Below are 136,255 nucleotides of genomic sequence, written 5' to 3'. Positions count from 1 at the left end.
TGATCAAACATTGGCTTTCAAATAAGGTAAAAAATTATTTTTTAAAAAACACATATTTTTCATGGCCAAACAGATATTCGAGATCAACCATTTGTATCAACTAAAGCTTAAACAAATGAGAAATATGCACCATATAACTCCAACAACCAAAGCAGCTTGGAAAAAAGAGGAAAATGCACCTAGTTTTCATCTCGGTATTGGAAATGTCCTTAGTTCCTTTGATTCATTCTGTAGCGCGAAATCCATCATTGAAAAAATACTTATTTGGTTATGTCGTTTTGAGATTTGCTCTAACCAAAGCTATTGCATCATTTTTCCCAATGATGGTCTTTTGAATCTCATTTGTATTCTAAGTTTATTAGTAATCATTTACGATGGGTAGATAAGCAAGAAGGAATCCCCTGGTTAGACTAACTTGTCGAGAAGTTTAGCGAAATTTCTACTTTGGTGAAGTGAAAGATCTTTTGGTTTCTTTTAACTCTATCCTCATTGACCACTAAGTCATCCCTTTGGGACACTTGTAAATTTGTGCCACATGAAAGAAATTTACCATGAAGCTATTTAGCCATGTTCGAAAAAAAGGATAATTGCTGAACTACCACAGCGTTTAGTAGAAATAAACTCTAGTCATACAATACAACAACTAAGAGACCAAATTAAAAAGAGTAGTCCGATGCACAAAACATCCAACATTCACACAATGTCTGGGGAAGGACTACACCCAAGGAGCGTGATGTAGATAACATCTCTTAGCACAGGTAATGTTGATGCTTCATAATATAGCCAAATACAGAAAGCAGGGGTGGGGATGGAGGGTTTCACAAAAAACACTCGTCCAAACTAGCTCAAGGTTCCTCCATTGAGAAATAACTGTACGGTAGGCAAAACACTTCCTCTCGATTAAAGATTTCAGCATCCTCGTCCTCTGATTTCTGAAATTAGTTACAAGAACACCACAGTAAGAACACTCGTCCCACGTAACTCAAAAAAAAAAAAAAAAAAATTGGCCCGTAAAACAAAGATTCTAGTGTATGAAACAGAACAGCTAAAAGCATAAGTTGAAGATCATATGACAAATAAAATGACGAATGTAGTGTGCTACATAACTCTCAAGGTAAATTCTGCAGTCCAACAAGTTCTATTTAAAGCATTTCAATCTCTTGGAGAACAAGGGATTAACTATGATATTATTAAGAAGATTCAACTTCTAAGAAACTCGGATTATTATGTCAAGAACAGTGTGCAATTCTGTATCTCGGCAGATCAGTTATGATTCTGCTAAGCGTGGAGCATGAAGAATGGCTTTACATATGTAAATTCTTCTACTCAAACAAGCAGCCTTTCAAAGTCAAATACCGAATAACAGAAAAGTTGTGAAGATTGAAGTTAAATAAAAAGTAAACCAATAAAACATACCACCATATTTATGTCGTACAAGCGATCCAGCAGCTTCAAAACATCATCAGGAGTAAATTGCCTTTTAAAGCTGTGACAATAAATTAGAGTATTGAAAGACAAATGATAAAATCACTTTAAGTTATAACCAAATGCCTCAGATTTCTTATTTCTTCTCTGAGAGTGCAGTATGAGCTAAGCTCATTCATGAAGCCAGAAAATGAAGAGCTAAATAAACGAAAAGGACAAAAGTAGTCTAGTAACCTCCTATACAGATTCTCTGTTAAGCCGTATAGGACCAAATGACGATGGATGCCTGCAATAAGAATCACGATGAACATGTTAAACGCGTCTCACTCCCACAGCAGAAAGCAAAAGTTAATGCAAGCTAATCTGTGGTTTTCATTTCTTTTGCCTTCAGAAAAAAAAATTACTCATCAAGAGTTATTGTTTTTTCCTCAATCACAACGTACATTCTACAATTTTTCTACTTAGCTATGCAAGGTACCCCTCTACGCTAAATAGCGTGAAAGCGACGAATTCTATTACCGCCTAGGTATAAGGCAGTAATGCTTTATGACAAGGGTAACTGCTACACTTTGAGTGCGCACAAAATAAACCATGTGCCTTGTGCAATAGCTCGCAAACCTTACATCATTATTTATTGCATAAACAATCCCAACATTATAATTCATGCATAACTATGAGCCAACTCCTTACAGTTGCACGCCGTCCATTAAATAGAAAGGAAACATGTGCGCTAAGGTGTGCACTGTATTAAATTCTTCAAACCCTAGTAATCAAAGCACTTGTATTTACCACTAAATTTTAACAAGTTCCAGATTACACCACGAGTTTCTATCCGCCACATTTTACTGTGAAATTCTACTTATGAACTAGACAAACTATGATAAAGTTACCACCTTTTCAGCTTTAATAACAAAAACCACAATAAAACTTAAAGAGGAAACATATAAAATGAATAATGACACACAAAACTTATACAAATTCTACCTCTCAATTTGGCAAGGGGGTAGATTTCAAGAGCCTCCAACAATCTTATCTCCAATTCGACCTGCGATTGTTCTTCCTATAGAAGAAAAGAAACAAAAGAATCAATAAATTCTATAATCAATACCAAAGCCACAACTTTTATGGTGGGGATTCAACATCTTTTTTTTCCCCAAAATCGTAGTGTCCTAATCAGCTTTCGTGCACCTTGACAAATTCAACATGATACCTATCACCTCCCATGGTTAGACTAACTGACCGAGAAGGTTAGTAAAGTTCCTGCTACAGTGAAGTGAGATATCTTTTGGTTTCTTGTAACTCTCTATGCTCATTGACCGCTAAGTCATCCCTTTGGGGCATTTGTAAATTTGTGTCACAAGAAAGAAATATACCATGAAGCTATTTAATTAACCATGTTAGATAAAAGGATAATGGCTGAACAACCACAGCATTTAGTACAAATAAACTCTAGCCATTGTACATTTTGCATTATACAACAAAGTGACTAAATTAAAAAGAGCAGCCCGATGCACAAAACATCTTGCGTTCACACAAAGTCTGGGAAAGGACTATACCCAATGAGCGTGATGCAGACAACATCTCTAAGCACAAGGGGTGGGGAGGAGGATTCTCTGTGAAAGTTCAATATCCATATCGATTCCAAACTAGCTCAAGGCTCCTCCATCAAGAAATAACTGTGTGGTAGGCAAAACACTTCTTCCTTATTAAAGATTTTAGCATCGGCATCATCTGGTTTCTGAAATTAGTTAAAAGAACACCACAGTAAGAACACTCATCCCACGTAACTCCAAAAAAAAAATTCCCCGTAAAACCAAGATTCTAGTGTATATGAAACAGAACAGCTAAAGGCGTATAAGTTGAAGATTCTATGAAAAATAAAATGCCGAATATAGTGATTCTGATAAGCATGGAACAGGAAGAATGGCTTTACATATGTAAATTCCTCTGCTCAAACAAGCAGCGTTTCAAAGTCAAATACCGAATAACGGAAAAGTTGTGAAGATTGAAGTTAAATAAAAAGTAAACCAACAAGACATACCACCATATTTATGTCGTAGAAGCGATCCAGCAGCTTCAAAACATCATCAGGAGTAAATTGCCTTCTCAAGCTGTGACAATAAATTATCAGTGGTGAAAGATAAACGATAAAATCACATTAAGTTCTAACCAAATGCCTCGGATTTCTTATTTCTTCTCTGAGAGTGTGGTGGTATGAGCTAAGCTCATTCACAAAATGAAGCGTTAATAAACGAAAAGGACAAAAGTAGTCTAGTAACCTTCTACGCAGATTCTCTGTTAAGCCGAAAAGGACAAAATGACGATGGATGCCTGCAATAAGAATCACGATGAACATGTTTAACACATCTCATTCCCACAGTAGAAAGCAAAAGTTAATGCAACCTAATCTCCCCTTTTTATTCTTTTGCCTTCAGAAAAAAAAAAAAGATTACTCATCAAGAGTTAATAAAATTCCAAAAATATTCTCAAGATCATAGGTACTTTATTGTTTTTTCCTCGATCATAACGTAGATTCTACAACTTTCCTACTTAGCTATGCAAGGTACCCCTCTACGCTAAATAGCATGAAAACGACTAATTCTATTACATCCTAGGTATAAGGCAGTAATGTTTTACGACAAGGGAACCCGCAACCCGCTACACTTTGAGTGTAGCACAGGGAAAACCATGTGTCTGTGCAATAGCTCGCAAACCTTACATTATTATTTATTGCATAAACAATCCCCGCATTATAATTCATGCATAACTAGTACATGAACCAAACAACTCCTTACAGTTACACGCCGTCCGTCTAAATAGAAAGGTAATGTGTATGTGTGCACTGCATTAAATTCTTCAAACCCTAGTAATCAAAGCACTTCCAGATTACACCACGAGTTTCTATCCGCCACATTTTACTGTGAATTTCTACTTATGAACTAGACAAACTATGATAAAGCTACCACCTTTCCAGCTTCTATAACAAAAAACACAACAAAACTTAAAGAGGAAACATACAAAAAGAGTAATGACACATAAAACTTATACAATTTTTACCTCTCAATTTGGCAAGGGGGTAGATTTCAAGTGCCTCCAACAATCTTATCTCCAATTCGACCTGCGATTGTTCCTCCTATAGAAGAAATGAAACAGAAGTATCAATAAATTCTATAATCAAACACATCAACAAGCATATAATCAATAGCAAAGCCACAATTTTTACCGAGGGATTCAAAATATACAGAAATCAAAGGGATTCAACATTTTTTTCATAAACACGGTGTCCTTATCAACTTTCATGCATCTTGACTAATTCAAGAGGATACCTACCACCTCCCACTAGCAACAGGTACCAATAGGTAACTCAGGGAACATCTACTATATATATATACCTAAAAATTTAATTCTGATAGTACAATTTTTCGACGAACAAGATTTGTTTTGATATGATGGAAACACATATATATGAATCAATGATAGAAAAGGGTAACCTAATTTTTTCTTAATTAAGAAAACAAATGGTACCTTATGAGAAGAGGCAGGTTTACAAGGAGATAGAACAGAAAATCCATCTTGTTCATTATGTTCTGCTTCCTTCTTTTCTTTGCCTTTTGCACTAGTGTTCTTCCCCATTTGCTTTTTTGGTTCTTGAAAGGTGGCTTTGATTCAATTTATTGATAAAAACTAGGTTTTTTGTTTGATGTAAAAATCAAGATTCTAGTGGGCTGGTTTTTAGGGGTTTTTGAATTGGATTATTTTTGGGCTTTAAAATTTAATATCAAATATTTTTAAGTTAAACATATTTTGATAATGTGTAAGAGAATATAAATGGGAATTTCATAAATATGAGTATAATTTTCCTTTATAGTTATCTAATCACACTTCATAACTATTGTTAGCTCAAATTCGATGTATGTTGCATATAGTCGCGTTGCATTTAGTAAAGATAGATTTGTATGTGTTCGATCAATTTTGTTGTATCACTCTTCTAACATTAGACATTTGTTGGTATTGGCGGCGACTAATATTGCCACTAAAAAATATTATTAGTGGCAACTTTCATAGGTTTTGGCGGCAACTATTGTTACCACAAAAACATATAGTGGTGATTTTTATAGGTTTTGGTGGCGACTATTGTTGCCAGTAAAACAAACTATTAGTAGCGACTTTAATAGGTTTTAGCGGCGACTATTATTGCCACTAAAACCTTTTATTAGTGGCGACTATTTTAAGTATTGGCAGCGACTATTGTTGCCACTAAAACAATTATTAGTGGCGACTTTTATTGGTTTTAGCGGCGACTATTCTTGCCACTAAAACCAATTATTAGTGGCGACCATTTTAAGTATTGGCAGCGACTATTGTTGCCACTAAAACAAACTATTAGTAGCGACTTTAATAGGTTTTAGCGGCGACTATTATTGCCACTAAAACCTTTTATTAGTGGCGACTGTATTAAGTATTGGCGGCGACTATTGTTGCCACTAAAACATATTATAGTGGCGACTTTTATAAACACTAGCGGCGACTATTGTTGCCACTAAAAAACTATTAGCGGCGATTATTGTTGCCACTAAAAAACTATTAGTGGCGACTTTAATAGGTTTTAGCGGCGATTTTGTTGCCACTAAACCTATTATTAGTGGCACCTTTAATAGGTTTTAGTGGCGACTATTGTTGCGACTAAAACCTATTATTAGTGGCGACAATTTAAGTATTGGCGGCGACTACTGTTGTCACTAAAACATATTATTAGTAGCGACTTTTATAGTAATTAGCGGCGACTACTGTTGACACTAAAACAAACTATTAGTAGCGACTTTAATAGGTTTTAGTGGGGACTATTGGTGCGACTAAAACATATTATTACTAGCGACTTTTATAGGTTTTAGTGGCGACTATTGGTGCGACTAAAACCTATTATTAGTGGCAACTACTTTAAGTATTGGCGACGACTACTTCTGCCACTAAAAGATATTATTAGTGGCGACTTTAATAGGTTTTAGCGGCGACTATTATTGCCACTAAAACCTATTATTAGTGGCAACTATTTTAAGTATTGTCAGCGACTATTGTTACCACTAAAACATATTTATTAGTAGTGACTTTTATAGGCATTAGCGGCGACTATTGTTGCCACTAAAACATATTATTAGTGGCGACTTTTATAGGTTTTAGTGGCGACTATTGTTGCGACTAAAACCTATTATTAGTGGTGACTATTTTAATTATTGACGGCGGCTATTGTTGCCACTAAAACATATTATTAGTGGCAACTATTTTAGGTATTGGGGGCGACTATTGTTGCCAATAAAACATATTATTATTGGCGACTTTTGTTGCCACTAAAACATTTTATTGGTGGCATTAGTTGGACCTGAGGAGCAAAACATCTACATTTCAAGTTTAAACAAGGCCCAAAGCAGGAATGATCAAATTTATTGTTTTACGTGTGCTATGTCTATGGATTTTGAGTGATACGTGATCTCGACGGGTTTTGGCCAAATTTTTTTGTGGACATCCGTTAATACTTATTAATGGCGTGTGTTGATCCCAAGGAGAAACGTCCGCATTTTCAAGTTCAAATGAGGCCTAGAGCGTAAATGACCAAATTTACAATTTTACGTATGCTATACTCCATAGATTTTATATGATATGTGATCTCGTAGAGGCCCAGAGTGGGAATGACCAAATTTACCGTTTTACATAACCTATAATTCATGGATTTTGGGTGATACGTGATCCCGTCGGGTTTTTGGCTATTAAGACGTTACTAACGGCATGAGTTTGTTCTGAGGGGCAAACGTCCGTATTTTTAAGTTCGAACGATGTCCAGAGCGTAAATGACCAAATTTACTATTTTACGTTTGATATAGTCTATGAATTTTGAGTAATACGTGATCTCGAAGTGTTTTTGGCCAAAAAAAATTATGGGCATCTGTTAAGACCTTCTTAATGGCGTGTGTTGCTACCGAGGGGTAAACGTCTACATTTTCAAGTTCAAACGAGGCATCGAGCGTGAATAACCAAATTTACCATTTTACGTGTTCTATAGTCCATGGATTTTAGATGATACGCTATTACGTGAGTTAGTCTCGAGGGGCAAACGTCTGCATTTTCAAGTTGAAACGAGGCTCAAAGAAGGAATGACCAAATTTAACGTTTTACATGTGCTATAGTCCATGGATTTTGGGTGATAGGTGATCCCAACAGGTTTTTAACCAAAATTATTATGGGCATCCGTTAAAACCTTATTAATGGCGTGAGTTTATTTCGAGAAGCAAACGTCTTCATTTTCAAGTTCGAATGAGGCTCTGAGCAGCAATGACCAAATTTACCGTTCTACGTGTGCTATAGTCCATAGATTTTGGATGATACGTGATCTCGGTGGGTTTTTGGCCAAAAAATTTTGTGGGCGTCCGTTAAGACTTTATTAATGGCGTAAATTGGTCTCAAGGGACAAATGTCTGCATTTTCAAGTTCAAACGAGGCTCACAGCGGGAATGACCAAATTTACCGTTATTCGTGTGTTATAGTCGATGAATTTTGGATGATACGCGATCGTGATGGGTTTTCTGCCGAAATTTATTGTGGGCGTCCGTTAAGACCTTATTAATGGCGTAAGTTGGTCTCGAGGGGTAAATGTCTGCCTTTTCAAGTTCAAACAAGGCTCATAGCGAGAATGACCAAATTTATCGTTATACGTGTGTTATAGTCTATGAATTTTGGGTGATACGCGATCGTGATGGATTTTCTGTCAAAAATTTTTGTAGGCGTCCGTTGAGACGTTATTAATGGCGTGAGTCAGTCTCAGGGGGAAACGTCCGTATTTTCAAGTTCAAACGAGGCCTAAAGTGGGAATGACCAAATTTACCATTTTACGTATGTTATAATCCATGGATTTTGGGTGATACGTGATTTCGATGGGTTTTGGCCTAATTTATTTAAGGCGTCCGTTAAAACCTTATTAATGGCGTGAGTTGACCCCGAGGGGAAAATGTCCATATTTTCAAGTACAAACGAGGCCCAGAGTAGGAAATATCAAATTTACCATTTTATATGTGTTATAGTCCACAAATTTTGGGTGATACGTGATCCCAACTAGTTTTTGGGTGAATTTTATTTTTTTGGGCGTCCCTTAAGACCTTATTAATGGTGTAAGTTGGTCCCGATGGACAAACATCCGCATTTTCAAGTTCAAAGAAGGCCCACAGAGCGGGAATGACCAAATTTACCATTTTGGGTGTGCTACAGTCCATGGTTACGGACAATTTTTATGAAAAAGAACTTTACGGGACCCTCTGTAATGACATGGAGGAGTGATATGTATAGTTTCAGCATGATCCACTCCTTTTTTGGCATTAAAGAGTCACTAAAATAGAAATAAGGTGATTTTTTCAATCTTTTGTATAGGCTCACCTTGACACGCGCTATTTTTTTATCATTTAGAGGCCATTCATCATAATCATGCAATTTTCTTAGTTTTTCGTGTGTTTATTAATGATTTTTTTGGTTATTTGGGTTTCTGGCACTTTTTTTGTAAAACATTTACAGGATCCTCCGTAATGACCTGGGGGGAGCGTGAATATAGTCTTACCATGATTTGCACCATATTTTCAACATTTATGGGTTACTCAATAAGAATTAGGTGATTTTCTCAAATTTTTTTGTGTGTGTTAGTCAATGAATTTTTTAGTGATATGGCTTCTTAGCACTTTTTTAGCGAAACCTTTATAGGATCCTCCGTAATGACCTACGGGAGTAGTACTAGCCTCACCCTGATCTGCGTCGATCTTTTAGCATTTAGGAGTCACTCAACAAAATTAGGCCATTTTCTCAATTTTTGTGTGTTAGTCAATGAATTTTTCGGTGATATGGCTTCTGGACACTATTGTTTCAAAACTTTTACATAATCCTCCATAATGACTTGGGAGACCGATACAGATAGACTTACTATGATTCACGCCATTTTTTTTAGCATTTAGGACCACTCAATAGGAATTAGGCAATTTTCTCATATTTCCGTGTGTTAGCTAATTAATTTTTTAGTGATATGACTTCTATGCACTTTTTTTGCAAAACCTTTTCAGGATCCTTCGTAACAACCTGAAGAAGTGGTACGTATAGTCTCACCATGATCCACACCATTTTTATAACATTTAGGACCACTCAAAAGGAAGTGGGCGATTTTTTTAAATTCTTTTTGTGTTAAAGTCAGTAAAAAATTTTGTGATATGATTTCCACCCTATAGGTAGACTAATTGATTGAGAAGGACAGCAAAGTTCCCTCTAGGATGTAGTGAGAGATCTTTTGGTTCCTTGCAACTCTATGCTCATTGACCACTAATTTTTGCCACATGAAAGAAATCTACCATGAAGCTATTTAACCATGTTAGAAAAAAGATAATGCCTGACCTACCCCTGTTAAGTAGAAATAAGCTCTCTAGCCATCGAACATTTTGCAGATTCAAAAGGATAACTCAATGCACAAAGCATCTCATGTTCACACAGTCTGTGGAAGAGTGGCACCCAAGGAGCATGATATAGACAGCATCTCTTAGCACAGGGGATGTGATGCTTCACAATATATCAAGTACAGAAAGAGGGTGTGGGAGGGGAGGGGGAGGGGGAGTATTCTCTATGAGAAAATTTGTAAAAAGATCCAACTGTCTAATATATAAGGAAAGCTGAAATCAATTATCAGCATGCATACAGACTTTTCAGTAAGATTAAGATGCAGAATCTCTATGGCATCAAAAAAAATTAATGTAACCACCCAGATACTACTATACAAAAACTGCCATATGTGAAAGTTCAATATCCATATCGAATCCAAACTAGTTCAAGGTTCATCCTTCGAGAAATAGCTGTGAGGTAGGCAAAACTCTTCCTCCTGATTTAGGATTTCAGAGTCCTCGTCCTCTGGTTTCTGAAATTAGTAAAAAGAATACAACTATAAGAACACTCGTCCCACGTAACTTCTAATTGTGGAGCAGGAAGAATGGCTTAACATATGTAAATATTTCTGCTCAAACAAGCAGCCTGTCAAAATCAATACCGAATAACGGAAAAGTTGTGAAGATTGAAGTTAAATAGAAAGTAAAACCAATAATACATACCACCATATCCAAGTTGTAGAAGCGATCCAGCAGCTTCAAAACTTCATCGGGAGCAAATTGCCTATTGAAGCTGTGACAAAAAAAAATTCAGTGTTGAAAGACAAACGATAAAGTCACATTAAGTTTCTTCACACTCTTAGGTACACTTTTTAAAAGTGTCTCAGCGTTCTTATTTCTTTTTTGAGAGTGTTGGCATGAGCTAAGCTCATTCACAAAGCCACAAAATGAAGAGCTAATAAACAAAAAGAACAAACGTAGCCTAGTAACCTTCTACGCAGATGCTCTGTTAAGCCATATAGGACAAAATGACGATGGATGCCTGCAATAAGAATCAAGGTGAACATGTTAAGCGTCTCACTCCCACAGCAACAAGCAAAATTTAATGCAAGTTCCAGATTACACCACGAGTTTCTGTCCGCCACATTTTACTGTGAATTATACTTATGGACTAGACAAACTATGATAAAGTTACCACCTTTTCAACTTTAATAACAGGAAACAGAGCAAAACATGAAGAGGAAACATATAAATGAGCAATGACACATGACACTTCTACAAAATTATACCTCTCAATTTGGCAGGGGGATAGATTTCAAGAGCCTCCAGCAATCTTATCTCCAATTCCACCTGTGACTGTTCCTATAGTTCGAAAAATAAACATACCCATAAAAGAAAAGAAACAAAAGAATCCATAAATTCTGTAAAACACATCAACAAGCATATAATTAGTAGTAAAGCCACGACTTTTACTAAGGGGATTCAAAATACAAAGAAACCAAAGGGATTCAACATCTTCTTCTTTATTTATAACCGTGGTAACCGATAAGCTTTCACATTACTCGACTAATTCCACAGGAACCTGCCACCTCCCACCACCATCAGGTACCAAATAACTCTATCCACCAAGGCTGACAGATGGGAATTTAAACAAAAGGGATTCAAAATCTTTTTTCTCTTATTGATAAAAGTGGTGTCAGAGTCCACTTTCGCGCAACTTGACTAATTCCACCGGATAATTGTCACCTCCCACAATACGTACTATCAGGTAGGCTGATCCCCACTTTTTGACTCATATTCCTATTAAGAGCAAGACTGAGACTTGTCTATTCCTACTCTCTTTCCATGGTAACTCTATCCACACAAGGCTAGAACAAATGTAAATTTAACTAAAAGGGATTCAACATCTAATATCTAATATAAAAATTTAAACTTGATTGTATAATTTTTCGACGAAGGGGTTTGGTCCAATACCCTACTCCATGCATATGAATAAAAACACAAAGGGTACCTATTTTTTTCTTAATTAAGAAGAAAAGTACCTTACGAAGAGCAGAAGATGCAGGTTTACAAGGAGAATGAACAGACATTCCATCTTGTTCAGCTTCTTCTTCACCTTCTTCAACTTCTTCTTCTTCTACTACTGTTTCCTTTTCCATTTCTGCTTCTTTCTTCCCTTTGCCACTTGCACCAGTATTCTGCCCCATTTGCTTTTTGGTTCTTGGGATTTTCTGGGTATGGAAAATTTACCACTTTTTGGAGAATGATCCATGAAAGATTTGATTTTTGATATAAATTTTTGGTTTCTTGAAGGGGTTTTGATTCAATTTATTGAGAAAAAACTAGGTATTTTCAATTTGTTTGATCTAAAAATCAAGATTCTAGTGGGCTGGTTTTGGGGGTTTTGAATTGTTGGATCAGTTTTGGGCTCTAGAATTTAATAAATATCAAATTAAACTAAATATTAATAAATTAAAATTATTTGATATAGAATAGAAATTTCATGAATAGCTACAGTTTGGAGTATAATTATCATAAATAGCTATAGTTTATCTAATTAGATTTCATGACTACTGTTTTGGGGTCCATTATATGTGTTAGCTAAAATTTGATGTATCAACGCATACAGTCACGCTAGATGTAATACGCTAAATAAATTTTGTTGTATCAATAAATATAGTTACAATTGACTTTATGCTCAAATATAATCGTACGAATACATTAAAAAAAATTGCATACATACAAGTACAACATACAATCGTCCGTCGTTTTTCTTACCAAGCAGATAATAATGAATCGTCCGTCGTTTTTCTTACCAAGCAGATAATAATGAAAGCATGACAAAGCAATTTAACAGAAAACAACAGTATCTACAATAAAATAAGGCGATAATCGAAGAACAAGAGATAGTTGATAATAACATAAATCGGAGGACAAGAAACTAAAGGAGAAATATTAAAGGAAGGATAAACAAGGAGGCTAAAAGGGTAGTAAGACACATTTTTCTCACACCTCAAAATGTAGCAACCAGAAATTCACATGTAAAAATGGTAATCAACTATGGAAGAAACTGAAAAAAACAAGAATAAAGCAGAAAATTGCACTTGATGCAAACTGCTTCAGCATGAAGAGTACAGTTTATTAAAAATGAGATGGATCTCATTTCATTAGCAATTCCCTGTCTTTAAAAGCTACCTAATGGGTGGAAAAAAGAATACATAAATATGTTAAACAAGAACCTTCTAACCAGACACCATCCTCCACAGCTCAATACTAACCAGAACTAAGTAATTTACAGCCACTGGTTAGAGGATCGACCCGAGGCATATGAGATGTGACACTGCTAAACTTTGTGACCGCCAACATCAGCACTCAAGTGTCCAACTAGCAGAGGCAAGCTAGAAGAAGAGGAAAAAGAGTGCAACATTCAAATGCTAGAAGCACTGATATTCTAATATTTCATTCCATCAAGTTTCTCAGCAGAAGGGCAAGAAATTTTGAACAGGTGTTGACTATGCATGTGATCTCTAAATCCACTTCAGCACCATCTAACCAGAATATTCCATGTTGTATCTAAGATTAAAGAGCATGTTACGACGATTTTCTGTGCCCATTCGGATGTTAAACTTCTTGGTCAACTCCTCAACTCGATCATCAGATTCATAATCCATCTCTCGAGTACATCGTCTTCGGATCTTTTTCAGCATGTCCTTGGAAGGTTTATACTGGGCATGCACCTGCACATGAAGCCAAAGTAGAGTTCCTTAGCTAAAATGACAAGCAGGTTCATTTTGTCACTGATGATTATAATTAATATTGAGACAGTGAAAGGCAGGTTACCATCTCATCAACTACTGAAAGTGCAGCTTTCGGTTCTCGCTTAATAAGATGAGCATCAACAAGTAGAGAATATGTCATTTCATTTGGCTTCACTCCTAAGTCCATAAAGTGCTCATAGACTTTTGTGGCTTCATCCCTCTGCAACAAGAAAAGATATTAATATTCATATAATCATAGAACAGACTTGTGCATACAAATGAAAGAATGTAGCTTCGAGCTATTATGACAATACTTGGGATAAGAATCTTCAAGATTATGAGTCAGTACTTTTTTTATGATGAAAAATTCATTTGGAGTGAAACTTTTGGGCCAACCACAGACTTCAAAACTCAGGGATGATGGCCCTGCCCCTTGAACTTTAGTTTCACTTGACACGGGGATTGAACTTGTGATATAAGACACAAGTCCTCAACCTTTACCAATTAAGCTTAATCCCTGGGGGTTAATTAGTAAAATGACTCCTTCAGATTATTCTCAGTCACATGTTTACTGATGAACAAATAAATAGGATCCAAAGAAATGACCTCTAGGTTGAACCCATACTATGTGCATTCAGATGTTACATTCATTTCTATTTACCTTGCCAAGCTTCCCAAATGCATATATCAGCGCATTGTATGAATGGATATCTGGGGTTAATCCAAAAGTGGATTCAATTGCAGCAAATGTCTGATAAGCACGATCAATATCCCATATATTGGCACAGCCTAAAATTACACAATTGAGTGCAGCAAGAGACTTGAAAGGGGGCTCTGCTCGGCTCAAATTCTCCAGCTGATAATAAACCTGAAATATTTGGAAGTCAGTGGCAATACTAAGTGTAAGGTGACCCAGATAGAGAACATCCAACACACTTAAGCAGGTACAGCAAAGTGCTAAGCTGTGAGATATACAGAATTCTTAGTTGGAAGAGAAAGAGAACATACAGAGTCCAAGGTGACAAAACCATTCCTGCAGCAAGCAACAGCCAGTGGATTCAAAGAGGTAAAGGGAGAAAATAGCTCTTCTGCACTCTCTTCTTTAGAACTACTATAAGCTTTCTCAAACTCATGCAGGGTAGCAAAAGCGTTCTGCAATTGTCCCAATGACGCGTGGGCATATATCTTCGCAAGGAAAGATTCAGGGTTAGGGATCCTCATTTGCCGTAGTGAGCGCTTAAGGACTTCCCAAGCACCATTGAGGAGTTTCACATTGTATGTTCTACCAGCAGTTCCAAGTGCAGCCACAAGCAGTCCTTCGTCAACACTGAGTAAAACAGGGGGCTTCACAGTCTCACCTCTAACAATCCATTTCACAAAGAACTCCAAGGAAGTAAAAGCTAGTTCGCTATTATCTGCTTGTAATGCACAATCAGCAAGGTGTGTGCACATGTTCCAAGGCGGGAGCAGGCCTTTGTTCTGATCTGTTTTCTGGGAATACCCAAAACAGCGGTATCAAAACTAAAATATATTTCAAATAATAGAAAGTTTCATGGTTTGGATGATCTCACCGAAGGGATACATACCTTGCATTTCTCTATTATTGACACCAATGTATCCAGCCTGTTGCTGTAGATACAGCTTCGCACACACTCGTTAAATACATTCATGGATAGCTTATACCCAGATTTTAAGGCTGAATCAATATATTTCAACGCATCATCAATAAGGTTTGCTTTAAATAGCAAGCCAGTAACCAAATCATATGACTCTTCATCAGGCAAAGCTTCTTTAAACTCTACTCCAATTGCAATCATCCTGGCATAAGTATTAACACATGAAATCTATCAAATAACATCAATGCATGACAGAGTACTTGCATGCATGGTGAAAATACATAGTGAACTGTCGCAATCAAAACAAGCTCAATAAACACCACGAGGTTCCTTGTCACTTAGTAAACTTGCTATACACACTAAATCGAAAGGAGCCAGAGAATTCAAGAATAACCATGCTGAGAGAAAATAAGTATAGAAGGGACAAGGAGGAGCAAAGACATGGCAAAATTTTGTTTGCAGCAAGACTAATCTAAAGGAAAATAAAACCCAAATAACAAAGCTATAAATCCAGTAGTAGCTAACAGACAGGAGTTTGGACTTTTGCTGCAATGGGAATAGTTTTCGCACGCCTCACTCAGTTCATTTAAGAGGCAGTTCCCCACTCTATTATTTCAAATGTTCATTGTTTTGGAAAGGCTAAGAACCTCATTGGATTGGCTTATGACTTCTAAGCCAAAAGCCATAAGTTAGATATGGCTTTTGGCTTATTTTGGTTCTTTTGGCTTTGAAACAAGTGCTTATAAGCACTCCTTATTTTACTTAGAGCGCGTTTGGATTGGCTTAATTTATATTGGATGAAAAATAATTATTTGTGATAAGAAAAAATTAATAGATTAATCAAAGCAAAACAGTTGTTAAGCTAAAATAAGTCAATTTATTGCTTTTGACTCAAAAATACTTAATTTAAAAGTTACTCTGAATTTTGTCAATCCCTCTGAAACTTTTTGAAAAGAACTTAAAGGTTAAAAACACTTTTAATTTTGAGTCCATCCAAACACACTGTTAAACACTACTCCCTCCGTCCATTTTTAACTGTCATGTTGCGCTTTTCGAAAGTCAATTTGACTAATTTTCAAAGTGAAATTAGATTACATTAATTCGATATTTTAAACAAAAAATTTAAATATTCAAAAACTATACGAAAAATACTATAAATTGCGATATTTTGCATATTAATATGATGAAAAAATACATCAAAAAATGTTAGTCAAAGTATTTATCGTTTGACTCTAAAAAAGAAAACCATGACAATTAAAAAGGGACGGAGGTAGTACAAAACTGCTTAAAAGCTATTTTGGCTTAAAAGAACCTAAAATAAGTCGATCCAAAGAGGCTCAAAATAGAGAAGTTTGATTTGGCAATCGCACCCAGTTGGCGGCTATATCACAACACCGGTTAAATCTGGCAAAGCTTCTTAGTGTGTTATACTGTACACAAATATGAATAAAGGTCAGAAGCATTTTTAGACTACTATGAAACCTTTCAAGAAAATACCATACCATAATCCTGGATCACCCTAGCAGCCAACCAAAAGGGCCGAAAATGTTAACATCACAACAAATGAAAATGCTATCTTTATGCAATATACACGCCTTATAAATTCTATATTTCTAATCTATGAATATAAAGGTCTTTAAACTCTCAACTTACTAAATTTTAAGCCTTAAGTCTTTCTGTGTTGCTTTTATTTTACTGCAATGAACTTTTCAGCTCAATACTAATCTCAACTAACAATCTCCAACTTTAGAAAATATAATTAAGGCTAACAACAATTTCATATAAATGAACTAACAGTCTCCAACTTTAGAAAATATAATAAAGGCTAACAACAATTTCATATAAATGAACAATAAAGCATATAAAGGGATCTCCACAATTACATACAAAGTTTTAATTTTTATACTCGGATAACTGGATAAGTGTAGGTTACTTAATACTAGTAGTTTATAACAAGCATGGATCCATAACCTACAAGTAAAGCAACAACCATATACTGAAAGACTACCAGTGTATATAACTTAAATGCATAATATATGTTGTTAAACTTATTCTGTACATTTGCTATTTCTTTTGAGCCGAGGTTCTATCCCGAAAAGGTATAGGTAAGGTTTGCGTACATACTACCTATGTTGTACAACAAATATATTCAAAGCTAAGTGATTAGCTCGAAATACGAACCTTTCGAGCAATTTGACAGCTTTATCAGCCCATGACAATGGTTCACCAGATTGAAACATAGCTTTCAAGATCAAATTATGCGAAGCAGTATTAGCAACAAGTCCATACTCCTCCATTTGACTAGCTAATCCCAACAAATCATCAGCAGTAGCACCCATCATCAAATTAGCTCTCAAATAATAATTAAACAGATTCGCATCAGGCTTATTCGGTTTCCCATTTCTATCCAACGACCTAATCCAAAGCTCAAACACCTGTTTCATATCCTCCCACCTCTGCGTCGTCACCCAATCAGCAAACAGATTCATCAAACCTTCCCCATCAAGTGATTCCGACATTGCCTGAATACGCGCAGCTGGCGATTGGCGTAAGAACCCCAAGGGTACAACGGAGGAAGATACAGATTGTGAGGTAGCTGCAAATGGGGATCTCCAGTTTTCATTATAGAGTGGGCTACCGGAGGATGGATTTGGGGGTAGTGGGGTAGTGTTTTCCGGTGGAGTTCCGGCGAGTTGAGGTTCTTGTGAGAGGAAAGGAACGGTTGTGATTGATTTGAAATTTGTAAATTTTCTGATCAACGGTCGTGATCGAATCAGGATCGCCATTGTAAGTGTTTTTAAGCTTTTTGGGGAAATAATTTGCTAGGGTTTTAGGATGTTTGTTGAAGAAGAAAAAAAAAAGGTTGGAGGGGTATTGTTGATATTATCTAGAAGTTTAGGGGTAAATTTACTGTATTCAATTGTTTTGGGCTGGACTTCTATATATTGGGCTGGCTGAAATGGGCTTCAAAAAGCCATATGCAAATGAGTGAAGGAGTTAAAGACTTGAAATTATGCTCAACGATCTTAGAAATGAGTGATCTTAAACTTTTGACGTCTGGGCTTGTTCTATGGGTAAAAATCTTCGGGAATCGTGTGGTAGATAGTAAAGAAGCTGTTTATTCATGTGTCAATTTATGTACTATAAGTTATACAACATTATACATGTATAATTTATAAGAGAATTGATGTATTATCTTATGCGGGATAGAAGATGAAATAACTAATATCTGCATAATTTTAATCAACTACCAAACAATACCTCTAAGATTTAAAATCAAAATGCTAATCTTGAAGTTTTATGCATGGGGCAAATGGGATCAAAAGTTTGAGATCATTTTTATAAATCACCCAATGGGATTATACTTAATGTCTCAAAAAAAATGGTGTTTTTATAGCCAACAACAACAACCTATCCAGTGGAATCCCACAAATAGAGTTTGGGATAGACAAACTTTATCACTATCTCGTGAAAATAGAGAGATTGTTTTCGAAAGATCATCAGTCTCGTGTTTTAGAGCCATTTAATACAATTCTTAATATACCTAAATATAATTAAAATTTATAAAAGTGTTTAAAATTTAGTCATTTTGGAATCAAATTTCAAACCTCAAAAGTCTGAAATTTGAATTGTCTTTCCAAAAGTGATTATTCCTTTTATCTTCATGCTTCTGCATTGTACAGAGTTAAATTTCCATGACTTCCCCATATTCTTTGCTTTCCTGTTCCTACTTTGGATTCACCCTTTCCCAAAAGTGATCAATTCTTTTATCCTTACGTCAATAACAACAATAATATATTCAGTATAATTTTATAAGTGATATCTGAAAAAGATAATGTGTACGTAATCTTATATTTACTATCTTGTAAAGATAGAAATGTTATGTGTATGTTAAATAACCTTTTATTAAAGACTTGTAATGTAATAATACTATCATAAAATTTCCACACAAGAAATATGAGTTTGATTCTCATTGTTCCTCCTCTTCCACTCATGTAATAATTATTTTTGATTAAATAAACTCGCAACACAACTTTATTGGAGTCTGATTATATTGAGGTTCAAATTGAATGATAAAATGCTGCCTAATAAAGATAATTTTATGAAATAGATTTGAACTCGAGATCTTGTTATCTCTAATGATTACCTAAAACATTGTTATTGAAATCAAAGTGAGATGCCAATGTAGTAGGAGGTGATTCCATAGAACCAAAAATTGGTGGTTGGACACATAATAGTAGTATTAATCAAGATTCACCCACTCTTATTGGTTGTCCAAAGTCCAAACTAAATGAAACATGTGGATGTGATTCTCTAATTATGATTAATTTAATGTGTGACAAATAATTAAGGGTGTCACCATTTGCTGTATTTAGTGGGTGTAAGGTCACCCCATCCCCATAACCCCTATTTTATGCCTTTGCATATATATGTTAAAAGGCAAAGAATATATCAACCGCGTTTGACAATAGTGATGAAGAAAATAACAACTTTTCTTAATTACGAACGAGAATTATGATGGAGTGATAAGTACCTCTTTATTATTAATTAGAGGTTTCAAGTTTCAGTCCCCTTAAGTACAAAATCACATTTGTTAGGGAGCATTTTATCGTTAATGTGTGACTTCATGGCGCGAATCTGAATTTAGTCAGACTCCAATATGAGTATCGAACAACCAAGTAAAAAACCAATAGACCTTCGTCTCAAAAGAAAAGTACTCAAAGAATTAAAAAAAATTAACGATAACAATATGATAGAAAATTACACAACAAATGAAACAACATATACTAATAGAGATCGAAGAATAAGATCCTATGTGAAATACTAATTAATACTTTACTACCAAATAGGAAGAAGATGAAGAGAAAAGAGACTAGTGTCCTACTACTCCCACAAAAAATCCTACAACACTTGGTTACTTATTATCCTTCTATTATAATCATCGATCATATATATTCTTATCTCAAAGTTAACAATAAAAAAAAGTTTTTTCCAATTTACCTATAATCAGAAGAAAATTAATAAATGACAAAGCAAGACTTTTATAAAGCACCCCCCAAAAAAAGAGAGAATAACAATAGTAAAGCTTTTTTTAAAAAAAAAACTAGAATAAAGTGAATTATTCATTAAATTAAATAATAAATAAAGATGGTGATAGAATAGATATAATTCATCTACGTATTTTTTATTAGGTTTTTGAGTTTAAGCCTTGGAATAAAAAACTTTTGACAGAAAACATTACCTCCTTTTAACATGTTTTTACAATCTGACTTGAATTAATCAGAATCCTAAAATGGATATGAAATAATATTGAGTGAAAAAATAAAATCAAATAAAAATAACATACAACTTTTCTAATTCTAGATAAATCTTATGCAAATTAAAATCATTTTTATTTTGTTCTCTTTTCAGAAAGTTGGTAACATAACAAATTGGCTGGATAGAAGATGAAAAATAAGCTTTTTTGTAAGTGTATTAGATTTCAAATTCTTTTTTCCTTTTTGATATTATTTTATTTGTTTAGTTAATTACTATATAAAATGATTAAAGTTTGCTCATCTTTGACGAAAAAGGGTCCATTCATTTAATTTAATTTGATAATAAATAAATATCTTACTCAAAAATGTCTTCTTCAAATTAATTTGTATATGAGTTGGATATGCCCTTTTTGCTCACGTATATTTTTCTCCAAACGAAAATTCCAACAGAAATGATTAGTTCACTTTACAATTTTATATGTTTTTTATCTGTTTTACGACTTGTCTAATTCAAAATCGTTTATCAAATTTCATTTTATATAAAATATAGTCTTTACTAAAGATAATATCATATTTATAGCTCATATATTACTAATTTCTGCTGTTATTGAAGAACACAACTTATTCACCATGGATCAATTGTACCTAATATATATAACACAGAAAAATTATTAAATCTAATAAATATTAAGTTTTGAACTTATAATTTTAGGAGTATAATGAGTTTACTTGCAAAACTTTGAGAAGTTAAACAAACTCTATCAAATTTAAATTTTGAATCAGTTTCTATATAAAATGCTACATTGATATAAAACTTTATGTTTTATACTCTTAAGAGGGACATGAAATAGAATTAAAATTATTGGTGTATGATAATTATAGTGCTTGTGATATTCAATGAAGTAATTTAACCTTCAATTAATTGTTAGATATGTTTTTTAAAGTTATTTTTAGACTATTTTTAAAATTATACTATTGCAACATATAAAATAATAATATAAGCTTCACTTTGGATAGAATAGTAAGTGTTTTCTAATTCTTAAATCAGATGGCTTTGATTGAGACTCTGTAATTAAGTAATGATTATTTTATTTTATAATAAATATTTTAACAAAAAATTAAATTAGTTGATTTTTGAAGTAAAATCTAGATATCGAGTGAAAAATAATTATCCAAAAGTTATGTTAATCTCGTGGCTTTCATTTGTTTTGTATTTTTCTTCATGTCTACAATGATGGTGTCATTTTCCTTGAACCCATTATTTCTTTAAAAGAATTAAAAGATAGTTGACTAATAAATACAATTATTTGTATATTTTTTTTCTTTTTGCATTTCTCACTTGATATATCACTCCTATAGTTAAATCATTTTATAAAAGTGCAATGTTCTATTTGTTATTATAGAAATTTACTTGAAAAACTAATTAAAGATCATATAATAAAAAAAAAGTAAATTATTTAATTATATTGTACTAATATTATGTGGGCAGATTCTGAGATTTTCTAGTACCTCCATTGATATGCCAAGAGACACATAAGTGCAGTATTAAACAGTGACAGCACAACCCTTGTGGGGGCCCTTCTGTTTCCTCAAGGTTAATTAGCCTTGGGGACCTCCGCCCGTAAAAATAACATATTCAGTATAATTATAAGACAAATATGAAATCTATTAAGTTTTACATATATCTCATCTTACGGGAGCAAATCTAGAAGAGAACCTATGAGTTCATAGAACCTGATAGTTTTTATGCATACGTTATACGATCAGATTTCGATGAAATAACAATATTTGTCATTGATATCTTTTTAATTACTATAACATAATGTTGTTATAACATGAAAAAAATAGTTTAAAGTTATTTTAGAGAATAACGATAATAGAAATGTACAATTTTTTTATCTGATGTTTGATATATATATTGGAGATCAACTATTTCAAATTTGTGCTACATAGGGCCTTCTTTAAAGGAAACATCTTTACTGAAGACTATTCCACACACAAAACTCGAATTCGATGCTTCTGATTAGAAAAATATATATATAAAGTTTTTTCAGACAAAATTATTGAAAATTTTGAGGAAAATATTTCAATAATTATAAAGCAAAAAAACAAATCTACATATTTGAAGTTTGAACCATGGTTTGGTTAAATTGTAACCATGTAGTTAAGTTTATGACCGTTTGAGAAACAAAGCCACTGACATACATAGTACAGAGTACATACATACAGTCAAATACATGACAAAATGCTTTGGCTTTTGCTGCTCACTTTCCTAAAACACATTACCCCATGCTCTCATTCTTTTATAGAAGTAGTAATTTTACAATGAAAAATATCGTTCGATACGGTGTACAAGAATAATGTTTAATATGATATATTAATATCAATTATGTTAAAATTATTTATAATTTATATAGTGTTTAATTTAGTAGATTAAAATCCCAAATATGTATTGTATAATTTTAAAAAAATATGTTTGTTTACAAAATATCCTCTATAGGTATGACAGAAAGGACGTGAAGTTTTTTAAGAGATGATTATGTCCTTAATCATGTTAATGCATGTATTAAAATTTATTGTATTAGTTATATATTAGTATAAAATAGTTTTGAATCAGGACCGGCTCTTGCCTTTGTAAAATAAGGCTTATGCCTTAGGCCCCCAAATTTTGGAGGCCTCAAATTATTATCAAGAATAAATGTGTTAAATTTTTATAGAAAAAATTGATTAATTATGATTAAAAATATATTATTTTACCACTTTAACATCTTTTATACTTTGTTAAAAATAAAAATCAATAGCGAAAATTGTTGAACAAAGTGAATTACAAATTCTTTTTTATCTTAAATTTTAGTTTCAAACATTACAACAAGCATATTAAAATGACGTATACCAAGTCATCAATTTCTTGAATCAAATTCTATGATTCTAACTCTTATCTTTATTCAATATTTGTCAACTTATTACTTATAAAATTATGTATAATAATTCATATAATAATTACCTCACTGAAATGATGTTTTTCAATTTTGAGTTGATAAAATCTTACCTAAAATCAATAACTGAAAAATAAATATTGAATAAATATGTATACGAAGTTTGTTTATATTTTAGGTCTCATATTGAAATTTCGCTTTAGGCTCCCTATGTTGAACGACCCTATTTTGAATGGATGAACAAAATTGACATTGAGCCTCCACCTTCCACCTATTTTTCTTGTCTCGAGAGCTCCATATCCCTATAACACACTTTCTCTGTTCCCCTTAAACATCTCTTCTTTCTGCCTCTTCTTTAAACTGTTTCACTAGCTTCAACTAACCTTCTTGATTTCTACAAGAAATAGTAATATCTTCATATCTACTTCTTAAAGCTTGGCACAATCATGGCTGCTTTTGTACTGTCTTTAATACTTTTCTTGGCTTTAACTGGTTACTCAAGTAAGCTTGCTTGTTGCTACTTTCACTTCAAGATTCTTCTGTTTTCTGCATTTTTCATATGTTTAGTTGTGTATCCAACAATTTCTTTTGCTGTCTCACTTCAAGATTCTCTTTTTTCTGCATTTTTTCATGTACTTGCCATGGGTTTTCATCAGATTTTGTTCTTTAGTGTGTATCTAACAATTTCTTTTCTTGTGATGAGTTTTTACTAGATGTTGCTCTTAGTAGTGTATCCTACAGTTTCTTATTCAAAGATTGAGTTTTTTTAGCTTTCATACTTAAAGATTCTCTTTCTGTTGCTCTAAATAGTGTATCCAAGAATTTCTTATACGAAGATTGAGTTTTTTTTGCTCTTTCACTTCAAGATTTTACCTTTTCTGCAGTTTCATGTGTTTCATCAGAATTTTTTGCTTTTAGTGTTGTATCCAAGAACTTATTATTCAAAGATCCAGTCTTTTTCCTTGAACATTCTTAATGGATTCTCTTTCTTGAGCTGATTTCTTATGGTGGTCTTATTTTCTAGGTGGTGCTAATTACTGTGTGTGCAAAGATGGGGTTGGGGACGTAGTTCTGCAGCACAATATAGACTTTGCTTGTGGAAATGGAGCTGATTGTACTGGTATCCTTCAAAATGGTCCTTGCTACAACCCTAACACTATCAAAGATCACTGCTCCTATGCTGTAAATAGCTATTACCAGAGGAAGGCTTCAACTGGTGCTACTTGTGACTTCACTGGATCTGCTACTTTGGTTCCAAGTCTACCAGCCTGTAAGTTCTTGAATCAACTTACTTCTCCTCTTTTTGTTTCCCCTCTTCTAGTAATACTAATAGTCACTGATATTGTTTCTTTGTTTTATCAACAGCCTCTAGTTCTGCATGTTATCAGACCACAGGAGGGTATGTATTCTTAAAGCTTTGTTATTTGTGATGTGAGATCTTGTATTTTTCTTGCCAATATTGAATGTAGTATCTCCTCAACTTGCATCCAGGAGAAGTTTTCTTTTCCCTCTAGGACAATAAATGGTGTGTTTCCCTTGTTAATAACACAAATTAAGAAGGTTTTCTGTTCTGCCCTGTTGGCTTCTCCTTGTAGATCATTCTCAACTTCTTGATCTTGGAAAAGATTATTTTTTTCCCCAAGATGTTAGTATAAATATCCACCTACCCCTAGGGCTGGTAATACATGGAAGTTAAAATTCAGCTCTCTAGGTAAAAAGGACCTAAAAGAGGTGCAATTATTAATGCTAGATAAATTTGACTGTATGAGTGAATGGTTGAAAGCTTTTCCTAATATTGTGGCATTTTTCTCTGAGGACATGATTAAAGATTGTTGTTAGCTGTCTCTTTTGTTTCTTTTTAACCAAATCTATCAATAGTCATTTTTAGTGTCCTAACCGTGACAATAACTTTCAAACACAAGATGAGTTAGATTTATCATTTATATTCTATCCCCATGTGACCTGTCTTGATGTTGATATATAATCTGTATGTTAATGTTTTATTTGTCACTTTCTTCAATTGTTATAATGAAAGTCTTTTAAGTTGAAATGTGTTTTCCAGCCATGATACATTTTTTTAAAAGAACCAAAGTCCTTTATACCATTTCTCATAATTCATGTAACATGCCTACTCTGGAATATAAATACTATAATGACAACAACAGTGTGCTAACTAAGTGTCAATCTCTAGCCAGTTGGAGGCGGTTCCGTCTTAGTTGGACTTTGAATTTCTTTGTAGAACTAATAATTGAATATTGTGGATGGACGGTGTAGTATTGCTCATGTAGTTTCTTGTCCTTTTCTGTTATTATGTGTTGTTTCTTGTACTTCGGCTATCATATTATTTTTGTTTCGTTGTAGTTACTGTTGTTACAGTATCTGTTATTTCTTGTACCTCTGTTACGTCTTCTTTTTGACAATTTTTCCCTTGAGCCTAGGGTCTATCATAAACAGCCTCTCTACCTATGAGGTAGGGGTAAGGTCTGCGTAAACTCTACCCTCCCAGATCCCATTTTGCGGGATTATATTAGGTATGCTGTTGCTGTCGTTGTAGTGGTTCTCTCATATTGTTTTTTTTTTTTTAACTTCAACCAGCAGCACTGGAGGTACCACAACCCCAACTGCACCAGGAACCACAACAAATCCAGGGATTGGAACTGGGACCGGGACAGGCACTAGCACTGGCACTAGCACTAGCACTAGCACAGGCACAGGAACTAATACAGGTATTAACAACCCAACTTTTGGGCTAGGACCAACAGGAAGTGGTGGCTACAACCCAGATGGCAGTGGCACAGAGGCTCTTCATCAGAACAGAGTTTTTATCACCATGGCACTTTTGTTTACAAGCAGCTTCTTGGTGGTCTCCTTAAGAATTTAAAAAGGAAGAAGTCTGAATGTGAGGGAGGCAGTGAATGAAAGAACAAAGGTTTTGAGAAGATAATGGACTTTTTGGGCACAAAATATGGGTAGCATTTTTCAATGGTCAGCAGGGGGAGAATCATCTGGACACACACTTCCACTTGGACTTCTTTTTTTGTTATTTACTTCTTGTTCTCTCTATTATCTCCATATGAGTGGACAAAGTTGGAATTAGATTCCTTCTTGAAGTGGAGATGTGGCTGTTTCTGGGGTAATATGATGTACCAGTAATGTAGAAGAATCTGATCCTTACTTTTTAGATTTTTCCTTTTTGTATATCTAGAGAAGTAGAGACATGAAGTATGTATTTTTTATTTTAGAAAATTTTATTAATGAGTACTTGCTACCCTACTCACCATCTCTGATAAATTTAGTGCATCTCTGTATTAAAATATAATTCTTGTAGTTCCCCACCTGTACATCTGGTAAGTATAATTGAAAACCCAACTTAAAGAAAAGCACAAATAGGGTCAAGTATACTTGTTGTCAGAGTGAATGGAATCTTGGTTTTTCATAAGGGAATAAACCAAACAAGGGTTTTCTTCAACTTCTTTACCACCACCCTTTTGCCTGCCATCATACATAATGAATCAAACAAGTTTCCTTCACACAGTGGTCGATGAAATGAGTGAAAATCATCAAGAGATCAAGAAAGTGGGATGTAAAGGTCCATGTAATGAGTAAAAATTATAAGAGATCAAGATTTTGGATCTTGGTGGTCAGAATACTGAAGTGCATGTGCTAGCATGTATCTAGTGTAAGAGTCTTGCACATAACAATTTTTGGCCTTGTTTGGTTTATGCAGGCGAAAAGGGCAAGGTAAAGTGAATCTGGACTAAAAACTTGTTTGGTTTCTTTAAAAAAGAACTTGCTTATAATTGTTTCACTTGGATGGTGACTCCACTGCACATGCATGTGTTTTTTTTATGATATAATAAGGGATAATGACTTGGTAACTACCTTTGAACTTTGTCAAATGCTGCACTTTTGTTGCACAACAAGACATATGTCAACAGCAAATCACATAAGTTCATAGTTACTGGTAATTAATATAAAATAAGATTAGCATGTGCTGGAAGAAAAATATACCAGAATCCTAATTCCTAAAGCATTCAGCTAATACTCTGCTCAAGTATTCAGTTTATTACACTTCTCTACTGGTGTTAAAAGCACCAAAGCACCTTTGACAACCGATATGCATGCAATGAGGTTGACGGTGCTCAAAGAATGAGAGCATATTCACCATTGAAACTGGCAAAACTAATTTCATCATGAGGTAGAATCAGGAAATCAGATCTTCACGCGTGAGATATGCTAACTATCTGCTTGTACAAGTACCAGTAATCAAGATGGAACTGAGATGGTGGAGACCGAGTCCGGATTTGCCCTCTGTGATTGGTCAGGGCGAACAAAGTCTGCTATCAACCTGGAGACAGCATCAGGCTTCTCCACATGAGGGATATGGCCACACTTTGGTATTTGGCGTAGAATTGCATTTGGAAGTTCACAATGCAATCTCTGAAGACATAAAAGTCAATGGACACTTAAGTACACTCCGTGTACTAAATATATGGATGCTAGGAGCTAAAGGTTTAGTGATCCAAAGTTTGAAAGAAACATACCACTGCAAGCTTGTTGTCAATAATCTGATCATCTTCACCCCAAATTATCAGTGTTTTCTGCCTGACCTGTAAAACAGGAGTCCTAGCATGAGAATGCTGTACAATTTTCCATTGTGACAAGACCGAAACCAGTAGACAACATAGAAAATGAAGCTACAGTTAGAAATGCCATGTAACAGCAGAATCAGAAGCAAGTTGAATCAATCAGCCTCAAGATCACACTAGTTTACATACCACGTGAATGATTTTAATGACGTCTAAAGCTAATAGGTTTGTAACTCCAAGAGATGTTTGCAGTTAAAACTTATGGCATATCACTTTATGCCATCTCTCTTATTTAAACAAATTTTTCAAAACTAATATCAGTGCCCAGGGGTTCCTGTATTTAGACTCCAACAATCGCATGTTAAGATGAAACTAGTAAGATTAAACTCAATATTGCTAGTTTCCATAATCAAATCATGCCTATTAAATAGAGCAAGATAATGCTGTTTGATACTAGAGTCGATGCTAAAAAAAGTGACAAAAGGTCACAAAAGGCATGTATATTTAGGAAAAACTTGAGAAAATTTAGTAAATCTGCACATACATGTTCTATCTGAGAAATGACATTGTAACCTCCACTGATCATGAAATTCACCAATGCATCCTCCCACCAAGGTAATGAACAATGTAAGCGGCCAATCTGGATAGAAAACCAGATAATCAGAAGTGTAAAACAAAAAGAATAAAAATATGCCAGAAGCACATTTTGCATATCTGATCTCCATGACTTTAAGGTTTTTAAAAAGATCAAAGGGTCAAACTTACATTAGTCCAGTCTATGCAGGTACTAAATGGTAAGCCATTGAAAGCTAACGAAGTTGCATATAAGCGAAGTGGGAGACTTTTCAACAAGTAAACCTGCAGCAGGTTGTTTCTCATTAACAATTAGGCAAAAGTTTCTCTTCCTTACTTGTAGAGTTTGCTAATCAGAAACCAAGCTGTTAATAAACTACACATTATAACATATATGTTATGTTACATCAAACAATCCAATCTGGCGTAGAATGTATCCTTTGTTTTAAGAGGAATAGGAGGTAACTCACCCCAGCATAGGCTACTGCTTTGGGTAAGGTTGCAAGGTTTCCTGTACCTTCTGCGTAAACACTTGCATCAATTAAAACCAGCCTATCAACCTGATAAAGTAAAAGCTACTTGAAGTAAGCATAAAATAGTACCTTCTTCATACAAGAAAGTAATCTACAGCATCTGAACAGGGATCCTAAGTTACCGAATGAACTTACAGCTTCTGGATATTTAACAGAAAAGTCAATAGCAACAGCAGATCCAAGACTAGGTCCAACAAGTACCATTGGCCTCTTGATGTGGGTAGACCACAGCTGAAAGACAAATGAGACAGGGAATTTTCAAAACATGCAAATTGAAAATTCTTTAAGAAATTTAATACCCTAGTAATTCTTCAACATAGTCTTAAGGCCAGGCCAGGAAGATCTGCCTGGCCCTTATCACACTTCTAACGGTTTCTACAGCTAGACAAAGAAACACTACTTCAGTATTTTTATAGTGTAGAGCTGTGCCAAGTAAGCAAGGATGCCCCTTTTTAATGCTTCATAACTGTAATATCATACCACTGCACAATGCACAATGCACAATGAGGCAAAACTGTGTACGTGACCCTGCATACTAAGTAATATAGTTACACTACTAGGAAAAAAAATGATTGTGAGATTTACCTTAATTTTGAACTTAGATACGTAACTTCACATTTATTAGAATGTGTAATGAAAGTTGAAAGATACTAATTCCAACCTTTCAAGTTTGTATGCACTAGATTAGAACATATATTCCGGAATCAGTACGTACCTGGTAAAGATGATCACGCTTGGAAGCTACATCACATGATGGAAGCCTTCCTTAAATATCACAGGAAACAAAAAATACAAACCATGAGCAAGTCTTCGTTTTTGTTTGCAGAATCTTTTTGAAAAATAAAAAACTGAGAAAAGGCTAGAACAAGATATAACATACCTAAATCAGAGAAACCCCATCCAAGGATATCAACTGCCCATGTCTCCAATCCAGCATCCTCAAGCATCGGAAGAGTGTACCTCCACTCTAAACATGAGCTGAACAATGAGGCATAATGAACAACAGGAGCACAGCAAGAGAAATTGATCAAAATTAATAGCTTAGCATGAGGCACACCTATCAAACCCATGGAGAAGCACAACTGGATTGGCCTCTGTCTGTTCTTTTGGCTTCACACAACTACTCATGACACATCCCTTCGATAAGTTTACCTAAAATGAACCAGCAATGAAGCTGGACCATCAAACAAAGGCAGTAACCAGAACTTTATATAAAGAAAGAGTTTAATTGATTCGATCCAGTGCAATATATCTAGATATGTGACTTTGTTAGGATTATAAAACAGAATACATAAAAGAAGAATGATTAAGTTGCATATGATGAGTGGACACCTCTATGACAGCGGGTACACTACTGCAATGGGTGCACTCACACCCGCTCCATTCTGTTCCAAGTGTGTGTGTGAACAGGGAAATACTTATAAAAGATATATTCATTCTAAGTCAGCATACATCGTCACAAAGTAGTGTGTCCAGCAGTAGTCAGCACCCAAAGTCTTAAAATCATGGATCCGCCTCTATAAAATATATTCCTTGCTTCCCAAATATATGATACTCTTTCCATTTTTAGGATGTCCTGAAATGTTGGATACCATGCCCACTTCTATACTGCTTTCAAGAAATAAAGTTCATTGAACCATCCATATTATAGACTTGGATGTTATCTCTATAAAAATAACTTTTTAACAATTACTAAATTATTTTCTTGCACAAATTAACATCTTCAGATTCTAGGTTCAATTAAATACCGTCATATAAAATGAGCTGGAAAGAAAACAACTTAAGAAGATCAAAAAAGTGAAAATAAGAGTTTTCTTGTTTCTTGTAATCTAATCCATATCTAACATCCACATGCAGAGACATAAAAATAACCCTTGTAGCTGCAATGAGTACCTGCATCCATGCACAGATCTTGTACTACTGATTTTAGGTTCAAAACCACTACTTCCGTTTCAAAAAGAATATTTCTTTCCTCTTTTAGGAACACTTTAATTTCAACTTTAAACGTGGCATGTTAAGAACCATAAGATTAAATGACATTTTTTGTACATTCAACATATCTTTAGGTTAAAACCACAAGATTCAAAAACATTCTTTACTTAGTTATTGCGAATTTTCTACCTATGTGGTAATATAATATTAGTCCAAAAGAACAAAACTTTACTCATCAGAACAGACCCCATTTCATAAAAAGCAGAGAATTTTCCCCAATTGAATCTCAATTCTTCATGCACTTTGAAATTCTACCCCTTGCTTCCTCAACAACCAATGAGAAAACACATAAAACTATCTAGAAATTAACCCCAAAAAAGACAGTAGTAATAGAAAACTTACTGGTATTCTCTCAATTCGTGAAGCCAGCTTTCTAGCATAAGGGTCTTTGATATTCTCGACTTGTTTAGGAAGAAAATCCGGAAATTCACCTGCCCAGATCGTTAAACGCCTTGAATTCGAGCATTTGAAATTGGTTCCAGTTAGTAGAAATGCTGGCGGAGGAGCACCACCGGTTCCGGCTGAGAAAAATGTCAGCATATTCTTTGTTTCTCACTCCCTCAGCCGTGCACGGTGGCCACCGGTTTTTCTACTACTCATACTGAGAAGAGAAAGAACACCAAATGGCGCCCATATAATATTTATCCAATCATGTGGCACCAAGATAACGCAAACATTTATTTACAAAACGAACATAAAAATATTTGTATGAATAAGAAGCTTTAGAATATTTTGATACGTTAGTTATAAACTATAATTAGCTTATAATAAGAGTTCAAAAATTAATTAATTTTTATAAATTGTGAAATTTTAATGTTTATAAATAAAATATTTAACTTTATTATAAAGTTAAATTTTTTGTAGCAATTTTCGTTAAGACTCCTCTCCCTTCATTAGTAATAGGATTTAAGTGGTCGTGTAGTTTCTTTTTCTTCAATATGGAGTAATATATGTTGCTTTATCGACTTTTTGTCTTGACATTTACTATCATATTTTTCTTGCATCTCTCTAAGTAACTTTTCTTTTGAATTGAGGATCTATCGTAAACAATATCTTTATCTTCATTTGCTTTCTATTTGATACTTCGTTGTCATATTCTTCTAATAACCCTGCTCCATGTAACTGCTCTTTGAGCCGACGATATATCGAAAGCAAACTCTCTACCCACAAAGGTATGACATATAATTGTACAACTTATCCTCTCCAGACCTCACTGGTGGGATTGTATCGAGTATGTTGTTGTAACTAGTGAATGACATCAAATGAGATTAGCATGACTAACTTTTTATCTCTTTCATCTGTGTACACTACTCTTTTACATGACAAACTTAACAGAGAACCACATCACAAAAAAATTGAAAAATCATCAGGAAACATGAACATAGCACAAAAAATAGGAAACTATGCAATCATTAGTGCAGAAAAGCTTATTGTTTTAACAAGATGACAAATACTAGTAATATATAGCATCATTCAACTTTCCATCTAACAATATGCTTCAACTAAGATAATTCAAGATAATATTACACAACAAAAGTTCAACACTGCCCTTTTTTCTTTATCATAACTGTGGCGTTTAGGCCAGCTTGTGTGCTCCTCGACTATTATTCCCCCAGCTGCTAGCTCCAACCAGCAAAGGTATTGAGTAACTCAGCCCACTAAGGCTTGTCCAGGCAATGACTCACCGGCCATAAACTCTAGCTCTGAGTATCGAAGTAATACTGAAAGAAATATATATCAGAATGCTCAAGTATTTAGCTGATTGCTCAAGTGTTCAGTTTGTTACACTATGAACTGGATGCCAAAGCACCTTCGGTATGTTGGTAATATTGCCGACATTGCTTAAAGAATGAAATCACAGTTCATCATTGAAGCTGGCAAACAAACCTCATCACTATGTTGAACCAGGAAGTCAATTTGGATATGCTAAATATCTGCTTGTACAAGTACCAGTAATCATAGGAACAGAGACGGTGGAGACAGAGTCAGGTTTCGCCTTTTGTGATTGATCAGACTGAACAAATTCCGTGATCAACCTGGAGACAACATCAGGCTTCTGCACATGAGGAATATGGCCACACTGGGGTATTTGGCATAGCGTTGCACTTGGAATTTCACAATGCAATCTCTGAGGACATTAAAGTCAATGGATACTTCAGTTACTCCCTGTACTGCATATTTGGCTGCTAGGAGCTAATAGGTTAGTAATATTTTTCCAAAGTTTGAAAGAAACGTACCACTCCAAGCTTGTAGTCAATAATCTGATCATCTTCGCCCCATATAATTAGTGTTTTGTGCTTGACCTGTATGACAGAACTCCTCGCATGAGAATGGTGACAAATTTTTCACAGGGACAAGAATTAACCTTTCCGGGAAAAGCAATCAATAATTCCTAAGTTACCCACAAAAAATTGGAGATTCATGATAGTACAGAACTAATAAACCAAACTTTAAGCAACACCATGAGCAAAGAATTGATGATTCACCATATCTTAACTCAGGAGCTCCTAGAAACTTGAGCACATGCAAAATTAAACAGGAGATAGCATTTAACCCTGGATTTTTTTCAATCTTATTTTTTCATATCCTCATCAAAATTGCAGTTTTAGTGAAATTGAAAATGTGCAATGTTGTACTAATGGGAAAATATCTGACATGAGTAACCTTTTGTGTTATGTGATAAGTATATAGGAGACTTTCTTTTTTCCTTTCAGAAATTGATATCATTTGGGACAACCAAAAAAACAAAAACTGATATTAATTGGATAGAAAAGAGGAATTATTTGAAGCAGTGGCATGGTTTCCACCTAATAATTGTGGCTGAAGAAAACCCGTGAACTTCACAGTATGCCAATATGCTGGACAGACAAGACCATTGGCATGAGTTTTTGTATATAGACTCCAACATTTCACATTTTTTCTCCAAATCTTTTACAGCAAGAAAATGTTGCTTGTTACCATAGTCATGACAAAAGAAAGTAATAAAGGTGGATGTCTATATAGGAAGCCATTAAGATTATTTAGTAGTAAATTTCCACATACATGCTTTATCTGATCAATGACGTTGTAACCTCCGCTGATCATGAAATTCACTGTTGCATCCTCCCACCAAGGTAATAAACAATGTAAACGACCTATCTGGATAGGAAATCATGTAATCAAAAGGTTTGATAAAACAAGTAATGCAGACACATATTTTAAACATCTGAGCTCCACGACTTTCAGGTTTCTTAAAGATCAGAGTGTCAATACTTACCTTAGTCCAGTCTATACATGTACTTATTGGTAAGCCAGTGAAAGCCAATGATGCTGCATATAAACGAAGTGGTATGCTTTTCAACAAGTAGACCTGCAACAGGTTTTTGTCAAAATAGTGAAAACGAAAAGGAATCATAGATGGAAGATACTCGAAGAATGCAGTAAGCATATTTTTAAACATGTTATATCTATGATTTGGATCAGAATATATCCCTTCGTGTAGTAGTCCCCCAAGTATCTAGAACGGGTTCTTTCTTTATTTGGGGTTTTGCAGCACCAAGGGAAAGATCTGACGAACAGAGAGCATCAGTATGCAAGGGATGCTAATCTTGGATCAATTAATGATTAGGTAAGAAGCTTCTCTCCTTTTTATTTAAAGCTAATCATAAACCAAGTTATTGGTAAAACAACAATCCTTATGATAAAGATGTGCAGTTACATCAAATGGTCAAAGTCGAGTGGAATGCATCTGTTTATTTGAGAGGACTAGGGGAAGACTCACCCCAGCATAAGCTACTGCTTTGGGTAATGTCGCGAGCTTTCCTGTACCTTCCGCATAAACACTTGCATCTATTAAAACAAGCCTATCCACCTATAAAGTATAAGTACTTCAGAGTTAGCCATAAAATGATTCCTCCTTAATACTAGAAAGTAGAAACTAATCCATAAAATCTGGATAGGGATTCACAGTCATTGAACATACTTACAGCTTCTGGATAGTGGACAGAGAAGTCAATAGCAACAGCAGATCCAAGACTCGGTCCGACAAGTACCACTGGCCTCTTGATGTAGGTAGACCACAGCTGAGAGAAAAATGAGACTGAAAAATTAGAAAACGAGTTAACTGAAAATTCTTATTGCCCAGATAAACTTAAACGAAGTAAACATTACACCATTATTTCCAAGTTGGGTCTCTGCCTAGTAAGTAAGAGAGCTCCTCTATGATGCTACATAACTGTGATATCATATTATATTACTGAACAAAGTGTAATTGTACAACCTTACCCTGCATATTAAGTACTATTTACTTAGCCTACACTACTCAAGCTAATTGAATGAGACTTTTAACCTAATTTTGTACTTATATAGGCTACTTCTTCTCTACCTTCACAAGGTAGAGGTAAGGCTACATACACACCACCCTCCCCAAGCACCCCTTGTGGGATTACACAGGGTATGTTGTTGTATAAGCTAATTTTACATTTATTAGAATTTTCAATAAAACAGACTAATTCCAGCCTTTCAAGTTTGTAAGCTGCACTGGATTAGAACATACACAACAACATACCCAATGTGGTCCCATAATTGGGGTCTGGGGAGGGTGAGGGGCACCACAGACCTCACCCCTACCTTAGTGGGGTAGAGAGGTTGTTTCCAATACTAGATCAGAACATATATTTTATAAAATCAGTAGGTACCTGGTAAAGATGATCACGCTTGGAAGCTACATCACACGATGGAAGCCTTCCTTAAAAGTCACAAGGAAACATAAAGGGATGAAACTATGAGCAAATCTTGAGTCTTTGTTCGCAAAATCTTTTTGAAAAATGAAAAATGAAAATCGAGAAAGAGCTTGAACAAAACAATATACCTAGATCAGAGAAACCCCATCCAAGGATATCAACTGCCCAGGTCTCCAACCCAGCCTCCTCAAGCAATGGAAGTGTGTACCTCCACTCTAAACATGTGCTGAACAACAATGAGGTATAATGAACAGCAGGAACACAGCAAGAGAAAGTGATCAATAGTATTAGGTTAGCATGAGGCATACCTATCAAAACCATGGAGAAGTACAACTGGATTGGCCTCTTTCTGTTCTTTTGGCTTCACACAACTACTCATGACACAACCCTTTGAAAAGTTTACCTAAATGAACCAGGAGAAGCAAAGATATTTAGATCTCTGAGTTTACGATTAAAAGGAAAATACAAATTCCATACAAGAAGACTGATTAAGTTGTGGATCATGGGCAGACACCTCCATCACAGCAATGGTTACATCCACACCCGCTGCATTCATCTAGGTATTGTGTGTAATATATCCGAAAAGATTCTAACAATGTATCTTCATATTAATTCCTCATGCATTGTCAAACTAGTATGTGCAGTTCTACTCAATACCAGTCTTAAAATCTTGGATGCACCTCTGCTATATTCCTAAACAACCATGACTAAATAGAAAGTATTCCCTCCTTCCCAATATCCAACACTTCTTCCATACCATATCTGTAAAACTTTCACATGTTTTCCCTTTTCCAATTATATTTGGTTGGTTAAAATTTTAGGAAAATATTTTCTCTACGAAAACAAGTTCCATAAGTGGTTATCCACTCCTCCTTGTTCTCCAACACAACCCCCCATCCATGTCTGACATCCTCAGGCATAGACATCAAAATATCCCATTTGCTAAAGCCACAAAATTATCCAATACACACGCGAGAGGTAGCAAGTAACCCGTGCACACAAGGTGGCACGACCACCACCACCACCAACAACAACAAACTCAGTGTAATTCCACAAATGAAGTCCGGAGAGTATAGCATGTAAACAGACATTAATCCTACCTTTACCCCATCCATAAGATCTTGCATGCATGATGCAAGTCTTAATCTACTGATATTAGACCCTAAATTTATTTAAAGAAACGATTTTTTAACCGATCAGCACAAACCCATTTCAACAAAAAGTACAAATCTCACATCCATTGATTCCAATACTTCAAACACTTCGAAAACAACGGAAAATCAGCTTCACACACCAAGAAATACACACACAAAAACCCACATTTTAAAAAGAGAGTGGAAAAAACGTACTGGTATTCTCTCAATTCGTGAAGCCAACTTTCTAGCATAAGGGTCTTTGATTTTCTCAACTTGTTTAGGAAGAAAATCCGGAAAATCACATCCAGCCCAGATCCTTAAACGCCTCGAATTCAACCATTTCAAATTGGTTAATGCCGGCGGCGTAGCTCCACCAGCTCCGGCTGAGAAAGATGTTAGCATAGCAGACGCAGAGTACTACTGGATTTTTCTGCTAAAAAATCAACTTTTCCAAGAATATACTATACTATATTCAGCATTTTTTTTTATGCATTTCTTGTTTGTTTTTCTTCTGCTTCCGAAAAAAAAATGGATACATAGGGAAGAGTTCTATTATGGAAAATTTTGTACTTTTTCTTGGCAAACCCGCAAATTTCACTAGTTTAGAGCTTAATTATATATTTTTGTGTGTTTCTAAAATTACTATTTGTTCAAGATTTTGATTCTCACATACATGTATATGAGATATATGGGTCAAAATTATGTGTAATTTATTTCAAATTCATTCTATCAAAACGTGATTTATATGTATATACACCGCCACTTATAGATACATATATATGCAAGTGTATTTTAATTGAAATTTGGTATAAATTTATTAATTAGTGAGATAATATGTAATTATTTTAAATTATAAGGAAAATTAGTAAATATGATAGAAATGTTGTGTAACTACGTAGGTTTTAAGAAGAAAAAAAAAGATTAATAGGAAAGAGTTACTCCTTCTTTTTTTTTTTTTTTAATCTATTTTGATTTGATACAGAGTTTAAGAAAAGTAAAAAATATAGGAGTGTACAAGTCAAATCAAATCGATGAAACAAGTCAAGCCTAAGAAAAAACCTGATTTGTGAATTGATTTAACTTTGAAAAAAAAACACATCACAAGTTAACAATCTACATTATAAATATTTTTGTTTTGTATTCAATTTGACGAGAGCATTTAATCTTATAAATTTAGCACATTGAATGTTAATATTTCAATGAAAGTATTTGTACTTGGTGTGAATTTCTCAATCTTTTTGAAAATTTCTATTCAGTTAACATTTTTAAGTTCTTGCTTATCACACAAATAAAAATTATACTTAATCTCTTTATCAATCACTCTATCATTATAAATCAATCGAAATCGAAAAACCGAATTAAATTATTCAACTCTTATATATTGATCCAACCCACCCATATAATTAAACTTGACATCCTGAATCCTGATTATTAACCCCCAGCCTGAAATGTGTTGTTTCATTTCTTACCTTTCATCCTTTCTGAACATGTTAAACAGCATTCTTGTGAATCAAATTTGAGAATTCTCAATCATATCTAAATGCTTTACATTTGACTATTTTACCTTTATTTATATACGTATACAAGAAAAATCAAGTATTGGTTTATGACAACATAATACCGCGAAATTGAGGAGATGGCGGAGACACTGGACATGCTAAATATCTGCTTGTACAAGTAGGTGAAATCATCACAGGAACAGAGATGGTAGAGACAGAGTCAGGTTTCGCCTTTTGTGATTGATCAGACTGAACAAATTCCGCGATCAACCTGGAGACAACATCAGGCTTCTGCACATGAGGAATGTGGCCACACTTTGGTATTTGGCGTAGAGTCGCATTTGGAAGTTCACAATGCAATCTCTGAGCACATAAAAATCAATGGAACACTTCAGTTATTACCGCGTATTTGGCTGTTAGGAGCTAACATGTTAGTAATATTTTCTGAAGTTTGAAAGAAACTTACCACTCCTAGCTTGTAGTCAATAATACGATCGTCTTCGCCTAATATTATCAGTGTTTTGTGCTTTACCTGTATGACAGAACACCTAAGCAATGAGAACGCTGGAGAATTTTCCGCAAGGACAACATAGAAAATGGAGCAAAACGTTCACATACATGTTCTATCTGATCAATGACATTGTAACCTCCGCTGATCATGAAATTCACTGTTGCATCCTCCCACCAAGGTAATAAACAATGTAGACGACCTATCTGGATAAAAAAAAAAAACATGTAATCAAAAGGTCTGATCGATAAGACAAGTAGTACATACAGATGCACATTTTAAACATCTGAGCTCCACGACTTTCAGGTTTCTTAACGAAAACTTACATTAGTCCATTCTATAGATGTACTTAATGGTAAGCCGTTGAAAGCCAAGGATGTTGCATATAACCGAATTGGTATGCTTTTCAACAAGTAGACCTGCAACACGTTTTTTTGTCAAGATAGTGAAAACACGAAGAAATTGTAGATGGAAGATACTCGAAGAATGCTTGTGATCATATTTGAAAACATGTTATATCTATGATTCGGATCAGAATATTTCCCTTCGAGTAGTACGTCCCATGGACTCACCCCAGCATAAGCTACTGTTTTCGGTAAGGTTGCAAGTTTTCCTGTACCTTTCGCATAAACACTTGCATTGATTAAAACCAGCCTATCCACCTATAAAGTAAAAGTACTTCGGAGTAAGAAATTAATCTGTAATATCTCGAAAGGGATTCACAGTTACTGAATGTACTTACAGCTTCAGGATAGTTGACAGAAAAGTCAATAGCAACAGCTGATCCAAGGCTCGGTCCGACAAGTACCATTGGCCTCTTGATATAGGTAGACCACAGCTGAAAGAAAAACAAGACTGATAAATTAACAAAACGAGTAAACGGAGAACATACATTTCACAAAATCAGTATGTATACCTGGTAAAGGTGATCACGCTTGGAAGCTACATCACACGATGGAAGCCTTTCTTAAAAGTCAGAACAAAACGAAAAGAGGTGAAACTATGAGCAAGTCTTCATGAAATGAAAATGAGATCGAGCAAGAACAAGATCGAATACCTAAATCAGAGAAACCCCATCCAAGGATATCAATTGCCCAAGTCTCCAATCCAGCTTCCTCGAGCAATGGAAGCGTGTACCTCCATTCTAAACACGTGCTGATCACAATGAGGTATAATGAACAACAACATAGCTAGAAAAAGTGATCAAAACTAATAGCTTACTATGAAACATACCTATCAAAACCATGAAGAAGCACAACTGGATTAGCCTCTTTCTGTTCTTTTGGCTTCACACAACTACTCATGACAAGATCCTTCGATAAGTTTACCTGAATGAACCAACAACAAAGATGAACAATCAAGGCAATAACAAAAACTTTATGAAGGAAGAGAAGGGTGTGTTCAATACAAAACAAGACAAGCAAGATTTTTAGGATTTCATATAAATTGGGACAGAAGGAGTAAACAATAACTCCCTCTGTCCCAATTTATGTGGTACAATGAATTTCGAGATTCAAACTTCTAAACTTTGACATAAAAGCCAAGTTTTCTGATATAAAATTTATATATTAGAAAACTACATAAAAAGTACTTTAAATCAGAATAATTAACTTAAAATATTAAAAAAACATGAGTAGAAATTTCGATCAAAGAAAAACCCGGTTGTCCTTTTCGCTAAGGGACCCAATATATGAAGAAAGTATTAAGTAAGTACACCAAGAAGTGGAAGGGGTTCAACATTTACTATCACTCACAAAAACAGTTTTTAGCTGCAATAAATATGAGAAAATGATATAAATAGTCCCTGAACTATAGAAGTAGGTCTAAAATGGTCCTTTAACTATACACTTAACGGATTTAGTCCTTTAACTATTCAAAAACTTGTCAGTTTTGGTCCCTTAACTATACACTTATCGGTTTTAGTCCCTTAACTATAAACTTACCGATTTTAGTCCTTTAATTTAAAAAACTTATCAGGTTTGGTCTTTGTCCATTTTTTTAATATAAATAACTTAGGTTTATATTAATGGAAATTTTCGTAAAATTAAATCTTTAACCTATTTTTTAAGTTGTTTCTCTATCCCCGTCATTTTTTCTTCAAACTACTATTATGAAAAGAACAATAACGTCAACGATTCAAAAATAAAATTAATGAGGAAAGAAGATGTAAGTCCTAATTTTATTTAATGGAGGATAAAATTAAGCATATAATTGTTGTTAATGACTTGAATCCGCACTTTAATATGCTAATCAGTGCGGATTTTATTTAATTTACTCAAATTTCTTTACGTAAAATAAAATGAATAGAATAATAAAATTTATCTATTTAAAAAAATTGCAAATCTACCATTTTATAAATTTCAATTTCTAAATTAAACAAATTTTGTACAATGAAGTCGTTGGAGTACAAACTTTGGATTTAACGGGTAATAATTTTTTTCTTTTTATAGTAAAATTTTGCATATTAAAGTCATTAGTAGCAATAATATGCATCATTTTATCCTCTGTTGAATAAAAATATGACTTATATTTTCTTTCATCGTGATTTTTTATTTTAAATTGTTGAGGTTAAAGTTCTTCGCATAAGGTTATTTTGAAGATAAAGTAGAGGAGAGAGAGAAACAACATAAAAAGTTGTTAAATGATTTAATTTCTCGAGGCATGAATTTCATTAATATAAATCGAAGCTATTTGTATTAAAAAATGGACAAAGACCAAACCTGATAAGTTTTTGAATACTTAGAGGACTAAAATCGATAAGTTTATAGTTAAGGGACTAAAACCGGTAAGTGTATAGTTAAGGGACCAAAGCTGACAAGCTTTTGAATAGTTAAAGGACTAAATCCGTCAAGTGTATAGTTAATGGATCATTTTAGACCTACCCATATAGTTAAGAGACTATTTATGTTATTTTCTCCAATAAATATACACATTAACAAAGAATACTAAAGTCTTTACCGACATTAGTTAATTATCATTGGATTCAATGTCGCTACAGTTATGGCTTTAGCGACCTTTACAAAGAGTGTTAATTACCATTAAAAATACATATTTAGTGACAATTAAGCTATTGCCATTAATTAGTTATCACTAAAATCATTTTTTGGACATGTTGAAACTTTGAGTTATTTACTTATAACACTAAGAATTTTTCATATTCTAGAAATGATCCCAAAACTGCACATTTTTAAAAGAGAGCGATAAAAACTTACTGGTATTCTCTCAATTCGTGAAGCCATGTTTCTAGCATTAGGATCTTTGATTTTCTCGACTTGCTTAGGAAGAAAATCTGGAAATTCACAGCCAGCCCAGATCGATAAACGCCTCGAATTCGACCATTTCAAATTGGATCCAATTAAAACAAATGCCGGCGGAAGAGCAGCACCGGCTCCGGCTCCGGCTGACAAAAAAGTTAGCATAGCAATAAAAGTGCCAATAATTTATGTAGAAATTGGATTTCATATTAGTCTTATAAATACTTCGCAGTTTGGCATTTGACATGAGTTTCTCGTTTCAATTTTTGTCCCTAAAAAGTAGGCTTTTTATTTTATGCTTTTTTTTTTGTTAACAACTGAGGTTAGGCATATATTCGGCATGGCCGGGGTATAACGTACATACTACTCAATTCGTTTTAATTTGTTTGTCAATTTGACGTTGACATGAAAGTACAAGGTTAATCCTTTATAACTTTGTACTCATCAGCCATTTTTCTTATTAGTTTTTTATTTGGTGTTCGATTTTATATTGAAGCATGACTAAATTTATTCAGATAGACTTAAATGTTTTGAAACCTCTAATAAACGATAAAAGAATACTCACCACTGCAGCATGCATCAACCTTATTGTAACGGATTATATTAAAATGAAAAACAGAATACAAATAGTAACCATCCCATCAAATGCAAGAGGATCCCACTCCCACTCCCACTTCCACCCCAACCCCACCACCCTCTTTTTTCCAAGAAAAAAATAGTGAGATTACGAGATGGAAATCGAATAAAAATTTTATCGGATAAAAGTTTAGATAATTAATTAATTGAATTGTCAATATTATACCATCAATCAACACAGTCAAAAAATTTCAATAAACACAAACACACTTTGACTTTTATATTCTTTTTTCTCTTCCTCATCTCATTTTGATACGTACTATGTGAGTATCATAGAGGATTGAAGAGTGTTTTTTAAAAGGATGAATCAGTGATACCATATTAGTACTATATAAATGTATCATGTGGATATCATAAAAGATTAAAAAAAAAAAATTAAAAAAACAATCTTTTATGATATTTTAATAATATATGATCTACATCATGTGACTATCATAAATAACTAAAACGTGTTGTTATTAAAGAAATTTATCAATTTTCAATGGTACTCTATCAATACATGATATATATTATTGTTGGTATCATAAATAATTAAACTCTTTCTTGAAGGAATGAATTAGTCTTTTATAATACACTATATATATATAACTGAAACGTGTTGTTATTAAATAAATCTACCAATTTTCAATTGTACTCTATTTGTACATGATATATATTATTGTTGATATCATAAAGAATTGAACTATTTCTTGAAGGAATGAATTAGTCTTTTATAATACACCGTATATATATAATATATGTCAAGTGGTACCATTTTACAATAATTGATGGTACTAGGTTTTATTGAAGGAATATGAAATAATAGCCAAACATTAATTTATGTTGGTACAATAATTGATTTTGATGAACGAACAAGATATCGAATTGACATTTAATTGGTACAACTTAAAAGAATTGATTTTGATGGCCAAAATATGGATTTGATGTTATTGCCTAACAAATGGGAGGAAAATTCAGCCATGCAACAACGGTTCATTCAATTTTTTAAGAGAGGTGAATAAGATATTTTGATTTCAAAATGAAGCAGAAAATTAAATATTTTATTTGTGTGCATAATAATTGTAGAATATACTTTATTTGTCGGTATAATAAGTGTGTTTATGCATATACAAATATTATTATAGCAAAATACATTGTATCCTTAAACTTAATAATAGTGAAATATATTATATTTCTACATTTAATAAGTGGAAAAAGGTATATTTGAATCATTAATAAAACAACAGTGAGATAACTAATTCACTTTCTTTATTGAAAAATATATCAGCTTTAAATCATATATTACAAGATATATTTGAGCCTTTTTTCATTTGAAATAAGATAAAAAATCTCTAAGAGCTCTTGATGTCCTTGGGCATTTTTTGTTAATACCTAATATTACTTCCAATCAAAATGATTGTAATATATTTACTAAAATTACTTTAGTCTACCTCTTATAATTCCTCTAATAATTTATGCCCACTTGATTTAACATTGACATCCTTAATTATTAGCACAAAATTTATATAGTTTCTCCATGTGTTTTTTCTGATAGGCAACTATACCATATCTTTACCTTTCTAGACTTGACTATTTAACACAAAATTTGTTGTACAATATTGACAAAAGTAAATCTCTTTGGAGCAATCTTCATAAAGATATGAAGAATATGTGTACATTAGGCCTTAGTGTTCGGTACGAAAGAAAATATTTTTCAATTGTTTATATTCAATTAGTAAAAAAAATTGATTTTTTTTTAAAAAGAAAAAACTAGTTTCTTAAAAATAAGATAACTAACTTTGTTAGCATAATTAAGAAAAAACAAATTTTATAAGTGATATGTTTACATTAATTGTTCTCCTCGCCCGGCAATACACCCCATCCCCACCATCTATTATTAACAAGAAATTTATGTTATAAAACATAAATTTTCAATCTCATTCCCATCGAACCAACTCACTATGAAAACTCATGATGAGAAATGATTTTCTCTGAAATATAGGGAAGCTTTCCTAATTTTCATTTTTTCATTGATTCAATCAAAATATTTGTGTGAATAACCAATGAATATTTTTCAGTGAAAAAATAGTATTTTTTTAATTGTGTATAATATCTATCTAAATTATATACAAATACTTTTAAAATATATTTTGCTTACGTAGCAAACACCCAAAAAAACAAAAAAAAAAAGTTTGAAATTAAACCCACTTAGTCATTTCAATGTGCAACCCTAAGCTACTCTTGCTAAATTCTAGGTGGCTAAGCTATAGGGTAGTACCATAAAACGTGCAATGCACATTTGGATAGTTTAAAAGTTTGTCAAATTTATTTTTAAGTCTAGTTTTTTTATTTTTGAAAGTGTTTGGCAAATATAAAAATAACTTAAAATTGTCAAAAATAACTTAAAATAAATTAGGAAGTGTTTGGCAAGGTTAAAAATAACTTAAAATAAGTTAAAAACCAAAAGTATATGTCTCCCCTACTTTTTATTTTTTTTACTTAATAGTCATTTAAGTTTAATTTTTTATTTTTGACTTAAAAACTACTTTTTAAAGTCAATCCAAACGGACTCTTAAGATACAAAGGTCTAATTTGTTTATAGTAAAGTTTAACATATTTGAATCTGAATACATATCAATTTGAATATTAAAATATACATTAAATTTTGACATTTTAAATTGTTGAAATATCGTATTAAGATCTAAATACGAAATAATTAACATTAACCAAGATAGTAGAAAGGATAACAAAGACTAATCCCTTATATTTAGGTGTATCGCTAAAATTTCAAATTTAGTTCAAAAGTACTTGTGTGTTATCATTTATGTTTATAACTTCGTTAATTACATATTTAGTAGATAGTTCAGTATCACTACCAAAATTAGTGATCATAACAAAGTTATCGAAATGATTTTTAACTTATATATTACAAAAATATATTATAGTTACAAGTTTACTAGATAACACTCATCTGAATCTCAAATATAGCCATTTAAGATGGTGTTGGGCCTTTGCTAGAGGCTCTTTCTGCAATTTGTCCACTGGCCCATTTGTTATCATTTGTTCAAGCCCAATTGTTAATATCGGTTGGGATCCATATCGTTCTAAAATTAATCTAATATTATATTATATAAATAAAATATATTTTAAAAAAATTATACGATGGTTGGCGATGATAAATTGGTAATAGTGATGATTAACATCTTTCTGTAATTGAAACTCTTTAATTTTAATATTACATGTTTCGTTAATAACAAATACTTTTATATCACTAGTATCTGATAATTTTAAGATAGAGGTAAGAGGATTAGTGACAAATTTAATCGAACTTAATAACTTTGATTTACATCTCTTATTATTTTTTAAAATTCATTGAATGTATTATTTTAGAACCATTAACTTTAAAATATTAAAATTCCGAATTTACACGAAAAAAATCAATGAAAGTCTATTTTAATAGGTTCTTCCGTTTACGAGAAAAAGATATTTATTTATTTGGAATTAGACAAAAATATAAATTCTATTTTGGAGTGCTAAGAAAGCAAAAAAAATAAAATCCGCCATGGATGCACAGCAACAGCAGAGACAACAAGGTGTTCCGGCTCGCCCAAGGTCCGGCGATGGCGGCGGAGACTTCACTCCGATTCTCACTGTGCTCGTTGCTTTCATCGCCATTTTCGCATTGGTGAATCAACTCTTATCCCTAAAATATCAATATACTGCTTCTAAATTATCTATTGATTTCTCTATGTATGAATTTATTTTTGTTTTGATTATCTTTTTGCAATTATTGATTTGTGTTTAAGATGTGGAATGCATAGTGCTTGATAATTGTGTTTATTACATTAATTGTATTTGTGCAGCTGGTGCTTGATCAATAGTGTTAATAGTGTTTGATAATTGCGTTGACCACTATAGAGTAGACTTTTCAGTTTAATCCATTGTAGGATTCCCAAAATGACTTTATTTTAGCTTAAGTGGATATCTGCTTAAGTTAAACCAATCTAAGATCTGTAATAAGAGCATCCGTCGACAAAAGGATCACCTTAAGATGATATCTCGTGGCTATTGAGAACGAATTTAATCAGATGGCTCTATGAAAAAATAGGAAAAATGATTCATTTGCCTTTCTAAGAGGAGTAGGATGTTGGTGATGTAGTGGTTTTGATTGAATTGCTTTTTTAGAGTAAAAGAAAGATTAACTAGATTACAGTGTTTGATATTTGAGCTATAGAAGTATCAGAGCCTGTTTGGATTGGCTTATTTTAGGTGCTTTTAAGCATTTTGGTAGAGTTTGGAAGATATAAAAAAGTGCCTTTGCACTTGTTTTTAAGCTAAAATAACAAAATAAGCCAAAAGACATCAGTTAGGATTCCTAACTTATGGCTTATGGCTTATGCTTATAAGCCATAAGCTATAAGTCTATCCAAACAGGCTCTTAGTGGTGTGGTGTCCAGGGTGTGACGGCGGTCATAAAATTGTAATGAGGACCAGGTTTTGAATTCAAACTGAGGGGAAAAAATTGGTGATTTCTTCTGCTTAGCTTGGTGGGTAGAGTTATCTGATACATGACTTGGTGAGGAAAAAACAAGCTATTGCTTAAACTAATCCTGAGTTTATGTGGAAAGGAAAACTGAAACCAGACATTGTTAATCTTGTATTGACAGTGTTAAGTTTTATGTGGAGACATTTCTCCACTAATCGCAACCAAACATCACCTCAGAATAATTGTGATTGTGTTGGTTGTTTTAGACAACATTTGTGAGCAGGATAAGGTTTGCCGCATTAATGCTCAGAACCTAGCACACTTCTCAGTTTTGACGAAGTTCTATGTAGTTAAAATGTTCTAGGATTAGTTGTCGTACTTTTCTAGTGTTTGTCCCAATAACAAAAAAAAGTATAAGTCGCCTTTCCTTGAAACTGTTGTTTGATTATTTTTAGATATACTTGTCATGGGTTTTTACTTGCAATTGCTTGACACTGAAAATCGGCAATAGTCTAATGCTTCACTATGCAATCTTCAATTTGTGTTGCATCTATGCTGTTGAGTAACTTGATAATAGGACTTGGGTAGAGTAACTGTGACTTACATGTTGGGGATGTGAATTATTATTAGAAGTGTGACATCTTTCTTTTTATGGACAAGGTATAACTTTGACATCTTAAAATCATTTGCAGATTGTGGCTCCTTCTATTTCAACATTAAATAATAGTGTATCCATTTTACACCAAGTGCCGGAAGGTCATGTTGGAGTCTATTGGAGAGGAGGTGCCCTTTTAAATACAATAACTGATCCAGGTGATATAGTGCTTTGTCTAGATGGTCATTTGCATTTTTGTGGGGTATCTCCTTATTTTGAAGTCTATTGTTGACCAAACATGTATGTTTATATGTGTAGGTTTTCATATGAAACTGCCCTTTATAACTCAGTTTGAACCCATTCAAGTTACTCTTCAAACAGATCTGGTAACATTTCATTTCTATTTTTATATTTGTAAGGTTTTTTATCTCAAAATTTTTGAGATCCTGAGTTTCTAGTAGCATGACTTTTTAGTAATATAAACCCTGATTAAGAATAGGGTCAATGATGTCTCTGGATCATGTGGTAAATGCAGGTAAGGGACATTCCTTGCGGAACCAAAGGAGGCGTGATGATCAACTTTGAGAAAGTAGAAGTAAACTATCTACCTTGTGGGAATGGTATAATTATATGCAGGAATGCATTGTCATCTTATTTGTTTCATGTGCTTTCAGGTTGTTAACCGCCTTCGGAAGGATCACGTGTATGATACCCTGCTGAATTATGGGGTCAATTATGATAATACATGGATATACGACAAGATCCACCATGAGATCAATCAGTTCTGCAGTGCTCACAGCCTTCAACAAGTTTATATTGACATGTTTGATCAGGTAAGAATCTTCTCGGCCTCTATGTACTGATGGCTTGCCAGTTTCTGTAGTTAATGAACTATCCTTTTCTTTTTCTTCTGGCATTTGTGCTGTTCAATGTGTCTTTAACGGTTTCTGGTTTTAACCTGCTGAGTCATGCTTTCCTCCCTTAGAGATTCTCTATTTCCATGCTTAAAATCCATGATATGCCTTCTGGGGCAAGGAATTGTCTGATTATTTACAGTCTCCGGGGTTCTAAAACAAAAATTCAGCAAACTTTATTTAGCCAACATTATTGAATAGTCTTGACGAGATGCCTGCCAAAACATTTTCAGATCGATGAAAAAATGAAAGATGCTCTTCAGGCTGACTGCACACGATATGCTCCAGGTATTGAGATTCTCAGTGTACGTATTACAAAACCTAGCATCCCGGAGAGCATAAGACGAAATTTTGAGAACATGGAACAGGAGCGCACCAAGGTATTAAGTGGAGAACTCTGCTTCTTCTTTTTGTCTGAACTGAATGATTTGTTTTCCACCATCTGAGAAGTGACAAACTTGTGCCTATCTCCCCCCCTCCCCCAACCCCAAACCCCACACACACACAACAGAAAAAAAAAAGGAATAGAAAAACAATGCCCAAATTCTTTCTTTGCGTTATTGTTTCTCTCACCCTATCATCATAATAACAGCTATTGAGTACTGACCTTTATCGAAGTGTTCCCCAATGTGCCGTTGTTGCATTGTTAGTTACTTCTGATGCAGATATTAGGGCTACGATTAACAGTGACTTAATTAGTAATCCATCCGTGCATCAATGATGTGTTACAGGTTTTGATTGCAGTAGAGAGACAAAGAGTTGCTGAGAAGGAAGCAGAGACGCAGAAAAAGATAGCAATTAGTGAAGCTGAAAGAAATGCTCATGTTAGTAAGATCCAAATGGAACAGAAGTTGATGGAAAAAGATAGTGCTAGGAAACAAGAGGAAATTTCAAATTCGATGTACCTAGCTCGTGAAAAGAGCCTGGCAGATGCATCTTACTATCGGTGAATTCTCTAAACTTATCCCCTATATAACGAGGAGTGAAAATATGCATACTAACTAGTAATTACCATATCTGGGATTTTCCAGAACAATGAAAGAAGCAGAAGCAAACAAGCTGAAGCTTACCCCAGAATTTCTAGAACTGCGATTCATTGAAGCTATAGCCAATAACTCGAAAATTTTCTTTGGGAACAAGGCAAGGCTCATCTTCTTATTACATCTATCTCTATCCCCTCTCTTGAGTTTACGCCTTACGGCATTCTGTGCTTAACACAAAAATGTGATTTTTCAGGTCCCCAACATGGTTCTTGACCAAAGGCTACTTGGGAACTTTTTGCAAGAGGCTGTACCGCGAGCGGAGTCTTAGGGCTGTTTATGCTCGTTTGTTATATCACATGGAGAATGATAGAATGTATTGGTTTATCTCTATGTTTCATTCTGTAGCTTTCAGCATCATGTTTTTTCCCCTCTTTGGACATGGAAATTTTCCATTTTTGAATATGGTGTTTGTTTGTGTCATTCCACGGATTGTGAATGGTAAATACCAAGCAGTATTATATGAAGATTTGATTCGTCTTAGTAAGCGTTTGGACATAGATTTGGTTGAAATTTGAAAGAAAGTGTATTTTGAAGTTGAATTTGAAAAATGATATGTGAAAGTTGAAATTGTGTTTGGACATGTATTTCATTCGGAGTATAATGAAGCTGTGTGGGGGAAGAAATATCTAACTTAGAAATATTAGTCAAAATATGCTTTTCCAAATTTGAAACCCCATCTAATGAATCTAACCAAAAATAAATCCATTTTATAACCGAACAATGTTTTGTTTTTTCTCAAAAAAAAAGGAAATTGTTTTTTGTTTCTTTAGTGTAAAAAATAGTTAATTTTTTCTTTAGTTGAGTGCAACAGTACCAAGAAGGGCATTTGGTCTAGTGGTATGATTCTCGCTTAGGGTGCGAGAGGTCCCGAGTTCAATTCTCGGAATGCCCCCTTTATCTTTTTTGCACACCACTCGACTATCTACTAACCTTGATCGTAATTCTCCCATGTGGCTACCTAGGAGATGTTTCTCCCAACTAAAATACGACATCACTCGACTATCTGCTACTTCGGCTATCGTAATTCTCCCACTCGACTACTTTTGTCTATCAATACGACACCACTCGCTATCTACTAACCTTGATCATAATTCTCCCACGCGGCTATGTTTCTCCCAACTAAAATACGACATCACTCAACTTGCTACCTTCGATCCTAATGTTCACAACGCGACTATCTACCATTTTGGTCTATCAATGCGACACAACTCGATTATTTACTAACCTTGATCATAATTCTCCCACTCGACTACCTAAGGGATGATTCTTCCAACTAAAATGCGATATCACTCGACTATCTACTATTTTCAATTTTAATTTGACGTTCATAACACAATACGACTATCTACTAACCTTTTATCCTAATTCTTAACTTTCATACCTTTCTATTTAAGATCATGTCATCATACCGTACGTAAAATTTCAAAAATATGAATTTGTTAATATACTTCATCATTTACAAATATTAATGAAGTCAAACACCAAACGGACGGCTTACAAATAAAGATGAAAAAAGCAAAAAGTTGGTGAGCTCAGATTAAACGTTTATTAAAATAAAAATTAGTATTATTTTTTGATTGAGAAAAATCACAAAATTAAGATTTATATTTACCAGTCTAAGATGTTTGTATCAGTTTTGATTTGTATAAAACATATTTAATTAAGCTTTACACCTAATTTATTCAAACTTTTGACTAATCAAAACTAATAATTAGTTGGCACAATATGCCTAACTTATTGTGTGGTGTCATTGTCTTCTACTACTCGATGATAATTAGACCTTCCCACTTGAGTGAGTGGAATATTGAAAATTGACACAAAGATATTTGACCTTTCAAGTTAATCGAGGGTCTATCGAAAATAATCTAATTATCTCTCATAAAAATAAGGATAAAATCCGCATAAATTTCACATTTTTCCAGATATTACTTATGAGATCGAGCATATAGATAATAATTACTTGTGAGACCTATGTATATTAAGAGAAAGACATAGATAGAAAGATGATACTTTTTATTTTTTTGGTTAAAAAAAAGATGATAATTTATTTCATATCTTCATAATTAAAAGGTTTGTCTGCTTTATTTTCTTCTCCTACTTATTAGGTAATGCTTTCCCAGAGGCAGGGAAAAAGTTTGTAATAAAAAAAAAGTAGAGATAACACTTTTTTGGAAAAGTTAGATTAATGTTGTATTGTGGAAAACCTAATATTTATTAATTTTTTAGACCATAATTGCACATATTTTCCTTACTTTTTGTGTGATTGATTCTGTTTTCATCTATCTACTTAGCAAGAATCTTTGCATTTAAATTAGTGGAGAAGAGGAAATTGAAAAGTCATCAAACATTATTTATTTATGTCAAAGAATTGAATGGTTGAGATGTCATCTTCTCTTTTATCAGATGTATCAGATACGAATTATAAGAATGAAGAACTTATTTGTCAACAAATAATTGCACAAAACTATCACTGAAGTGTTAGATAGTTTGTACTGGTATGAAATAAGCATATCCAAATTATTTTATTTCTCATATTAGATTTACTTTATGAATATCTGAATAATCGAAACAGTGATTTTTAAATATCAAATGATTAAAAAATAAAATAAAATGAACATGAGTTTTGACTTTTGATCCAAAGGCAACTTCAAAATTATGTAAACCAATGGATGTGGAAATTGATACCTTTTCCAGCAACTAAAGGGGAGGACACGATAACTTCTTCTATCGTATCTGTATTGAAGTTTAATAATTTAAATTTATTTTACGTAGAGTCATTCAAAGAAAACGTTACCTACTAATTTTTTTTTTTCATATTTAGGAAAATATATGAAAATATACCTATTTTAACACTAAAAAGGAAATGTTTTCAACAACTATAACTATTCATCATATATATACCACTCTCCAACTTAATTTAAGGTAATTAATTTTTTCAAAATGAAATAACTTTATCGAGAAAAAAGTTTTTTATACATCCTTCGAAAAAGAAAAAATTGTATATTTTAATTAAATTTATGTTGTCCTTCTTGAGAAGAATAACATTATACTACTATTTGGGAGCCTTAACAATTTTTTTCTAATATACTACGATCAAGTTAATTATATTGACTGAATTTTATAGATTTTAGTGAACAGAATTATGAAAAGTTTTTAAAATGAAAGAAAAAGATACGTGGCAAAATGGGACCATGCCACCTTATAGTCCATCAAGCATCATATACTCTATTGAAATAGAGTTTTTTTATATTCGATCTTAATTGACCTATCATTAATACACGAAAAAAACAAAAAGAAGACTTTGACAAAGAATATTAGGGAAAATGGAAGAAAAAATAATATTGACCCATAATCCCATATTAGGAAAAAAATAAAAAAAATTCATGATCAAACGCCAATTATCACAAATCCTTTAAGCATAAATAAACTCTACATAAATATATTTGTGTGTTAAAAAGTTTCTCCACTTAATTATCTTCTCCTACATTTTAGGTAATACCTTCCCATAGACAGGGAAAAAGTTTGTTCTAATTAATAAATAAAAAGGTTAGATATTTAAATTAAAATTATCCCACAAGAATCTGAATTAGGTGAACAGTAAATTTTGAATGATGACAATTAAAAGAAAAATGGAATACCAATTTTGACCCTAAAGAAAGGCAACATTAAAAATTCTAAATCAATGGATGTGAAATTATGCCTTTTTAGCAACTTTGGGAGAGGAGGAGAAGATACCTATTTTAATCCTAAAAAGAAATGTATTTAAAATTTAACTTTTTTTATAATTTTTTTATAAATATAAATGTGAAAAAACAAATAGTCTTCATAATTTAAGGTAGTCAAATATTTCCATTATCTTGAGAATAGTAGCATTATACTATTTGGGAATATTTTAAAATATGTTAATCATTAATATGTATTACCGTGGTTGTTGACATAAAGTTGACTTTCTAAGTGAATTGAATTCCATAAATTTAATGAACGAAAACGTTGAAAGTGAAATAAAGAGATATGTAACAAAATGAGAGCACTCTAACTTGTTGAGTATGCTATCTTGAACCATCGAAATCATTAAAGTAATTATATTCGATCTTGATTAGCCTATTATTTCGTAAGGAAAACTTTACAAAAGGATTATAAAGAAAAATAGAAAAAGAGCATATTGATCCTTAGTTTGTATGAAAGAGATAGATATTAATAATACCCCTACCTTAGCTTTCAACAAATAATCAAAAATGGATTTAGAATATAAAATTTATGAACTCAATAATTATTTTAAATTTTTTGAAATAAACATAAAATTTAAGTCAAAATTATTAATCTTTGAAAAACCATACAAGTCAACAATAGACCATAATAAACATACTAATATTTTCCTTTCTTTGTGTGTGGGGGCATGTGAGGAGACATCCATCCAAATTACCACCATGCAATATAGTGGATGAAGACTTTTGGGCACATGGTTAGAGTCGAAGGTTCGATCGAATTCAGTATATTTTGCTTAATAAATTTAGTTATATTAAAGAATTTATTAAATACGTACATATATTAAATTTCAAATTTAATTATTAACATCCGAAATTATTATTCTAAAATCTTGAATTCGAAAAGTTCAAACTCTATCTCTCTGGTATATATACTAGAGCACCATGAACATGAATTGTCTACATGAATATATTCACATCCACAACAAAGTAATTATAATCATTTTAATTATTTTTTTGGGGCAAAAAAGAATGGTTGATATATGCTTCACTACTGTGGATATACATCTCATGTACAATAATGTCATAATTGGAATTGATTTTATATATATATTTCTCTCTCTTTGTTGTTATTTTACTTATTATATAAGCCAATGCAATTCACACTTTCCAATATACTTCAATTTGTTTTGCAATTCTTCTTCTCTTCTTTTGCCCTTTCAAAATAGCTAAATTTCACTACTTTAGTTTGTTTGGAGTTCCACTCTTGATGATGCATGTGAAGTAGTGTCCTTGGATATTATTTTGGTGGGCTTTATAATATAATTGGTATGTTATCTTTATCTTTTTCTCTCATATTCTTTACTATATAAAAAAAAACTTCTAGCTTATAGATAATTGGTAATCTGTGATTAAATAGGATTAGATAGCTTTTTGCTATTTTTGCGATATAAATTATCCTTCGCTAATTCATGTAATTATGAGTACTATTAAAAAAATATTGAAATTAGCTATGAATTTTGTAGCAAATAGATATCTGTTGTTAAATAGTAGTATTGACAAATTTTATTGTTTAGCTATAAAATGTGTTCATGATTAAATCTTAGGCTTTTTTTGTTGCTTGTGTTTGATCGTTGTTGAAAAAAATCTGTAAATGAGTTGTTATTTACTAATTTTTACGTTTAGAAATTAAATTTATTTCTAGTGGAATATAAAATCTTTAATGACACAAATCATAACTTGTAAAATATTTATAATACAAAAATATAAAATTATATTTTATTTTAAAAGCAAATATTAAATGTCAACACTCTAGATAAGCCAACAATTTCGCTTGTTGAAAAAGATTGATTTGATATAATTAAATTCATGCCTTTTGGTACAAAAATTAATTATTTAAACTTTTATATAAACCTTAAATTACAATTTTCAACTTATGACTCATCAAACTTCTTTAATTGACACTTGCCTAACGTTTTTGTCTCATTTTCTACGTCAGGAAACCTGATAAAAAAAAAATCATCAAATTAATTAATAAACAAAAATAAGAAAACTCAGAAGTAAAAAAACAAAAAATATGTGATAGTTTACTCAAAATTATTTCTTTTGTTAAGAAAAAAAAAGCAAAGTTTTCGTAATATATTGATAAAGTAACATAAAGTCTAACGTAATAAAGTAAAAATTGAGTAATTATTCCTAAATTCTATGTAACTTTTGTAATGAAATTAACTTAATAATATGACAAATAAAATAACAATTTGTTGTTATAATAAGTCAAAACACACTAACTAATTATGAAATACTAATAGAAAATGAAGGGGAGTAAGTTGAAAAATGAAGATACAAAGAATTTTTTTTTAAAAAATAGAGTATAATTTAATTTGAAAAAGAATTAAAAAGAAAAATATGACAAAGAACATTGACTAACACCAGAAAAAAGACAAAAATAATAAATTTCTATTTCAACTTTCAACCATCACCCAATAAATAAGGAGAGTGTTATATATTTTATTTTGATACTGTCATTTAATTCATACGTATTATTTAATTTTTTTCTTTGTGTATCCATTTTAAAATAATTTCAAATATATAATATTTGAAATTCACATAATAGTTAAAGTTCAAATACGTCTAGCTTGAATTTCAATTATATATACATATCATAAGATCAAATAGAAATGTTTGAATTAAACAAAAATAACTGAACATGAAACTTCAAACATTATTTTATCATACATTGCCTATGTAAAATAAATTTACATACAAAATCTTTATAACAAGACATACACATATTAAATAACGATATCAAAACTGACTTTTTATCTCATAAAATTAGAATAAGATCATTGACCCTTCATTTAGGTACATTGTTAGCATAGACAATTGTCCACATGCAATTTGACCTCCCAAGATAGATATATATATACTGCAAAGATCAAGTTATTTTAGATTTTTTTTGTGTATTTTTTTTTGTCTTGCGGAAATTTTGACTCCGCCATTAAAGCTATAAAAGATTCTGACAACATGATTCACAGCTAAGAATAACAACAATCATTATTATATATCTTAGCTGATGAATGTCCAAATATAATGGGAGTTTATATATACACTTTGTTTGGAATTACCAAAAAGGAAAAAACCCAATGCTTCCCATTTTCCCAATACCAAATCTCTCTTTGCTTTGCTTTTCTTCAAAAGGATTCAACTTTTGATGAACATTTTGGGGTTCCATTCTTGTTGAAAAGTGGGATTCTTGATAATTTTTTTGGTGGGGTCTTATAATAGGTTGGTTATCTATCATTTTCTTTGAAGTGATAAAATAAAAATCAAATCTTTATTCTTTTTTTCTTTATGTTGCTTGTGTTTGCACGTTTGTAGATATTGTTTATTGTTAAAAGATTCAATTTTTTTGGATTATTATAATAGGTTCTTGATACCCTTTTGACATGGTGAATGGTTGTTGTTTGAGAAGAAAACAATGGATATTTGGTGGCCCAAATGGTGGTTAAGTCCAAAAAAATGTTCACTTTTTTGTGTTTTTTCATTTTTCTTTTTGTTAAAGATTCTTGATACCCTTTTGCAATATGATATGGTGAGTAAATTGGGTTGTCATGTTTGAGAAGAAAGATTTGATTTTTATGAGGAAATGGTTTGTGAAAGCTATAATTTTATAGTCAATTGTTTCCTTTTTAGATAGAAATTTCTTACTTGTGACCGATTTATAGGTAGGGATAAGGTTTGCGTACACTTTGCCATTTCCAGGCTCCGCTTTGTAGGACTACACCGTGTATTTTGTTGTTGTTTGTGCTATATTCAGATTGTTCATACATTTGTTTTCAAGTTTTTAGGGAATTTTGTGAGTAAAGTTTCTGTCTTTCTGGTTTCCTAGGATGCAGACAGATATGTACATGACAAACATAAGTTCCCTGTGTCTGGGGATGTGGTCCCCATGGCAGTGGAGGAGCTGTTTTGCTGATTTTCTCTTCTCTACTTCCATTGATGCAGACTGAATTTGGGATGTGTTAATTTGTTGTAACAATTTAAAAGATTGAATCTTTAATGTTTGTTATGCTTTATTTATGCTGAGGGTCTATCGGAAACAACCTCTCTATCTCTACAAGGTAGGGGTAAGGTTTGCGTACACTCTAACTTTACACTGGTATGTTGTTGTAATCTTCCTCTTTTTTGTGTCCCTTTCTTCTTTGGATAGGATTATTGGAGCCTTACCAAGTTGGCAGTTTTTTCACCAGAAAGGGTCTTATCTAGTGGATTCAAGATGTATATGGTTGAAAGCAAAGGTGGTGCTATAGCTTGTATGCTATTTTCTTTGTTATTGTTAGGGACATGGCCAGCTCTACTGACTTTACTCGAAAGGCGAGGCCGCTTTCCTCAACATACTTATCTTGATTATACCATTACCAATCTGTTGGCTGCTGTGATCATTGCTTTAACCTTTGGTCAGTTTGGGCCAAGCACACCAGAAATGCCTAATTTTCTCACTCAACTCTCTCAGGTTAGTGCCCTTCAAAGCCAAGATCCCAGCTGTATTTTTTTTAGGACAATGTTTCTTGTATTCGATTCAACGTATTGTTCAAATTGGAAAAATGGTGAAGGGGGGTCTTGGCATAACTGGTAAAGTTGCTGCCATGTGACCAGGAGGTCATGCGTTCAAGCTGTGGAAACAGCCTCTTGCAGAGATGTAGGATAAGACTGCCTACAATAGACCCTTGTGGTCTGGCCCTTCCCTAGACCCGTGCATACATGGAGCTTAGTTCACCGTTAAGTACAAGAAACATATGACACCTTTTGGACACGATAAAATGTAAAAAAGCAAATTAGATTACTATTCTCTTCCAAGATAGCACATACTTTTGATTGATGAGTAGCACTAACTTATAGTCCTATTACTTTTTAATAGAGATATATATTAGCTTTTATCAATTAACATTGCAGGATAATTGGCCCAGTGTCTTGTTTGCAATGGCTGGAGGGATGGTCCTCAGCCTCGGGAACCTCTCAACTCAATATGCTTTTGCTTTCGTTGGTTTGTCAGTCACCGAAGTTGTCTCTGCCAGCATTACAGTTGTTATAGGTATCATTTTAACTTCAGCAACTTCTATTTTCCTGAAGCCGGTACAAGGTGTTGGAAAGATGACATGTGCTATTCCCTTGGTTATGACAGGAACAACCTTGAATTATTACCTTGACGACAAAATTAACAAAGCTGAAATTCTGTTTTCTGGAGTTGCATGCTTCTTGGTTGCCGTTTGTTTAGGCTCTGCTGTTCATTCGTCCAACAACGCTGATAACAAAACCAAGCTTGATATTTATTCAAATGACTGTAAAGACAGAGTCAGGTATGCATCAGAATGCTATCATACTTCCCTTGTTAATTCTTACAATGTTTATGGTTTCCTTTCTTCTGATCATTTCAAGGAAATCGACCTTTTTTTGGCTTTAGGTTGTCATAACAATGTCATGTATACGTGTAGAGCTAGATGACTTGCATGTGATGAACTAATACAATTCCTCATCTCTTTGTGTGTCTTCTCATGTTCCTCTAGTTATAAGAGTAAAGTGCAGGATATAATTATATATACTAAAATTTTGTCAGGCATATATACGCGTCTACGCTGTTATAGAACTTGATCAATAATCTCAGAAAATTGATGTTCAACTTAATTGCACATTTGCAGGACTAATGGAGTTACTTCCTTCAAACCAACAAATTTTAATCAAGGTATTGTGAGCTTGAGCATCTAAATTATCATTCCCATATCTTAGATTGATTTATAACATTTCGCAATACTGAATATCCGATCAGGTTGTACAAATGGTCTGGAGGATGGAGATGCTTCTGAGAAGGCAAAATTTGGGACTGCGGCTTTCCTCATAGAACTTGAGAACACGAGATCAATCAAGGTCGGAATTTCTTTTTCTTATTGCATTTTCATTCTCACAGTAAGCTCACACTTTATCGCTATACTTGCATATAAGTCTCTAACTAGACTAAGAAGATTCTTGGCAAACACGAATTTAGGTGTAAGTATAACAAACAACAACAGAATAACTTACTAATGTTTTTGTGAAATACATTGTAGCTACATTCTAATTGTTAAATTTGTGTATGCTTGCAGGTTCTCGGGAAGGGCACGCTCATTGGTTTGACCATAACATTCTTTGCTGGGATTTGCTTCTCTATGTTCTCGCCTGCTTTCAACCTAGCCACAAATGATCAATGGCATACTCTCAAAGATGGAGTTCCACACTTGACTGTCTATACAGCATTTTTCTACTTCTCATGCTTTTGTTTCGTAATTGCCATGGTTTTGAACCTCACCTTCTTGTACTACCCTATACTAAATGCACCCAAGTCATCGTTCAAGGCTTATCTCAACGACTGGAATGGCAGAGGTTGGGCCCTTTTGGCTGGACTTTTGTGTGGCTTTGGTAATGGTCTCCAATTCATGGGGGGTCAAGCAGCTGGATATGCAGCTGCAGACGCTGTTCAGGTTCGTGCATTTATCAGCCAATTGTACTTTTAATATACATCAACTACGTCTCATTTCGTTGACTATATGAATCCACTATGACATAAGGAACCTTCCTCCGTTATCTAAGATCATTACCGCTCTGCAAAACTCTTATACCGGAGTCTAAAAATTGTTGATGTTAGAGTAATATTCCCTTTGTTCTAGTTACGACACTATTTCCTTTTAAGTTTTATTCCAAAAAAATGACATCTTTCTATATTTGGAAACAATTTAACTTTAAACGTCCTATTTTACCAATGACATGACTTTACAGACACACACAAACATCATCATGACATGTTTAAGACCATAAGTTTCCGCAGATTTCTTTTTTTTCTTTCTTAAACTCTGTGCTCAGTCAAATAGATTCACGTAAAATGAACTGTAGGGATTATCTATTATCAGATTGATTACTCGTATATCGTTCTCTATATCGAACACACTTGGTCATTTGAAATATATGTCAAATTTGCAGGCATTGCCTCTTGTTAGCACATTTTGGGGGGTGATTTTGTTTGGAGAATACAGAAGATCATCAAGGAAAACATATACACTTCTTGCAGGCATGTTGTTAATGTTTACAGCAGCTGTTGCAATTCTCATGGCATCATCAGGGCATCGCAAATAGCGCGACGTAGCGTAGTTGTAAGAATATGTTCTTCTGTACATATTATGTTTACATTTCCTTGTTGTCGCGACCCCTAAAATTAGGGAGAAATAATTTAATCGGAGAAAGAGGAGGATTGATTTTAGTTAACTCCTCTCGTTTTTATGATGATGTTTGACTCAACACAGAGTTAGAAGAATGTTCATTTGGCTTATGTATTTGAAGTGTGAGTTCCTGAAAATAATTGTGTCAAGTTCAGTTCTGTCATACTAATATATATATATATATATATATATATATATATATATATATATATATATATATATATATATATATATTTTAAGCTGCAAAACTATAGCAAAATGAGGATGATAGACTGACAACGAGCGTAAAACTAGTCAATTTGTAAAGAATTCTTGTTATACGTTATGATTTTAAATGAAACGACATGACTAGTTTGTCTTTATATTTGTGGGTAAGTTTAAAATAGTCCTTTAACTATACACTAAACAATGTGTCTTTTAAGTTTTTCGTGTAATACTTTAGTCTTTATGAAATATTCAACAATTTATAATCTTTAGATTTGACGAAAGCAATGATTTTTTTGAACCATAAATGTCAATTTTCTTAATCAAATCATAAAAATGCAACAAAAAAACTACACTAGACCAAAAAGATATTAAAAATATCACACATTACCCCCTTCAAAAAGTTGTGCGAATATATTCAGTGTAATTTCACAAAATCTCGATACAAAATTTTAGAAATAAACCAAAAATAATAGATACTACAAAAAATGTATGTTCTTGTTTCGATAAATATTTATAAGAGAAGTATTGAAAATACTCCTGAACACGAATATTATTAGTTTCATTTTCAAACTATAACTTCACAAACACCTTACTTTTTGAGAATTTAGGAGTTTATTTTGCTCATAGAAACTTTAGGAGTTTATTTCACTGCAATATCGAGATCTTGCGAAATATTAAAAGACTCAAATTATTAAATACATACTTAAAAGGACTATTTTTGAACTACCACCAAGCTTTCTGAAGCCGCCGGTGAACTAAGCAGCCGCCATAAGCACATACTGATCGGCAAAATCATCGGAAAAACACTCCGGTGAGTCAATTCTCTGATTCTCAGTAATTTATTTTCTAATTTTGCTTTTATGCTGATGAAAAATGCAGTTTAATGAACAATAATCCGGTTTTACACCTGAAAATTTCCAGTTTTCAATTCGATTTCTCATTTTTAGTTTTAAAGATTCAAACTTTTGTGAGTGAATTCAAAATCTGATCCAAAATCTATGGCCAAACGCTAACTAAGTGATAGTTCACAACATGTTCGACAAAATGTCCAACTGAACTTGATATTTTTTTATTCATTCTTGTAGTTTATGTTATTCAGGTATGGATATAGCTCATTGCCATCTAGATGGAAATGCTGATGCTGTGGAGTTTTGTCCACACGAATCTTTTCACAATGTTCTAGCAGCATGTACGTATACTTTACAAGAAGGAGATCAACCTAGTAGAACTGGTAGTATATCCCTGTTTGATGTTGATGCTGATTCCAGTCGCCTTAGTTTGATACATAGAGTACAAACAGCTGGTATATTTGATATAAAATGGAGCCCGATTGGTGGAATTGTGGAGCCACTACTTGCTCAAGCTGATGCTGATGGTTATGTTAGAGTTCACAAACTTGAATCTTGTTTGGATGAATCACAAGTTCCTGGTATGTTTGAGCATCTCTTGTCGTGCTTTATGTTATTTATCATCAAAGGGGAAGTGTTACATGAGGGAGAACATATTTAGTTTTTTATCTACTATGAAAACCAAGTTATGGAGTATCTGGAATGAAATGAGTCTAGTGTTGAGAAATGCGTCTAGTCTAACTTGGCATCGAGGTGTAGTATGTTGTTGTATTGGATCAGAGGCATATAAGGTAGCCCTCAGGTTGCTATCGGATTAGGAATAGATAGCTTTGGGAGATATCATTTTGTTGATTTTATTAAAAATATATTGGTAAAAGCACTGAAATACACTTGTATGAGGTTAAAGGTGCTTTATAGCAGTTATATGTAACAGAGGAAGGAGATGATGGAAATCTTTTAATAATGTGTAGATTGGATGAATTGGAATACAATGTCTCAATGACCTTTGACATAATACATAACCACCTTCATTTGAAACTGATTTTTTTCACTTAGCTATTAAGAAGTTATACTGGGTGTGTTGTTGTTGTTATTCCCATCGACCTCTTTTTCCCTTTTTCATTTAGCATTGGTGGTTCTTGAAGTACCTTGCTTCATTTGGCACTTTACTTTTAATAACCAACTGAAGCACTAACATGGCAGGATCTTATTATTATTACAGGGAATAGTTTACTGGAGATAAGCGACGAACATGTCAGTTCCTCTATGTGCTTGTGTATAGACTGGAATCCATCAGCTACATCCCTCGCTGTGGGGCTTTCAGATGGATCAGTCTCGATAACTTCACTCCTCGAGTCTCAACTGAGCATTTCCAGAGACTGGAAAGCGCATGACTTTGAAGTTTGGGCTGCCTCTTTTGATATCCACCAACCACAGCTGGTGTATACAGGTTCAGATGACTGCAAATTTAGTTGCTGGGATTTGCGAGATGATCCCTCTAACATAGCATTCCAAAATAGAAAAGTTCACACAATGGGGATTTGCTGCATTGCTAAGAGTCCAAGTGACCCTTATACCTTACTCACCGGTAGCTATGATGAACACCTAAGGGTATGGGATGTAAGATCAACCGCAAAACCTGTACATGAGACGTCAATCTCCTTAGGTGGAGGGGTTTGGAGAATCAAGTACCATCCTTCTGTACCGGACCTAGTCTTGACTGCTTGTATGCACAACGGATTTGCAGTTGTCAAAGTTAAAGGTGATCAAGCTGAAGTAGTTGAAACCTATAATAAGCATGGTTCCCTGGCATATGGAGCAGATTGGCAAAGAGGTCGTTTAGAGAAGAATAATGTCATCGCTACTTGCTCGTTTTATGACCAGCTCCTTCGTGTATGGATGCCAGAAGGTAATATTCCCGAATAACCCTATGTTCTAGGTAGAATATGCTTCTCTTTCAATAGCCGCCCAAATGACTATAGGATCATCGGGCTACTCTACCCCGATTCACCATTTTAAACCTTTTGTAGAAGGTATTCCCCTACCAACTATTTCTACCTAAGGTGAATTTGGTGTCTTTCTGGTCAGTAATGGAAGCAATCGTCCCAACCATCATAAAATAACAGCACCCGAGTTTCCCCATTCACAAGGACTCGATTCTCTGTCCAAACATATCATGCCAGCAGTTGTGGTTACCATCTCAAGATATTGGTTGCTGATCAACCAAAGTCGAATTCAATTTTTTTTTAATTTCTTGTTAACCAACATTTTAGTTAAATGTTTCTTCAGGTATTATTATTGTTGTCCTTTTAGCAATGTAATTTAACTTATACACTACACTCATATCAAAATTGCCAACCAATTCATTGTTATTCAAATTTCATCTGATTAAAACCACATAATTTTCTTTTAGAGATGTGAAAAGTGACATACATAATTTAACCAAAATATGAAAGCTAGTAGCAGCATTGTTTACTTATTTTCTTACAACTTATAACGTTAAATGGTATCATACATCTCATATCGTTTATCCGCGATCACTTGTAGAATTACTCTAGGTATGTTAAGCCATCTACAAGTAGTAAAATCCACACCCCAAAAAAGGCATCTTGCCAAAATTCCTCTCATGATTCCACAGTTTGAACCTGTGATCTATAAGTCACATGAAAACAACTTTATGGTTGCTCCATGACTCCCTTTTACACCATGCCGATACCATTTAAAAAATACAGCATAAATATCAAGTTGAGATAGGAAGTAAAGTTTTTAGAACCTCGTAACTCTAATCCAAATTATTGTACAAGTCGAGTTGTGACAATAGGTGATAATACTTGGACAACCCTAGTGTACATCACTTGTCCCAAGGGAGCATTCAAAAGCAGCACACATCTCAAGATTTAACCATTCTAACAAAGACAAGGCTATACAGGCATCAAGCCCTACGAGGAGTTTGACCTACATAACATATATTAAAGGCCAATAAATTACAACTCTGATTTCAAGATTATCCAGGACCTACTTAAAATTCCAATAAACAAGAGTTTCTCCAAGATCATGGAAACTATCCATCAAATGCTATCCTTTGAACACAACATGTAGGCCGAGCTAAACTTTTACCTTCTCAATGATCATTGGAAGATCCAAGACATACCGAATGATGAATTGAAATCACCCCAAGTCGTAATTTGAAAGCATCTGACTGAAACTAGATGACTTTTACTTTGTATTAAAGTAGACTAGTCATGTTTGCCATCTGAATAATTTACCAGCCAATTTGCTCTCCAAACGACTGATGATGATAGTAGACGTTCAGTCTTCCATCCTGATGACTGAAGCTGTGACAGAATTGTGAAAGAAACAAGATACTTAGCTCAATCTAAAAACAGAAACTGCACAGCTAGCAGGTTACAGGAAATTTGGCATGACAAAATTGGCTTTATATGTGGGTGACTTCTGCACCAAAGAGTACAGCCATATGGTCAATGAAGTGGGAGGAGAACCATGAGATCTCATGTTCAAATCTCAGTGGAAGCAAAAAATACAAGGTGATCTCTTCCAATCTGCCTAAATCTTAACGGGTAAAGTAACCCGTGTAATTTGTAAAAGCAGTGAATATATTATGAAATTTCCTCTCTAAAAGGAGCTTCTCGTGTAGACAAATACCTTCAAAACAAAAACTTCATAATGCTTATCCATCCATGATTGGCTTTCCGAAGACATGGATCCATCTTGATCATCTAGTTTTGCCATGACAAGAGCATGGATGAACGATTGTAATATATCAGCTCCCGCTGAATCCTTATGAGTAATAATCCTGATAATACCCCCTTTTTGTTGAAGTAAATATTTCTCTAGAAAGACGAAAGAAAAGATATAAGAGAAATTCTTAGCTCAAGTAGTTTAGCTTGAAAACATTTAATATATCTATCAACCTTTCTTGTAATGCGATCCAGCAGATTGTAATAGGTCAACCCTATCCATCAAAGACAATTTGTTACTCAACTACCCAAATATTCAACACACTGATTTTTAACAATCTAGGAGCAGTATTGAAAGTGCATTAGGGAGCCACTTCAGAGAAAAATGCATTAACCATAAAGTTTGAGTATAGGAGCATATCAAGGTACCATTTAACAGAACATGCTATTCGAAGCTGGCTAATTAATATTACAAGCTTTTCGTTTGCATTTCAACATTACATGGTCATGAGTGATATCAATTAAGCCTTATCAAATGCAAAATAAAAGGGAAAGGATTTTAAGGAAAGAAACAATATTTAATCTTATGGATTTTTTTAATAAAGAATAAAATGTCTAGAAGATAACTGAATAGGAATTTTCATTTTCCTACTTCAAATATATAATTTTTATTATCTCTAGATTACACCACTCTATACTGTTTGTATATCTTCAGCCTTTTCGACAATAAGAAGCAAATTTAATTGTTAACAAGTAGAGAAGAAGAAAATAATGTTTCTTCTCTGCTAGTACCACATTCAACAGATATGGATGCAAATTAGTAATAAGAAACATGAAAACTCACATAGCAAGGCTGTCAAGTGAAGAAACTCTGACACCTAAACGTACTTGCTTGTATAGAGAATCACCACCCTTTAAGTTCCACGAGGTCATCCATAAAGGTAGAACATGCTCCATGGAAGAGACCTGCTTTGGAGAGAGTACTGAAAACCAATGCATGAAACCTCCAGATAAGTGAACTAGTGTTTTTTTGGATAAGTAAGTGAACTAATGTTCCACAAGATTCACATATTTTTTTCTGCATGCATATTCAAAGACTCGTGCTTGCAACATTCAGCACACAGAGGAACTCTAATGGTTAATGATTCTATTGCAAAAAGCAAAAGCAACAAAAAATTTGAGTCATTTTAGACTCACAACATCATGAGATATTCCTACTCAGATGATATTCTAGGGCATGGATACAGTTATCCCTTCTGATGACTATGATAAAATTAAGATGATTTACTAACCTTGGCCTGTCTTGAGGAAATGTGATAAAACAATGGAGCATCTTTCACAGTTCAGAGTATTCAGCGAAAGACAACAGACAGCCTTGTAGTTTGCTGCGAGATGCATGGAGTTAGTATGGCTTGCATTTTAGAAAGCTTCAGCTTTGCATTTTATAACTCACAGAAACAGGGAATTCAAAGCAAAGCATAACTAACCATACATATGGAACATAGTAAGAGACAAAAAGGATATCCAAATGGCAAAGGAGTGGCCAATTGTGAGGCGTGCAAGAAGCATTCCTAAAGCCATTCCAATCATTGTAGCAAGAGTTTCTTGGCTTCCTTCCTATCAGAACAGGAAAAATGGATGCCGTCTGAGTAAAGGAATTCAGTTCTTTGACACCTTACTATCTTTTTTGAAATGAATGCCACCGTAAGATCTATCACAATACCTTTGCAGCTATATCTGCTGCATTGTTTTCAAGGGCAAAGTGCTGCGTCAAAGCTGCTCTAGTGGCACCACTAGCAACACCAGCTAAATGGCAAGAAAATAGAGGAGATTTAGAGAATCAGTTCCATCAGTGCAGAGCATATTTGGCCTCATTAACCAGAAAATTCATCTTCTAGTAAAAGATTTAAAGCTTTAAGGCTAGCCACCAAGGTTGAAAACATACTTCAAACTTCTTAAAATTGTTACCAGAAAATAACCAGTATCTAAAATGGGATGAAGTTCATGAAAACCTAGAGATCATAAAGCTACTGCAATTAAAATCTCATAATATTCTAGTCAGAAGGACAAACAAAGAAAGCAGTCAAGAAGAAAGTGAAGATTATAACTCTAGAGCAAATAAGTAACTATTACTGTATGTATTATGTAATCTAAACTTCGAAAGTATTTAACAGGTAGAACAGTTATGAAGTGTAAGGCCAAACGATTAACAATCTTCTGCTGCAAAATTGAGGACCAATAGACCATACAAATATACAATATATGTGCAAGAGATCGGGATAGGCCGTTAAGCATTTTTCATTTGTGAAGTCGTGACTGAAATGCAGAGTTTGATACTTGACCTGTTATCTATCAGCTGCATTATGCAAGCTCTATTATAGCACTATTTGGAAGCAATAAGTCATGAATAGGGGACCGGAAGTGACTCCATGAGCAATTTGTGTGGAAGAAAGAATAGAAGAGGTTTTGAAGGAGAGGAGAGGGAATACTGCTACTGCAAATTATCATTCTAGTTTTTGCTCGTAAGGACTCTCAAACCTATATAGATGAGTGTACTGCTCGCAGAATGGAACCCTTGTACATGGGATTTGTCCTCCTTGTCAATAAGATCAATCTACTTATTCAACAAGGAAAAGGTGCGATCCACAGTAATTGACCCACACATGAAGGCGAAAAGTTAGTTCATGATGACAAGGACAGGAAACTGATCAGTGGCTGATTCTAATTTCCATTACCTAGGTGAAAGAAATAGTGCAATCATCTTTTAGATGTCAAAGCTCTTAATCTTAGATAAGACTACAATGAGAAGACTTATTGTTTCTGTAACAAATGCTGATGTGAAATTTTGAATATTTTAGGCACTTTAACAGAGATATCGTCGTGGAACAGGAGCTGATTAACCTTTCCCACAATGTTGGATTCACATACTGCAAGAAACTAGTTTTTAGAAAAAGAAAGTTCAATAGCTTTATATCTATTTTGTACAACTCTTGGAACAAGGGACTAGACTAGTTTTTTTGAAAAGAAAGTTTGATACCTTTATGTCTATTTTATGTGACTCTTGGAACAAAGGACTAGACGATTGCAGTAAGAGCAACTCAACGATATAGCATCTTTTCAAAACTTGTGTTTCATTTTAAATATATACTATGAGATTCACTCATGTAATAAATCAAGACACAACAGATCAAGATAGTAAAGGGAAGCATCTTTACATTGAATTACAAAGCGCATTTAGTACTTTCGGCAGGGTGAAGGATCTGATATATCAGACAATTCATGCTAACCGCCCCAACCCTAAAAAACAAAAGGCATTAGACAAACAGGTCATGCTAGACACAGGCAGACTTTACACTTTCTTTTATTAGAGGATAAGTGAACGATATTGCCATTTCAAAGAGCAGATATTTCACTTACTGAATGACCTTGATAAGCTCCCTATGCAGACGATGAACACAAAAGCTGATGGAAATAAAGGAGATACAAGATCCATCAACATTCCTGCAAGAAATGCAAATGATTTTATTGTCATTGAGCGTTTCAGGAATGACAACAGAAGCACAAAGCAATGTCATTTGACCTTCTAGAAACTGTTCTGTAATATTAAATAATTTGTTGCTGCATTTCTAAACTTAATAAATCAATTAAAATTACAAGAATAGCCAGTGCCCCATCCCTTATACTCCCTTTGTCCCAATTTATATGACACTCTTTCCTTTATTGAATGTCCTAAAATATTTTGCACCATCCAACTTCTACACAACTTCTAATTTTCAATAATTCAAACTCACTAAACTGTTCAAATAAATTTTGATGTGACATCTTCTCTATCGACCAAATTTTTCTACCATTAATTTACAATTTTCTTCTACTGTCACTAGAAACAAATGAATGTCAAAGAACATCTTAAACTCCATGGCCACTGGCCAGTCAAACATCATCATATAGTAATCGGATACACCAAAATACGAAGTATATTTTCATATAATTTCGATACAAAGAACAAAAGTGACTAGAGTTAACACAAAATACAGGTGAAAGAGCAAACCAAGATCATTCATGAGATCTGCCACCAAACGCCACATTTTGGCATTGCTGTCTAAATTAGAACCCTGAAAAAGAAAGCAACCACACCAGTCATTTTCAAACAAGTATTTACTATTCAATCAACATTAATAGGACACTTGGTGTAAGAGGCAGATCAAAAAATACTGTCCGAAGGAATGTTCTATTTAGCCCCATACTAGGCTGCAATCACAACTATCTTAGTGGAAAAGAAATCATCATTTCATTTCATTTCCTTCCTTTATGGGGAAGGAGCGTTGGTTTGTCATATATTTCACGTAGAGCCGGTAATGAAATGTTAAGAGTGCAAGTCTGATGAGAAATCGTTTATCGTCGAAGAAATGAGATGCTTCTGTAGCTTCAGTTTTTAAAGGAATCAAGACATGCATTATTTGATAATTGATACCATAGGATCAATACGATACTGGAAAACTATGCCAGAGAGAAAAGAACGAAACCTGGTAACAAGTGAACAAGACACCTCCAAGCATTCCAGTTAAATCTCGCAAGAACCACTGGAACATTTTTAATTTTTCCAAAAACATTGTCATCAAACTAGTATACAATGTAAAGTGCAATGGACAAAATAATGTCGGACTCCACCTGAAACGTTGCCCCAATAACAGTAGCCGATTTCTCACCAACGCCTATAGCACTTAGAAGAGCCTATATTTGTTTGAGCAGGTGAATTAACCTTTAATATCACAAGTTACTCACATTAATACTGATATTCTCTTACTTGTGTAGAGAGCATCATCCGCACATACGTAGAAAGCCCCTGCAGTAATATAACAATAACATGAAAACAGAAAGATAACACCGCCCTCAACACCAATTGAGAAAGAGAAAATTAGTTTTATGGGCAACAAGTCTAACCTGCAATGAATCCCACACTTGAAAAGGAAAATAGTCTGGAGTAACACTAGTTGGATACCCCTGTAAATAAATTGAAAAAACAAAAAGAATAATCAGACAGAATAATCAATACAGATGAAACACACTCGACATCTCTTGCTCCAAAGAAAAAGAAACAAACTTCATGAATCATTTCCACAAAAAATAATTTTTTATTTTTTTTTGCTTATACTCCATTAAACCAATACTATTACATAACTGTTTATCTAACCTTATGCATCATTTCTCTACTAACATAATAAAAATCAAATCTTTTGACCTTTTCCTATACACCTCCATTCAACCAAATATCTCAGAACTGTTTCAACTTGGTAAACATTTTCCTTAAATCACCAAAAAAATCAAATCTTTTTTTCATATTTTGTTAAAATACCATTCAACTAAAATACTTTCACTTTCCTAAATATTCTTACACTCTTAAACAAACAATTAAACGTTAATGAGTTCATAATCATGCCTCATTAGTACTTATGTAACAATGTGTGTGCAGCCTTAATATAAATACTCCCTCTGCTTCAATTTATATGTTTGATTTTAACTTGACACGGAATTTAAGAAAAAAATACGCAAATTGCAGTAAAATGTGCATTTTTTAAGCTGACTAAAAAGGAAATTAAGACGAACAAATTGAAATGGAGCGAGTATAATTTTTCAAATTTTAAACTGCGGGAGTATAATTTTGAGTTTAAGAGACCGGAAAACTTGCCTCAGGAACGAAAGCTTGGAGAATTCTTTGAGAGATATGAGTGAATGCGTTACTGGATCTTTGGATGGAGATCGAAGAATGAGAAGTGGAAGTTATGGTGGCCGTCTTCGTGAGTTTCGTCGACGAAGTTCCGTTCCATTCTTCGATCATCATCGCCGGCTCCGCCGCCGGCGCCGGAGAAGTGGAATTCACCTTTTGATCTCCCTCCATTGTGTTCGCCGGCGAGAAGTCAAACTGAAAGTCCTCCTTTTGATATAAAGAAAAGAAAAAGGAGTGAAAAATAAATAAGAATAGAGTAGTTATTATTTTTTTTCAAAATTATCATTTTCTTTAATTTAATGTGTTTCTCGAAATCCATTAAAGTTGTGTTAAAGACTTAAGTACGTGACATTAGATAAGTGGTTACGAAGGATACATATTAGGATTAGTTAGTTGAGCGTTGTCTAGATTATTCCTCTTTACTATTAGTCGTATTTTTGTACTATTCGTAGTAATATACTTTGATTATATTTGTAACTTGTTATGACTATTGTTTAGGATGATTTGTCAAATTGTCTGTAGTATTTTGTCATGACTGCCTTCATTTATGTTATTTTTACCTAGTCTATTTGGACTTTTTTTTTTTAGTCGAGGATCTATCGGAAACAACTTCTCTACTTTTAAAATAGTGATAAGGTATGTGTTCATTTTACCCTTCCCCGACCTTACTTTGCAGAATTACATTGGATTTATTTATTTATTTAGAAATGGAAGGATTAATTAATATCTGTTATTCTTTATTATTTCCATCATTTCGTTTAAGTGATTTATAAAAAAAATAACACACTAATTAAAAGAATCACTTAATAATATTAATTAAAAAAAACACTTTAAAAAAAAAACGCTAGAAGGAGGGGTCGAACCTCCGACCTTGTGGGTTAACAGCCACACGCTCTAACCAACTGAGCTATTCCAGCTTTGTGTTGTTAGAGTTGAAAACAAATAATTTTATACGATGAGTAAATTTTTTTTACGTTCGTTCAATTGCTTAAACTAAAAATAACCGGTAAATGTATAATATGTGTATAATCTGTACAAACCAGGTTAGACAAAGCATCAAGAAATAATTAAACATTTTACATTGATAATTGATTTCCTCTATATAGCTTTTTAATAAAGTCAATTTTGTATCGTTTAAATAAATGCAACTTTATACTCAACATACTGTCTTTATTGGTTTAAAAAAATTCTTCTATTTAATCATACTGTTCTTTCACTGTGAATCCTTTGAAAACTTGGCTGAATACAGTAGTCACAATGCATGATAAAAATCTGGCTCTTCTTTTAAGGAGATTTGAAAATATTACTCCTCCACCAAAAAGAGCATACCCCATTTACTCAAATTTCAATTTTTTTTCTCCTACTTTTCTCATTAGTCCGTTTTAAAAATAATGTTTGTTTCCCTTTTTGACAACTTTTTAGTTTATACTGTCTACGTAACATGTTTATGACCATAAGATTTTGATACAATCTTGATTCTACATATCTTTTAGCTTAAGACCACAATATTCGAAAATCTTATTTTTCTTCTTAAACTTTGTGTCAATTCAAAACTCTGTCACAATTAAGAGGCTCATTTTCCACATTCATAAGTAACTCAAATCACTCTATTTTCATACCTTTCATCATGTCATGTTCTAGCAAAATCTTTCTATTTTTTCTTTCATTTCTTCTAATTCATCCACTTGAATCTGTTCCAAGTATCATCCTATTAAATGGTTCATGTACTGATAAATGTGGCAATATTGTCCTAAAATATCCCTTTGGTTCTGGTTTTGGTTGTGGACATCCTGCATTTTCAAGATTCATAAAATGCACTACTTCTGGAGTTCTTCAATTTTCCACTACCTCTGGGATTTACACTATATCCTCACTAGATTACTCAACCAACACATTTGTTCTAACTGACCCCTTTATGTCAACATGTTCCTCAATGCAGAATTCAGGCAGTTTTACATTGGATCATGATGATTCAAGTTCAACTCCCTTTAGTATTATGAAACAAAACATGTTTGTTTTACTAGGATGTTCAACAACATCTGCTGTGTTTGATCCAAAACAGGACTTGTGTGATAGCGGTTCGGGTTCTAATGTATGCAGGGGAATGTATTCTTGTAAAGGGGTGACTGGGATTGGATTAGAACCAAATGATCCAATTTCAACATGTTGTGTTTATGATCCACCAGTTCCTGTTGGTTCAGGTTATGGTTTGAACTTGCCTAGGCTTCAGTGTTCTTCATATTCATCGATATATGGATTTGGAGGTGATGAAGGAGATCCTATGAAATGGGAGTTTGGGATATCTTTGCAGTATAATAATTCATATTATGTTGATGAGTCTTGCAAGAACTGTGAGGATAGTGGTGGATTTTGTGGTTTTTCTGGTGCAGATGAGTCTTTTGCTTGCATTTGTAGGAATGGTGTTAACACTACTATTAATTGCTATGGAAGAGGTTTGTTGAAATGTTTTTTTTACTAATCTATTGATTACTTGTACCTCGATTATCGTATTGTTTTGTTGTAGTTTATGCTCTGTTACTATCTGGTTGTCTTTGTTGTTATCTGTTGTTTCTTGTACTTCGGTTACTTTTCTTGTTGGACTGCTTTGGAATGTTTTATCTTGAGTCGAGAGTCTAACGAAAACAGTCAACTAATAATGTGTTTGTGATGTGATCAGGATATGCTTTGAGTGGGACATGGAGACACAAGATTCAAACAGGAATGAGTATTGGAGGTAAAGGCAATGCCTTTTTTTCTAGTTTCCTCTGTCCAAAGTTTTATACTTTTTGGACCAAAAAGTCTTCTTTAGTTGAAAACTTTTGCTAACTGTATTGTGCTTCTACATTACTGTTTCTGTCCTAAAAAGATAAAAAAAATTCACATGATTTGTCATGTTGTCTATACTTTTTGTCATTGCTTCTTCATTTCTGTTGATTCTTTTTTTTTTTTGTACTGCTTTGGATTGTTTTTTTTCATTGAGTTGAGGATTTGTCGGAAATAGTTTCTCTACTTCCAAGGTAAGAGTAAGGTCTGCATACACAATCACATGCATAGCATAAGATGCATCTGAGTTTTATTTATTTAAGAGAGAACAGAGAGTCAATTGAAAGGCTTCCTCTCTCCTAGTGTTGTTACGGTGTTGGTGCATGGAATTGAACCTTTTTCGTTCAACACGTGTTGAAGTTTCACTTACCAAATTCCATGAACAGATTTCAGAAGATTAATTGTCGACCCCAACTTGTTTGGGACTGAGACGTAGTTATTGTTGTGAACTGTTTCTTATTCTTTGCTGCTTTTTTTTTCCTCAGGAATCTTATTCTTTTGGATGATGATGCTTTTCATCTAAGAGGCAGAAGAGATCTTGTTCAAAAAATTTCAGGACTATGAAATGAAGTGCAAACAGTCCTTATACTATCTATGAGATTCATGTCAACCAAGATTAGACTAATAAAATTACTTTATGTTGATCAGAAGCCTAGAAGTTTGGCTCTGAGATTAAATTATTGTTGCTTCTCAATATCAATTCCATGGCTTCAGGGTTAACATCAAGAATATTGTGTTTACTTATTACACCTCTCGTTTACTGAGGACAAGACCCTAGATAAAAAGGTTTGGAGGTCGAGAATTAGGATAAAAGGTTAATAGGTAGTCGAGCTTTCTAGCACCTTTATGTGGGAGAGACAGGGGGCTCAGCTTCTCTTCCCCTTTTCTCCGTATTAGTAGTATTCTTGTTCAGCTTGCGTAGTATCTTCTACTTCATCCATTGTACATGTTGCTTCTTTGGCGGTGTCCATCTTGCTATTTTGCTGCCGTTATTTTTTTCTTTCTAGCCTATCTTAGTATCTTGTTTTAGTTGCTTTGTATCTTGCTAGTGTGGTGTCATATATTTTTTTAGCTTGCAAACATGCTTTGAATTCCTTTATTTTGAGTCAAAGGTCTATCGAAAACAACCTCTCTACTCTACAAAGACATGGCAAAATCTACATACATCCTACCCTCGCTAAACCCCACAGGATTACAGTTGTTATTACATGTTTAAGTCTTGCTACATATTTTCTTCTTGGCCAGCTAGCACACGAGTTGAAACTCGATGGATGATAAGTCTGCCCCTCTACCCTTCTCTAATTAATATTAGACTTTTGTCCATGGCAAGATTCAGACTTGTGACATGCACCTAACCACACATCACGTGCTGCATTTTTACCACTGAACGGAAGCCCTGCAGCAGTCTTACCACATTTTGTTTCACTAGTCAATTACTCAAACAAGATTTAGTAATCAAACACAAATAAGATTAATCAGAAGGGGGAAAGCAAAACTGCAAGATTTAGCAATTTTTCTTAATGGACTTTCAAATATTTCGAACCAGAAGAAATTTCTGCAAGACAATCTTAACGACAAACTAGCCTCCAGAGCAATACAAAAACTACAGTGCTACAAAATGGAAAAAAACAAGATTCTACTGACCCTTTGATGGAACTGTTAACACTAAACCATCAATTCACGACATGAAAACAAATTTAAAGACCCTTCTCAAGCATTGCCCTAACCCTCATTGGAAGCCCATACAGACGAATGAATCCTGCAGCATCGGCTTGATTGTAGATATCCCCACTCTCAAATGATGAGATATCTTGTCTGTACAAACTATTAGGACTTTGACGACCTGTCACTGAAACTGATCCTTTGTATAGTTTGAGAGTAACTGAACCTGTTGTAGTCTTGGTAATATTCTCCATGAAAGCATCCATTGACTCGCGAAGTGGATCAAACCACCTGCCAGCATAAACTAATTCCGCATATTTGAGGGCCAGAGAATCCTTGACTTGGATTGTTTCACGATCAAGTGTAAGAGACTCAAGTTCTTGCACAGCTGAGAAAAGGATAGTTCCCCCAGGGGTTTCATATACTCCACGGCTCTTCATTCCAACGAGCCGATTTTCAACCATGTCTATTCGTCCAATTCCATGTCTTCCGCCAATTTCATTTAGCTGAGAAAGAAGAGTTGCGGGAGAGAGCTCCTTTCCATTTACTGAAACAGGAATACCAGCGACAATCCCAATATTCACATACCTGAACAGTTAGAAGTAGTTTTGAAAGTGAGAAAGAAATGCATTAGATCTTATCACTTCAATAAATGAGAAAATCGAAATAAATGATTCTTACTCAGGTTGATCAGGTGCATCTTGTGGGTCAACTGACATCATATACATATCCTTCATTGGCTCATTTGCAGGGTCCTCCAGAATATCTCCCTTCAAATACCATTTTGAAATGAGTTTTTTGGTATAATCAGTTATCCACATGGCCATACTTCAATATTTCTTCAAACTTACCTGAATAGGGTCAATGGGCAATCAGGAAGGCCCATGACCTAAGTTGGTGGGCTCCATTGCACTTTGGAGGTGCCCGTCTAAGTTCCGCCCAAGTGGCAGAGCCTACGTCATAACATTTTCTTAATTTTTGATGCTCTAGTTTCTTATTCCTTGTTTACTAAAGAAATTAGTAAAATTTATTAAGAGTGGAGATTTATCTACTTTGTGATTCATTTACCGATTATGATAATCGTATAAAAATCTCAATTAAGACTGGTACCCTTCATAGCACTCTGTTTTACACATTATAAATACCACTGGTCCTAGGAAAGATGAGTCTGTGGGTTACATCAAAATTCCTAGAAAAAAGAAAAAAGTTACAGCAGAAATGAAGAAAAAGCATGAAGCTGAAGTTGAGACAAAATTTGATATTTCGACAAGAACAAATAGGAGATGAAAAAAGTTTCAACTTCTCAACCAAGTCAGTGGATATAGAACAATCAGCATACTAGATGAATAACACAAGCTACACAAGATCAACACAAACTATAATTACCTCGTGACTAAGATGCCACAAGTTTCTGTCTCTGCTATAGATAGATTTCTTTGTCACAGGAACTGGTACATTGTGCTTCTTAGCATATTCAATAGCATCCTCTCTTCCTGTAATTTCCCATTCCCTCCAAGGGGCAACAACACTGAGTTCAGGATTCAGAGCAAAGAATGTCAGCTCAAAACGGACCTGTAGTGGTAAAGAAGCATAGTTGAATAAGATGAGTTCATTAAGCAGTCCCCTGGGCTCAGAAAAATAGGTTTAAGATGATGCTGCATAGTTGATGATCCGTTAAATTGCCATAGTAATATTAAAAAAAGATCCAGGATAATACCTGATCATTTCCCTTCCCTGTGCATCCATGAGAAACAGCATCAGCTCCAACCTCTCTGGCAACATCAACCATTGCCTGCGTTTATCAGCTAAATTTCAGAGTCCAACACGAATTTCAGGCAATGAAAGCACCGATGCTAAAACGTGGATGTTCACTTAATCAATTGGTATATCTGCTTCATAACTGGACTGTTAGTAGGACAGTTATAGTGGACAATATATGACCATGAAAAGTTTGGCCCCCTGATGGCATAGTGAAGATGTCCGTGCTAGTACTTTACTAGCAGTTTCATCTTTCTGGAAATGTTAATGCTTGATGTACAAAACACATTTAATATAGGGAAAGAAAAGAAACTAGTAGCAGACACCTAGGATATGTACAAAACACATCATGGATGCTGCATATGTCTCCCAGGTTATGTTGCTTGGATCTTATAAATTTTTTGTTGAACCCGTGTAGCTCAATTTTGGAGGGAGCCAGCAAAAAGCCCCAGCTTTCTATAACATTCCCCCAAGAAGTAATGTTTCCTCTCATACAGTCAGGTCGCATTTTGAGAGGCAAACCTGAATCCAACCAGAGGAAATTCATCTAGGGTGCTGTATACGTCTCCCAACCAAACAACAGCCAGAGAGACAGCAAGAAGCCCCATAAGTGACTCAGAGATAGACATATTACTTTTTCCAAAACAAAGCCTATTTTCCAGAATCTTGATTCTCTTTAATGCATGCACAAATATGGTGCATATGACACCTTCATTAACTGACTAGGTTTGTTAATTGCCTACCTACACCCAGTGAAGCACCAAATCTTGGGATTTCTCCAAAATCCTCCACATTCAGTATTCTTGAGAAGTTGCTTAAGACGAATAATAACAAGCTTAGTCCAATTATTGGAATGATTACCTAGAATCCTTGCACAAGTTCAATCTGTCTCAAGAATCATTGATCAAGGCCCTATACATCATTCTCTCACAAGTTCAATTTTCACGGAAAGAGCAGTTGGGCCTGTGATTTTGTCTAATTGACTGTGTGATTGTGACTCCTTTTTCCTTCTTCTCCTACATTCTTTTGTTTTAAGCTTGTGTTTTAGGAAAAATTAAGACTTAAAAATGAACTATGTAGAAGAAAGTCCCCGTCAGGAGACAAAACTTGGGTACTATACAAACTAATTATACATAATTCAAATATATAGGAACTTAATTGCATAACCTGCTTAATAAGAGCAAAAATTGTCCACTATCCTTGGTTGGGTGCCAAAAAATGCATACTGACCAGATACAAAAATGGTATTAAGACTAAACTTGTATTAAACCTCTATTTAGTTGGCAAACAAACATGAACTTCTCCAACAGAAACTCTTTCCTCTCTTTTCCTGGGAAGGTTTGGGGTTGTTCGTGGAAGGGGACAATGACCAAAAAAGATTCAATTTATTATTTAAGATTTGCAGTTCACCTTAGCAATAACCGGGCGGGCCATTGATGTCCCAAGCAAGTATTTCCTTTCATAGATAGCACCAGCTCGCAGACAGGGAAATATGTAATCCTTCACAAATTCTTCTTGTAAATCCTTCACCACTAATTGACAAGCCCCACTAGCCTTGGCCTTTGCCTCCAAGCCTTCCAATTCCTTAATCCCCTGAGAAAGTAATAATTCATCTCGGATATGAGTTCTTACAAAAAGAAACTTGTTTGTTTGACTGTTCAATTTTATGCACTATAGTTCTATATTTTTTTGCTGAACAAGAACATAAGAACCAATAGGTGATTAGAGAGAAAAACATACTTGACCAACATCTGCAGTGAAACAGACAACTTCACAGCCATAGTTCTCCCTGCAAAATGAAAAAGAATATTAAGAAATAGATGAAGGAATGAAAACATCGCAAACATACCATGCAACATAATTGTTCACTTATTTTGTCATTTTGAGTATCATGGATTTTTATATTTAACTTTCTGGATTACTAGGATACCTTCCCAATAACCTATCAAAAGTATCTTCGTTTGAAAAGAAAAAGATAAGGTCAAATATAGTAATTATCTGTAAGCTGAAGCTGTTTTCATTCCCTAAAGTCCTTTTCCATACATAAAAAATTGTAGTGTTCTTATATTTTGACAGGCTTTTCTCTTTCTACATGTACTTTAGAATCAGATATACGTTGCAAACAGAACAAGGTTACAGAGTTTCCATCTTGTAAAACTGACATACAAGATAAATTTCTAGCAACTTTTCCAGAACTAACACATACTGCTGAAAGTGGTAACCAACATTGGAGGCCAACCCACCATATATTCGGAGAGTTACAGTTAAACACATGACACACAGAAGGAACATATTCTAGGCCAAAAACACTGTAAATGAAAACTCAATAGAACAGAAAGGAGCTACCTTAGCCAAGGTACAATAACTGAAGTGTCCAAACCACCACTATAAGCAAGAACCACTTTGTTCAATTTTTTGCGAAGAGGTTTTTCCAAAATAACAGTGGAGCTTGTTGTTGCTTTGTCATTGCCCAAGACTGCCTGGATAGCTGCAATATTCAGGTAATTTTTCATCATTACCCTATACACTGAAAATCGGCGACTAAAATTGTCAAAGCCAACCAGGCAGATGAACATATAAATCTCATGGTCAAGTTCGACAGTCATTTTCTGCAGTATCTGAAGAAAAAGATCAACTTTCTACACCATTCAAAACTGTCTAACAATATTAAAAACTGAAAACAGGTAGTTGGACATGCCTTGAGCATTTTTAAGACAAAAAGGGTATAACGACATAGTGGCCTCGATTTTTGCATTATGAAAAATGTTTTCCAATAAAACCATTTTCCTTGATTTTCCAATGTTTGGTTGCTGAAGCTGTGGAAATATTTTCTTTAAGAGGAAAAACAGCTAAAGTCCACCAAGGGAAGTCATTTTCCACTCAAATCCTGCTCCTGCTAACATCATACATGTGTCTACATTTCTCTACCATGCTATGATCAACGAACAATATTCCCAACTCCCAACCCTGCCCCCAGCCACCACCACAATCACATTCTTCCAACTTCATATCCAACCAAACATCAAAAAAATGAGGAAAATATTTCTCGTGGAAAACATCTCCACAATGCTAATTAGGTTCTTTGTATGGGCTCCTTATATTCTACTATATATAGAGACATCAAATGATAATATAGGTGTGTACAGAGACATTTGAATGCTAATAAAGACCATAGGCCAAGGTGTTAGAACAAAAATCACTAAAATTACACGCATGAGCACCTAATTTAGCTTGACTAAATCATGATTCTTGACTGGGAAAAGATGTGTGCTTGGAAGTCACTATGATAATTCGTATGGAACAAAAATCATTTTCAACTTCACAAGAACATGAATGAAGACAAAATGTATTCCCTTCGAAGATAAGATTGTTCTCAAATAGTACTAGTGTGGGTTACCTCTCCTATGTGGTTTGCGAACGATTGCATAGGAGTGAGGGTTTTACCCTGTGCGCACCCAATGGGTAGCAGCTGCGGGTTTCCCTTGTCATAAAAAAAAAATTGTTCTCAAAGAGTACTGCATCAGAATAGCAGTAATTTAAGGTCCGCTACCACAAATCATTTAGCCACATCAGAAACTGATAAAGCATTAAAAATAATATGATCATCTGACCTTAAACCTTAAGTCACCAGTCACCACCAACCATTTAACAAAAATATACTCCACAAGCTAGAACCAAAACAAGAAAAAGAATCAAGCTCGCACATGAATGGACGTGTTTCAAACCTATATAATCTATCAAAAAACCAAATAACAACAACAAATCCAATGTGATCCCACAAGTGGGGTCTTGGGAGGATGGGGGTGTACATAGACCTTATCACTACCCACAAGAGGCCATTTCCAATAACAACTCAGCTCAAAAAAATATATTTTCAAAACAGGTTGGACAAAAACCAAATAAAAAGCTAGTAGAAACTACCATGAGTGGCACAAGGGGAAGCAAAGCTAGAACTGCTATGAGCAATAGCAACACCATTAAATTCACTAGCTTTTACACCAAGCTGCAATAACACAACAGAATAAAACACAAACAAACAAACCCCATCAGCATAAATTTCAACTAAAAACAATGAAACATATAAAATAAATTAAAGGGTATATATCAAGAACCTCTTGCAAAGAATCCAACTTTTTTGAACACCAAAACTTATCCTGAATCCTAGGTGAACCTGCATTTACAAAAGGGTCATCAAAAATAGCTCCAAAAACCAATCTTTACAAGATTCAAACCATTTCCGACAACACAAACACCCAAAAAAGTGAAAAATTTATACTTTTTACAGAGCCCCTGAAGAGAAGATTGACAGAAGAACATGAAGAAATCGCTTGAACTTGAGCCATCCAATAGGATTACTTTACAAAAATTGATAAATTTTCAAGAAAAGTTGATTCTACAAATGGAGGCAGAGGAAGAAAGTGGCAGTGAAGAAAAGTATGGAAGCAAAACAGCCAATAAGCAAAGAGTAGGTTTCATTTAGGGGTGTTGTACTTGAAAAAAAATTTAGAAAAAAAATAAAAATAAAAAAAATTGAAATTTATTTACAATAAAACAAAAAAAGAATATACATAAAGCAACTTTTCTAACTTTAGCATAAGAAACACCTAAATTATGATATAAGGGGTCGTTTGGTTTGAATATTAGTTATACTGGATTAATTATGTTGAGATAAGTTATACTGGGATAAATTATGCTGGAATTAGTTTTTATTGCTTGTTTGGTTTGTCATATTCAAACCAATATTTATTATATAATATTTGAGACTAAGTTGTTTGTTTATAAAAATACCCTCACCTTATGTAGTTTTTTTTTTTTAACATTTTCGCATTAGTTATTCATTCTTAAAAATAAAATTTCCATCTTATTTATCTTAAATATTTTTGTGTGCGCATTTCCATGATTGTGCCGTATGTTTTAAAAATTAAACTTTCATCTTTTTAAACTTAAAAATTAAACTTTCATCTTATTTAGCTTTAAAATAAAATGTTCTTCTTATTTAGCTTAAAATAAGATTTTCATCTTATTTAGCTTAAAAATAAAACTTTCATCTTATTTAGTTTAAAAGTAAAACTTTCATCTTATTTAGCTTTAAGATTAAGACTTTCATTTTAAGTTTATTAAAGTAAAAGAAAATTTATTATTAAAGTTGTCTACATTTTAGTTATAGATGAAATATAATTTTTCAGTGAGTAATAAACTATTTAATGAAAAATGTGTAATTTAGTAGTGGAGTGAACATTTTAAGAGAAATCAAAATATAAATAAACATAATAATTACGCAAATAAATTCAACTTATAATATATTCATAAATAAAAATTGTAATTATAAAATGTAAATTTTTAATAGAAAAATATATTTATCATAAAAATAACGAATAATTAAGGTTGTGAATATTATTATAAATGTTGTTAAAAATTATGTTAATATGTTTGAATGTAAAGTGGTGTATAAAAGAAAGTTTAAGGGGGTATTTTTGTTAATTTACCCACCTTATCCAGGATAACTTATCTTGGGATTACTATACCTCCCCCAGTGAGGGATAACTTATCCCTGGACGAATTGTTAATCCTGGATAAGTTATCCCTACTTTTGCAACCAAACAATGAATTAAAGGTCACTAAAAAGTTATCCCATGATTAATTTCTCTTATCCATTACACCAAACGACCCCTAAAGTTATAAGTTACACACCTAAGTTACGAGTTAGTTCTATTATCCTAACTATGTAAGAATCGTATTATTTTTTGAATTTAATTCTTTTTACGTTATTTATAACAATATGCACAGTATAATAATCTTACAAAGTGAGATCTAAAAGGATTAATATACGTAGATCTTACTCAGATTTTAGAGCTAAAGAAGTTGTTTCCGTATTATTTAAATTTTTGAATTAATTGGGTCTAGGTGCAGTTCTTGATCAGGCTTTGATTTTGAATTAATGCAATTTTTTATGAATTTTGTGCCTAGCTTTGGTTGTTGATATATATGTAGTTTTTTTCTTGCAATTTTGTTTTAATTTATTTTGATCCAAAGAATAACAATTTGAGCAATCACATCATCTTAATGGACACAACATGTTAAACACAAAATTCGACATAATATGTAGTAAATGATTTAAAACGTTTTCCTCTTAAGATGTAAAATAATTGTTTAAATGCAATCAGTTAATTAGGTCTAATATATACTCCATCTGTCCACTTTTATTTGTCATGTTGCGCTTTTCGAAAGTCAATTTAACTAATTTTTAAAGTTAAATTAGATTACGTTAATTCGATTTTTTTTAAAAAAAAATTAGATATTCAAAAACTATACGAAAAGTACTATAAGTTGCAATTTTTTGCATATCAATATGATGAAAATATACATCGTAAAATGTTGGTCAAAGTTCTTATTGTTTGACTCTAAAAAAGGAAACCATGACAATTAATTGTGGACAGAGGGAGTATCTGGCAAAAAGTTCGCATGAGTCTAATATATATATATATTTGTACAATAGTAAATCATCCGATTTAATTTGAATACCTAATGAATATTCTTAACATTATACATTTTAGGTGATGTTAATTAAAATAATTTTAAATTTCTAATCTAAAATAAGTTTTATATATTTTTGTGATAGTAAATCATCTCTTCCTTGAAAACCTTATATTAGTGTGGAACTCGTGAACAACACCAAGCTGCTAATAAGAGAATAACACAACAACACCTTAGAAATACACTTGCAATTGGTGTGGACAAGAAAAATGGGATTGAGATCGGTGGTGTGGGTCCTATGAACAACCCGAAAGAGGTCAGACTCATCTTTTGTAAGAGTATAAGCTAATACTTAACACATATATTTTTCTCTTTCATTATTGTTTACTTAAATTTAATATTTAATCGACTAATTAATGTTACTGGAACTTATATAGTTCACATGCTTTGGTTGTACAATTTAATAGAATAATTTTATCGTTTTCAGACTAACATCAATCTAAGTCATCTCATGAATAAATATGACTAATTAACTAACCAACAAAATCACTTGATATAAATGGACCAGATTGGATAATTTCTCAAGAATAATAGCTAAAGGGCTATAATACCACTTTGATATGCAACTAACATGCTAATGCTTATGATTTTGATAGTCATAACAAAAAAAATCGTTTTTGGATCAATTCAAAGCCCAAAAGGGTTCTTAAAAGCAGGCTTGAAAAAAATATTAAAATTCATTAGCTAATTTACATCATGATAAAATAAATTCAATCAAAATTTGAATTCGAAATGTATAATATACTTAGAAAAATGATTCATGTCATCACACCATATTCCACTAATGTAAAGTTGTAATGATTTTCCCACCTATATAACCTTTTTTTTTTATCTATCTTTTTTGTCCCTCTACTTCTAATTGATTATCTAAAAATTAGTCTTAGCATACAATATTTTATATTTTATCTCCAAGTTGACATTGCTTTCGAATTTTTATATTAAAAGTGTACGTAAAGATAACTTCATCTAGAAACACAATAATATGTATGCATGTGTACTAAACATAAAGTCTATTGTATCTTTAAGGCTTCAACTATATACATATTTCAACTTGCAATGGAGGGTTTGAAGACCGAGAATAGTTATATTGAAATTAATTATTATAATATTATTTTTTAATTTATTATTTTAAAAATAATAGGAGTATACATTGTTGAATTTATAAGAAGTCGTTTGTTTGTAAGAATATCCTCCATTTCATGTAGTAAAAAAGGAATTCTAAATAATCTCAAAGTTATTTATAAATAATTAGTTTCGATAGTGATAACTTATTTCTTTACTAATTATTAATCATGATATAACTTTTGATAAGTCTTTAAAAAGAAACTATAATTATTTATATGATTGTTATATATGGTATCATAATATCGTATTAATAAATTCAATATTTAAACAAACAATATAATAAAACGAGTCCAACCATCCAAACAAAGGTATAATTGAACATTGCCACTAATCAGAGTTGTGGTGTAGTGTAAGTACTCCTTTATCCTTGCTCGGATATTCGGGTTCAAGTTTACTTAGATATGAAATTGTTTGCTAGGGAATACTTTACCCTTTGATGTTGAACTTTTAGTCGCGAATTTGAATTTAGTCGGACTCCGTAACGTTGCCATTAATAGATGAATGGAAACGCACCAATTGGATACCATATATAGCGGCTTCTGATCAGCCGACTCATCATTCAGTTTCTATTACTTTATGCTGAAAATCAGGTCGATTGGTCGAATATTGAGAAAGATTTCAAGAATTTATCTGACCCTTTTTCCCATTTGATTCATCATCAATTCTTATTTAAACTTCAGTTCAAAGCTCTAATTTTTTGACCCATTTCAGTTTCAGGTCAGTTAGTATACATTTCTTTAAGTTGATATCTGTTGATTGGAGTATTTTTTTTGGTTTAATACAGAAGGGTTTGGTTGTTTTTGGGTTAAAGGTCCAATTTTGATGATACTCACATTGGGTTTTGTGCCATTCCTTTTTCTGTTACACTGTTTTGTCAGTTTAGAACTTTCATTGATCTACTAGTTGTTCTATTGGGTGTTCATATATGTTAATCTATCCTGAAGCTGGTATTTTGTTGATTCTTTCCAGTTTTTGATCACATTACATAGTGTTTTTGCTTGTTTTATTGTCTGTTTTAGGTGTTTTGTTTGGTGCTGTTCATGTCTGTTAATCTTCTTGCAACCCAGAAGCTGCAAGCTTTTTTTGTTTCAATTTGTTCTCATGCCTACTTTGTGTTTGTGCCTATTTCTCTGTGATTCAGTTTTCTCAAGTTTAAATCTTCTGATTGTGTTGTAATGTGTGTTGTTTGGTGTGGCGTGCGAGAAAGATTTGATTTTTTTTACTAATATGGTACTTGAGTGGGCTAGTTAAGCTTCAAATAATGGTAATGAGGAGAGATATTTTTCTGAAAATTGCCTTTCATCAGTTTTTCCGAATAAAAGGAGTGCTATTTAGCTCTTAGTTTTAGGACATTGGTAGGCTTGGTAATCTCTATCTCTACGAGGTTGGGGTAAGGTTTTCGTATGCTCTACCCTCCCTATATCCCACTTGTGGGATTACACCGCATATTTGTCGTTGGTAGGCTTGGCAAGTTGGTGACTGTATTCATTACAAGTAACTATTTGTCAGATCACCTGGAGTTTTTTATTTTTTTTTGTCCTTTTTAAGTTCTTGGAGTGAATCACTCTTGCATATTAAATGCAAAGAAGAATTCTTTTGTATGATATACGCTCTTTGTTGAGTTTTTGAAGAAATGTCTAATCTTTGTGTCTTGTATCTTATTTTCTTAATTCTCATGTCTGTTCGTTGGTGAATGATGCAGCCATAAGGTGGTTGCGATGAAAACATTCGTTATGTTGTTGCCCATTTTATGGGTTCTAGTTGCTCTTCAAGGGGTAACATCTCATGAAGATCATCCTCTAGCAAGGATTGCTGTTCATAATGCTATTGCTGCTTTGGATGCTCATGCTTATATCAAGGCATCTCCTTCTGTTCTTGGGTCAAACGTAAGCTTCATTACCTTGGAGGTATATCCCAATACTTAGTTAAGCTAATTATGCTTCTGCTACCTTATGCTAACTATCCTGATTAACGGATCTGATAGCCAATTTTCAAACTGATAATTAAGGATTTCAGGTTCTGATTCCTTACATTCTCGCTATGTTCTAGGGCCTAAACCAAGAATGGATAACTCTGGAGTATGGCACAGGCAACCCGTCAAATGATGATTGGGTTGGAGTGTTTTCTCCTGCCAATTTCAGGTGAACCACACTTGGTTATAAAACTGTCAATATCTTAAATACTGAGCTCTATTTGAAAAGTTTAAGATATGAGAAATGAGTTTCTTCTGCTGATTTTAGTTACATAATTTTTCACTACTTTTAAGTTTAAGCTAATATGCTGAACGTTTACAAAATATTTCAGTGCAGCTACGTGTGACCCTGAAAATAACATGGTGACTCCACCACTTTTGTGTACAGCTCCTATAAAGGTCCGTCCCATTTATAGATTTATAGTGCAACCTTTTAGAAGATCTTTTCTCTGGAGATTGACTCATGTCTCTCTTCTTTTGCAGTATCAATTTGCAAATCGCTCCAATCCGAACTATAAAAGGACAGGAAAAGGATCGTTAAAGCTTCAATTGATCAACCAGAGATCAGATTTCTCCTTCGCTTTGTTTTCTGGTGGATTACGAAATGTATGTTAACACTTACCCTTGCCCAGTTTACCTCTATAGACTTGCATATTTTACATGAAGCAAAAGTCAGAGACCAAATTCTAAAATCCGCTGGTCCAAATCTCTTTCTTAGAGTCTTTCTCCAAAAAAAAAAAGATGTCTCTTTTTCAAGACGATATTTGACTTGTTTTAAATTTGTTAGAAATCCTTGATTTCTTTCTTTCTGGTTGGTTTTATTTTCTTGGTTTGTCTGCCTTTTAATCCCTCTCGATGAAGACAGTTCTACAGTCTGATGTCCCCTTGTAATATGAATTTGTTTTTATCATGCCACATGAATAAGCTCTTGTAGGTGATGGCTCAAATTGTCACACATTTGTTTCTTGTATGAATCTGACTAAAGGCTAGAGTTGCTTATCCAGGATCGATGTCGGCTTATTCTAATGCATTTATTTTCCTGTTTAACAGCCAAAGCTGGTAGCAGTGTCAAATACTGTTGCCTTTGCACATCCAAATGCACCATTATACCCGCGGTTAGCACAGGGAAAGACATGGAATGAAGTAAGTTTGTTTCTTCCACTGTTTCTTAACATGTGAAACAAGGTTGAATAATTTTCAGGCAGGATAATCAATGTGTTGTGCAGCGTGACTAATAGTTTGAATAGTGACCACTTTGGAAGCCCAGAAAAATGACAGTTTAAAATTGATGTTCAGATGACTGTTACATGGACAAGTGGATACGATATCAATGAAGCAGAGCCCTTTGTGGAGTGGGGTCCACAAGGTGGACAACAGACTCGTTCACCAGCAGGGACTTTGACTTTTGATCGTAGTAGCTTGTGTGGTGGGTATTTTTTCCCTTCATGTTGTGTCCTAAAACTGGCATCTGTTTTCCGTAAATGTAGCATGATGCGTATCATCTGTTTTCTGTTAATGTGACATATGATGCACATGTTGGAGACTTGGTTGGATACAATGAATATATGCTAAGCAACTCTGTGTGGAATACACCTGCTTCACTTTGAAAAACACTGGATGAATGTTCATTTTATTCTGCATTAACTTATAAAAGTTTCTTTTAAAAAGAATGCGATTCTGTGCTTGCAGGTGCACCAGCAAGAACTGTTGGATGGCGCGATCCTGGATTCATTCACACTAGTTTTCTGAAGGAGTTGTGGCCCAATTTAGCGTAAGTTTACACTATTCCTAGAAGCAGAAGGACAATAATCAAATCTTTTAAATGATTTCATGTTTTACTGGGCATCCATTTCTGAAAATGTCAGATACTTTGAAATTCTTCTTCTTTCCACTATAGTTGGATATGAAAATACATCTACGGATATGAAACTTAGTTTCCTATTAGTCGGATAAGACGGTTGCACTCCATGCTAATGCAGGTTGACATTTGAAATGTAAATTCAATGAACTTTCTGATTATGCAGATATACCTACAAGCTGGGGCATAAACTGTTTAATGGCACGTATATCTGGAGTCAGATGTACAAATTTAAAGCATCGCCCTATCCTGGCCAAAGCTCTCTTCAGCGAGTAGTCATTTTTGGTGACATGGGAAAGGTTTGAACACTCTTAACATCTTTCTTCTATTTTTCGTTTTAGAATAGAGAGCTGAGTGTTTATATCTGTGCGTAGATATTTGTACTTCATTGTCTTGAAACTCTGTAAATTGCTCTCTTTTGAGTTTCCTGTCCTTCCATTCAGAAGTGGATTATGTTGCAATCTTGTTCATAGTAAATTTTTTTGCATCTTACTATTCCATTAGCAGTACTTATGGAAGGTTATATATGGATTCTGCCATTGCTTAAGATCTACCGCTAGCAAATTTCAGAAGTTACACTTAACAAAGACCTATTTTTGCCTTCTTAACTACAGGAAGAAGCCGATGGCTCAAATGTGTACAATCAATACCAACCTGGCTCCCTTAACACTACCAAGCAAATCATTGAGGACTTAAAGAACATTGACATAGTTTTTCACATTGGTGATATCGTTTACGCCAATGGATATCTTTCGCAGTGGGATCAATTTACTTCTCAAGTAGAGCCGATTACTTCAAGAGTACCATACATGATTGCTAGGTACTTTGCAGGTTTTTTACAATTTATTTCTGAGTACACACTTGTCTGTTTTCTTTTTTCATGTAACTAATAAATTTTTTCCCTCCCAGTGGCAACCATGAGCGCGATTGGCCTGATAGTGGGTCATTTTATGGTAAAAAGGATTCAGGTGGAGAATGTGGTGTCTTGGCTCAGACAATGTTCTATTTTCCTGCCGAAAATAGGGATAAGTTCTGGTATGGTGACTGTATCTTTTGGATAATCCTAAGTTGTTTTCCCTCCAAATCCCACTTGATGTGTTACTTATCTACTATATGCATATTTTTTCTTCCGGAAAATTATGGATATGCACCTTTTGTGGTTATATTTATTAGAATCAGACTTGTAACAATTTTAGCGCTCAAATGTTGTTTAAAACCTAAATGTGCATGGCTGTTGGATAAACTTAAACTAGACTTAATTGTCATCAACTTTGTACATATGGAGGCAGTGAATAGATACTTCTCCACCCCCCCACCCCCCTCCCCCTCCAAAGTGTGAGGCTTAATGTTGTCGTATGCTCTCAGGTACTCTACTGATTATGGTATGTTCAGATTCTGTATTGCTGATACTGAACATGATTGGAGAGAGGGCACCGAACAATATAAGTTCCTTGAACACTGCTTTGCATCAGTAGATAGACAGAAACAGCCATGGCTAATCTTTCTTGCACATAGGGTACTTGGTTACTCTTCTGGCGATTTTTACGCTGATGAAGGATCATTTGGAGAACCAATGGGGAGGGAAAGCCTACAAAAACTTTGGCAGAAGTATAAAGTTGATATCGCCATATATGGTCATGTCCATAATTATGAAAGAACATGTCCCATTTACCAGGTATCCTAAAAACTTGAAATGTTCATGCAATGTTTTTGTTCTCATCTTAGTTAAATTTCACGACGAGTGCCACTGATGACGCTTAGGTTCTGAGGACATTGAAAATAATGATGATTTTATACCTCCACCCCATGTAAATCTCTCCCAGAAAGTAAATATTCAACGTTTCCCTTTTCATAGGACCGTGTCTGACTAGCACGGGGATACGGATGAAATTTGACTTATATATTATATTTTGACAAAGACATATATTTGGATGCATGGAGTACTAAAGAGCTAAACTGCATGCACAAGTGTTTTACAAACTAGAGTGTGATTCAACATTTAATGTTCTTGTTCCTCAAATTTCTATATTTCATTCTTTGACGCATTCTATGTGTCTTCGTGAATGGCAGAATATTTGTACAATGACCGAGAAGAACTCATACAAGGGAACCTTGAACGGGACAATACATGTCGTTGCAGGAGGAGGTGGAGCTGGTCTAGTTAAGTTTACATCCCTCCAGACTAAGTGGAGTATATTCAAAGATTACGATTATGGATTTGTGAAGATGACAGCATTTGATCATTCAAACCTGTTGTTCGAGTACAAGAAGAGCAGTGATGGCAAAGTGTACGACTCTTTCAATATTTCCCGGGATTACAGAGACATCTTGGCATGCACTGTGGATAGCTGCCCAAGCATGACATTGGCATCTTGATTGGTTTATGAAGATGACTTTAAAGTTTGATTTCTGTTATGCACTTATGTTGCATCCCACTATACCATCAATATCTTTACAAGAGAAGCCCCGTGCACAAAGCATCCTGCGTTCCGAGGAATCCAAGTTCAGAGTCACAAACAGCAGGAGCCTCACAGATAAACAGTCTGGGTGAATAGATGATAGAGGGAGATAGATTGTTTATTAGCCTTTTTCAAGTATTTGTGTTATCCAATGTATTGCTATCATCTTTCATAAAACAATTGGCTTAAATGTTCACAACAAGTGTCTCCATAAAGTCTTATACAGTTATACTCATATAAGTAAAATTCATATGAGTATAACAATAGTCTTTTTTGTTTGTCAAATACGAGAGAGAAAATTAAAATAAGGTATACTAATTATAAACACGACTTTTGCAAATTTTCTTCTCAGTTAAGGACGTGCAAAATTAAATATACACTTAAATAGTTAATATTTAACCTCTATGCACCACACAATTTTTCGATGGAGGATTTACACGAGACCACCCTTCACCTAAGTAAATTCCGCCCATGCAAGTGCAGTCCAGAGATGATAGAATGTACACGAATTTTACTTTTATCTTTGATAAAAAAACTGTTTTCGATAGATCATCAACTTAAAAGAAGTATAAACAAGAAAATAACAATATCTGAGAAGATAAACAAAACAAATGACGACGAGTCAAATTGAAGGTATATAGGTATTAAGGACATATTTAACCTAGAAAAAAACTTTGGGGACTAAAGTGTAGATATTCCTAAAGCAATATCTACTGGGCCCTGACAAAAACCCCAAAACCTAAACCCACGCTCACATCACCTCTACCACCAGCTTCGCTTCATAGTTGCTGGGTGGATTTTACAGAGACACTCACTGAAGAATTTTTCATATTTCTTCGTTTGCTTCTGGTAATTCTTTTGATATTTAGAAAAAAAAATCGAATCTTTGAAATGCCACATTGTAATATTTTGATATGATTCAGACCCATATTGTTCATTTCATGTTTATACTCGTATGAATGAGTAAATGCGATTTAATGGGTTGTTAAGAAACCAAAAACATATCTGGGTTTTGTTTCGTTTTCGTGGGTCTTGAGGGATTTTCATTGTATTTGATTGAATCCACGATTTGTTTGTTTCTTGATTGAGCTAGTTTTTTTGATCAATTTGAACATAGTAACTGCTGTTTTTGATGTGTTAATGCTTCTGGGATTCGTGATTCTTGAAAAGGGTATTCAATATTAGTGGTATTTGAGGTATTGCGTAGTATGTATTGAAGTGGAGATTAGTGGATAGGCAATATTTTGTTTTGTGTATATGTTTGAAACTGAGGGGAGAGCATCAGAATATGCTCACTCTGCGCCTGGTTCGCAGATTTGGAACTAGGAGTCGCCTTGCTGCTGTCTCGGGTGCTGTTAATACTTCTAAAAGAACTTTAGTTTCTAAGAGGAAGAGTGTAAAAGTAGATGAACCAGCACTTTTTAGGCTAAAAAAGGAAAAGAACCCTGAGAAGTTGTTTCAGTTATTTAAGGAGAATGCTCATAATAAGATTGTCATTGAGAATCGCTATGCGTTTGAAGATACAGTTTCTCGGTTAGCAGGTGCGGGCAGGTTTGATTACATTGAGAATCTGCTTGAGCATCAGAAGACACTGCCACAAGGTCGCCGTGAAGGTTTCATTATTCGAATTATAATGCTCTACGGGAAGGCTGGGATGATACAGAATGCTATGAAGACCTTCTATGAGATGCATCTATATGGATGTCCACGAACTGTTAAGTCATTCAATGCTGCACTCAAGGTTTTGACCCAATCTTATGATATGGAGGCCATTGAGTCCTTTCTGTGGGATGTTCCTGAAAGGTTCTCCATCAATATAGATATACTTTCAGTTAATACAGTCATTAGCTCATTTTGCTCAATGGGTATCTTGGAGAAGGCTTATTTGTTCATGGTTGAGATGGAAAAGTTAGGTATATCACCTGATGTTTTTACATATACGATACTTATATCTGCCTTCTATAAAGTCAACCGATGGCAGATTGCCGATGGATTGTGGAACCTCATGGTCCGTAAAGGTTGTATGCCTAATGTTGCTACCTTTAATGTTAGAATTCAATTCATGGTAAATATGAGGTTTGCTTGGGAAGCTAATAAATTGTTGCAGTTGATGAAACGTATTGGGATAACTCCTGATGAGGTTACATACAATTTAGTGATCAAAGGCTTTTTCCTAGTAGAGAATCTCCAGATGGCAAAAAGAATCTACTCTGCTTTCCATGGTGCGGGCTTCAAGCCAAATTCTAGAATCTATCAAACAATGATTCATTACCTGTGTAGAGCAGGTGATTTTGATTTGGCATATTCAATGTGTAAAGAAAGCATGAAAAATAATTGGTTCCCAAGTTCGGATATTATTAAAAATATCCTTGAAGGGCTGTGCAAGGATGGAACAGAGGAAAAGTTGGGAAACGCTCGATTTTTAGTCATCTTGGCTAAGAAAAAGATACCCCCTTTCTCAACAGAAACTTTGAACGTGATGCGGTCAATAATAGATCGTAGTTAAAAGTACAAAAACATTTATTTCTGCTCAATGGTTTAGCTGATTTTGCAGCACCTCCATAATCCACAAAGCTCCATTTTCTTTTTGGTGAAGCAGAAGTGATGAATTATTACTTCAATGGATTATGAGCCTCCACATAATTTGTAATTTCTCCAGAAATAAGATTTTACTCTTTCAGGGAAGTCCAATGGGGACTGAAGGATGTTTGGAAGTACAATGGCAACCTAATTTAAATGGTAAGTTTCATGTTCCCTTTTTTCATGATTCCTGTTTATATAGAAACATCTCCTGGTAGATGTATTCAGTTATATGTTTGCGTTTGTTTTTCTTTCACTTTTTCTAGCTCAGGCATTAAATTGCCGTGTTTGAAGGAAGTGAAGTGTTTCTTTGAAATCTCCATTTTTTGCATTTAGATTTCTTGGTGTATTTGGGATGTCTAGGGTATGTAGCAGTTCCTTGGTTATCATCTGTCAACAAGCACTGCAGCTAGTAGTATATAATATGCAGTAGGTTATATTTGATTAATTATTTATCTTTCACTTGTCTTTACACTTGGTGCTCAGTAGATGCTTGAACTTCAAGTCAAAGCTATGCCATGTAGGGGATAATGGAACAAGTATGACGGAGTTAGTTGCTTAGCAGCACCTCAAAATAGACCTCCACACAATCAACTCTATTTTTTTTAATGATGTAAGGTGTTGCATAACTCGCATTAAGAAGATGCGAAATAGTACAAAGAGGTTGGCTAGCTCCAGTTACAAACAAAATACATTTCCAGTCAGGGAGCTAACCAATAGAACCAAAAAGCCTAAAGGTTGGGTATCATGCCAAAGTAGAGAGCTAATAAAATCTAGAAACGGGATAATATTATTAAGGGGGAAAGATTGCTCCAACTATAAAGATCCCTAAGACATTTGGCTTTCAGGGAACTATTGGGAGTTGAAATGCCATCAAAGCATTTCCAACTTGTTTCTGTCCAAATACACCAAAATATACATACTGGGATCATCTGCCTGATCTTCTTGATGGTATTGTCAGTAGCTCCAACTTTCAACTACTTTTATGCCTTGACGGGTTGTCCAACTAAATGCCAAAAACTGAAAGGAATATGTCCCACAAATCAGCAGCCACTCTAGTTTAGATTCTGAGCTGTTCGAACACATGTAAAATCTATTCACCAGCTGAAAGTTCCTTCTATACATAGATTGTCTTGAGTCAAAATAGCACCTGTAAGTTCTATCCATGTGAAGAACATGACCTTTCTTCGGAGTTTTGTCTTCCATATAAGCTTCCATGGGCAAAACTCAATTACTTCATTAAGTGCGCACAGTTTCTTGTACCCTGCTTTTACTGAATAATAACCTCTATTGAGGTTGTCCTACCTTAGACTGTCTTCTTGTGTGTTCATTTGGAAGCTTTCTAGTAAATTGAGAAGATCAAAGAGTTTGCCAAGATCCCATTCCTGCATGTGTCGTCTGAAGAGGGGATTCCATGTGTTCCCTGACCTGTATTGGCAATCGTAGAGTTGGGATCCACTGTAGTCTGGTAAAGGGAAGGGTGGGTGTCTTTTAGAGGTTGCACAATCAACTCTCTTGGACCCCCTGAACTGGGTCTAGTACTCATGAAAGTTATTCTGCTATGAGATAATCTTTAGGTACTGTAGTTGGGCAATCCTCCCCCCTCATGAACTAGATTTTGGGGTTAAGTTAGGCCCAAAGTTTATTTCTTTATTCGCCCCGAACACGACAATTATTAAAAAACATGCTTTAACCCTTATATACATGGTTTGGGTTTTTAGTGCCTACTAAAACGCAAGGTTGCATAAAATAGTTTCCTTTACTAAGAGAAGGCAGCAATTGATGCGAAGATGAGGAAGTAACACTCTGAACTTAGTAACCTGGTATACTGGAACTGATTCAATAAAGTAAACCTTCTTTGGAATTGGGTCCAAAGAAAGGAGAACAAGAGCAAAACCAAGTCGGCTGTTGCCTAAACTATTCATGGGCGTTGATGCAACAATGTTAAATGGTTAGTCCCTGGGTATGATTACTTGCTTTGGATTCTTAAAAGTACACCCTGTGATATCGTAGAATTACGCCAAATTACCATGTGTGCTGATATGATTGATCTTTCAAGTTGAGCCTTACCATAGTCATTGCCTGCAAGGCAGCTGGTCAACATGTTAGTATCGTAAGATGGGTATTAAAGTGATATCTAATGGCTATGGGTTTTAGTTGAATATTAGGCCGTGTAATCTGGAGCTGTTTAGCCATCCGTTCAGAAAAAAATAGTTTCTTTTCTTTTTTGTTTACTAAATTCCTCCCATAATAATAAGAAAGTTTAACACTGTTTTCCTTCTTTTCCCCAATTTTCAGCATTTTTCTCCTTTTCCTTGGTGAACTTCCTAGATTTGACATGGTCAGGCATTCTGAAGCCTAGTAGTCTTCTCATGGCCAATATAGTAATGGCTGGTTTTTACTTTTTGAACTGCAGGACAGTATTCCAGTGTTTCATTTGCCACACCAAAGTATATACTTCCACGATGGGATCATATTGCTTTTCAGTTTGAGCTGGTTGCTTAAAGGTAGTTATACTTTGGCTATCTGGTAAAATTTAGTATTTTTTTTTAAATCAAATAAAAACGTAAGTGGTATTTAGTTCCCTTTTCCCCTTAGCAACTGTGTAGTTTTAGGAAGAAATATATTCCCTTGAAAAAAGAGAAAGAGAGTAAGTTGGAGGACAGATGATGCCCTATCGTACTCATTTCAGTCTGCTATCAATCCCTTTGATCAAACAAACAAAACCAGTTAAGTGATGCTTCTCTATGGCTGTACTCGACCTGCACTGTGTTTTTGTTCTGGAGCATGGCCTTCGTCTTCTCTGTTGGTTTATGAAGTAACAGATGACGTTTTTCAGCTCAATGTGCAACTGCCAGTGCCTTAACATCGCTGGTTCAGCATTATAGTGACCCACATATTCCCCTCTCTCGGATACATCTCTATCCCCTCTCGGATACATTCCTATCCCCTCTCGGATACATTCGTGATCTGTGTATCTGCAGATTTCCTGATGTATCCAACATCCTATAATTTTAAGGGACTTTTGTAATTTGGAAAAGAATAAGATAGGACTCTTAACACTGTGATTTATGTAATTTTTATGAATTAAAGGTAGAAGTACTATAAGGAAAAGAAAATTAAGTTGTTTTTTTCCTTCAAATTTCACCAAAATAAAAAATCTTGTTTGAACATATTTTTATTTCAGAAGTGAATTTATGCATTGTCACCTAAGTTTGATTAGAACTAAATGATTAATTCCAACTCTAGTTAGAATTACAGAAAACTTAAAACTACATCCTGGTAAAGTTTAAGGACTATACTGTAATTAATTTAACGAAAAAGGCTCAAAAATACCCCTGAATTATTGGAAATAACTCATATTTACCCTTAATTTATATTTCGGCTCAAAATATATCCTTGTTGCGAAATGAGGGAAAAGGGGTGAGGTGAAATCGTTTCTAAGGGAAATGGGTGAAATCGTATTGAGGGGAAAATTATTAGTCGTGGTAGTGGAACCCTATTGTCGCTTATGTGGCATGCAGTGTGGTATCCACATGGCATTTAACAACTTCCGTTAATAAGAAGAGTACTTTTGACCCAATAGTTTGACGGGAAGGGTAGATTTGAGCCGAAATATAGTTTAAGGGTATATATGAGCTATTTCAGATAGTTTAAGGATATTTTTGACCCTTTTTCATTAATTTAATTTTAATTGTCATAATCTTAATTCTTAAGTGATAATCAACATGTTTGATTGTTAAAAAAATTTCCCTTTAAAATAGTCAATAAATAAGCGAGACCTGAAGGGTGAGCTTATGGCGGTTTGCTTCTATCACTAAATAAATAATAGGCATTATAATTGATTTCCTTAATTAAACTTCTAATCCAAACAAATTGCATTCATTATTTAAAAATTGATTTCATTAATAAGTTTTTTCTTGGTCAAAAGTCAAAATTGAACAATATTGAAATAATAAATGCAATTTGTTTGAATTAGAAGCTTATTAATGAAATTAATTAATTTTTTATTATTATTCTTGAGAATTTTTTTAAAATCAAATATGTTGGTTTACCACTTAAGATTATGACAATAAAGTTTAAGTTAATTATATTGTAGTCCTTAAACTTCACCAACAATTATAGTTTTTACTTTTCTATAATTCTAACAAGCTTTGAAATTAATCAGTTTAAGTTATAATGATATTTTGGGGGACATAAATTATATCCACTCTTGAAATAATATGTTTAAACATGAATTTTCACTTTGGTGAAGTTTGAGTAACTTAAATTTCTAAACTTTTTCTATAATATACTTTTATTGTCGCTAAAATATACTATAAATCACGTGTTTTATTATATGATTTTTATGGAATGATTGTTTATTCATTTATTCAATTTAATAAAATTTTACTCTTAAAAGATTAGACATTTATATTTGTGTCATTTGCTTATGTGATAGATGATTTAATGTATAGAACTTATGTTATGCATAAAAGATAAAAGTGCCAATTTTTATAAGTGTGAATTTGAATAATAAATATATAAAATAAACCAAATTAAGTGAAGATTGAGGTTTGATTTTTTGAGACATTTTTATTTCATTAATGTGGCAAAAGAAAATCAATTGAACACTTCTTACGATCGGTTATAAAATTTACAAACGCATGAAGAATCTCAGTTTAAGCATAAATGAATCATACGAAATTCTTAAAAGAGGTAACTTACATGTTTATTCGTATTATTTTAAATCTTTTCAGGAACTTTTGAATCACTTTATTCGTCTAAGCTTGTTGGAGACTCGATTTTGTCAATCCTTGAAACTAATTTTCATGATATGTTATATGGTATGTTCTCTGTAATATATTTTATAATAAAAGTCAAAACATTATTCAAACAAATGACATTAACGCTATTATACAAAAATTGGATTGTATCTCAAAATCGTACTATGAAAGTATATTGTATTATTAATGAATTCATTCCCTAAGTATGCATAAAAATAATTTTAACATAATTATTTTTGTATATTATCAACTAATAAATTTTTTAGACAATTATTAATAATATGTAATTTCATAGTTGTCACTAGTAAAAACTAATGAATTTGGATGAAGTTATACCATTTTTGATATATAAATAATAATAATATTCGACTTAAATACACATAATATAATTTTTTTCAAGTTCATTTGATTATTCTTTCCTGATTAGAGCCGTCAAAACGGGCTAGCCCAGCCCTACCCCGCCCAAGCCCTGCGGGCCAAAGAATTTGATGGGCTGGGGCGGGCCGATCCTTCATTTCAAAGGGCTGTAAAATGGTCAACTCGGCCCAACCCCAGAAGGGTCAAGGGCTGGGGTAGGCCAGCCCTCCTTTGTTTTTTTTTTATGTCAAATCAATGTCACAAACAGTAACATTGTTTCAATAATTCTAAATAAAAATCTAGCAATAAATATTTAAAGAAAAAATAATAATCTCTTAAGTAAATAATATCTGAAAAACAAACTAGTAAACTAAAGAACACTTTTGACTAAAACTTTAGTTAGCAATACATAATTACTTAAATTATTTTGTTAAATGAAATTAAGAAAATTGTTACATGCGTGAAATTGTCTAATGTCGTAGCAGAAACGAGACGACAATAAAACTATAAGAGTTAAGAGACAGAGAGTTGTAGTTCAAGAATTTAGATATTAGGGTTTAGGGACTTAAGTTTTTAAGAGTAATGACTTTAGAATTTATAAGGCATTAGCTTTTTAAATCTTCACGTACTAGTAGTCTAGTAGTACTAATCTACTATAGCCGTATAGGTTAGAGGTTACATTTAAGTTTTCTAGTTTTTAATATTTATTTTAATTAAAATTAAATAATTTGGCCCATGAGCCAACCCTGGCCCGGCCCCGATCAAGCTTCAAGGACTAAGGGCCTAAAAGGGTTGGGCTTATAAGCCCCGATTTTAAATGGACTTGAAAAATCATATCCCAACTCTGTCCCAATAACGGGTTGGGTCGGGCTTGCCCCATGGGCTAAGCCCTTTTGGACGGCTCTATTCCTGATTATAGTCTAATTGTTTTAAAATAAAATTCTTTCTTGATAATATCCGACTTCTAAGTTTCTTGCTATTAGATATTATCAAAAATAATAATTGAGGTATTTCAAATAAGTATTTATTTATCAAATATGCTCGTTGTTTCAATTTTAAACTTGAAATTTAAAAAATATATTTAAAGAGTTTTTAAAATTTCCACTTTTCAAACTTTGACTAAATTTTATGTCTAGCCATATAACTTCGACCTTCAAAATACCCTTTATTAATTGAAACTTCAAATACTATTTTTTTTTTATATAGTTTTTAACAAACATATTTTCAATTATATTTTACTAAGTAAAATTACCCGCACTTCGCGCGAGAATTTAATATAACGAAATTTATAAAATAATACTTAAAATTTATCGGTCATTAAAACTAAAACACTATATTATCTTACACACAAGATTATGTTGTAACAAACATTAATAATGTAAAGGAAAATGAAAATTATTACATCTTATCATTTATCCTTAATAACATAAGTATAAAATAATGACTGTAAAAATACATATTATGATCTGTAACATAAGTAATGGTGTCTGTGAGCCAATCAACATGAGCAAAGTACACAAATATTTAATTGTGAAGAAGAAGAAGATGTTCAGAATTTTCGTTGTTCTAAAATGAGAGGAAATCCCTCTATTTATCGACAACAAATGATAGTGTGAACAAATATTTATTGTGCCTTATCGCAAATGTTACAACTATTTGGAAAAGTTGCAACCTTCGAAAAGGTCACAACCTTTCATAAAAGTCACAACTTTTCTTAAAGTCGCAACTCTTCATTAAAGTCGCAACTCTTCATTAAAGTCGCAACTTTTCATAAAAGTCACATATTTTCATAAAAGTGACAACTCTTTATAAAAGTCGCAACTCTTCATTAAAGTCGCAACTTTTCATAAAAGTTACAACATTTCATAAATGTCGCAACTTTTCATGAAAGGGAAAGACTAGTTTTGAAAATAAATAAATTAAAAGAGAATTCTGGTTTGTGGTAGCGCCACGTAGGCAGGCCTAAGATTTTCTTTTATATAAATATATGATTTTTAATCACATAGTTTCGATCTTCGAATACACCCCCCCACCCCCCTTTTTTTTTTTTAATTTTACACTTTCAATTCCAAACTTTTTCTTCAGAGGTATTCACAAATTCCTTTTTATTTTTTTTGCATTTCTTGTGTAAATTTTCTCAAAATTGTTTTTTCCCTCTAATCTTCTATGTTTTTTTTTCTTGATTTCTTTAAATGATTTTTTTTATATTTATCGGCTTTGTAGGTTTTATAATTTTGAGTTATTAATTTTGTTGTTTTTGTTTTTTTTTAACCCAGATAACCCGCCGCCGCTACAACCTCTGCCCTTCGGGTGAGCATTTTGTGCGCACTGGGTAAATTTTACACTCACCATATTTCAACTATGATTTTATGTCTAGATACAATGTTAACTTACAAATATCTTTTCTCAATTAAACTTTAAATAATATTCCTTTTAAAAAAATAATTAAAAAACCAACTATTTCATGCCAAACACATACTTTATATTATTTCTAAGAATATTATAATAAACATATAAGGAAAGTACTTAATTGATTTACTAAATATTGACCTATAATATCCTAGTTGGAATTAGAGAAAATATATCCAAGAACTAAATATTTTTCACTCCACCACTATAAATTGTTACATACCTTCTCTTTATTCCTTCTTTGATTTTTTTTCAATTCCAAACTTTTTCTTCAGAGGTATTCACAAATTCCTTTTTATTTTTTTTGCATTTCTTGTGTAAATTTTCTCAAAATTGTTTTTTCCCTCTAATCTTCTATGTTTTTTTTTCTTGATTTCTTTAAATGATTTTTTTATATTTATCGGCTTTGTAGGTTTTATAATTTTGAGTTATTAATTTTGTTTTTTTTTTTTTTTTTAACTCAGATAACCCGCCGCCGCTACAATCTCTGCCCTTCGGGTGAGCACTTTGTGCGCACTGGCTAAACCCCACTGTGTTTGTTGTTGTTGTTGTATCTCTTTATCAGTTCTTAAATTTGCAACACTATTTTTTTTAATAGATTTGATGATTTTAACTTTTATCAAGCCTAAAAAAGGGGGAAATGTTATTTTTTGTTGTTGTTCTTGTTGTGCTTTCCATATAGAATTTAAGATCAAACCTTTAAAGAATGTTTTTTTTTTGAATAATTAATATACATTTATTGATTTTGTAGGTTCAATGATTTAGATTTATTAAACTTGTTGTGTTTACTTCTATTTGCTAATTTTTGAACTTGTTATACCCTCTTTCAAGAATTGATGGTTTTAAAAAAAAAAAATCTTAAAAATAGTCTTTTTCTTGGTCTTTTTATTGTCGTTGTAATTTCCCTTTAGATTAGACCTTCTAAGTGAATTTAAGTGTATACATTATTATTAATTTTTTTCTTTAAGGATATCCTATTTTATGCTTTGAATTCATACTTTTTGAAGGTTGTTTGCTAATTGAGTTGATAATATATCAAGGTTAATCTTTTCTTGGTTAGGTTTATACATAAATAAATAAAAAATAAGAAAAATGCTTAGATCTTGGATTGTTAGATTTTCTTTCAATTGTTTGACTATAAAATATATCACTTCTAATATTTATTTAATTATCATTTAAAATATTATTGATAGATCTACGTTTCAAATATATTTTTTATGATTATTTATGATTGAATACCTTTTATTTTTATGTGATATTATTATTATTATTATTACTATAGAAGGGTCAAAAGAGTTTTCTTTTGACATAATCTTTTTGAATAAGGTTAATATCACAAGATTAGTTATCTTGGGATTGCAGATATTAATTTGATATAATTTAGATGCTCCTTAAACTATTCATTTGCATTTATAACTTTTTCCTTTTTATTTAAAGTGTGTCATTCTTTAACTAATAGCTTGACTATTTGTTTTTATTTATCTAAATAGTTAAATTAAATCTTATTAACCCTCTATTCATTTTATCTTATTGTAGTGCAAAAATGGCTACTAAATCAACAAGACATGCTGCTGAAAAAGTTGCCACTGCTTTTGTGGTTCAATACTATAACATTTTACAAAACCTAATCGACCAATCGTATCGATTTTACAAGGAAAACAGTGTTCTAAGTTGGCCATCGTCCGATGGTGAAACTAAGTCTGTGACAACTTCTGATGTAAGTATTCTAACAGAGAATCTTAGTATTTCAGTTAGTTGACTATAATTTTTTTTGTTTTTAACTTTGAATAAAATGTTGTTTCTATTTTTTGATTTTTGCTCAACATTTTTTAAATTTTAGGGCATAAGTGATTTTATCATGTCATCACACTTTAAGGGTAGCAAAGTTGAAGTCAAAACTATTGACTCTCAATTATCTGTTGCTGGTGGTGTTTTGGTGATAGTTATGGCTTATTTAATTGGGCAAGACAAGTCAAGAAAAAGGTTTTCTCAAACTTTTTTTCTTGCTCCACAAGAGACAGGATACTATGTGTTTAATGATATTTTTAGATTTATTGGTGAAGACAAATCTTCAACAATTGTTGAGGAAAATGGTTCAATTGCTACTCCTTTAGGTATGTCTTATAATCACCTCTTAGATGACATGATTGTATAAATATTTAATTTGTTAGCGCGTAGAAGTTTAGCCTTTATTATAGATTATATTAAGTTGTTCTCCATTTGGATTATTATAGCTACTCAGAGCAAAGCTGAAAACAATGTTGATGATGAAGTCGATCAGAAGCCTTCAAGCCCAAAAAAAGAAGAAGAACAAAAAAAGAAGGCCCTTGTGGTCCCCGTCATCGTTGAGAACGAGGCTCCAAAAATTACCTATGCTTCAATGGTTAGTCCTACTTTTTTGGATCGTTTGATTCACGTGCTAGTTATATAAAGATTATAAGAATGTTCTTAAATTGTAATTTTACTTCTTAAGTTTTGTCTAATTCGAAATATTTTCTATAGATAAAGCAAGGTAGGTCCTCGCCACCAAAAAATGTTGGCCTACCATCGGCTCCTAAAAAGTCTAGTTCGAGTGATGTGTTGAAAGTTGCAAGTACTCCTTCAACCAGAGTTGCGCAGGACAATTATCATAATGACATCGAATGTAAATTTCTATTGTTACAATAGTCAAATAATTGATGAAATTTTTATCATATTAAGTCAATTGTTGAATTATTTGTTTACATTTTACAGATAAATCGATATTTGTTGGAGGACTACTACCCAACACAACAAAAAATGATTTATATGCTGTTGTTAAAGAGTTTGGACCCCTTCACATTCAAGACGTTCAACTAAAAGCTTATGAAGTATACGAGGTATATATGTATCACTTTCATTTTATTTTTCGATTTATTATTTGCTTAAAACTTATTTTTTGTTTAATGATTAAGCATTTATATATTGGATATTTTTTAATGTAGGATGGATATTGTTGTGGTTTTGTGCATTTTCAAGATGCAATTTCTGCTCAAAAGGCTGTCCATGTAATGAATTTTACACATTTTATTCTTCAAAAATATTTATCGATTTAAAGTTTATTGATCGTTTTTTAATGTTTGTCTTTTTTCTTTAATGTTTGATTCTAGACTCATCACGTTATGGTGAAGGGGAAACGAGCTTACATGAGATACAAGAGAACTAACAAAGGTACTTATATATATATATATATATATATATATATATCTGCTTGTCGTTTTATTTTGTTATAATACAGGATGACATTATAAGCATCAATTATTGATTTCACAGTTTGAACTGATGACCTATAGGTCATAGAGATGATTTTAATGTTACTCCAAGACTTTCTTTCTTTATTATATCGTAATCATATAGTATTTAAATTTTATTCAGTTCACGGAGAAAGGGCAAATTCTCCATCGGAGAGAGGTGAATTTCGCGGTGGTCAACGTTCGAGAAGCCGGCCTCAAAGTTCTGATGGACGTTGGGGAGAAGGTTACCAACAAAAGAACTATAATTAGTGTTGTTTTAGGCTTAATTAATTACTTCCGCTTTAGGACTTCTCGGAGATTAATCGATCTATCTTAGTTACGACCGGAGACAGATCGGGACGAGCTGCATCCTATTTAGATGTTTTAGTTAGGGCGGAAAGCTATCAAATCTTGTTATGGTTTTATTACATGTTCATGTTGAAGGTACAATGTTTTCGTTTTTGGATGGTTTTAAAAACTAATACTACTTCAACTTTATAGATTTTAATATCTATATAGTTTCAACTCATTTTGAAGTTGCTTCAATAGTTTATTGTATATTTGTATTTGACTTTTGTTTAGGTAATGATATCGAGATATTATTACCTAGGTTCCTAAATATAGAACGAACTAAAATGCATGTGGCTAGTAGTTATTATATGTTACATTTTCAATAGACACGTAAATCATTTATGGCCTCACTTTTTTTTTTAGAGAAAAAGAAATATTTGGACTTCATTATAGTAGGTTGGATCTTTTTTTTTTTTTAATTATATAGTTATATTCTATTTATTTCTTTTGGTCCACCTTTCATTTTCAATAACTAACTACGTGGTCATGGTGACTAAATTTATGATAACCATATATTATTCCACCTATATTTTTCTCTCTATCTAAGTATTATAAGAAATATAGCTAATAATCATATATTAGCTATATTGTTTTTGTGTGATTTAGATCTCATAAGTTCGAGTCGTAGAATCAATCATTAATGTTTGCATTAGGATAGACTTCCTACATTACACCCTAAGGGGTGCGATCCATCTTCAAATCCTGCGTAAACGTGAAATGTTTAGTGCACCAAAATATATTTTTTTTCTTAAATTTTGTCTAAACTCTAATATATCTATGGCATTATCCAGAAATGTTTTTTGTTTTTTTTTTGGTATGAGAGATTAGAGCTAGTATTCCATTAATAGCATGTTTGGAATTTCCCATTTATGTGTTTTGAATTCTCGAATAGCGATATCGTTAGTAATTGAGTTCTGAATTTAAATTTTTGCACATATTGGGCTAAAGTCACTGGTTAAGCCAAACCTGTAGGTAACCTTCTAGCTTCGCCCCTGATTTCAAGACTTGTTAATTATCATAGAATATGGAGTTTTGGGTTGTTGTAGCAGCTGCAGGAGCAGGTTATGTAGCACAATATTTGCAGAGTTCATCAGAGGAAAAGGACAACTTTTTAGTACATAACAAGAATTTGTTGCACCAATTATGCGAAAAAGTGTGTCCGTTTCACATATTAGCTCGAAAAAGAGCTAAAAAGGAAGTCCCCGATGAAGGGGTTTTCAGATTCAGACAGCTTAATCTTGATTCATCAGAATGCCTCGAGAAAGATTCAATTTTTCCATCCTCTACAAATTATGAGTGTGCAATTCAAAGTAATAAAGATTCTGGTGGATCATTCAATACAACAGGTTCTAACTTCAAAAACCATATGAAGTTTATTTGGATTTAACGTATATATACTGACAGCGTTACAGTATATGTGTTTTTTGACATGTTGTGGCACGTAACATGCCTTATTTTCAAGGTTATTGTTTACATGTATTTGTGGTTTGAAGTTATCTATAGTTATCATTTAGGTGACGATGTGATGTTAGTATATATAAGTTAAACTGTACTCATTTCAATTGATGTTATATATTCTTGTTTCAGTTTCTTCTTATTGTATACATATCAATTGTTTCCACTCAGTTTCTACTTATTGCATACTTACCAGATCATATGAGTCAAGGGTATTTCGGAAATAGCCTCTCTACCTTCACGAGGTAGGGGTAAGGTCTACGTACACTCTACACTCCTACTCTCTCCAGGCCCCGCTATGAGATTTCACTGGATATGTTGTTGTAGGTTGAATGAGCTGTTCTTCTGCTCTCTAGTCCCTTTTTTTATGGTTTGGTTTCAAAATTCCTTCTTCACATTTCTTGTGAGATATAGAATTTGTTGAAAATTTATGCAAAGTTATCTATTTTCGAGTGTATTGTCATCCGGTTGCTCTGTCCATTTGGAGAAACACAATTGAAGAACATGAGTTTATTGTTATTCTGATGATCTAATGGATCTCGCCAAAAACCTATGTTGCTCGAACTCTTAAAAAATTCCACTAGGTGAATATATAATCCTTTTGGGAGGATTCAACACGAGTGCAACAATATTTTTGTAGAGTTCGAGCAACATAGGCCAAAACATAAAGCAATGTAGTTACCTTCAAGATTTTGACTAAATAGAATGGTTCTATCTAAGCCAAAACTTTTTGTTGCTCGGACTCTTTAACAAATGTGACTAGGTATCATTTTTGGAGTATTCAACATGAGTATGACAACATTTTTGGAAAGTCCGAGCAACCAATTTAGTTATCTAATGCTTTATTTATGTTTCTCCCTTGTCTTGATTCAACCAGGGCTACCAAATGGAATGACTCTATTCTATATGGGAATTGTTAGTGGCATGATGTCTGCTGTTATTGCAAACAGAAAAGAGATAGAAAAGGTGAATGAGAAGTTAAAATGGACCAAGAATTTAGTACAAGAGTTAGAAGAGGAGCTCAATGTGAAAGAGATTGCTAATGATGATTATGAAGATCCAAATCTATATAGTCTCTCTATGTCAACTATTGATGAACCAACAAGACAAACCAGTGAAGCAGAAAAACACGAGTCGATGAGCGAAATTGAGGCAGAGCTTGAAGCTGAATTGGAAAGGTTGGAAATGAGCTTGAAGGTTTCAACCTTTGAAAGAATATCTGATTTTGTTGAGGTAGGCCTGCATTTAGCTATACTTCTACTTATTGGTACTTTTTGAAAATATCATTTTCGAGTCTTTGATTGAGATGACCCCACAAATGGAACGACATGGATAGTGAGGATTTTGTATAGCCGACTCCAACTTGCTTGAGATTGAGGCACAATTGTCATTTTTGATGTCCATGTTGACAAAACTTCTGATTCATAAAAATTTAAAATTTGCAGCTAGATCCAGAAGATGAAATAAATGTGGTTCATGGAGACTTAAAACTAGATTGCCTCAGTGTACAGAGTCCTGATTCATCAGAATCAGATAGTCATACTAGTGGAACTTGGATTGTTCATTCTAAACCTGCCAACTATCCTGTTTCCCCGAGGGAGCTTAGCTCGCGTCTGCATGAGGTAATAGAATCCAGACTAGAAGCTCGAATTAAGGAGCTCGAAACAGCCCTTTATCATAGCCAAAATAGAGTTTGTTCATTGGAAACAGAACATAATCTCTCTCAAAAGGACTTTGCATCGCGGGAATCAGAGTCATCTGAATGTCTACAAAGTCCATATTGGTATCATGAGGCTGATGAAGAGACCATCAGGATCATGCATGGAAGTGAAAATGCTTTTGACACTAATACAAGAATCCCTCCTTTTGATGGAGGATTGATTGATAGCCTAAACGAAAAAAAGGGTTGCCTGGTGCACGAACGTAAGCAGCCTACCTTGATGCAATTGTTAAAGACAGAATCCATGGCTCAAACCCGTGAGCTGCAGGTCACACGGAAACAACATTACCATTGCTCCAAGGTTCCCATTCATTGATAGACCAGATATGATAGGAAAATGATCATATCTATATTATGCTGTCTTCTGTTATTTTTTATGTTATATTGGTATCTTCTTACAACTCTTTTGAGTATAGAGACACAATGTGTAGTGTACATGTAAAGATTGAAGAATTTTGTATTTTGTATAGAACAGCAGACACTGGGGAGAGGGTGTTATTCTGCTTTACTTAAGATGGTGTAGTCTTTGTGCCATGGATTCAAGTTTCAACTGAATCCATCATTTTCGACACAAAACGTAGATGTAAAATGAAAAACATTAAGATCACAATAAACGTTATATCCTGAACTCATAATTTCAACAGTACAACGAGTTCAAAACATTCATGTTTAAGTCATAGATTCGCCTCTGGTCCAAGTCATCACAGAGACGATGAGAAAGGCGTGTACATATGGGGAAAAACTTCATTTCCTGCACAGTCTGCTTTTCTGAATCTAATGCAGAGAAGGGGAATAGTAGCTCAGATAATAGGCAAACTAAAATTCAGTCTCATCAGGTTAGCACATAAAGAGGCTCCAGAACAAGATGAGAGATGATCGTGGCGATTTCCACTCCATCTTCATTATAGATGTTAAGATTTGTTTACAGTGGAAGAAGTTTCTTATGCTTAAAGTAAATCATGAAAGCAATGTATAAGACCAAACAAAAGATTCCAGTGATGATAATAGTCCAGTCAAACCCATCCGGATCGTCAAAAACTGTGGTTTTCAAGTTCATTCCAAATACTGCAGTCACCATAGCAAATATTGTTGCCACAAAAGTGGCAGCTGTTAGAAGCAACTCAAATTGTATTAGCTGATTCTGGACATTGGCCTGTTACATAATAAAGTTTTGAGTGAGTTTCATGAACATTACAGTGTAGATACGTGTTGTATTTAATGTATATGAAAAGTTATGCTGAAACAAAAGACATCAAGAAACAAGGGAACACTAAAAGATAGTATCCGCAAGTTAGTCTTACAAGTTTTATATTGATCAGATCCTCCGTATCATCAATATATTCTTTAAGCTGCAACACAAGAGAGAACGAACGTGAGAAATACAAATTCTTCAGTTGGAATATTGAATCAAATTAATTAGGAGGTCATGCATTATGAGTTATGGGAGAAAATCTTGGTGTATGGATTATTTGACTCTTCAATGGATGATTTTGAAGGGATTAAATCATGGATGCTATAAGTTAGGGGTCTGTGTAGTCTGCAGTATCTTTACCAGAATAATTCACACATTGAAAACTTCAAGAGCAATAACTAGGGGTAGATTAAGCAACTAGACAACATACAACATAAAGAAAAAAGGAAAGGAAGTGACTGGCGCGCCCAAGGTTGTAGAGAAATGCTAGGATCAAAACAGTAATACAAGATCTACTAAGTATACCCCCTTAATATTAATCAAATGCTAGATTACTCCCATAATTCTCCCCTTATCCGTAAACCAGAACCCAAGGCTATGTTTTAGCAAATACTCCTTCCGTTTCAATTTGTTTGTCTCACTTTCCTTTAGCCTGTTTCAAAAGAATGTCTCTTTCCTTCTTTTGTGGCAATTCTTTGACTCTAACTATCCACACAACATGTTTAAGACCACAAGATTAAATGGCATTTTGGTCATTTTACATATATCTTTAGTTTAAGACCACAAGATTCTTCTAGACTTTCTTAAACTCTGTGTCAAGTCAAAACCAGCCAAACAAATAGCAACGGAAGAAGTAATTCTTAAGATTATTTGGTAAGAATGGTAATCCAACTCTAGTTGCATTTCTTGAATCTATCAGGGAAGGAGTTTAGTTCATTCTAATTTAATTAATGTTGCAGTATAAATATAAGATTTTCTGGATATCAAGAAGAAAAGCGAGTAACGTAAGAATCTCTTACTGATGACAACTTGTTCAGAGCGCTGTCAACGACCACAAAATATGCTTCAAGCAACATTTCAAGCTGATCAATATTTTCTTGACCATTAGATGAAGCTGAAATACTTCCGTGTTTGCTTGAGCTCAAATTACTGAATGCCCGTTGCAACTTATGCACCCCGGTAGTTGATGATGCAGGTGATACTGGAGCAGATCTTGCTGCTCCTCTAATTTTTCCATATATATCCACTTGATCATATGAATCATTATTAAAATAATCCTCCTTCCTCTGTTTCTTCTCTGTTAAATACATCTCAGCCATGTCACCATCATCATCCATTAGATGTTCTATTTCATCACATACCTGAACATTTTTCGATAAGTAATTTTATTAAGGTACAGAATATGTACAAGAGGAAGACATCTGTGACTCCTATTCCACTAATACAGGTATTGAAGACATCTGTATGCCTGAACATTTGTTTAAAAGCTTAAGTGGTTTGACAGATAGTTGAGCAGTATTAGGTTACGTATACAATCATACCTTTTGGACTCGCTGAGTCAAGGCAAGCAGCTGACCTTTCAATCTACGAACTCGTTCCAGATTTAGAGTGTTAATAGATGATGCTAGTTCATCAAGCACAGGGTATACTTCCAGTTCTAATTCTTTCACCTGTTTGATTTAGAAAGACATGAAAAAGAAGTTTTGATTGAGAATATATACGTTTAATCATGAGAAATTACTGCATTTTGTTTGAGGTACTGGATACAGAGAGAGAGAAAAACATGTCGAAGTGAATTCATATTTCGGCCAACACGTCACATCATGATAATGATAAAACTAAGTAATAAGCAAAACAGACGGGATTTACTAACATCCAAGAGCAATTGATGCAAAGCACTTTGAATCCATTTTTAGTTAGCCAACATAGAACCATGAAAGCTCAACTTAAAATTGATCAAGCTGCAACTAAGCTTTAAGATATTCTATTATTCCTTTCTGCAGTTCCTTTTTTTTTTTTTATAACTGTGGTGTCCAGGACAGCTTACGCGCACATCAACTAATTCCATGGGATACCTCCCACCAACAATAGGTACTACCAGGTAACTTTTCCCTCCAAGGTTCGGACAGATGGGAAGAAATCACCTAGTATTTTTTGTCTCTGTTGAGGTTTGAACCTGAGACCTCATGGTCCTCAACACACTTCATTGACCACCATTATGCAACAATGGCACACATATTGGTGCTAGTATATTATGCCTACAATGGACAGCAAATATTCTAGTCTATTACACAAAAAGAGTTTATCAATCTGCCATCAAATGAGTCTTCTGCATACCTGAGCATCAAGAGACAAGCAAGTTAGCTCCAAAGCAAGCTCAAGGGCTCTGAACTCGAAAGGAAGACCATCTGAATTAAAACACCACTCATTATGAAAAAACTGAAATTTCATCTATAGAGAGTTTACCATATATCAAAAGAAACATCAACTAGAATAAAATAGGTTCAAACAGAGGGGAGGGGATATAGAGGATTCATCGAACAGACGCCAACAAGTTTGGGATGGTGTACTTGCTGTTGCACTGAAAGACATACGACATCATGCTAAATGAATACAAAGGAGAGAGAACGTTTCAGAATCACTGTAATTACATGCATCCCTCAAACAACAAAAACACCATCGGTTGCTGAACATGCTTCTAATAGCTATACTAGAGGGGATATCCTCCATTGCTTCTAATAGCTATAGATACTACTTCTATTGATACATAAAGATCTGCAGATACTAAGTACAGAAGTTTGATTAAATTAAAGTCAAAGATGTAAGACAGGCTGTCGTTACAAAGCTCAGGCAAGGTGGAACAAAATTTTAAGGCTAATTTTTATATTTCTTTCTGCAATTGAGTTGGTCAAAAGTAGCATTTGGCAGAAGCTACAGCCTACAAATAAGTGCATGCTACATGGACAAAAACAGCTGGATAACATAACTGTTATTAACAAACTTGGAACTAAATACCTTGAATCTTTATCAATTTCTTTCCAATATTCCTTTCAATTGAGGTCTTTATATATCCAAATTCACTGTTAAGAAAATATCATGGCTACACAGCATAAAATTTTCCAGAATTAAGTCATTACCAATAGTGAGTAATATCTCCAACTTCTAGCATCATCCAAGTTTTCCATTTTTTACTTTAATAATTGTTCTTATGCAGATTCAGGAATGGATTTAGATGCTAATTGCTATGCAACAAAGGAGCCAAGAACTATTTCCAGGACTTCTTGATCTCTCTCTCTGTATAGATATGTTCAGAAGTTTTGTTATGCTTATACAACCATATTGCCATTCGTTGATGAAATACCAGATATAAATATTAAAATAAGAAAAACCAACAACACAGAGTTTGCCCCCCACATAGAATGTCACAAGCTTTTCCCTACTCAACTGTTTCCGTTGAGGGGGACGAAGAGGTGGATCCAATCAATTTCAGCAATTCATGTTGCATTTTCTTGTGTTATGATTTAGAGTTACATGGATCTGATTCAGACATGGACAGAACAACATTCAACAATCATGCCTCAATCCCAAACGATTCCAATGTAGATGCCTTAAAAAAAATAGGCTTTCTGCATTAAGCACTTTGCTAATAAAATTATGCCAATCCAACTCTGGAAAATATAGCCTCTGTGCAATTTGTTAGTCTCTTTTGCCTTTCCAAGAGTGCGACAGGTTTTCTATGAGAAGTCGTCTTTCACTTCTCCTTTTAACCCTGGAATGCAGAATCATAAGTGCATCATATTTTCCAGATAGCATCTGAAACTTTTAAGTTTTACTTTCAATACATTAATGGTTATCTCAATATTGAACTTGGTCCAGCGGGACTAAAAAGTCACAGTTAACAGTTAAACTGGCATGGAGGGCGGAATAGTTAATTTTTTGTTAACATTATGATCCATTGGTGCAAGACAATTTAAAGCTATGTAGAGACAAAAAAGAGATAACCTAGCAATAAGCTAGATTGCACAGAACAGGAGCATCTACTGGCTTTCAACTCTTCAACAGAAACTAGCATTCACTGGTTTTCATTGCTTTGGGAAAAAACCAAGCTTTAGTGCAGAAAGATAAATAGAAATGGATTTACCCGGCTGATCTTTATTTATCTGAAGGCGTTTACACAATTCAGACTCGTATTGCAGTACACAAGCATCCAAAGAATTCATCAGTATAACCTCATCAGCTGTGATGACACATCTGATCTGTTCAAGGTTTACCACAATAGCTTGCTCTCGTCCTAATATTGTGGAAGGATAGATAAACTTAGGGTCCAAAAGCCGGAGATCCCTGGCTGGCAAAGAACAATGTCTCATAAGGGTAGCCTTATCCAATTCCAAAATCTTTGAATTGCCATGCTCATCAATCTTTATCCAAGAGCGACTCCCATGACCTTGGCCTCTCCTCTTAATACCAGGTAGACCAGACCCATGAAAGTTGTTATTTGCCTGTACATCTGAATAAAACCTAGTAGACGTAGATTCTGGAAAATCTGTAAAAACAGAAGGACCATTTTCTTCTGCCATTTGCTTTCACTTTCTGTGAGTTAGGAACAAACCTCAGAAACAAAGATTTCAGCATTGATCAAATCCCCTAGTACTCTTACTCCAACTGCAGCACTGTTGCTTTTAGCAAAGTGTTAATGTTAGCAACAGTAGTAGCTTTTCTTATTATGGTTCTTATTACCTTTTTATTTTTCATATCTTACTGCTCCTGCAAAATAAATTGTGAACAGAACGACATAATCAAATAGATGTAACTTTCAAAAAATAAAATAAGTAAATGTAATTTTCACTAATAGCTTCATCTTGACAGCAAAAGGCATAAGTTACATAAAAGCCTCAGAAGAAAATTTATGAACACATTGATCCTGAAACACACTCCCAAACGGTTACTAGAAAATGTGACAAACACGTGGTCTTTGGTACACTCTTAATCAGAAAACATTTTCTCCTTGATTTTCATCCTTTTACGATCCTCATCAAAATAATTTCCTCACGTCTAAGCATAGGCCGAAATAAGGGACAAGCAAAACCCTATTTCAACATCAATCTTCTTCTTTTTTTGAAACTGGTAATGTAATTCAACATCAATCTTCTTTTGCATTTGTATTCATGGAGATTTAGAATTAGGAATTAACAAGAGGAATCTGCTATCATGGTTTCATAGGCTGCAAAAAAAAAAGAGGAGGATATCTAAAGACTATCTGCTATTTTTGTTATTATCAGTTATTTCTTTTTCTTCCATTACTTCATGACTGCTTTGGATTGTTTTTCCTTGAGCTGAGGGTCTATCGTAAACAACCTCTCTACCTCAGAAGTAGGAGTAAGGTCTACATAAACTCTACCATCCCCAGACCCCACTTTGTGGGATTACACTGGGTATGTTATTGTTGCTGAGGATATCTAAAGAGGCGATTTCACTTGCACTAACAGGTTAAACGTCATAAAAACTTATCCAAACATTTGTGTATGTTCCTATCCCAATGTGTGTTGTAAGCATAATATGAATCCACTCTGAAAAGCAGGTCCCATTCATGCAACCCCAGATCAAAAGTAGCATGGAAACTCATTTCCAACATCCAAAAAGATCTTAAACACTCCGTAAAAAAAAGGAAGAGATAGAGGAGATCCAAAAGGAGGTTATAACTTGCACTTAGTGTAAATTATCCAAGCACTTAAGTGAGTTATTGATCCAAAACCAAATTCCAAAATAAGAAGGTACTACAAGTGTAAAATGAATGCAAGTTTGCATGTAAAAGAAACGTGGAATCATAGATCAACATCAATCATTTTTCGGATTCTTTGTTTTAATTCTTATTTTTGGTAAGTTCAACAACTTAGAAAGATACATCAATAATTTTTCGGATTCTTTGTTTTAATTCTCATTTTTGGTAAGTTCAACTTACAAAGATATGAATTGCTGCTATGGATTGTCTGATATTGAAAAAACGTGTATCGCCTCTTCCAAAACTAGTTTTGTCCCATTGCTAAAGCTTGAAAAATCCTAACGGGCCAGCATATTCAGGTCACATTTTAGGCCACGCTTCCTTATGTGTAGTATTTAGACAAATTTGACAAAACTAGATTCATCTTATTGCATTGAAATCCAGAATAGTACTCCCTCCGTTTCAATTTGTTTGTTCGGGGGATTACAGAAAGTAAAGAAGATTTTTTAATTTTGTGGTCTTAAGCTAAATATATGTAGAAAGTATCAAAATGTCTTTTAGGCATGGAAACTCAATTCCAACATAATGAAAACAAAACAAACAAAAAAAACCTTTACAAACTCAACACTAATCCACAAGAAATCAATAACCATGTCAAAATTCACAAACCAGTAAGCAAAATTTTTTTCTATCTCATGCTACCTAGGGGACATTCACCACGAACCTTCATAGATACCAGCTCAATTAAGAGAGCAATATGCTAAAATAGCCGAGGAGAGAACAAAATGAACAAAGTTTGAATCTTGACACTCGAAAAATTAACAGCATATTGCCCTAGTTACCAAATATTCAGAATAGAAAACTACGATACTTCATATGGCATTGAAATCTGGTAACAGTACGATAGTAACGCTACTCCCACTCAGTTCTCATGTAACCAAATATCAAAAATAGCATGAAAAAAAAAAAGAAACCTTTACAAACTCATCAATATTCCACAAGAAAACAATAACCATGTCAAAATCCACAAACCAGTAAGCAAAATTTTCTTTTTTCTATCTCACACTACCTAAGGGACATTCACAACAAACTCTCATAGATACCAGCTCAACTAAAGCACCCAAGGGCATATCCTAGTAATCAATGAAGCAGATGACAACCATGAGGTCTCACGTTCAAATCCCAGCAAAGACAAAAAACACTAGGTAATTTCTTTTCATCTATCCTTGCCTCGATGGACAAAGTCACCTCATACCTATTGTTGGTGGGCGTTGACAGGTATCCCATTGAATTAGTCAGGGTGCGCACCGGACACATACCAGCTCAACTAAACAGAAACAATACACTAAAACAGCTGAGAACAGAACAAAAAAGCACAAAGTTTGAATCTTGACACTCAAAATCAACAGAATACCCCAATATTAAACCACCAAACAAATTACCAAATCAGCAACTACAGAGAACTAAACAGTATGAAAATTAAACCCCACATCAAGTCAAATCAAGAACTCAAAACACACTAAGAAAAAGCTCATACCTTTACAAAAAAAAAGAGGCTTTGGGCTTAAAGGGTCTCTGCAACAATGAATTCAAGAAGAACACGTTTTACACAGTGCAGATTTGCGGTGAATTAAAAGTATAAATTTAACTGAATGAGTATAAAGATTTAGGGAAAAGAAAGAAAAAGGGTCCTAGGAATCAGGATGAATCGATTATAGAATCAAAATCCCCAGACCACGTAGCCTTAATCTAAGCCGTTTGTTTCCGAAAAGAGATAATTGTCAAAAACACACTTAAAAATATAATTTTTGTAACGAAACATATTTTTACTTAGTAATTTTTCATTTTTGTTACTTGAATGATAGTGATATTCAGGAGAGATAATTGTCAAAAACACACTTAAAAATATAATTTTTGTAACGAAACATATTTTTACTTATTAATTTTTCATTTTTGTTACTTGAATGATAGTGATATTCAGGCCCAAAAAAAGTGAATAATTAATAATTAAATTGTATTTTTGACAAGTCATTCATAATAACTTAAGTATAAACTCACACACATAAATCATAATAGTTTAAGTATGAAACTCAAAATATTGAGATAGTTTAAATGTGTTTTTCAGAAAGTAAAAAGTTTTCTTAGTAAAATATTTTTTAAGAAAATATGTGGAAAGATTGCAATTACAAAGATGAAGAAAATGAAGAGATTATTAATACATATATTTTTATTTTATACAAAATAATATATAAAACAAGATTTAATATAGATATAAATTAATATCATTAATCAAATATTACGTTGATTATATGGTGATTATTTTTCGTAATTTGATTAATCAAACATTATATTATCTTCTAATCTAACCACAATAAAACTACTCCTAAAAGTTAAGTTGTTTTCTTGAATGTATATATGTAACTTTTTCTTTATACTTTTTTGTACTTTGCCTAATTTTCGATATCTCATTAGTCTAATTAAATTTTATTTCATACATTTTTGGACGCCCCCACAAATTTTTTATTTTGTCAATATGCCCAATTTTTCATTTTCTTTTTCATCTTTCTCCATAAATTTTATTGTTGTCCTTTCTTTTCTTCTTTTGGCTTCCAAGCAAAGGGATAATTGATTGATTGTCCTTTTTTTTTCTAATTTACTATATGAAAATTTTGAATTTCATAATTAGGAAACATGTCACATGTCATAGTATATTCCTCTTCATTCTTTTTATTTATTTATTTATTTATTTATTAGACTTTGGGTTGTGAAAGTAAGGGATGGGCATTGCATTGGGTTGCAGGCTATAAAAAAAAATAAACTGAAAATTTTCTAAATTTAGAATATGATACTTATTTGACCATTTCTAGAATGCCCTATCAAACTGATTTTCATAATATTCATTGTTTTGTTGTATGGTGTAGTGGAAAATTTGAACTTGATTGATTTTGTCATCTTAATTTTCATAAGAAAAAGTTTGATTAATAAGACATACTTAACTAGTAATAATTGCAAAGCTAATAATAATAATAATGATGGTATGATAATAGTTGAATGTGATAGTTGATACTGATCGTGATAAAAAAGATGTCATAAATCCACCACCGCATTTATGCATCCATACTAATCATTATTTTTACATCCCACGGCTTCGATAAATTCCTCTATAACTCTAGATTCTACTATGGATGTATCGTAGATATTGAAATTTTACTAGGCAATAACGTTATAATTTGTTTATTGAAGTAATCTCAAATCTACAATAGAATTTTGTAATTCCAAGGGTAACGAAAATGATTTCTTTTCCTTTAATTAATTAGCTATTAATGAATGATTAGGGCATCTTATCTCTTATAAGTTAATTTTATGATTTCTTTTAGAGACAAATCGTCAAATTTTCTTGTATTTTTCAAAATTGAGCAGCTTCTCATGTGGTTAATAATTTGACCTAACGTTATTCTTACCATCAGAAAACGATCTCTTTTTTTTCCTTCGACACTCGATGAAGCTCCAACCTGAAAGGTAAACTTGCATGCACATTTTTCTCGAAGAATTTGGACACGTGTCATATCGTCCATTCATTTTACATTGAAACTCGATTGATGTCGATTTGATAATGGCATGAATGGACCAAAAGTAAAACATATGGCAAATGTAACGTTAAATAGTACAAAGACAAATTTGAAGTTTTTGTATTTTCCTGTTATTGGTTTTAACTTTAAGCAAATTCAAAATTTTATTACTGCATGGAGGAAAAAACAAAGGGTCTACTTTACATACTTTAAAAGATAATACATTATATTGTGGAATATTTGAATTCTGCATAGATTCTTTATATATTCTTTGAAAACTCTCACCTTGCGAAATAACTTTTGACATTGAAGTAAATGCAATAATGTCAATTTCCTAAGATGGTATTAGATTCAACACAACCTAATTATTGATTTATCAAAGTTTGGACACCTATGTTGTGTTATCTATGTTGACGGGCATAGGCGTGCAGGGATATGTTAAATTATACCACATTGATAGCACGTAGGATATTGGATCACCTTAAGTCTTTTGAACAACCCTCACCTCAGGCCTAGGCAGACAGGTGTTGAGTTGTCCCACATCGATGGCACTAAAACACCATACATAGTCTTTTGAACAACCCTCGCCTCAGACATAGGCATGAGGGTAGGTGTTGAGTTGTCCTACACCGGTGGCACTGGATCACCTTATATAGTCTTGAATAACTCTCACCTCAAACATGGGCATGCATGGAGACGTCGAGTTGTCCCACATAGATGGCACGTGGAACACTAGATCACCTTACAGAGTCTTTTAAAACAACCCTCGCCTCAAGCATGGGCATGCATGGAGGTGTCGAGTTGTCCCACATTGGTGGCACATGCATGGGATTGGATTACCTTATATAGTTTGAACAATCCGCACCCCAGGCCTGGGCAGGCAGGTAGGTGTCAAGTTGTTCCACATTGATGGCATGTGGAATACTAGATAGAACTACCCATACCTCGTAAGCTAACTTTTGAAATTAAGTTAAACCCGAGATCACTTCTTAAAAATCTCTATGAAAAGAAAAACAAAGTCAGAAATCAACCACTTGTTCCTAATCTATATCATGGACACATTCAATTCATGGACCACCTATAATTGCAACCAACAAACACTTCTTTGTCTCCCCCAACAACACAATGATGCAATCATACAATATGGTCCCCAGAACATAAAACCTCTAAAATTAAATGACTGTCTTGAGTGCATAGCACATCAGACACTTCCAATACACAGAAATCATGATGGATAAAGATTTGACTAAATGCAAGATATGTACAGTCCTTAGCAAGCTGACATATAAAGGATTATTGGAAACAGCCTCTCTTACCCCGCAGAGGTAAGGTTTGCGACATGTGGGATTACACTAGGTATGTTGTTGTTGTAGTAACATATTAAGGATCAAAAGGGTCCAAAGTAAGGAGGGAAATGATATCATTCAAGATTAATTCATTCCTCTGAATTTCCGAAAAAGAATCCGTAAACGTACATCCAGAACTCTTCTTTAGTCCAGTATCCCTCCAAGATGTGCACAAGTCGATACATATATCTCTCTCTTAAAGAGAGGAATCAAAGAAACAAAAATGGGAATGGAATAAGTTACTGCTTTGCACGGTGTGCTCTGTGATATCCTCTTCCACCGAAAACCCTGTGGTATCAATCACAGTAAGGGAGAAGCATTGGGGTTTATGACAATATGCTTGAGAGGGTGAGCAACATCGGTACCTCCAGCGTGCTTGACAAACTCGGCTGGTGAGTGAAAATTTCCATGACAGACGCACATAATTCTTACCTCCTCCCCTTTGCTGTACCTGTATAATATTCCGTCTACTCTTTTACCATTAGGACCATCTCCTTTCGTGAAAACGCATGGCATATTTTCTGATGTGTTTGTTCCAGTTTCCTTTGCCCGACTTTTTGCTGCCTCGAGCTTCTTAGATGGACTGTCCATATCACCTCCTGACATTCTGCTTCCGGTCTCTCTCATTTTTGACCCAGACAAACCAATATCTTGACTCCCCCCTCCTTGTAATGAGTGGATACTGGCCGGGCTTAGCTCGCCAGACCCTGCAGCCGGGGTTCATCATGGTTCTAAAATTATGGTGGAAATGATAAACAGAAGAATGATAAAAAGCAGATATCATATACATTGTGCATCTTTTCATTCTTCCCATTACACAGGACACTCCAAAAACATGTTAAGGTCATATGACCAACTACAAAAGTGATGGTAAAACCATAACACAACCTGAAAAATTATTACATACTATCGGACGATTACGGTGCTCAAAATTATTAACCACCACGAGATGATTACAGACAATCTAATTTAAAAAGGAACTTCTTCAACCAGATCAGATGATCTAATATTCTTTACAGACAATCTAATTTTTAATATCCACCATGTTGCCAATTTCAGGATGCATGAAAGAGGATTCAAATCTAGTCCATTAAGGAATAGGATGTAAGATACTGTATCTATCAAGAATCACTAACACCTCTATATAGGATTATCCAATTCTAGTAAACAATTTTTATCAAAGAAGTACAAGCCTAGAAGGTTAGTGTTTTACATCTTGCACACGACCAGAGGCAGCGGAACTATCCAAAAAGTGAACGAAAACAACTCATGAGGAATATGGATATTAGTTTTCAAACATGGAGATAGTGGCAGAGATGTGCGTGGACATTAGGGAGTAAAGAGCAATAAGCAAAAGGGGCATCCAACATAAACTCCTATTTAACAACAAAGGTCCATATCACATATGCATCAACTAGCTTGTCAAATTTACATCTATGGGGTATTCAAGAAATTGTGATACAGCGAGCCAAAGGAGCTGCATCAATAGCAGCAGACAAATCTCCCTCAACCCTAATCCATTCTATCACAAGGACCACAACCAAAAAGGTAAAGACGAGAGACAGAGACGATCTTGACTGCCCAATAGGTAATTCACAAAGAAGACTTTACTGAAAAGATTGTTGCTTACCAAAAGTAGCACGGATAGAGCAAGCATTTGAAACCATGACGTCTAAAATTCATCAGGCTTTAATCACACATGACTAACTCCTTGGGTGAGGAGAAGGAAAATATACCATCTAGAAAGATCTGTTAGTTTGATTAATTCTACCACTAAATCATTTGAGACTAGAACACTTTCAATTAGGTAGATATAAGTTGTTGAGAATGTAGAAAGCTCACGGGAAGTTGGCATCATATAAACCAACGTTGCTCAGGCTATTCAAAAAATGTCAATGGGTGTGTGTCAGATTCTCCAAAAGTAGCAGGTTTTTGGAGAATCCAACACAAGTGCAGCATCAAAGGTGAAGACTTTGCGCAACTTGGACATAGACATAGTGGTATTTATCCCAAGGTCTCTTTTATTTTATGATCCAAAAAAAAAAAGAACAAATGCTTTTGATTTAATTGTGCGAAGTAGCCTGCAAATAAATGATCTAGTTTGGTTTCCAAGTCTACAGCTAATAACGGTCCAGCTTCATTATCCTTGCTGTTTAATTGGAAGTAGTGAACTCTGGTTAATTATTTTGTGGAAAAGATATGAATCTCTAGTTTCTGTGAAAAGAATATCAGACTTTAGTCTTCATATAATACTTCCAAAAAGAAAATCACATAGCCAAATCAGCACTACCAGATGCTCCCAGGGATGCATTATAGTATTTATGAGTATTTTTAACGCACTAAGTTCACATCAAAGCAAGCATTTAAAAATTAAGGAGGTATTATACATCAGATAACTATTTTTCTCAAACGATTGCACCTGCAAATTTTTATCAGAGGCATTTTCCCATCTCTTTTTAGCTCCTGCATTTCTTCCTGCAATTGTCATGACTTCCTGATGTGGCAATAAAAGAAAATTCCCGAAGTCACCTAGATAACTTAATCAAACCAACAGCACAACTACAACACTTGACACTGACAATCAGTCAAGTACCTCCAAATAGTCAATATAGCATAACATTCTCGAGGTGCTAAAAGTAGAATACAACAATTTTAAGTCACGAATGTGGTGACAAGAGAAGGTTGTCTAATTAGTTATACAACCCCTTCACTTACAACCATTAGGATCAGGTTTGAGTTGCCAAGAGGAAATGGAAACTACTTTGGATTCCTTGAGGGGTGAAGGAGGGTTCTTTCAAAAATTCTTTTTTTTTATGGTGGTGACCAAGTTAAGCTTGCACGCACTTCTGACAAATACCGGCTAGCTCTTGAATAATGGTCTCCATGATTTTTGCCCGCTTCATTAACCACTAGGCCACACCCTAAGGCACAGCGAGGCTGGGGTTTAAAAAGAATCAAGAATGTGGTGAACGGCAATAAGACAGAAGACATGGACAAATACCATAGAAACTTGTAAACATTTAGGTGAGGGGACCTCAGCAGCAAGTTTTGACTAAATTTAGGAGATACATTCAACAACTCACAGAAACAAATTAAAAAACAGATGCCATATTTCTGGCAACAGATGACTCAACAGTAATCATTTATGACCAATGCTGAATAATAACATGTCTTTGAGCACCCCTCACTGCAACATGTGATAACCACTCCTTACCTTAGAAGGAAAATTTTCAATCCCAAAGTACTGATATAACTACAGTACTGTAATTTTCTAATTCAACTAGTGTCAACTCTCAAGAATTGAATTTAAAAAAGAGCACATACATAATGAATGTTAATATTGGCCAAGAAAAAAATTGTACCTTGTGGAAGTTTACTTTCCAATTCAGACATACTTGAAGAACTACCACCACCTTGGGATTCAACAGAACCTTGTGACCCCAATTTCCCATGTCCTTGCATTTTACCTCCTGAATAACTTCCTTTACCTTTCCCCATTGTCAAATCTATTCCACCTCCTGTTAAACTACCTTGCCTTGAAACGGCAGCCAACGTTGGCGATACCGATAAACCAAATCTTTTCGCAGATGCCAAGTACTGTTCTTTATCTAATCTACCTCTTAAATTCATCTCAATTTCCCTCTTTTCATCTTCCATACTCCCTCCCCCACCAACAACAGTACTTCCTCCTCCACCTTCTTTATCACCCCTCAAATTTCTCTGTTTCTCTGATCTCCTCCTCTTAGCTTCCATTCTTCTCAAAGTTTGCAACTCCTTTCTCTTCCTCCATTCTTCCTCAGTCTCCACAGGCAAAGAAGAAGTTCTCACTAAAGTAGGATAAGACACTGGTGGTGGTGCAAGAGTATCATCATCTCTCACTATAGGCAAGCAAGAAGCTACAGAAGAAGACCTTATCAACTTATTACTATTAGAAGATTTATCAACACCAAATCTACCTCCCAATGATAAACCAAGATTCAACTCTACTTCCCCTTCATCTTCTTCCTCCTTCACCTCCTTCCCTCCAGCAACAACAACCTCAACTCTAGATTTTCCTGAACTACTACTACTACTACCACCACCCCCCATGAATCTCTGCAACAAATCCCTTGAAAATCTATTTGTTTCCATAGAAAGATTTTCCATCTCAATTCTACTTTTCCTTTTCTCATCTGTATTATCTCCCATAGCAAACCATACACCCACCAAATATACTATCAAGAACACCAAACCAAAGTTAAAAAACTTACCTATTCTGACATGTACGTGCATGTTTAACACTTCCATGATCTGATTTAGCCACACCCAGATGGAAAAATCTAATCTTTAACTGCATATTAGCTCAAACAAACTCAAAGATTAAGTCTTTACACCCAAATTTTGCACTTTAAGAAATCCCAACTGGGAAAAAAAAAAGTAAATATCGCCGGAGTTGTTCCCGGAGAAAACAAAAGGGTGGCAGGAAAACCAAGAAAATGGTTAAAAATCCACCAAAAAGTAATAAAAATGTAATCTTTGCAAGAAAATGTTGTGTTCCGGCAAAAGGGTCGCCGGAAAATCAAGAAAATATGGCAATGAGAGGGTAGAGTAAAAGAATAATGAAATATACTAACAAATCAAACAAGACCCAGAAAGATAGAAGCAGGCAGGAAAGAAAGACTAAAGAAAAAAAAAAACTAGGAGGGGTGGGGGGTGGTTAAATGACCAAACTACCCTTGTGAATTGGGGGGTGGGGTGGGGGGACAAAGAAAGTACTGGGAAAGGACAAGTGTCAGAAGAAGAAAGACACGTGGGACTATGTGAATAGCTCCCTTTTTGGTAGTATCTTCTAACTATAATATGTTTTTTTGAGAGGTTAAATGTAGGAAATTTAGTATATGGTCATTCACACTTAAAAATCTTTACTATTTGAGTCCATCATGTTTGTATAGAGAGGAACACATTGTTTATTCACTAACATTGGAAATATTTTGCTTTTTTGAGAAAACCCCTTCTTATAGTTTTTCATATATATATACATTAAAAAATATGTACAAATAATGTAATTTTTCACTGAAAAATATTTGAATGAACCTTTCGACCTTATATGGCTCCACCCTTATGTGGGACTATACCAATTTGTGAGTAAAGAGTGGACATAAATTACTTAATCGAATCGAAATTTATTGTATTGTATTTGAAATAACCAAAATCAACCTTTAGAAATATCAAATTAAATATTGAACACTCATTCCTAATTAATTATTTATCATATATATAAATAACATTAACGAGTGAATTTGTGACTTAATTAACCTATGCTAACAAATTTATAATGTTAAAAACTTGATAATGAAGAACTAACTTTTATGATTTCTCTAAAAGCTAACATGTCATATATTGATTTTAAAAAATGTGTGATCCTTATAAAAAGTTATTTTAGAGATTTCTTAGGTTGAGTACAACAAATCAATGTAAAACGTATAAAAAATGATAATGAAAAAAATATAGCAACTTATAAGGAAATAATAACAACATCAAAATTGTGCAATAGACAAAGCATTATACAAGAATTAGACTAATACTACGATAGACATCATTAAGTCTAGACTCGTCAAATAATTAAACAACAAGACTTTATTTACTAACATTTACCCTAATACACAATTTTCACACCCTACTATCTATCGTCATTCATCAATTGTTTATATACATTAAATCAATCTTTTCTAAAACAAATATAAAATCAAAATCAAAATTACTGAGTTCCGCTAAAACCGTACCATTAACATCTCACTTTCAAGGAGTAAATGTGACACATCACAAGTAGGAGGGGGACCTTTGCAAACAAGTAGGGAACATGAGAGCTATGGTGAGGAGTACAACAGAAGAAGAGAGAAAATAAATCTAAATTTTTTCTAAGACACGTGTCAACAAAAGAACAAATCTAGAAAACATGACACGTGTCAAGTTTGTTTAGGAGACAGCGATTTGCCACGTGGATGGTACCATCAGCCTCGTAAAGCTGAGACATCGTCATTAATATTATTTAAAAAAAAAAAAAAAACTTAATAATTATTAATTGAATCTTTATGATGATTAATAATTAATCACACTTAGCTGTCAATAAAGAAGAAAGGGAAAAGTAGGGAGCTGTGCTTTTGGATTAGTTTAAATTAATTATTTAATTAAATTAAAATAATGAGTATTTTAATTGTAATTAAGGCTTACAAAGGACACGTGGGTGATAAGCTTTTATAACTTTGGATTTTAGTGTTTCTTTGGTCAAATTTGGGATATAATAAGTTATGATAAATTAGTCCAAATTAGTATTCTTTAAAATAAATGGACCCAAAACAATAAGAATGTGGTTGAACTTTATATACATTAATAATAACATAATCAACAATTTGATGCAGAATATTTCACATAAATCACGTTTAATTTCAATTTAGATTTTGTATTGTGAAAAATTATCACAAATCAACTAGTTTATTGCATAAGAGAAAACATGCAACAATTATAAAGAAAGAGTATTGACACAATTAAGGACTATTTATGGTGAGGAAAAAAATAAATATTATGTTTTTAATTAGAAATTTTGAGTTTGGAGCTCTTAAAATAAGAAAATATATCATAGGGAATATTTTTCTAATGAGAGTTACATGTATGATATGAAGCTGAATTAATTAATTAATTCTGAAATAGACATCAAACATCAAGCGAAAATAAATAAAATGAGTATTGACAAGTTACGATAAGGATCACCAATAAAATTATGAAATTATGATAAAATCGCTAGAATCTCTCTATTTTTATAGAATTCTTACATGAGATTCATTCTCAATAAAAAAGGCTCCAATATGAGTATCGATCATTAACGTATGTATGAATTGGTTTGTTTTGGTGACTATATGTATGGTAGTGCAAGTTAGGTGGCCAAAGGGTGTTGACTATGGTCAATAGTACCATTGATGAAGTCAACGAGTAATTGGCCGGCGAGGCAAAAGAAGAATCGGCGAGGAATTGGGTAATGGAGCACGTGGTCCCCAAGTTGTGTATATATTATTATTGTAGGTGGGGCCCACACAAGGCATTTTTGAATTTTGTTAAACGTGGCAATCTTTAACGTGTCGATATATAGTTTTTTATGCTTTATTAATTAATTTATTTTTTTGAATTTTGGAATTTTAGACGACAATATATTCCGTGAAATTCATAAGTGGGGTTTGGAGAGAATAAAATATATGTAGACCTTATCACTATTTTGTGGAGTTATAAGGATTGTTTTCGAAAGACCTAAGCTCAAGTACAACAATTTTCAATATACAAAAGAAGATAACAGTGACAGAGACATAACGACTAATAAGTGAGTGCAATATGTGAAACCTAGTAAACATATGATGATATATATCGAAAACTAAAACTACAAGAATATAGTTAGTTCAATAATAAACTCTAACAAGCAAGGAAACACTTTACTATCTGTAACTTTCTACTCTGATACACGATCTCCACACCATCTTATCTAATTAAGTAGAGTCAATGGAGTGAGGTCCGAGATAATATGCTAGGACACGTTATAAGTGATTTGAACAAAACTTTATTCATTAAAAAATTATTAGGAATCAAATTTAGCCAAATTATAGTGTTAACAAACTAATTAAGGAAAGGGTTAATAATGACGTTTGTGATGAGACGAATGAGATTTCTATTCTTAATTAGCGTCTCAAATTTGAGACTTGAATATTGAAAGATCTATTAAGGAGTATTTCCTCCTTAAATGATCATTATATCCTAATGAATTAGAACTCCAACAAAAATAACGAATATTGAATAAAGTACCTCAAATCAATAGAAAATGGCAAAAAAATGCCCTCTAACCTTATTGAAACACTCTATTTTGATCGTTTAATAAAAATTTCAACCTCTCAAAGTATCGAACATTTGAATTGTAGTGAAAAAGTAGAGTGGGGTCCAAGATCATCATTAGGATGATATGCAAGGACACGTAAGTGATTTGAACTAAACTTTTGTTCATTAAAAATGATTAGGAATCAAATTTAGCCAAACATTTCAAATCTTAATGAATACTTTATTCATAAAAATAGTATATATTTTGAGTTAGAGAATAGTAGGTATTGGATTATGTTATGTGATGCTAACATAATACATATAATATTGAGAATAAACTTTTTTCAGTACTATGTAGCAAACTAATAATAATAATATTTGTGCCAATAAAGAGGAATAAAGTGATAAAGTATGATTTTGTTTAAATTTGTTAAGTTAGGGGAGATTTATATAGGTATCTTTTAAAGTTTTTGTATATTCTAATAATCTTAAATTTACTTATCTATCTTCTTTTTTAACATCTTACTTAATACAGAATTCACTAATTGAAGGATTGAAAAATGATTTTTAAAAAATTAATGCAAGAAATGATCCCCCCCCCCACCCCCGCCCTTTTCCCCCATTATATTAAACATTTTACAATAGATAATTCGATTTATCAAACCTATCACAAAACTGATGGTGATTGGCCCGTGCTGAGCCCGAACTCAATATTCTAATAGTAAAACCAAAAAGTTAATGAAGATTTATATTTTCAAACTTTGATCGTGAACTCCGATGTAAAAATTTTATATTTCATGAGATATAATTTATATAAAAAAATTACATACAAATTACTATAAAACACAATAATTTTACAACTTAAATAATTTAAAATACATAAAAAATGTTTCAATAAAAATTCATCAACTCTTAAAATTTCAACTGTATCACATAAATTAGGACAAAAAAATATGCATATAACAATTAAGGTATTTGTCACTAAAATAAACATTATTTTATTATAAAAAGACATGAAAACATTTTATTTATCAAAATTTACAAGATAATTTTTTTGTAATGAAAATAAAGGACAAAATATAAGCTGCAAAAGTAGAATTCCACGTGGCATTTACCGGCAATGCAGAAGGGACATAAGGGTAAGCAAGTACATAAAGGGTAAATCGCATTTGACGAGTGCGAATTATGTGTAAAATACGTACAACTTACAGAGGATATGATCCTAAATAAAATGATATAAAATTTGATAATTAGGGTAGAACGTTAATAGTAGGTGATCGAAAATTGTTTAGTTTTTATTGTAGTTTTCGATTTTATAATTACCTGTTATTTTTTTTTATTTCGTTTATCATAGTAAGCGCTTTTTTTTTATCTACTATTTTCTACTCTCTTCATTTTGGTTTCTTTGTCTGATTTTAATTTGCACGAATTTTTAGAAACTAAAAAAAAATTGAATCTTATGGTCTTAAATTATATACAAAGTATGATTTAATTTTGGAGTCTTAAATATGTGATTTTTTAAAAAGTTGTTAAAAAGGGGAAAATGATCTTTCTTAAACAAACTAAAAGAAAATAAGACAAGCAAATTGAAACAAAGAGAATACATAATTTTTTTTGCTATTTTTTTTCATACTTGATTTTAATATGTTTTACTTGACTCGAGGATCTTAGAGAAAATGATATTATTGGTTATTTGTTGTTCAGGAAAAAAATGTCTTAATAAATTTTTATTTTTAAATTTTATATTCGTGAACTCTTATTTAACCACATAAATATAAAATATTTAAACTAAAAAACTTTAATTTTTTTATAATTAATATATTCATAATTATGTTCAAAAGTTTTTTTTTTTCCATTTAATCAAAATTACGACATATAAATAACTAGAGAGTATAATTAATAGAGGAAAAGGACATAAAGGGACATCAAATCTTAGGAAAGATATGGTAGGACACGTAAGTAATTTGGACAAAAACTTTGTGCCTAAAAGATTCTCAGACACATACTTGGAGCCACGTGTAACTTTTTTGTGTCTCATAATCGGTGTTCAATATCTATATTAGAGATTGATTAAATTTGATTCGGTACGTTATCATGACAAATAATTTGAATTCATAAGTTACATTAGGCGTGACACCCCCAACAATTTTTTTCATTTCTAGAAGTTTAAATTCGAAACATCAGATTAAGGATAGAAGAATATCAACGACCTCACCACGATTGTGTAGCCACTTGTAACTTAACATTAAGCCAATTATAGAACATTAACATGCTTTGTTGTTGCTTTGGTGTTGGCTTACCATTTCTGCTGAATGTGACCTATCCTCCTTACTCTATACCTAGTCATGCAAGTAGCAATACTTCATTATCGTTTATAACGGTGATGTTCAGATCAATTTATTTATATCTTGATTATTATATTGTAATTTATTATCTCATATTAGTATTAGTGCGAAGTAATTTTATCCACCAAAGTTTAGTCAGATCGAGAATGTGCATGAGCTTTTTGACTTTTAGTCTAAATTTTCATATTACTAATTAAAAAAATTTAACGATTATTTTTTCTATTTTCAAGATTCAAATTTGATATCTCTGATTAAGAATGGAAATAATCTCAGTCATCCCTCCATATCCGCCCGTAGTTACAAAACCTATCATTAGGAGTGAGATTTTTCCATGTTTGGAACATAAACCAATCCCCTATTTGACACTAACACCCCCCCCCCCCCCCCTCCCCTAAGATCCACATTTTGTGTGACTATTTCTCTATGCAACATCTAGAAAACTATTACTACTAAACTATTTAGCTAAAAATGATTCAATCAAATTAAGCTAAAAAGTTGAAATAAAAATTTATTGATAGCCAAAATAGAAATCAAGTTTTTTCTTTTTTTAAGGAGGCAAGAAGGAAGTGTGGAAGCATCTATATGTGTAAAATGTGTTGGTGGAAAACAAGTATTGAAGTGGACCAATCACACCCACTATATACCATGCACTCACCACCACTAAAACTTGTCTTCTCTTAATTATCTTTAATCATTATTTTGGACTCAATCAAATCAACATATGTCTTGTATCTATTTGGTCAATAAAAAGTTACCTACTTTAGCATGGCAATTAGAAGAAAAAAGCATAATGCATTGACAATTTCTTGAAATTATTCTTTAATTATATGTATTAGCCTCAATTAGTCTTATAACTTCAAACTCATTTTAGTTGTAAGTATATATTTAAAGGAGGTAACATATTTTACCTAGTGAGTGCTTGAAAATATTAAGTCGAAAAAGTGTGTGATATGAATAATTTATTATGTATTCTGGTGTTCAGTTAAAACATGTACATGAAAATTTACTAACAAATTTAGAAGGTTGTTAATGTATTAAAGAAGAAAAAGAAAAACTACTCACAAACTTGTGTGATGAACAAGAAAAACTACTCAAATTTTCGATTCAAGCTTTTGGAATGAAGAAAACTTGATAAGTATTTCCTTCTTAAAAGAATTTTACATGGCGTGAATCTCCATTGATCGAATCAATAAGTTTCAAATATTATATGACTAAAGAAAAGGGAAAAAAATGATTGAGAAAGGATAACTAGTAGGAGTACATATTTTCTAATAATAAGATGACCCCACACCATGTGCTAACATATTATGAGACAATTTTCTTGGCAAATTAAAGCCTTTTCTTGTGGATCAATCATTTAGTAATGCCTTGAGAAAAATGGGACAAATAGGATATAGTATATTTTTCAAGAATCATAAATGAATTTATATAGATTTTGATTAATTGTTTCTCTATTTTTGGCATATTTTTACAATTTCATGAAAGTGGAGACAATAATTCGAACTCTCCATAGTTCTTTACTCAAAACCATATTGATTTCTTATATTGGAGTTATATCATTCAACTAAATCATCTTTTCTCTTTTTTATTTTTTATTTTTTTAATCACGAGGCTCAAAATATCGATTGTATATTATGTGACAAAGGCATATGCAATTTTCATACAATGAATTAATCGAATCTAATATTTTTATCACGAAACATATATTTTAAGGTCAAAATTTATTAGAATTCAATTTCTAAAATTTAAAATTGTAAGAGCATAATGAGCTTAATATTAAAAGTTAACTCATTAAATTTAGATTCTGAAACGTCTCTATCATGTGAGTGTTATAATCATGATGATCTAATGACCACTGCTAATTAATTTGGTCTTATATTCTGTCTATGTATAATGTGCGATAGAATGGAGTAAAAACGAAACTAAAAGAAAATATTATTCTAAAAATAATACTTATTTACAATTTGATCCATTACTGAAATAGAGAATTGTTTTAAAAGAAAACTGAATCGTATTTCAAGTGAAATAATATGTTCCTAGTTAAGCTTCTATATTTTTTAAGTAAAATTTATGTTAAACGTCAAAAAGAAATTCAACTTCAATCAATATTTTTCAAGTAAAATTTATGTTAAACATCAAAAAGAAATTCTACTTCAATTTCAAATATCGTTAATTTTACAATTTCAACAAATATATTGTAAACTGGGCTACAAAAATACAAGACCACAATGATAATGGACCTTAACAAAACTCCATAGCCCTATCAAATTGGTAAAAATCAATAACAATAAAATCACATCCAATAAAACAATTGGAGAAACTTCAAAATGAACACAAGGCCTAACTAGATTAAAATTTTAAAAGCATCAAATCTAAAAATAAAAAAAGGTTACAAATTCAAGAATTGACAAAATAAATGCAACAACACTACAAAATTAATAATTCATAATTATAAAACCTAAAAGATAATCAATATATATCAACCATTCAAAGAAATCAAGCAATAAAAACATACGAACTTTTGAGAAATCAAAAAAAAAATCATTGAAAAATTATACAAAAAAACATCAAAAGTTACATACAAGAGAATAAATAAATAAATAAATAAAGAGGAAATGGAGAAAAAAAAAACTTGTGAATACCTATGTAGAAAATGTGTTAAAATTGCAGAAGCAAAAAAAAAAAAAAAAACAAAGAAAAAAATGAAGAATATGTGATGAATTTATAATAACGGATTGACGAGAGAGAAAAATATTAAGAGGTCATTACTGCGAATATTTTCTCCAAAAGTGAAAATTGTAAATCGTCAAATACTTCTTATATTTATATTGTAAAAAAAAATTGAAATAATATAAAGTAGGCGTTTGGACATGAATTAGTTGATATTTAGAAAAAGTATGTATTTGAAGTTAAATTGAAAAAGAGTAATATAAGTTGTATTCGGACATAAATTGAGAAAAGGTTTTTTTAAAGTCGTACTTGTGTTAGGACATAGAAAAACATAGTTGAAGTTTCATGAGTAATTTTTTTTTTTTTAAATGGTAATATTTAACTTCAAATACTACTATATCTTTTTTCAAATATTTACTCACAAAATTTCAACTATGTTTTCTTTTTTAAAATTATGTATAGACACAAATACGACTTTAGAGTACCTTTTTTCAGTTTTAACTCTAAATACTATTTTTATTTTTTTATTTTCATATCAAAATTGTAATTATGTTTTTATATCTGAGTACAACTTCAGATACTCTTATTCAATTTAACTTCAAATATATACTATTTTTCAAATATCAACTAATTCATGTCCAAATGTCTACTTTATATTATTTCAATTTTATTTTATACCGAATATATATATAAGGAATATCTGTAATGATTTATAATTTTCACTTTGACACATAAAATGTTAATTGGAATTGAAAAAAGCTTCTCAGTAATTATTCCGTTAATATTTTTTTCTTCGTCAATCCACCACTATAAATTCACCACATATATATTTTTTATTTTTTTTATTTTTTGCAAATTCAATACTTTTTCTTCATAGGTATTCACAAGTTTTTTTCTTTTTTGCCTCCTTTTTTTTTCTCGTATATAGTAACGTTTGATGTTTTCTTGTATGAATTTTTAATGATTTCTTTTTGTTTTCTCAAAAGTTTTGTATGCGCAGAAGCTTTTTCAAAATTTTGAGTAAAATTATTTGTTCAGACTCTCAATTGAGATAATATATAGTTCAAGTAATTAAAAAAGTTATCGATAAATTTAAGAATTATCAATGCACTTCGTCTTATAATAACTAGACTATAATCTATAATTAAAAAAGGAAAATAAATGGTCAGAGGAATATAAAAATTATATTATGTATGTTTTAATTGAATGTTACCCAATTTGTTGAAACCCTAATCATGATTTACGCACAATTTTGAGTACTCCCCCCCCCCCCCCCCCCCCTCTCTACCATCTCAAATTTTCTGTGTAGTTTATAAATTAAATATTGATTTTTTTCAAATTATTTCTTAGATGTGAATTTTTTTTTATGTATGCTTTAATCTCAGAAGGATCGACAAAATTAGTCTCCAACAAATTAAGATGAATCAAGAAATTCATAAATTTACTAAAGAATTTGAAATAATTTTTTAAATAAATATGTCACTTACCTCCTTTGAGAATTTCATCCATATATACTTAAATTGATAGTCATTCCATGCGTCTGAAAATACTTAAACAAATCACAAAAAAGACGAATTTCTTCAAATAAATCTACAGAAAATCAAGTAAGATAAATTATTCAAATAAATTTTTCACCGTATCGAGTTTTTGCTTAATCACAAGCGCTTACCGAATGGACTAAATTGGTAAAAATATACGAATAAGAAAAATACACATTATATAATATTTTGAAAAGAAAAAAAATGAAAAGGGGAAAAAAAGAAAAAAAATAAGGGTGTATTTGGAAAATATTTTTTGAAAAAAACTTTTTCAATTTTAAAAAACGTAATCATTTTAATTATGATCTATTAAAAGATAGTATCACTTAAATTTTAATATATTAAGATTAAAAAGTTCATGTAATTTTGATATATTAATCATAGCTTTAATTTAAATTCGTAAGACTTAATTTATTTATTTTTACTAAATTAAAATCCAGTCAAATTAAAACACATAAAATTAAAAGGAAAAAAATAACTAGTTATGATTAATTAGTAGTGTAAATGCATAGGAGCAATTTGACAATAATAAATGTAATTTGTTTGAAATAAAAGCTTATTAATGAAATCAATTACTATATTTGTTGACTATTTTGAAGAATAATTTAAAAATCAAATTTGTTGGTATACAACTTAAGATTTTGGCAATAAGTTTTATGTTGATTATAATGTAGTCCTTAAATTTTCCATTAATTCTAAGAAGCTTTGACATTAATTATATTGAGTTTTAAACGTGATTAATGATGCGTTTGGGTGATATAAGTAATATTATTCAAACATGATTTTTTACTTTGGTGAAATTTGAATGAAACTAAATTTAATTTAACTTGATTTTTTTTATATATAAATTCATTTTATTGTTGTTAGGATATAGTAGTTATATTCACTTTTTTACATGTTGTTACATATACTTAAATTTGGTTATTAAATACAACACAAAGCTGGAATAGCTCAGTTGGTTAGAGCGTGTGGCTGTTAACCACACAAGGTCGGAGGTTCAACCCCTCCTTCTAGCGTTTTTATTTCTATTTTGTTTTTAATATCCGGAATCGATAATCGAGTTTCTATCGAAAACACCTCCCCCTCGATCTCACACAAGGTAGGAGTAAGATCTACCTCCTCTATTTTTTCTTTTAATATCCAAATTGATAATCTAGTTTCTATCGAAAACACCTCCTCGATCTCACACAAGGTAGGAGTAAGGTCTACCTCCTCCATTTTTTCTTTTAATATCCAAATTGATAATCGAGTTTCTATTGAAAACACCTCCTCCTCGATCTCACACAAGGTAGGAGTAAGGTCTACCTCCTCTATTTTTTCTTTTAATATCCAAATTGATAATCGAGTTTCTATTGAAAACACCTCCTCCTCGATCTCACACAAGGTAGGAGTAAGGTCTACCTCTATTTTTTCTTTTAATATCTAGAATCGATAACCGAGTTTCTGTCGAAAGCACCTTCTCGATCTCACACAAGGTAGGAGTAAGGTCTACCTCTATTTTTTCTTTTAATATCTAGAATCGATAACCGAGTTTCTGTCGAAAGCACCTTCTCGATCTCACACAAGGTAGGAGTAAAGTTTGCATATACCCTACCTTTCTTTTCCTTTGTTATATTAAGTATTTTTTTTTTCTTTCAACATCTGCAGTTAGTTGCCAAAGATCTATCTAGAACAACCTCTCTACCTCACA

The 136,255-nt window shown here is 33.2% G+C and overlaps 18 protein-coding genes, 3 non-coding genes and 2 pseudogenes across 27 annotated transcripts; 12 read left to right on the top strand and 11 right to left on the bottom strand.

The window, feature by feature from the left end:
- Positions 1–3,076: 3,076 nt before the first annotated feature.
- Positions 3,077–5,061, bottom strand: LOC125829744 (uncharacterized). The gene is made up of 5 exons (XM_049508935.1): positions 4,951–5,061; positions 4,483–4,558; positions 3,705–3,756; positions 3,467–3,536; positions 3,077–3,163 (listed from the first exon to the last, which is right to left on the bottom strand). Exons 1-5 carry the CDS (start codon positions 5,056–5,058, stop codon positions 3,077–3,079), a joined length of 393 nt encoding a protein of 130 aa, XP_049364892.1. The 5' UTR covers positions 5,059–5,061.
- A 5,017-nt stretch (positions 5,062–10,078) lies between these two features.
- LOC125829742 (uncharacterized) lies at positions 10,079–12,128 on the bottom strand. The gene is made up of 5 exons (XM_049508933.1): positions 11,864–12,128; positions 11,111–11,183; positions 10,812–10,863; positions 10,545–10,614; positions 10,079–10,354 (listed from the first exon to the last, which is right to left on the bottom strand). Exons 1-5 carry the CDS (start codon positions 12,026–12,028, stop codon positions 10,268–10,270), a joined length of 447 nt encoding a protein of 148 aa, XP_049364890.1. The 5' UTR covers positions 12,029–12,128; the 3' UTR covers positions 10,079–10,267.
- Positions 12,129–12,964: 836 nt separating this feature from the next.
- On the bottom strand, positions 12,965–18,011 carry LOC125829720 (pentatricopeptide repeat-containing protein At1g26460, mitochondrial). The gene is made up of 6 exons (XM_049508912.1): positions 17,377–18,011; positions 15,166–15,397; positions 14,588–15,070; positions 14,241–14,447; positions 13,662–13,799; positions 12,965–13,558 (listed from the first exon to the last, which is right to left on the bottom strand). Exons 1-6 carry the CDS (start codon positions 17,979–17,981, stop codon positions 13,370–13,372), a joined length of 1,854 nt encoding a protein of 617 aa, XP_049364869.1. The 5' UTR covers positions 17,982–18,011; the 3' UTR covers positions 12,965–13,369.
- A 5,619-nt stretch (positions 18,012–23,630) lies between these two features.
- Positions 23,631–26,611, top strand: LOC125829837 (PLASMODESMATA CALLOSE-BINDING PROTEIN 3-like). Of its 2 annotated transcripts, none has more exons than XM_049509037.1 (4): positions 23,631–23,890; positions 24,414–24,659; positions 24,755–24,788; positions 25,985–26,611. In XM_049509037.1, the coding sequence occupies exons 1-4, from the start codon at positions 23,836–23,838 to the stop codon at positions 26,268–26,270; spliced, it is 621 nt and encodes a 206-aa protein (XP_049364994.1). In that variant the 5' UTR covers positions 23,631–23,835; the 3' UTR covers positions 26,271–26,611. The 2 variants fall into 2 exon arrangements, with proteins under 2 accessions (XP_049364994.1, XP_049364996.1); XM_049509039.1 differs by having other exon boundaries at positions 23,637–23,890; positions 25,988–26,611.
- Positions 26,612–27,340: 729 nt separating this feature from the next.
- LOC125829833 (uncharacterized) lies at positions 27,341–31,700 on the bottom strand. Its single transcript, XM_049509033.1, has 10 exons — positions 31,419–31,700; positions 30,142–30,236; positions 29,965–30,062; positions 29,800–29,849; positions 29,220–29,315; positions 29,022–29,111; positions 28,744–28,836; positions 28,523–28,618; positions 27,934–27,999; positions 27,341–27,829 (listed from the first exon to the last, which is right to left on the bottom strand). Exons 1-10 carry the CDS (start codon positions 31,614–31,616, stop codon positions 27,656–27,658), a joined length of 1,056 nt encoding a protein of 351 aa, XP_049364990.1. The 5' UTR covers positions 31,617–31,700; the 3' UTR covers positions 27,341–27,655.
- Positions 31,701–32,847: 1,147 nt separating this feature from the next.
- On the bottom strand, positions 32,848–37,419 carry LOC125829830 (uncharacterized). Its single transcript, XM_049509031.1, has 10 exons — positions 37,147–37,419; positions 36,106–36,200; positions 35,926–36,023; positions 35,753–35,802; positions 35,042–35,137; positions 34,837–34,926; positions 34,333–34,425; positions 34,119–34,214; positions 33,314–33,379; positions 32,848–33,204 (listed from the first exon to the last, which is right to left on the bottom strand). Exons 1-10 carry the CDS (start codon positions 37,333–37,335, stop codon positions 32,989–32,991), a joined length of 1,089 nt encoding a protein of 362 aa, XP_049364988.1. The 5' UTR covers positions 37,336–37,419; the 3' UTR covers positions 32,848–32,988.
- Positions 37,420–38,483: 1,064 nt separating this feature from the next.
- On the bottom strand, positions 38,484–42,373 carry LOC125829829 (uncharacterized). Its single transcript, XM_049509030.1, has 10 exons — positions 42,153–42,373; positions 40,174–40,268; positions 39,998–40,095; positions 39,857–39,906; positions 39,683–39,778; positions 39,513–39,602; positions 39,267–39,359; positions 39,051–39,146; positions 38,899–38,964; positions 38,484–38,795 (listed from the first exon to the last, which is right to left on the bottom strand). Exons 1-10 carry the CDS (start codon positions 42,357–42,359, stop codon positions 38,538–38,540), a joined length of 1,149 nt encoding a protein of 382 aa, XP_049364987.1. The 5' UTR covers positions 42,360–42,373; the 3' UTR covers positions 38,484–38,537.
- Positions 42,374–46,274: 3,901 nt separating this feature from the next.
- On the top strand, positions 46,275–50,327 carry LOC125829832 (uncharacterized). Its single transcript, XM_049509032.1, has 8 exons — positions 46,275–46,494; positions 47,988–48,108; positions 48,209–48,276; positions 48,426–48,485; positions 48,565–48,723; positions 49,038–49,184; positions 49,536–49,750; positions 49,836–50,327. The coding sequence occupies exons 1-8, from the start codon at positions 46,372–46,374 to the stop codon at positions 50,017–50,019; spliced, it is 1,077 nt and encodes a 358-aa protein (XP_049364989.1). The 5' UTR covers positions 46,275–46,371; the 3' UTR covers positions 50,020–50,327.
- Positions 50,328–50,667: 340 nt separating this feature from the next.
- On the top strand, positions 50,668–50,739 carry TRNAP-AGG (transfer RNA proline (anticodon AGG)). Its single transcript has one exon. It is a non-coding gene; the product is annotated as a tRNA-Pro (tRNA).
- Positions 50,740–54,854: 4,115 nt separating this feature from the next.
- Positions 54,855–60,927, top strand: LOC125829822 (ureide permease 1-like). 3 transcript variants are annotated; one of them, XM_049509023.1, is made up of 8 exons: positions 54,855–54,880; positions 57,762–58,064; positions 58,505–58,643; positions 58,734–58,908; positions 59,248–59,291; positions 59,376–59,473; positions 59,689–60,063; positions 60,560–60,927. In XM_049509023.1, exons 2-8 carry the CDS (start codon positions 57,828–57,830, stop codon positions 60,710–60,712), a joined length of 1,221 nt encoding a protein of 406 aa, XP_049364980.1. In that variant the 5' UTR covers positions 54,855–54,880; positions 57,762–57,827; the 3' UTR covers positions 60,713–60,927. The 3 variants fall into 3 exon arrangements, with proteins under 3 accessions (XP_049364980.1, XP_049364979.1, XP_049364978.1); XM_049509022.1 differs by lacking the exon at positions 54,855–54,880 and adding an exon at positions 56,777–56,836; XM_049509021.1 differs by lacking the exon at positions 54,855–54,880 and adding an exon at positions 56,909–57,143.
- Positions 60,928–61,747: 820 nt separating this feature from the next.
- On the top strand, positions 61,748–64,298 carry LOC125829834 (uncharacterized). 2 transcript variants are annotated; one of them, XM_049509035.1, is made up of 3 exons: positions 61,748–61,813; positions 62,102–62,431; positions 63,073–64,298. In XM_049509035.1, exons 2-3 carry the CDS (start codon positions 62,104–62,106, stop codon positions 63,774–63,776), a joined length of 1,032 nt encoding a protein of 343 aa, XP_049364992.1. In that variant the 5' UTR covers positions 61,748–61,813; positions 62,102–62,103; the 3' UTR covers positions 63,777–64,298. The 2 variants fall into 2 exon arrangements, with proteins under 2 accessions (XP_049364992.1, XP_049364991.1); XM_049509034.1 differs by having other exon boundaries at positions 62,088–62,431; positions 63,073–63,847.
- Positions 64,299–64,608: 310 nt separating this feature from the next.
- LOC125829823 (protein root UVB sensitive 3) lies at positions 64,609–71,474 on the bottom strand. 3 transcript variants are annotated; one of them, XR_007443107.1, is made up of 15 exons: positions 71,235–71,474; positions 70,490–70,549; positions 70,353–70,391; positions 70,217–70,279; positions 70,072–70,128; positions 69,597–69,660; positions 68,966–69,049; positions 67,272–67,354; positions 67,036–67,165; positions 66,841–66,933; positions 66,393–66,531; positions 65,783–65,823; positions 65,514–65,701; positions 64,968–65,185; positions 64,773–64,805 (listed from the first exon to the last, which is right to left on the bottom strand). XR_007443107.1 is itself a non-coding variant. In XM_049509024.1 (14 exons), the coding sequence occupies exons 1-14, from the start codon at positions 71,442–71,444 to the stop codon at positions 65,087–65,089; spliced, it is 1,350 nt and encodes a 449-aa protein (XP_049364981.1). In that variant the 5' UTR covers positions 71,445–71,474; the 3' UTR covers positions 64,609–65,086. The 3 variants fall into 3 exon arrangements, 1 of the variants encoding a protein (XP_049364981.1); XM_049509024.1 differs by having other exon boundaries at positions 64,609–65,185; XR_007443108.1 differs by lacking the exons at positions 64,773–64,805; positions 64,968–65,185 and having other exon boundaries at positions 66,393–66,514.
- A 641-nt stretch (positions 71,475–72,115) lies between these two features.
- On the bottom strand, positions 72,116–72,190 carry TRNAN-GUU (transfer RNA asparagine (anticodon GUU)). Its single transcript has one exon. It is a non-coding gene; the product is annotated as a tRNA-Asn (tRNA).
- Positions 72,191–72,880: 690 nt separating this feature from the next.
- On the top strand, positions 72,881–74,663 carry LOC125829836 (uncharacterized). Its single transcript, XM_049509036.1, has 3 exons — positions 72,881–73,726; positions 73,951–74,007; positions 74,582–74,663. The coding sequence occupies exons 1-3, from the start codon at positions 72,901–72,903 to the stop codon at positions 74,617–74,619; spliced, it is 921 nt and encodes a 306-aa protein (XP_049364993.1). The 5' UTR covers positions 72,881–72,900; the 3' UTR covers positions 74,620–74,663.
- A 936-nt stretch (positions 74,664–75,599) lies between these two features.
- LOC125829821 (argininosuccinate synthase, chloroplastic) lies at positions 75,600–81,966 on the bottom strand. The gene is made up of 10 exons (XM_049509020.1): positions 81,793–81,966; positions 81,629–81,687; positions 81,438–81,519; positions 79,863–80,004; positions 79,257–79,305; positions 78,927–79,109; positions 77,476–77,550; positions 77,145–77,330; positions 76,440–76,528; positions 75,600–76,346 (listed from the first exon to the last, which is right to left on the bottom strand). The coding sequence occupies exons 1-10, from the start codon at positions 81,857–81,859 to the stop codon at positions 75,794–75,796; spliced, it is 1,485 nt and encodes a 494-aa protein (XP_049364977.1). The 5' UTR covers positions 81,860–81,966; the 3' UTR covers positions 75,600–75,793.
- On the top strand, positions 76,602–76,734 carry LOC125829919 (U1 spliceosomal RNA; annotated as a pseudogene).
- Positions 81,967–85,716: 3,750 nt separating the features above from the next.
- LOC125829820 (probable inactive purple acid phosphatase 1) lies at positions 85,717–91,679 on the top strand. Its single transcript, XM_049509019.1, has 13 exons — positions 85,717–85,892; positions 86,878–87,061; positions 87,225–87,316; positions 87,480–87,546; positions 87,631–87,753; positions 88,198–88,290; positions 88,444–88,573; positions 88,837–88,918; positions 89,172–89,304; positions 89,620–89,825; positions 89,915–90,040; positions 90,371–90,680; positions 91,076–91,679. The coding sequence occupies exons 2-13, from the start codon at positions 86,894–86,896 to the stop codon at positions 91,379–91,381; spliced, it is 1,836 nt and encodes a 611-aa protein (XP_049364976.1). The 5' UTR covers positions 85,717–85,892; positions 86,878–86,893; the 3' UTR covers positions 91,382–91,679.
- Positions 91,680–92,293: 614 nt separating this feature from the next.
- On the top strand, positions 92,294–96,550 carry LOC125829828 (pentatricopeptide repeat-containing protein At1g80150, mitochondrial). Its single transcript, XM_049509029.1, has 2 exons — positions 92,294–94,203; positions 96,461–96,550. Exon 1 carries the CDS (start codon positions 92,753–92,755, stop codon positions 93,968–93,970), a length of 1,218 nt encoding a protein of 405 aa, XP_049364986.1. The 5' UTR covers positions 92,294–92,752; the 3' UTR covers positions 93,971–94,203; positions 96,461–96,550.
- A 6,566-nt stretch (positions 96,551–103,116) lies between these two features.
- LOC125829831 (nuclear transport factor 2-like) lies at positions 103,117–105,097 on the top strand (annotated as a pseudogene).
- A 1,105-nt stretch (positions 105,098–106,202) lies between these two features.
- On the top strand, positions 106,203–108,808 carry LOC125829826 (uncharacterized). The gene is made up of 3 exons (XM_049509026.1): positions 106,203–106,524; positions 107,511–107,866; positions 108,079–108,808. Exons 1-3 carry the CDS (start codon positions 106,203–106,205, stop codon positions 108,667–108,669), a joined length of 1,269 nt encoding a protein of 422 aa, XP_049364983.1. The 3' UTR covers positions 108,670–108,808.
- Positions 108,809–109,225: 417 nt separating this feature from the next.
- LOC125829827 (magnesium transporter MRS2-5) lies at positions 109,226–114,287 on the bottom strand. The gene is made up of 6 exons (XM_049509027.1): positions 113,687–114,287; positions 111,883–111,953; positions 111,087–111,215; positions 110,565–110,906; positions 109,655–109,702; positions 109,226–109,506 (listed from the first exon to the last, which is right to left on the bottom strand). The coding sequence occupies exons 1-6, from the start codon at positions 114,120–114,122 to the stop codon at positions 109,276–109,278; spliced, it is 1,257 nt and encodes a 418-aa protein (XP_049364984.1). The 5' UTR covers positions 114,123–114,287; the 3' UTR covers positions 109,226–109,275.
- A 5,690-nt stretch (positions 114,288–119,977) lies between these two features.
- LOC125829825 (ninja-family protein AFP3-like) lies at positions 119,978–124,798 on the bottom strand. The gene is made up of 2 exons (XM_049509025.1): positions 123,542–124,798; positions 119,978–120,886 (listed from the first exon to the last, which is right to left on the bottom strand). Exons 1-2 carry the CDS (start codon positions 124,464–124,466, stop codon positions 120,480–120,482), a joined length of 1,332 nt encoding a protein of 443 aa, XP_049364982.1. The 5' UTR covers positions 124,467–124,798; the 3' UTR covers positions 119,978–120,479.
- Positions 124,799–135,505: 10,707 nt separating this feature from the next.
- Positions 135,506–135,581, top strand: TRNAN-GUU (transfer RNA asparagine (anticodon GUU)). The gene has a single exon. It is a non-coding gene; the product is annotated as a tRNA-Asn (tRNA).
- The last annotated feature ends 674 nt before the right edge of the window (positions 135,582–136,255 follow it).

Source organism: Solanum verrucosum, unplaced genomic scaffold, assembly GCF_900185275.1.
Source record: "Solanum verrucosum unplaced genomic scaffold, falcon-dt-bn FXZP01000008.1, whole genome shotgun sequence".
NCBI lineage: Eukaryota > Viridiplantae > Streptophyta > Magnoliopsida > Solanales > Solanaceae > Solanum > Solanum verrucosum.
Note: the sequence above shows the minus strand (reverse complement) of the source record. Positions and strands in the feature narration are given on the sequence as shown.

What these genes read in the sequence shown, in the direction of transcription:
- LOC125829744 (XM_049508935.1), bottom strand. Translation starts at nt 5,058, where the DNA reads ATGGGGAAGAACACTAGTGCAAAAGGCAAAGAAAAGAAGGAAGCAGAA. An exon ending in AACCTGCCTCTTCTCATAAG is followed by an intron (nt 4,559 to 4,950) that starts GTACCATTTGTT and finishes TTTCTTCTATAG; the next exon opens with GAGGAACAATCGCAGGTCGA. An exon ending in TCTACGACATAAATATGGTG is followed by an intron (nt 3,164 to 3,466) that starts GTATGTCTTGTT and finishes AACTAATTTCAG; the next exon opens with AAACCAGATGATGCCGATGC.
- LOC125829742 (XM_049508933.1), bottom strand. Translation starts at nt 12,028, where the DNA reads ATGGGGCAGAATACTGGTGCAAGTGGCAAAGGGAAGAAAGAAGCAGAA. An exon ending in CATCTTCTGCTCTTCGTAAG is followed by an intron (nt 11,184 to 11,863) that starts GTACTTTTCTTC and finishes TTCGAACTATAG; the next exon opens with GAACAGTCACAGGTGGAATT. An exon ending in TCCCCCTGCCAAATTGAGAG is followed by an intron (nt 10,864 to 11,110) that starts GTATAATTTTGT and finishes TTCTTATTGCAG; the next exon opens with GCATCCATCGTCATTTTGTC.
- LOC125829720 (XM_049508912.1), bottom strand. Translation starts at nt 17,981, where the DNA reads ATGGCGATCCTGATTCGATCACGACCGTTGATCAGAAAATTTACAAAT. An exon ending in CAATAATAGAGAAATGCAAG is followed by an intron (nt 15,071 to 15,165) that starts GTATGTATCCCT and finishes GGGTATTCCCAG; the next exon opens with AAAACAGATCAGAACAAAGG. An exon ending in TTTCAGTAGTTGATGAGATG is followed by an intron (nt 13,559 to 13,661) that starts GTAACCTGCCTT and finishes CTTCATGTGCAG; the next exon opens with GTGCATGCCCAGTATAAACC.
- LOC125829837 (XM_049509037.1), top strand. Translation starts at nt 23,836, where the DNA reads ATGGCTGCTTTTGTACTGTCTTTAATACTTTTCTTGGCTTTAACTGGT. An exon ending in GGTTCCAAGTCTACCAGCCT is followed by an intron (nt 24,660 to 24,754) that starts GTAAGTTCTTGA and finishes TTTTATCAACAG; the next exon opens with CCTCTAGTTCTGCATGTTAT. An exon ending in TGTTATCAGACCACAGGAGG is followed by an intron (nt 24,789 to 25,984) that starts GTATGTATTCTT and finishes AACTTCAACCAG; the next exon opens with CAGCACTGGAGGTACCACAA.
- LOC125829833 (XM_049509033.1), bottom strand. Translation starts at nt 31,616, where the DNA reads ATGCTGACATTTTTCTCAGCCGGAACCGGTGGTGCTCCTCCGCCAGCA. An exon ending in CACGAATTGAGAGAATACCA is followed by an intron (nt 30,237 to 31,418) that starts GTAAGTTTTCTA and finishes GGTTCATTTTAG; the next exon opens with GTAAACTTATCGAAGGGATG. An exon ending in AAGCAGTAGCCTATGCTGGG is followed by an intron (nt 28,837 to 29,021) that starts GTGAGTTACCTC and finishes AACCTGCTGCAG; the next exon opens with GTTTACTTGTTGAAAAGTCT.
- LOC125829830 (XM_049509031.1), bottom strand. Translation starts at nt 37,335, where the DNA reads ATGCTAACATCTTTCTCAGCCGGAGCTGGTGGAGCTACGCCGCCGGCA. An exon ending in CACGAATTGAGAGAATACCA is followed by an intron (nt 36,201 to 37,146) that starts GTACGTTTTTTC and finishes TGGTTCATTTAG; the next exon opens with GTAAACTTTTCAAAGGGTTG. An exon ending in CTGTCCACTATCCAGAAGCT is followed by an intron (nt 34,927 to 35,041) that starts GTAAGTATGTTC and finishes TATACTTTATAG; the next exon opens with GTGGATAGGCTTGTTTTAAT.
- LOC125829829 (XM_049509030.1), bottom strand. Translation starts at nt 42,359, where the DNA reads ATGCTAACTTTTTTGTCAGCCGGAGCCGGAGCCGGTGCTGCTCTTCCG. An exon ending in CACGAATTGAGAGAATACCA is followed by an intron (nt 40,269 to 42,152) that starts GTAAGTTTTTAT and finishes TGGTTCATTCAG; the next exon opens with GTAAACTTATCGAAGGATCT. An exon ending in TTGACTACAAGCTAGGAGTG is followed by an intron (nt 38,796 to 38,898) that starts GTAAGTTTCTTT and finishes TTATGTGCTCAG; the next exon opens with AGATTGCATTGTGAACTTCC.
- LOC125829832 (XM_049509032.1), top strand. Translation starts at nt 46,372, where the DNA reads ATGGATGCACAGCAACAGCAGAGACAACAAGGTGTTCCGGCTCGCCCA. An exon ending in TTACTCTTCAAACAGATCTG is followed by an intron (nt 48,277 to 48,425) that starts GTAACATTTCAT and finishes TGGTAAATGCAG; the next exon opens with GTAAGGGACATTCCTTGCGG. An exon ending in GCAGATGCATCTTACTATCG is followed by an intron (nt 49,751 to 49,835) that starts GTGAATTCTCTA and finishes GGGATTTTCCAG; the next exon opens with AACAATGAAAGAAGCAGAAG.
- LOC125829822 (XM_049509021.1), top strand. Translation starts at nt 57,030, where the DNA reads ATGGATATTTGGTGGCCCAAATGGTGGTTAAGTCCAAAAAAATGTTCA. An exon ending in ACCAACAAATTTTAATCAAG is followed by an intron (nt 59,292 to 59,375) that starts GTATTGTGAGCT and finishes ATATCCGATCAG; the next exon opens with GTTGTACAAATGGTCTGGAG. An exon ending in AGAACACGAGATCAATCAAG is followed by an intron (nt 59,474 to 59,688) that starts GTCGGAATTTCT and finishes GTATGCTTGCAG; the next exon opens with GTTCTCGGGAAGGGCACGCT.
- LOC125829834 (XM_049509035.1), top strand. Translation starts at nt 62,104, where the DNA reads ATGGATATAGCTCATTGCCATCTAGATGGAAATGCTGATGCTGTGGAG. An exon ending in GGATGAATCACAAGTTCCTG is followed by an intron (nt 62,432 to 63,072) that starts GTATGTTTGAGC and finishes TTATTATTACAG; the next exon opens with GGAATAGTTTACTGGAGATA.
- LOC125829823 (XM_049509024.1), bottom strand. Translation starts at nt 71,444, where the DNA reads ATGGAGGGAGATCAAAAGGTGAATTCCACTTCTCCGGCGCCGGCGGCG. An exon ending in AGATCTCATGAATGATCTTG is followed by an intron (nt 69,050 to 69,596) that starts GTTTGCTCTTTC and finishes CATTTCTTGCAG; the next exon opens with GAATGTTGATGGATCTTGTA. An exon ending in GAGCTTATCAAGGTCATTCA is followed by an intron (nt 67,355 to 68,965) that starts GTAAGTGAAATA and finishes CTTGCCATTTAG; the next exon opens with CTGGTGTTGCTAGTGGTGCC.
- LOC125829836 (XM_049509036.1), top strand. Translation starts at nt 72,901, where the DNA reads ATGTCATGTTCTAGCAAAATCTTTCTATTTTTTCTTTCATTTCTTCTA. An exon ending in TATTAATTGCTATGGAAGAG is followed by an intron (nt 73,727 to 73,950) that starts GTTTGTTGAAAT and finishes TGATGTGATCAG; the next exon opens with GATATGCTTTGAGTGGGACA. An exon ending in AACAGGAATGAGTATTGGAG is followed by an intron (nt 74,008 to 74,581) that starts GTAAAGGCAATG and finishes TTTTTTCCTCAG; the next exon opens with GAATCTTATTCTTTTGGATG.
- LOC125829821 (XM_049509020.1), bottom strand. Translation starts at nt 81,859, where the DNA reads ATGGCTCAAGTTCAAGCGATTTCTTCATGTTCTTCTGTCAATCTTCTC. An exon ending in TGTGGCATCTTAGTCACGAG is followed by an intron (nt 76,529 to 77,144) that starts GTAATTATAGTT and finishes TGGTATTTGAAG; the next exon opens with GGAGATATTCTGGAGGACCC. An exon ending in GATGCACCTGATCAACCTGA is followed by an intron (nt 76,347 to 76,439) that starts GTAAGAATCATT and finishes CTAACTGTTCAG; the next exon opens with GTATGTGAATATTGGGATTG.
- LOC125829820 (XM_049509019.1), top strand. Translation starts at nt 86,894, where the DNA reads ATGAAAACATTCGTTATGTTGTTGCCCATTTTATGGGTTCTAGTTGCT. An exon ending in AGGGAAAGACATGGAATGAA is followed by an intron (nt 88,291 to 88,443) that starts GTAAGTTTGTTT and finishes ATTGATGTTCAG; the next exon opens with ATGACTGTTACATGGACAAG. An exon ending in GAAAATAGGGATAAGTTCTG is followed by an intron (nt 90,041 to 90,370) that starts GTATGGTGACTG and finishes GTATGCTCTCAG; the next exon opens with GTACTCTACTGATTATGGTA.
- LOC125829828 (XM_049509029.1), top strand. Translation starts at nt 92,753, where the DNA reads ATGCTCACTCTGCGCCTGGTTCGCAGATTTGGAACTAGGAGTCGCCTT.
- LOC125829826 (XM_049509026.1), top strand. Translation starts at nt 106,203, where the DNA reads ATGGAGTTTTGGGTTGTTGTAGCAGCTGCAGGAGCAGGTTATGTAGCA. An exon ending in TGGATCATTCAATACAACAG is followed by an intron (nt 106,525 to 107,510) that starts GTTCTAACTTCA and finishes TGATTCAACCAG; the next exon opens with GGCTACCAAATGGAATGACT. An exon ending in GAATATCTGATTTTGTTGAG is followed by an intron (nt 107,867 to 108,078) that starts GTAGGCCTGCAT and finishes TAAAATTTGCAG; the next exon opens with CTAGATCCAGAAGATGAAAT.
- LOC125829827 (XM_049509027.1), bottom strand. Translation starts at nt 114,122, where the DNA reads ATGGCAGAAGAAAATGGTCCTTCTGTTTTTACAGATTTTCCAGAATCT. An exon ending in CTCTGAACAAGTTGTCATCA is followed by an intron (nt 109,703 to 110,564) that starts GTAAGAGATTCT and finishes CTTGTGTTGCAG; the next exon opens with CTTAAAGAATATATTGATGA. An exon ending in ATCTGATCAATATAAAACTT is followed by an intron (nt 109,507 to 109,654) that starts GTAAGACTAACT and finishes ATTATGTAACAG; the next exon opens with GCCAATGTCCAGAATCAGCT.
- LOC125829825 (XM_049509025.1), bottom strand. Translation starts at nt 124,466, where the DNA reads ATGGAAGTGTTAAACATGCACGTACATGTCAGAATAGGTAAGTTTTTT. An exon ending in GGAAAGTAAACTTCCACAAG is followed by an intron (nt 120,887 to 123,541) that starts GTACAATTTTTT and finishes CCCCGGCTGCAG; the next exon opens with GGTCTGGCGAGCTAAGCCCG.